This window comes from Girardinichthys multiradiatus, chromosome 23 (assembly GCF_021462225.1).
Source record: "Girardinichthys multiradiatus isolate DD_20200921_A chromosome 23, DD_fGirMul_XY1, whole genome shotgun sequence".
Classification (NCBI taxonomy): Eukaryota; Metazoa; Chordata; class Actinopteri; order Cyprinodontiformes; family Goodeidae; genus Girardinichthys; species Girardinichthys multiradiatus.
Window position 1 is genome coordinate 26,045,194 of NC_061815.1, and position 122,871 is coordinate 26,168,064.

The following is a 122,871-nucleotide window of genomic DNA, read 5'->3' on the forward strand; positions in this document are numbered from 1 at the left end:
GTAGCAGCACTGCCTTGCAGTAAGAAGGTCCTGGGTTCGAATCCTGTGGTCTTTCTGTATGGAGTTTGCATGTTCCTCCCGTTCATGCGTGGATTCTCTCAAGGTTTTTCAGCTTCCTCCCACAGTCCAAATAATCACTGTTAGGTTAACTGGTCTCTCTAAATTGTCTTTAGATGTGAGTGTGTGCGTGGTTGTTTGTTCTATGTTGTCTCTGTGTTGCCCTGTGATGGACTCGCTACTTGTCCAGGGTGTACCCTGTCTCTTATCCAATGACCGCTGGAGATAGGCACCGGCTCCCTGTGACCTTGCAAGGACGAGCTGTTATAGAAGATTAATGAATTGTGATTTGATCTGGAAACATTAATTTATACTGTAGCTATATGTTTAGAGTCTTTGTCCTGCTGGAAGTGTCTTCCACTTGAGCTGTAGATCTCTGCAGCTCCTCCAGAGTGACCATGGGTCCCATGGGTGTATCTCTAATTGATTTAGGCAAACAAAGGGGACAAATTTTCCCCTTTTTCAAGCCTGACAGACTCAGCCTCACCTAAAATATTTTTTAGTACCAGGATTTAAAAAAAATTTAAACTAGCTATTTTAATAAGATGTTTCAGTTGATTGCTTTTGCTTTCTTTGCAAACTTTACATACATTTTGTAGTTTTATCTATTGTTTGCCACAATTTTTTTAAATATTTTGCTGGCATCAGATTCTTCCTCTCTAGTCCTGAGTGGCGCTGGACTGCCACACTGGGGTGGTGGTCCCCCTTCATAAGAAGGGGGACCGGAGGGTGTGTTCCAACTACAGGGGGATCACACTCCTCAGCCTCCCTGGTAAGGCCTACGCCAGGGTATTTGAGAGGAGAGTCTGACCGATAGTCGAACCACAGCTTCAGGAGGAGCAGTGTGGTTTTCGTCCCGGCCGTGGAACACTGGACCAGCTCTATACCCTCTACAGGGTGCTCGAGGGTTCATGGGAGTTTGCCCAACCGGTTCACATGTGTTTTGTGGACCTGGAGAAAGCATTCGACTGTGTCCCTCGTGATGCCCTGTGGGGGGTGCTCCAGGAGTATGGAATCGGGGGCCCTTTATTAGGGGACATCCGGTCCCTGTAAGAGCGGAGCAGGAGTGTGGTCTGCATTGCCGGCACTAAGTCGGACCTGTTCCCGGTGCATGTTGGACTCCAGCAGGGCTGCCCTTTGTCACCGGTCCTGTTCATAACTTTTATGGACAGGATTTCTAGACGCAGCCAAGGGCCGGAGGGGGTCTGATTTGGGGACCAGTGGATTTCGTCTCTTCTTTTTGCAGATGACGTGGTCCTGCTGGCCCCCTCTTGCCAAGACCTACAGCATGTGCTGGGGCGGTTCGCAGCTGAGTGTGAAGCGGCTGGGATGAAGATCAGCTCCTCCAAGTCCGAGGCCATGGTACTCGACCGGAAAAGGGTGGCTTGTCCTCTTCAGGTTGGAGGGGAATACCTGCCTCAAGTGGAGGAGTTTAAGTATCTCAGGGTCTTGTTCACGAGCGGGGGAAAAATGGAGCGGGAGATCGACAGACGGATCGGTGCGGCTAATGGGGCACTGTGCCGGTCCGTTGTGGTGAAGAGAGAGCTGAGCCGAAAAGCAAAGCTCTCAATTTACCGGTCGGTCTACGTTCCTACCCTCACCTATGGCCATGAACTTTGGGTCATGACTGAAAGAACGAGATCCCGGATACAAGCGGCTGAAATGAGCTTCCTCCGTAGGGTGGCCAGGCACTCCCTTAGAGATAGGGTGAGGACCTCGGCCATCCGGGAGGGGCTCGGAGTAGAGCCGCTACTCCTCCACATCGAGAGGAGCCAGTTGAGGTGGCTCGGGCATCTATACCGGATGCCTCCTGGACGCCTTCCCCGGGAGGTGTTCCAGGCACGTCCCACGTCCTCCTCCCCGGGAGGAGGCCCAGGACACGGCCCAGGACACGCTGGAGGGACTATGTCTCTCGGCTGGCCTGGGAACACCTTGGGCTCCACCCGGAGGAGCTGGAGGAGGTGTCTGGGGAGAGGGACGTCTGGGCGTCTCTGCTGAGTCTGCTGCCCCCGCGACCCAGTCCTGGATAAGCGGAAGACGACGAGTACGAGTATGAGTACAGATTCTTCCTTTGAACATATTAAATGAACTAACAAAGAAGGGTAGTGTTTGCAAGTCATTCCATTCTCCTGGATATCCAGATATTATCTTTATCTTTTTGTGGCCTTCTTATGTTAATCTTCAGTACTCTTGATGTTTTATTGCCTGTCATGTCAAGCCAAATGGAGAATGTTACCCAAACTTATATATACATTTATTACACTTACCTTTAAACCTAACATTTTAAAAGCAACATCTCCATAAACCTTATAAAATCTGAGCTCAGTTATTCCCACAAAGTATAATAATTTGTGATCTTTGTTCCAAGAAATCACAGCAGCCTATTCTGAGTTTCTCATTTTCCTTGAAATGTTCCCTTTTTCTCTCTCCCTCTTGGCCAGCAGGAATTTACTACTAACTGAAGTGTTACCCCAGCAGTTCTCCCATTTGTCATCCATCAGGCGTGGCAAAGTTATTGGAACGTTGCAGTTGTGCTTCTAGTGGCGTGAATGCGGCCGGCGGGCACGTTCTTGGGGTTGCAGTAAAACAAGCGTCTAATGACACCCCCTATAACCACAGTAAAAGTGTGTGTGTGGGGGGGAATGCATCAACAGTGCTAACCCAGGAAATGCCTTGGTTGGCCACAGGGTAATTGGGACTGTCCCATATAATTTGGGCAGAGAAGCAGGCAGGTTTGGCCAGAACTCCTGCACTTGTCTCTCCCTGGATGTTGGTCAACCGCACTGCACCATATAAATGATAAAAGGAATCAAGAGACAAGCTTTGAGATAAGCCTTGAGTTAGAAAATTTGGAAAAAAGACATGAACATGGAATATTGAGAGTGAATGGAAAAACTATGAGTAGAAAGCAGAGGGAAGCATGGGAGATTGACTGCACAGCTTAGCAGCTTTTACCTTTGGATCTCTGTGTGCAAGTGTTACAGCAATAGTAGAAAGAGTAAAGATTGGTGGGTGTATGGTGGGCATTATTTTTCCCTCGGCAGGTTCTCCTATGCTGAGGCAGATGGAAAATAGGAAAGGGGAGCAGGGGGAAATTCAGCTTAGTCAGGTCTTCTGGTGCAGCGGTGTACTCATCGCGGAGCGTGTGGATGTGTGTGTTTTCTCTTTCTGTCAGGTCCTCTTCACAAGCACCAATCACTCTAAGTGGGGCAGACAGCTTGAAGACTAAAGAGTTCTTGTGAGCGGGCCTGAAACCACAGGTGTGTTTGTGCGCAGATGCTTGTATCTGCTTTTAGTTTGCACATTTTTTGGTGTATTTCTGCTTTGATATAGACAGCAGTTGTGCGTCTTTGTGTTTTTATGCGTGATAAGGATGAGGCAAGTTATCAGTATTTCAATGTGTGTGGAGCTGTCACAGTTGTTTGTGTTTGAGTGTTAGAGGTAAATCTCACTAAATACATAACTATGCACTGAAGTGTGTTTAATGTCTGTTTTCTGCGTTTTTGATGGCTGCTGTGTTATACCTGTCTACCCCTGCAGACTTTACCCGTATTAGTGGAATTAGACAGGCTTTTTCCGCATGTTATCTGAGTGTGAGTGCTCTGTCTGCATCTCCTTTATGTGTGTTTGCGTGCACAAGGCAAAAAAAAAAAAGTCTGCTTAAAGCATAGGCTTGTGTGTGAGCATGCATATAGAAACGTGCAAGAATGTGTGTGAGTATTTCAGGCTTTGGGGGTCACGGGCAGGTCTTCATCTCCTGCGATGAGACCAGACAACAAGGAGGGAAGTGCCTTGCTGAGGAGCAGACGGCAGCAGTGTCCTGAGTGGCTGTCTCTGATCTGGGACATGGCCTTGGGCTGCAACTAAATGAAAAATGAAACGGTGGTGGGGTGAAATGTTTGCAAATCGGACACTGACTTAATCATGCTAAATATAAAAACACACACAGAGTAGAGTTCTTAGCAGATCCCCAGCAACAACCTCCTGACCTGCTTTCCCCTGCCTGGTTCTGGTCCCAGGCCAAAACTAGTCTGCTCCACACAAAGGCCAAATTCTCCACCACTGACCTCCCTTTATTTACCTTTGCTTTGTTTTTGCATTTAATCAGAATTACGGGGTTTTGAGCAGTGTTTATGGCCACAATTGAATGCACTCTTAATTTCAATAAACAACATATTTAGCAAGTGTTGTTGTTCTTCGTCCTAGATTCTTGCGTAACGGTAATATGTATAACAAAGCACAGATGCTGTGTTAGCCTGAAGACATCTGTGTTACAGAGGGAGAAAGACATGGATACAGACATTTTAAGAATGTCCCAACCTTTTGTTAGGCCGTAAAAACACACAACTTCAGGCAGATCGAGCCAAAGAAACAAGCTGACCTTTGCCTGGACAAAGCTGACCTGTTATGTTTTACTTGGGGACACCGGGCATTGTGTTCCTGACGTGACTTATAAGAGGAAAGAGAAAAACATACAGGAATAGGATTTAGTGAAAACAAGAGGAGAAAAAGAAACTCATGAAACAGGAGATGAGGAGAAACACAAAACAGAGGCATACTGAGTAAAAAGGGGGTGAGGTGGGGATAGAATGTGAACATCAACAGAGACAGTATGCGTTGAAGTTAGGAATTGTATAATTCAGGAAGGCTCTCTTTTTAATATTTCCAGTATTTCTGCACCAGTGGTAGACAATCCCACAACCTCTGCACCGCTTGGAAAGTCCAAACTGACTCACTAGAAAAGACTGGGAAATCCCTGCTTCTGTTCAAACGCAACTGGAATGACGAAATGCAACCTTTTCTTTTCTCAAATTGGAAAGTTTAACAGTCATATAATTACCTTTGTATTAACGCTGTAAAAGGCTGGCAATTTGTCTGTTATGTACTTTACAATCCAGTCAGTGTCAGGTGGAAAAAGTCAGCACACCATGGCACCGCATAGGGTCAAGCAGTTAAGGAAAAGAAACACGCAGTTTTTCCAGCTGTGTTATTGTTATTTAAAACATGAATGCTTATCATCACTTTTATTTTTGGGTTTAAAATTATGCTGAAAGTGATAAATTTATATTTGACTTTGCAACAAAAACAGTGACATTAACATGAATAGATACATACAAGTAGTTAAACTCTTTAAAGAGTTAAAATTGTATTGTTTTGTCATTTTTTTCATATTCTTAAAAGAAAGTCAAAAGAATTCGTGTTTTCAACTTGCTACAAATTTGCACTATGTGAGGAGAAAAACTAACATCCTCCGTAACACTCCATCACCGTGGCGTTGTAGCATCATTTTGTGGGGATGCTTTTCCTCACACAGACAGGGAAGCGGGCCAGAGTGGATGGGAAGATGGAAGGAACTAAATTCAAAAACCAAAAAAAAAAAAATGTGTAAGAAAGACAAAATGAGCGGGAGAAAAATGTGGTTGAGGTTCACCTTTCTGCAAAACATTCAGCCAGAGCTACAAAGGGATGTTTTCGATCATAGCATAAGGCATGCTTCCACTACAGGAACCTTTTCAGGGACAACGGTGGGTTTTGAGGGTAGTTTCCACTCCTAGAACCAGGGCTTGATCAGACAAATGCAGGTAAAGTCAAGAAATGCCTTACATTCACTAGCTGAATATCCCCAGAATTGTATATATTTTTTGAAACACATTTAAACCCAAGCACATGTGCTAAATATCACAGCGTTTTACAAAGTTTGCATTCAAATACACTGATAAAATCCAGCAACCTTGGTATGTATATGAAGAGAATGAGTAGCGCCGTCATCAAAGCCTTTTTAAGAGATTTTAACAAGTAAAGTTTTGCAGCATTTATACCTGAAGATACAGATCAAAGTCAATACAAAGGCCCAGGGTTGTTGATCATCCACCAGTTACTAAAGATTTGTGGATTATTACCAACGTCTTCTGAGTTAAAACTAGTTTAAATAAATCAAAGATTTTGAAACTGTCAATAATTAGATATCTTTACATAACCACACTGTAAAATATAATAAGCTGACTTTACTTAAAAAAAATATGCAAACTTGCTGCCTCACAAAAAGTTACTTATGTTAACTCAGACAAATTGCATTGGATTTACTTAATTATTGTGAGTGTGCAGTATTTAAATTAACCTAAATAATTGGTTTATAGTAATTTTATTTTTGAGTTTGCAGTACTCAAATTATCTTTAATAAATATATTATAGTAACTTGATTATTTTGTGTTTACAGTACACAAATTATTTTATATAAATTGATTAGGGTAACTTGTTTATTTTGAGTATGGAGTACTCAAATGAACTTGAATGAATTAGATTACGGTAACGTTATTGTGAGCTTCCAGTACTCAAGTGATGGCTTAATTCGCTTTAGTGTTGCTCATCCATAATATTCAGGTCAACTTAATGTAATCTAACTGTGTGAGAGCCACACTTGGCCACTGTACTCAGGTTCAACTCAAGAAACGAGGGAAGGATTAGTCTAAAAAGTAAAAACGAACCTGTTTTTGGTGTTGACAAGGCTAGTTCAGCTAGTTGGCTAGTTGGACCATCTCTCTCTCTCTCTGCCTGTTCCAACTTCATCTGATGAATTTTGGCATCTGTTTATTCAGGTTCATAAAGGTATCCCTGGCTCTGTGCTAAAAGTTTCTCGACCAAAAAGAATTACAACAGCACATGTTGATTTCATAAATCACACACACACACACACACACACACACACACACACACACACACACACACACACACACACACACATACAATGAACAGAGAACACTAAATAGATTAAATCAGTGGAGTTTAAATTTATTTTAAAATGCTTAACAATGCATTTAACTGAAGACATCTGTTCTTGACAGAATGAAGTGTTAATGCTCAGTATAAAAGTGAACAATCAATGGTTTGATTACAAACCTACTTAACACTTTTTATGAATTGTTATTCATCGCAGACTAACAGAACAGGTGTGAATATATGGCGTGAAAACCAGGTGGAGAAAGGAGACAGATTAACTTGAAGCAGGTGAACCGAATAAACTTAATTAACAGAACAAAACATGACTGGAGCAAAACAGAGACTCTTGAACACAAACTAGAAAAACATGAAGCAAAAGCATAACCAGATCCGAAAACCAAACTTGACAAAACATGAACAAGACGACAAAACAAAAGCATGACCAGGAAAATAAAACAGAAACATGATTCAAAACTTGAACAGTGAAAAACATAAGGAAAAAACCCGAAACCAAAAACCAAACAACCCCAAATCATGACACAGACAGAGTACAATCATTTGGTCCACTAATGTAAGGTGGAAAATGACAACTACTCAGCCGAACAAGACAGTTTTGAGTCTCCACTGCATTTTTTTGAATAAACATTAGCTCAACGATTGAACAAAAACATTCTTGACCTGGGAACATATTCCAGTTTTATGCAAGAAAAGGTATCAAAGAAATGGTCTCTCAACAAAATGTTATGATTTGTGGGTGTTTTGGGGTTTTTGTTGGTCTTATTTTTAGTTGGGGTTTGAATCATGCTTCTGTTTTCCTGGTCATGCTTTAGTTTTTGTATGCTTGTTTTGCTAAGTTGTGTTCTTGGATTGGGCTTCTGGTTATGTTTTGGTTTCATGTTTTTCTAGTTATGTTTCTATTAGTTTGTATCCTTGTTTCTGTTTTGCTCCAGTCACGTTGTGTTCTGTCTGTCAAATGGAGTTTAAACAAAAATTCAACATGGAAGACTCACCACCCCGTCTTGTCCAATCACTCCTCACTGGCCGCTCCAATCAACGGCAGGTCCGCACTCCTCCTCGGCCAATCATCTCCCAAGGCATCACTTTTAAAGACCTTCTGCATGGAAAACACCACTCTTCTGCTGAGCTTCGACCCTCCTCCACCCCTTCTCCACCATGGACTCCCAACTTCTTCCATACCAAGGCCTACGCCACCACCAGGATCGGATCTCAGGGGGGGAAGACGTACCTAATCATAATCATAAGATGTTTATTCAAACTCATTTTCATCCTCAGCATTCACGTCTCCCTCAGGGGTCCAAGCGCCAAAGAAATAATCTTTCATTAATAAACTCTTTAACCGTCTTCTTGTTGTTTCTCCATTATGTGAGTCTTTCCAGGTTGAATTAACTTTAGTTGGTTCACCTGCACTAAGCTAATCTGTCTCCTTGCTTCACCTGGTTCATGCTCCATAAATACACACCTGTTCAGTTACTCATCGCGGAAACATTTCAGATCATGTCACCTTGTTTTAAGGATCATGCCATGCCTGTCTCGCCTGCCTGTTCACTGTTTTGTTCCTGCCTCCTCCTGTGAGTGAGTTTTTGTTATTCAAAGATTAAAACCTTTTACTGACCGCCATGCTGCCTGCTTGTCTGCATTACAGGGTCCTACACTGCACTAACCCTGACAGAATGTTTTCGCCAAACATGGACCCCGCAGATGAGCAGAAGGCAGACGCCTTGAATCGCTGGGTTCAGCGTCAAATGGAGGAGGCAATGAGGCATCTCCCCAAAGATTTGGAGGTTCTGCCATCTCCACTGCTGCTGGAGCAGATGGAGCGTGAGGTGGCCTGGCGCCAGAGAGGTCGGGAGGGCTGTTCTGTCCCTCCGCCTCAGCTCCGGCGTTCCCCTCCTGCTCCCGTACCGGCAGCAAAGCCGTCATCTTCCTCCCACCGCAAGAATCGCAGATGTGCAGGTGTTCCCAGCCTGTCAGTTGGCAAGGAGGAGTTTCAGTTGTCAGCTGCTGAGTGTCTCCGAAGTGCTGCCGCAGAGCAGCCCACGCCAAGGCTTCAGAGTGCTGCTGCTGCTGCCACGCCTGGAGCAGTAACTCCCTTGCCAGCTGACGTGAGGGATGCAGCAAGTATTCCCGCATCTTCGTCTGCCACAGCACAGTCTCCCAGGCTAACCCTAACCCTAACCCCTAACCCTAACCCCTAACCCTAACCCTAACCCCCTAACCCTGCTCTGCCCATGCCGTCTTTGCTCGCTCCAGCCCGGTGTTCTGAGGCAACACCTAACGAGCTGGAGCAGCGTTTAAGGTTTTATGCACACAAGATAAAGAGCTTCAGAAGGACCTCTCTCCTGTTTTCCTCTCCTGAGATTATGGAGAGAATCAGGCAGATGGAGGTGGCAACACCTCAGCTTCTGCGCACACCACTGAGGGTCTCGGCAATGCCTCAGCTCCTGCTCACGCCACTGACGGTCCCGGCGACACCTCAGCTCCTGCCCAAGCTTACTGAGGGTCCCGGCGACACCTCAGCTCCTGCCCACGCCACTGAGGGTCCCGGCGACGCCTCATCTCCTGTGCACGCCACCGAGGGTCTCGGCGACGCCTCAGCTCCAGCGCACGCCACTGAGGGTCTCGACGATGCCTCAGCTCCTGCTAATGCCACTGAGGATCTGGGCGACGCCTCAGCTCCTGCTCATGCCACTGAGGGTCCTGGCGACACCTCAGCTCCTGACCACGCCACTGAGGGTCCCGGCGACGCCTCATCTCCTGCGCACGCCACTGAGGGTCTCGGCGATGCCTCAGCTCCAGCGCACACCACTGAGGGTCTCGATGACGCCTCAGCTCCTGCTAACGCCACTGAGGATCTGGGCGACGCCTCAGCTCCTGCTCATGCCACTGAGGGTCCCGGCGACACCTCAGCTCTTGCGCACGCCACAGAGGGTCTCGGCGACGCCTCAGCTTCTGCGCATGCCACTGAGGGTCTCGGCGATGCCTCAGCTCCTGCGCACGCCACTGGTGGACCACTTGTTGCTAAGCATTGGACTATCTGCACGTTGTTGGACGTCACTGTGCCTCTCCAATGGCATCGGCCATTTTGTATCCAGGACAGCCCGCTACTACATATCCCGTCGAGCACTGCGACTGATATGACGAGCGTCCAAAGTCTGACGTCACAAGACGCTATGTAGGAAGGCCTCCGTTTTGAACACCCCGCCTTCTGCTGGAGACTGGACAAGCAACTGAAGCGCACCATTCAAGAGAAGAGTTCCTTGCGGAATTCATTGATTCTCTCTCGTTGGACAACGAACAATTCCTAACTGAGGTTTCTGGACTAAGAAGGCCAGAAATTTCACTTTGCCGATCGAAGACGTGAGTTTAACACGTAACTAAGAACACGGAGTTTCGAGGAGTCGAACCGCTACCGTGTTTCATCCCAAGTCGACTTTGATGGTCAGATCATATTTTTCGTTTTCGTCAAGAAGGCCAAAGGACGAGGCCTGACCGCTTTCTTGGAGTTTAACTGCGGACGCGCAGCAATGCTTCAAAACCCCCCCCCCTCTTTCCCTCTCACTCGCTGCCCCAGAAGGAAACTTCACCAAGTAAAACCCATCTTTTATTTAAATGTTTTATTTCTTTATTAGAAGGCCTGGGCAGGGTCAGAGGTTGTAGTGCGATGAGAATCGGTTAGAATCTAATATGTTCTGAATGATATGTGCATGTAACCTTGTTTATTGAACTTTGATGTGCTGTGCTGATGTCTGAAGCTGCTGCGCTCCTAGCTTTGTGCGCGTTTTACCACCTGAGCCACAATTACAACACCAGAAACATCTCTGGTCTCAATTCATAAATGAGGATTTTGGTTAAGAAGTTGATTTTGTCAGGTTATGATTTTTAATTATAAACATTGATCAAGTTTAATCAATCAATAATCATAACTCCCAACACCACTGAGGGTCCCGGCGACACCTCAGCTCCTGCCCAAGCCACTGAGGGTCCCGGCAACGCATCAGCTCCCGCCCACGCCACTGAGGGTCCCGGCGACGCCTCAGCTCCTGCGCACGCCACTGAGGGTCTCGGCGATGCCTCAGCTCTTGCGCACGCCACTGAGGATCTCGGCGACGCCTCAAACCCTGCCTACGCCACTGAGGGTCTTGGCGACGCCTCAGCCCCTGCCTAGGCCACTGAGGGTCTCGGCAATGCCTCAACCCCTGCCTACGACACTGAGGGTCTCGGCGACGCCTCATCCCCTGCGCACGCCACTGAGGGTCTCGGCGACACCTCAGCTTCTGCTCCTAGTCTGCAGGCCTTCCAGGGGTTCAGTGAGGAACTGGTCCTTGTCCTGGTTCCTGAACGCTGTGATGAAGGGTTCGAGGATGAACCGTCCCCAGACCCTGTTCCTGAGGGGTTCAAGGAGCAGCTTGTCCTTGTTCTGGCCTCTGAACCCAGAGACGAGGGGTTTGAGGAGGAAGCGCCGCCGGATTCTGTCTCTGAGGGGTTCAAGGAGCAGTTTGTCCTCTTTCTGGCCTCCGAGGGTTCCCCAGACTCTGTTTCTGTCTCCGAGGGTCCCGGCATGACCGCCAGGTCATGTTCCGGAGGAGCCCATGGGCGGCTGCCTCCACGTCTTGGTCCTGTGCACCTCCTAGGTTTCCTCTGGGGGGTGTTCATGGAACTGCAGCCTGACTCCAGAACAGCTGGTGCCATGCCTGACTCTAGGGCGCCTACTGACTCTAAGCCTGACTCCGGGCCGGAGCTCCGAGGGTTCTCGATACACCATGGCAAGCCACCAGATCGCTGGCTCCAAAGGTCACCAAGTCTCGAGGGTCCCAGTTCTCCAGGGGCCCAGTCTCCGCAGTTCCTGCCTGGGTCCAAGCTGGATGCCAGGCCCAAGTCTCCGCCGTTCCTACCTGGGTCCAAGCTGGACGCCAGGCCCAAGCCTCCGCAGTTCCTGCCTGGGTCCAAGCCGGATGCCAGGCCCAAGTCTCCATCGCGGATTAGGAATCGCCGCAGACCTCTTGACACCTCTGTTGGACCACTTGTTTGCTGAATATTGGACCATTTGCACATTGCTGAACGCCACTATGCCTTTCCAACGTCATCGACCATTTTGTACCGCAGGATAGTCTGCTCCTACAATTCCCAGTGGGTACCGCGGCTGATAAGACGGGGCGTCCCAGTTCCGATGTCACAGTCAACCATATAACAGAGGATGAGATGGCCCACCATTGCTTTTCAGCCTGGGACCTACACACAGTTACCGGCATCTGAAGCAGGATTCTGGAGAAGAAGTCCCACATGGATTTTCATTCATTCTCCTCGTTGGCCAACGAGAAAACTAAGCGAATTAAGCTTACAGGAATAAGAAGGCTTGTAAGTTTTCAACTTTACCAATCAAAGACGTGGGTTTAACACATAACCAAAAAACCACGGAGTTTCAAGGAGATGGATTGCCGCCCTTGTTTTTGTTCCAGTCGACTGCTGATGGTCAGATCATATTTTCCCCTTTTGCCAAGGAGGCCAGATGATGGAGATTGACCGCTCTTCTTGGAGTTTAACTGCAGACGCGCAGTAACCCCCCCCTCTCTCTCTCTCACTCGCTGCCCCAGGAGGAAAACTTCAACAAGTAAAATCCATCCTTTTATCTTATTTTTATTTCTTTATTAGGAATAGCGTGGGCAGGGTAGAGTAGGATCTCGTGCGATTTAGAATCGCCACTTATAGTCTAATGTGTTCTAAATTGTATGTGCATGCAACCTTTTATTGAAACCCTGATTTGCTGTGGACATCTGAAAGCCGCTGTGCTTCCCAGCTGTGTGTGTTTTGCTGTGTTGTTTTAACGCCTGAGAGCAAGCTCAGGTGCGCTGTGGAACTGAATTGCTATAATAACTTCATGGTGAAAATCCACCATTTTCTTGGTCTTCGACACTTCATGTTTTATTAATTGCCGCCAAAAGGTTTACAACCCTTTGTGTGCTCGGACATCCCCAGCGGTGGGGGATGTTTTATGGCTTACAGTAACTAAGATACACTTTCTGGCGGGCTGCTCCCCAAAATCCTGGTTGACCATGGGACTGTCGTGGAAATGTGCGGGAAAGTTTTGGTCGCGATGTAGATGAGGGAAGTCTGAGCATGTCCAAAAAAATGCCCAAAGCACGCCGGGTACAATCAATTATTTTTTCTAATTTGACGTAACTGAGTCAAGTTAAGCATGTTTTTCAACCCCAAATTACTACTTTCTAATTTCAAAATTAGTGCTCATAACAGGTTGACGAAAACTGAGTTTGGTTCACTTACCATATTTAATTAATTTATATGTTAGCATTTACAGTGCAGTTGTAATCTTGATTGAAGATCTTTCTTTCTTCTTATTTCTTTTCTTTCCAGGATGCAGGTCCAGGACAGTTAATTTTAAATTCACTTATTTAGACATTGTCCCACAGTTTGGAGTGGCAGCGTGTGGTTTTAAACCCGTAACCAGAAAAAAAATAAAAAAATAAAATAAAATCTGAGATTAAAGCTGCTTTAGTCAGATTTTTACTGTTTTTAAACTACGCTGTTGTGGTGGTTGGAAATCTTTGTCCCCAGATCAAAGAGGCACTCCTGCAGAGGGAAGACCCAGTAAGTGTCAGGGGATGCACTTTACCAAACACCCTGGGTTTTAGACTGCATGTCAAAAAACACACACAAACGTTTGGGTAGATAAAAAATTTTCATAGTAGGTTCTGTAGAAAAAACCTTTAGAAATCCATAATGAAAATATTAGAATAAATTTGCCAAAGCCCAGTCCTAAATTAAATTGAGAATCTGTGGCAAGACTTGAAAACTGAACAGAATCTCACCTTTCAGTATGAATGAGCGTGAGCTATTTCACAAAAAAATTATGTTTGCAGGGCTAGTCGACACATACCTGCAGTAAAAGGTGGCAGTGACTCAGGCTAATGAAATACAAATGTAGAATTGTACTGTAGAAATATACAGTAATATATAGTAATATACAGTACAATTATGCATTAATAGGTCTTTCACATAAAATCGAAATGTGACAAACAGTGAACAAAGTTTAACGGCTATGAACACTTTTATGAGGCACTATACTTTGATGTCAGCTATTTCTTTTAGATTTTTATTTATTTTTATTTTTACAATCAGCAGGACATTACACAGACTATTGGGCAAGTGGCCCACAACAACTCTCAGCAGCTATAAAGTCTCACAGTAATTTTTTCTGTGAACGCAAACATTCATTCATCCATTCATCCATCCATCCATCCATCCATCCATCCATCCATACATCTCCTTTACTCCTCTCCTTGCTCCCTCCTTGTGTCTAAGAAAACTATCAAGTATAATAGCAGTGGGAGAAAGACAAAAAGGTAGTAAAGAAGAAGGAATAAATGCCCATCCATCCATCCATCCATCCATCCATCTCCTTTACTCCTCTCCTTGCTCCTTCCGGCACCCTCGCTTTCTGTCCTCGCTTCCTCTTTCATCTCAAGCCAGACGAGCCCAACTGTAGCCAATTAGCATTTTTCTCCCTCTCCCTTTCTCTTTCTTCCCTTTTCTCCTCCATTTTTGCCCTCTCTTCTCTGTTTGTTGTGTAAATTAGATTTAGGGGCGCTAGACGGATTTTGTACTGTTTAACTTCACTTGCTTTCTCTCTTTTTTTTCTGTGTTCCCTCTTTTGCTTAACATGAATAAACCTGCTGGCAATTAAACATTTATGGAACTGGCATGCCCCCATTTATCCCATCTCACTGCTGACCTTTTTCCTCTCCCCCGCCCTCTTTCCCTATCCATTCACCTCTAGCCTGCTTTTATCTCGCTCTGTCACTCAGTCTTTCTTCTCCCACTTCACACTGACAATCACATTGTCTCCGGCCTCCTCGCCTTTCAACACCTGTTGCGCAGGTCGCACAGTCCTTTACTCCTCCTCGCCCACCACATCTCTCTGTGTCTCTAGGTGGAAAGGAGGGCTGATTAGTAAGAACACATTCAGATTTTCCTTCCATATGCTGTGCCAGTGAAACAGCCGTGCGCCCGCTGCTCTCAAGACAGCTGTGCCAGGGAAGAAGTGGTGTTTGAGTTTGTGTGTGCATTTGGTGTGTTTATGTGGCAACGGCATGACAGCGTGCAGCAGGGTTAAAAAGCAGCAGAGCATGATACAGTAAGCCGTGCTCACACAGCTTAAATGAGCAGTTGTCTGACTCGTTGTGCAATGTGTGTGGTAGCTTACTGTGTGTGCATGCATGTTTTGCGTTGTAGGGGTGTTTATGGTGGAGAGTGTGCATGTGATGCCTGCAAACAAACAACAGATCCTTGTGTCCCACCAGTGGTCATCAAGGTGCATGTACATGTATGTGATTTTGTTTAGGCTGTCTTCTTAGTCGTGGGAACTCTAATTCTGTTCTTGCAGCCCAGATGTGTTGCACAGTGCTATGAAACCTAAACCACCCCACCCCCCCCCCCCCCCCCCCCCAAAAAAAAAAATCCGCCCCCCCCTCAACATCAACTACAGCAGCCCCCTCTCCTTCCTTGTCCTCCAAACCCGCCCAGAACTTGCTGTTAAGACACATGTGGAAACAATTCAGTCAATGCCCTGAGCAGGGTAGCCCTCACACACACACACACTCATAAACACACACACACACACAGACGTATGCACACACTCCCTTCCCATACACACATAACATAGACACTCATTCCATGGTCACTCCTTACATATACCATGCGCAGCCATACAAACACCCCAGCACAAGCTTTGCACATTGCTCTCCTCTGTCCTGCTGCTGAGGTGCTCATTGCTTAGTGGTTGACAGTGTGTTAACGCTGCTGTGATCCTAAACCCCTATCAGGTTTTCTACACTCAATCAGTGGGTTGTGTGGATCCCCTGGATTTCTCAGGATTTATGAAGGAAGTACATGGAGGGCTAGGCCCTCAGAACAATATGTGCAGACTGTGATTTTTAAGGATGTTGTAACATCGTAATGGTAGGTAGCAGGGCCATGTTAGCTTCCGAAATAATGCTGTTAAAAGCCTGTTGCTTATCTTTTGATGCATCCATGATGGCATTTTGGTTTCTTATTAGGACATGTCCTGTGTGTATATTCCTAAAAATATTTCATATCAAAATACAATTTACTGTCTATACTATGATAATACACCTTGAAAATACACTAATAAATTTGTTTTCACTAGAGGTATAACGAGTTCTTTTGCGGCATTATGTGATATTGAAATTGAAGTCTGACTCACAACGTGATAACTATTTGCTGTCATCATGTAATTTCATCTGGTGAAGAAAATGTAAGCTTAACACGGTTCCAAAACAGAAATTGTAACCATCCCTGAGGAGTAAACAGAGCTGAACGCCATGTTGTTGATAGCCAGTTATTTCTAACTTGTTAACAGGTTAGATGGAAAACTAGAGGCATCTGTTGTTAATTTAAACTCCCGCTATCAAAAAATATTCAACATTTGACACTCAGTAACGTAGTAGATTTTTATTTTGAAGGAAGAAAGGAAGTAGCTAGTTTTTAAATTGCCCTGTTGTGTTGACTGTACTGACAAAAGCGTTGAAGATGGTTCCTCCTTTAAAATTGTCTGCATGGCAGTATTTTGGGTTCTCTCTGGAAACAGAAACAGCGATAGACTGACAAACAAGATACAAACCATTTGTATGCTCAGTGAGAATAAAGTAACTACTGTTAACTACTAACTGGATAAAAAATGCCATGTGATGTTGTGTTTCCTGTCTGCATTACACTAAAGGGCTGTTCCACAGTTTTTAATGACTCTAGACTTTACTCAATCATCTCAAGTGAAAAAAATCAAACATACTTTATTTGATCATACCTAAACTGGATAATTGTACACTCAACAGAGATTTAAATGTTCGTTTCAAACAAAATGTTGGAAATGTTTAGTTAAACTAATTTAACTTCTTAACATTTTGCTTACAAGGAGCCATATTTTCTTGTAATCTTTTAAAGTGATTTTAATACTTCTCCAGTTGATCAGTAGCACTTTCAAAGTTTTTTTATACCACTTTTCTGTATTTTTACTCTTATTCTGTTTATCCCCTGTACCTGACTAATACAGCGTATTGTGTAGTTTGTGCTTAAAAATTAATACAAATTACAGGTCCATCCATTTTTATACTTATCAAATCCATAAAGTTGCTGGCAGTGCCTATCTCCATTGAGCAAGGGGTAAGGTGTGCCCTGGGCAAGTCATAGTGAAACTCTGGGACACACTGGACAACCATCAACACACATACCTAAAGACTTCATAGAATGTCTAATATGCCAACATGCAAGTTTTTTTTAAGGTGGGAGAAAGCAGGAGTATTCAAGCATGCATAGGGAGAAAATGAGTACCCCTTTATAAGGCTGGGACTGTCACACAGCAAGACAACAGTGCTAAAAACTGCTCCACAGTGCAGCTTAATAAATGACAGAGAAATAAAGATGTCCATCCAACCACAGATGTCCCGCCTGTCAGGGAGGTGAGGGTTTTAACACCCTTACTTTTTCCACAATTTTAAAGAAATGGCTTACTACCATCGCTCGGTTTCTCTAAACCCGCTCTGTTTGCCCGGAGGCTGTCTGACTTCTGTCCCCTTCCCACTCCTTGAAAACACGACACCTGCTTTGAATGAAATCGGCTGCTGATTGACTACCGCATCTCTTTCTGTGTTTAACAGTGAGGACAACTAGCTAGGTTGATGGTTCATACTGGTGTCATGCTATGATAGTTATCCGTCAAAAGAGTCTGGTTCCACTGTGTTGGGAGTACACAATATTTTTGAAAACAGAAAAAGCAAGCTAAGACCGGACACAGTACCTGAGAGATAGAACATCTTCCAGTTCATCATTTACTGTAATTTCTGTTGGAACTTATAAATCTGTAGGCATCAACTTGTTGGTGCTAAATATTATTCCTTTTTGTTATACTGTGTTGTCTATAGTATTTTTTGGTACTAGGGGCCTTTATTTTTCATTTTTTGACAGTAGGCAGACAGGAAAGACATTCAGCAAAGTTTGCTTGGTCCAGGACTTGAACCCAAGATGGCTTCATCGAGGACTATAGTCTCTATATACATAGTTGTGTGCTTAACCCCTACACCACCAGCGCCGCAGCTTATAATGTTTAGATATTCAGTAAAACAAGTGGGAATGATTTTTTTTTTAATGGACTCATTGCTAGTTAAACAGTTTTGCAGAAATTGTCATGATTCAATTTTACTGGTGGACCAGGAATGCAGGACGAGCGGAAATTGTTGGAGAGAATGTTACTGTTTAATGAAGCGAGCCAACTTACAAATGCCAATGCAGGCTTAGCAGGAGATCCAGGTAACAGAGTTCATAAATCTACAGTCCTGGTTTCTGGATCACAGCACAACCCTAAACGTGGCATGAACTGACAGGCTAAAGAAGACTAACGACACCGCGTGGAACAAAGGACAAAGACAAACTTAAATACAGACGAAGGTGGACATGAAACAATAGGGCAGGTAATCAGGGAAAACAGGCACAGGTGTAGAACAGGCGTGACGCAAGACAGAGGGGCAGGTGAACCAGATAGGGATAAACGAGAACATGAGGAGCCTGACAAAACAAACAATAAACAAACCCAAGGGACCAGAACACAGGGAGAATAACAGATCTAATAATACAATAAATAACACAGTCAACAGAACAGAACCTAGGAAACAAAACCCAGAAACGAGGACTCAAGGACTAACCAAACTAGTAACAGAAAAACACCTGACTAAACGTAAACAGTTACAGAATCAAAACCACACACAGAGACCACAAAATTAACAGAACAGAACCTAGAAAATAAAACACCAGAAAAAAGACTAATCATACTAGAACAGCAAAACACCTCCCCAAACGTAAACAAATACAGAACCAAAAACACACTGTGACAGTAATGCTGCCATCCTTAAACTTTTTCAAATGTAATCAGATTACAAACCTCTGAGGCCTGCACAGAACAGCTTTATTTATGTTATTTGGACTGTATTGTATGTTTGAACTTCTGAAGGCAGGTGGTTGCACTGGATTATTTTTTAGGCGTATCTGAGTGAAGGGGACTTATTACAAATAGACAATGCAGCTTTAAGAAATTTATTAGTAACAATTATGACAACCCTGTATTATTTTCCTTTCCTGCGACAATTATGTGCTATCTTGTGTTGGTCCATTACAAAAAATACACTGCATATTTTTTTAAATTATGAGAAAAGTTTGAATACCATTTTGTTAGAAGTACAACTGTATTTTTACCAGATTGATAAGTATCTAGAAGGCATCAATAGATGGATAGTTGTAGTGGTTTAGGGCTGACTTGTTTGAGAATTTGGGGGTGGGGGTTAAGTTTTGAAGTTTTATCTCAAACTGCCATCCTTCATACCACCATATGTGTGCATGGTGCATGCCTCACCTCAGCTCCGGGCATTGGTCGGTTCCGTCCTAGCTGCAGCTTTACAACAATCTTGGCAGACAAAGGGGAATCAGCATCTACTTCAGTGACAAACAGGCCATGTTCTAATACACTGCTCAAAAAAATAAAGGGAACACTTATACAACACAATATAACTCCAAGTAAATCAAACGTCTGTGAAATCAAACTGTCCACTCAGGAAGCAACACTGATTGACAATCAATTTCACAGCTGTTGTGCAAATGGAATAGACAACAGGGGGAAATCTTTGGCGATTAGCAAGACACACTCAATAAAGGAGTGGTTCTGCAGGTGGGGACCACAGACCACTTCTCGGTACCTATGCTTTCTGGCTGATGTTTTGGTCATTTTTGAATGTTGGTGGTGCTTTCACACTCGTAGTAGCATGAGACGGACTCTACAACCCACACAAGTGGCTCAGGTAGTGCAGCTCATCCAGGATGGCACATCAATGCGAGCTGTGGCAAGAAGGTTTGCTGTGTCTGTCAGCGTAGTGTCCAGAGCCTGGAGGCTCTACCAGGAGACAGGCCAGTACACCAGGAGACATAGAGGAGGCCGTAGGAGCGCAACAACCCAGCAGCAGGATTGCTACCTCCGCCTTTGTGGAAGGAGGAACAGGAGGAGCACTGCCAGAGCCCTGCAAAATGACCTCCAGCAGGCCACAAATGTGCATGTGTCTGCACAAACGGTTAGAAACCGACTCCATGAGGATGGTATGAGGGCCCGACGTCCACAAATGGGGGTTGTGCTCACAGCCCAACACCGTGCAGGACGCTTGGTATTTGCCAGAAAACATGAGGATTGGCAAATTCGCCACTGGCGCCCTGTGCTCTTCGCAGATGGAAGCAGGTTCACACTGAGCACATGTGACAGACGTGACAGAGTCTGGAGACACCATGGAGAGCAATCTGCTGCCTGCAACATCCTTCAGCATGACCGGTTTAGCAGTGGGTCAGTAATGGTGTGGGGTGGCATTTCTTTGGAGGGTCGCATGGCCCTCAATGTGCTCGCCGGAGTGTAGCCTGACTGCCATTAGGTACCGAGATGAGATCCTCAGACCCCTTGTGAGACCATATGCTGGTGCGGTTGGCCCTGGGTTCCTGGCTAATGCAGGACAATGCTAGACCTCATGTGGCTGGAGTGTGTCAGCAGTTCCTGCAAGATGAAAACATTGAAGCTATGGACTGGCCCACCCGTTCCCCAGACCTGAATCCGATTGAGCACATCTGGGACATCATGTCTCGCTTCATCCACCAACGTCACGTTGCACCACAGACTGTCCAGGAGTTGGTGGATGCTTTAGTCCAGGTCTGGGAGGAGATCCCTCAGGAGACCATCCGCCATCTCATCAGGAGCATGCCCAGACGTTGTAGGGAGGTCATACAGGCACATGGAGGCCACACACAATACTGAACCTCATTTTGACTTGTTTTAAGGACAATAGCTCAAAGTTGGATCAGCCTGTAGTGTGTTTTTCCACTTTAATTGTGTGTGTGACTCCAAATCCAGGCCTCCATTGGTTAATAAATTTGATTTCCATTGATGATTTTTGTGTGATTTTGTTGTCAGCACATTCAACTTTGTACAGAACAAAGTATTCAATGAGAATATTTCATTCATTCAGATCTAGGATGTGTTATTTGAGTGTTCCCTTAATTTTTTTGAGCAGTGTAGTTTTTGAGGCCAACGTGGTTTATGTAAGGTAGTACTGGCTGATATTAAAAGAGTGGTTTGTCCACTAGCAAGATTCTTTGGTTTACCACAGCAGCTCAAGCATCTAAAAAAAAAAAAAAAAAAACAACATGGGTGGTTACTGATGAGCCAACAGAAAAGACAACGTGGCTGCAAGTTTTTTTTAAGATGCTAAATGCACTTTGTTAAGTTAGGCATATCTGTTTATATTATATTTAAAATTTTTATGATACAACATAAATGTTTGAAGACTGAATCTGGACTCCACAGAACAGCTGTATTTAAAATTGTACTGGTTTACACATTGTGTGTTTATTTGCAGACTCCATTGTGCATTTTTGTACTCAGTTTCCCAGTTCTATGACTAAAAAATGAAACAAAACCCCCTTTGAAGTTTCGATTATGACTTGGAAAGTCAGAGGTTCCTGGCAAACCATGCACTCAAATTCAGGGTGGCTGTCATTCATTAAAAATTTTCAAGTTTACAGCATTACACTTTTTTTTTTTACACTTTTGTAGGTGTAGATCTTGTTATTTGCACAAATGGCACTGTATAATCTATGTTTTTGAACATGGGAGAACACTGTTGGTTTCAGCTTAAATTGCTTTGTTTACATTTTCTGTGCCATAGAATTAATACTGAATGTGATGGTTAAACCCAAATAAAATGAAATAAATTAGCTGAGTTAGATTTTTGGAGGAAAGGAAACCATTAAGATTAATTGATTAATTGGCTAGTTAGGTAACAGATGAATCAATTAACAAATTATACAAATATTTATTAGTGGTGGCATTAGTATATGATAGAGAAGCAATGTTGGTTTTTAATAAATAAAATTATGCTGCTCTCAGAACAGAAGATCAGTATTGTGATTGATTACCACTAAGCTTTAGATATTTGCAAAAATAATTGACATTGTTTAAGCTGATTTGTGTAATATATAAAGTTTCAGCCAGAAAACGAAAAACAACATCCATCCTCATTAATGCAACTGTTATTTAAGGTTTGGAATATTAAACTTCGTTTTTGAGGTTGTTCAAGAAGCTCGCTGCAATGCCTCCAGTGGAATCCGAAAAAACTGCTGTGAAAGTAAGATTTTAGCCTCTCTGCATTTATTATGCAATATATCTGTAGGATATTTAAAATTAATCTTCATACATATCAGATCTTAACGATCAAGCAGTAGGTCTTTCGATTGCAAAATAGAAACTGGAGCTCAGTTAGTTCAAGATTTTTCAGTAGAAACCTTGGATTTTAAACACGTGCTTTAGGAGCTGCTGAGTGAGACGGACATGAAGTTTGCTGATAAGAAAGAGATGTGGATCTTTTTATTGCCAATTTAATATGGATAATTTAGTTTACTAGTGGTACTTAAATGCACCATCACCCGACATCATCCATATGTCTCCACTGAAAGTGCCGTAAAAGTGCAAGCAACAAGAAGCACACAGTCCTATTCAGTAACTTAGAATGTGCTTTCTGATGAGATTCATTTGTCAATTAACAGCAACTTTAGAAAATAACAACCTTTAAGCAGGTATTAAACATACTTTTCAACATACAAATTAAATTAAATTCAGTTTTATTTATATAGCGCCAATTCATAACACATGTCGTCTCAAGGCACTTCACAAGGGTTTGGAATGGTGTGGGGTTGTTGTGGAGGTTAGAATAAACTACTGAATGTTAGAGTTTGGACATTTTAGAATGGGCTATATGTAGCTTTACTAAGTAAAATAAACTGATAAAGTTTGTCCATCTAGCCCACTGGTGGCAATTATTATATTATAAAACCACAAGGATTGGGGTACATCTCTCTGTCAGAGTGATTATAACCATTGGAAAAAAGAAGGGGTTGCACAGGTAGCAGAAATGGAGGGTGTGTTTCCACCTCAAGCATAACCGAGCCGGTTTAGGCTAAACCTGACTCCCCCTTACTCCATCAAACAGGGAGGGAGGAAGGCAGAGTTAAAAATAATTGGCGAGTGTTATTTCCTGTTGCATTGTGTGAAAGGTGGGTAACTTTAAAATGGGCTAAGTCAATTCAATCGAATCATACAGATTTCAAGTCAGGTACATACATTCCAATTAATCCTAACTATCGAACAGTTCAGTCAGATGCAGTTATTTATTCGAATTGGTTAAAAAGTTTTTCTATCTAAGGAAACCCGGCAGATTGCATCCAGTCAGTGACTCGCAGCATTACCTCCTCCTGGATGAGCATGTAGAGACAGTGGACAGTCACTGGTGTTGACTTTGCAGCAACCCCTCATACTGAGCATGCATGTAGTGACAGTGGAGAGGAAAAACTCCCTTTTAACAGGAAGAAACCTCCAGCAGAACCAGGCTCAGTGTGAGCGGCCATCTGCCACGACCGACTGGGGGTTTGAGAGAACAGAGCAGAGACACTAAAAGAACACAGACACACTGACCCAAGAGCACTTTCTATGGGAAGGAAAAGTAAATGTTAATGGATGTAGCTCTTTTAGTCGTTTCACCTAGGAAGAAAAAAACAGATAAACTCTGAGACAGTTTTCAAGTTTAGGGTATGAGAGAGAGCACATAGAGTTAGTCACAGTAAAAGCTCATTCAGTAGCTATGTCTAGGAGAAAATAGGGTTAAACACTGAAAGGCAGGGCCAAGTGTATCATTGGTAGAAGGTGAGCATTAAGTTGTTGGCAGCAGAAGCTTGGACGCTCCCCCCTCCAGGAAGAATCAGAATCAGAATCGGAAAAGCTTTATTGCCAAGTACGTTTTTGGACATACAAGGAATTTGTTTTGGCGTAGTCAGTGTAATACAATACAAATTAAACAGTATAAACATATCTACAATATAATATGAATATATGTGCACAGTTTTAAGTGAGTGAGAGTAAATATAGAGCAGTATAAGATGCGAGAGCAATACAACAGTGCAGGTAATCATTGTGCAAGTATGGCAGTGCAAGTAAAGCAGGAGTCCAAGCTGAGCGTTAATGTAATGCATGGAGTTGCAGTTTACAAGTGTCCTGTCAGCAAAAAAAAAGGGGGGGGTGGGGGAAGGGAGAGTGTCAGGGTGGTTTCTGGGCTTTGTTAACAAGGCTGGTGGCAGATGGGAAAAAACTGTTCTTGTGGCGTGAGGTTTTGGTCCGGATGGACCGCAGCCTCCTGCCAGAGGGGAGAGTTTCAAAGAGTCTGTGACCGGGGTGGGAGGGATCAGCCAGAATCTTCCCTGCCCGCTTCAGGGTCCTGGAGGTGTACAGTTCCTGGAGCGACAGTAGACTGCAGCCAATCACCTTCTCAGCAGACCGAATGACACGCTGCAGCCTGCCCTTATCCTTGGCTGTAGCAGCGGCGTACCAGATGGTGATGGAGGAGGTGAGGATGGACTCAATGATGGCTGTGTAGAAGTGCACCATCATAGTCTTTGGCAGGTTGAATTTCTTCAGCTGCCGCAGGAAGAACATCCTCTGCTGGGGTTTCTTGATGAGGGAGCTGATGTTTGGCTCCCACTTTAGATCCTGGGAGATGATGGTTCCCAGGAAGCGGAAAGATTCCACAGTGTCAATTGTGGAGTCACAGTGGGTGATGGGGGCAGGTGGGGCTGGGTTCTGCCTGAAGTCCACAACCATCTCCACTGTCTTTAGAGTGTTGAGCTCAAGGTTGTTCTGGCTGCACCAGTCCAACAGATGGTCCCCCTCCCATCTGTACGCGGACTCGTCACCATCAGAGATGAGTCCGATCAGGGTGGTGTCGTCCGCAAACTTCAGAAGCTTGACAGACTGATGACTGGAGGTGCAGCTGTTGGTGTACAGGGAGAAGAGCAGAGGAGAGAGAACACAGCCTTGGGGGGAACCGGTGCTGATGGTCAGGGAGTCAGAGACGTGCTTCCCCAGCCTCACGCACTGCTTCCTGTCAGACAGGAAGTCAGTGATCCACCTGCAGGTGGAGTCGGGCACACTCAGCTGGGAGAGCTTCTCCTGGAGCAGAGCTGGGACGATGGTGTTGAAGGCAGAGCTGAAATCCACAAACAGAATCCTGGTGTAGGTTCCTATGGAGTCCAGGTGCTGGAGGATGAAGTGAAGGGCTAGGTTGGCTGCATCATCTATAGACCTGTTGGCTCTGTAGGCAAACTGCAGGGGTCCAGGAGGGGGTCGGTGATGTCTTTTAGGTGTGAGAGCACAGGGCGCTCAAAGGATTTCATCACCACAGAGGTCAGGGCGACGGGTCTGAAGTCATTAAGCCCTGTGGTCCTTGGCTTCTTGGGAACAGGGACTATGGTGGAGGACTTGAAGCAGGCTGGCACATGACATGTCTCCAGTGAGGTGTTGAAAATGTCTGTGAAGACTGGAGACAGCTGATCAGCGCAGTGCTTCAGGCTGGCTGGTGAGACAGAATCCGGTCCAGCAGCTTTCCTGGGGTTCTGTCTCCTGAAGAGTTTGTTGACGTCCCTCTCCTGGATGGAAAGAGCCGTCCTCGGCGTGGGTAGGGGGCTGGTGGGAGGGAACTTCATGGTGGGGGTTGGAGGTGCCAAGGCCCCTCTTGAGGTGGGGGTGGTGGATTGTGGCTGCAGCTGTTGGGGGGCGTCGTGGGGGATGGTTGCAGGACTGTCCCTTTGTCTTTCAAAGCGGCAGTAGAACTCGTTCAGGTCGTTGGCGAGGCGTCGGTCGTTGATGGAGTGGGGGGCTTTCGGCTTGTCGTTGGTGATCTGCCTGAGCCCTTTCCAGACAGACGCAGAGTCATTGGCTGAGAACTGGTTTTGGAGCTTCTCAGAGTACAGTCGTTTGGCCTCTTTCACTGCCTTGCCAAACTTGTACTTCGCCTCTCTGTATATGTCTTTGTCCCCACTTCTGAAGGCCTCTTCCTTATCCAGTCTTAACCTTCTACGTTTGGCTGTGAACCAGGGTTTGTCGTTGTTGTAACTCACCCTGGTGCATGATGGTACACAGCTGTCCTCACAGAAGCTGATGTAGGAAGTCACAGCCTCTGTGTACTAGTCCAGACTGTTGGTAGTAGTCCTGAACACATCCCAGTCTGTACAGCCTAAACACGCCTGGAGATTCTCCACAGCCTCACTGCTCCACTTCCTTGTCGTCCTCACAACAGGTTTGCAGAGCTTTAGTTTCTGCCTGTATGCAGGAATCAGGTGGACCATGATTTGGTCAGATTGGCCCAGTGCAGCACGTGGGACGGTGTGATAAGCGTCTCTGATGGTGGTGTAACAGTGATCCAGAATGTTGTCCTCTCTGGTCGGACATTTTATAAACTGTCTATATTTGGGGAGTTTGTGGGTGAGATTACCTTTGTTAAAGTCGCCAACGACGATAACTAAGGAGTCCGGGTTGGTCCGCTCCACACTCAGTATCTGGTCAGCGAGCATGCGCTGTGCGACCTGCACGTTAGCTTGCGGCGGGATGTAAACACCGACCAGGATGAATGAAGCGAACTCACAGGGGGAATAGAAAGGCTTACAGTTTATAATGAAGGCTTCCAGGTCTGGAGAACAGTGCTGCTGAATCACTGTCACGTCGTTGCACCAACCACTGTTGAGGTAGAAACAAGGTGTCACAGGTAGACAGAGCCAGGCCAGGTATAGCTTTTAGGAAGAGAAAAGAGAGAGAACATAAAGTTAAAAGCTGAAATAATAGCAAATAATGCAAAATTGGAGAGTAGCATGTGAATGTAGCAGAGAGAGTGAAAGTGGTCATTATGTCCTCCAGCAGCCGAAGCCTATAGCAGCATAACTACAGAGGTAGCTCAGGATAACCTAAGATATTCTAATTACAAGCTTTATCAAAAAGGAAAGTTTTAAGCCTAGCCTTAAAAGTAGACAGGGTGTCTGCCTCATGGACTAAAACTGGGAGCTGGTTCCACAGGAGAGGATCCTGAAAACTTAAGAATCTGCCTCCCATACATCTAGACACTCTAAGAACCTCCAATCTGAGAACGAAGTGCTCTGTTAGGAATATATGGAACAATCAAATCTCTGATGTATGATGGAGCTAGATCATTAAGGGCTTTATATGTGAGGAGGTGAATTTTAAATTCTATTCTGGATTTAACAGAGAGCCAATGAATGGAAGCTAAAATAGGAGAAATATGATCTCTCTTTTTAATTGTCATCCACATTTCTGTGATATTTTTTTATTGGTCTGATGTAATTTAAATGTCGTTTTTACATTCACTATGAGTGGAAAATCACCATAATTAACATAAATAAAGGCTTGAAAATATCGGTATGTGTCTCTTTAATCAATATAATGTGTTTAACTTAGTGAATTGAGTTACTGAAATCAATTAACTGTCAACAATATTCTAATTTATTAACTAGATCTGTAGTCTGAAGTGCAGAGATACTGAATACTGCCACTTATTTCTACGCCTTAATTATCTCGTACTCGTCGTCTTCTGCTTTATCCAGGACCGGGTCGCGGTTGCAGCAGACTCAGCTGAGACGCTCAGACGTCCGTCTCCCCAGGGGGGAGCCCAAGGCGTTCCCAGGCCAGCCGAGAGACATAGTCCCTCCAGCGTGTCCTGGTCGTCCTCCCGGTGGGACGTGCCTGGAACACCTCCCGAGGAAGGCGTCCAGAGGCTTCCGGTATAGATGCCCGAGCCACCCCGACTGGCTCCTCTCGATGTGGAGGAGCAGCGGCTCTACTCCGAGCCCCTCCCTGATGGCCGAGCTCCTCAACTATCTCTAAGGGAGTGCCCGGCCACCCTACGGAGGAAGCTAATTTCAGCCGCTTGTATCCAGGATTTCGTTCTTTTGGCATGACCCAGAGTTTATGGCCATAGGTAAGGGTAGAAACGTAGACCGACCGGTAAATCGAGAGCTTTGGTTTTCGGCTCAGCTCTCTCTTCACCACAACGGACCGGCACAGCGTCCCCATAACTGCGGCAGCTGCACCAATCCGCTGTCGATCTCCCGCTCCATTCTTCCCTCACTTGTGAACAAGATCCCAAGATACTTGAACTCCTCCACTTGAAGCAGGAACTCCCCTCCAACCTGAAGAGGACAAGCCACCCTTTTCCGGTCGAGAACCATGGCCTTGGACTTGGAGGAGCTGATCTTCAACTCAGCTGCTTCAATCTCAGCTGCAAACCGCCCCAGCACATGCTGTAGGTCTTGGCTAGAGGGGGCCAGCAGGACCACGTCATCCACAAAAAGAAGAGACGAAATCCACCAGACCCCTTCCGGCCCTTGGCTGCGCCTAGAAATCCTGTCTATAAAAGTTATGAACAGGACCGTTGACAAAGGGCAGCCCTAACATACAGGCAGCTCAATGGGATGGTTTGGATTAATGCATAGTCGTGTATTGGAATGGCCCAGTCAAAGCTCAGCTTTTAATATGTCAAAAAAGACTTGATGTTCACAGATGTTCTCCAGCCAATCTGACCTAGTTTCAGTCTCTATGTGTAAAGCTGGTAGAGGCATATCCCAACAAACATGCAGCTTTTTTTGCTGTGAAAGGGGATTTTGTAAAATATTGACTCAGAGGGGTTGAATACATTACCACCCCGTACTTTTCAGATTTGTATTTGAAGAAAAAAAAAAACCAAATACAAAAAACTATGGAAAACTCATTAATATTTTTTTCTTGCTTTATTACATAAAATTCTAGTAAAATATACTGATGTTTGTGGCTGTAATGTGAGAAAATGTTGAAAAGGTTAGTTCAGTTTTCCATTTTATAAAGCACAAAATCTGGTTTGGTTTCCTTCAGAGTAATATACATTATCTGAAATTCGATACATTACAAAAATTCTATAGTCTGGGGTTATAATAAGGTCACATCTTACTTAGTTTTTGCTTCTTTTCTAAATCACTGCTTGCTTATTATGTTCAGTTTTCTATTAGATATCCAGCCTTTACTAAAATACTGATCTAGTGGCTTCAAAACATAGCTCTTTTTAATGTTCCATGCAAAGTGAAGAGTTTTGGGAATTAAAATGCAGAAGCTGCAGAGATGAGAGCTCCAACACAGATAACAGTGACCCTATTTGGGTGTCCCTTGTCCAGGGCCTTACACAGATTAGCTGCAAGTGGGAATAAAAAAGTGAACTAGCAAAGAAAGGAGCATGAAACACAGCACAGCATTAAAAAGTGCATTTAGTGGCTTCACTTACCAGTGCTCATTATTCATAACACCCAGTTAAACTTCATAAACCCGTTCTTTGACCAACTTTTTTCTGAAAGAAGACAAATAAAAGAAAAAAAATATCAACCATGTACAACCATGCTCAACAAACATTTCAGATTGCTGCACATATTCCTGATACTGCCACCAAGTGGCAGAATAAGCTACAACATGTGCAAAAAAAAAAAACAATAACCCATGGAGCTCTAATAGGAACAGAGAATGCCAAAGAAATTGTTTAAAAAGTAAAATACACCAATACTGAAGGCAAAACTCCAAGCAAAGTGGGTAATAACCAAGGAGTAGTGATTAATTTGTTCATTTTTTCTTCGGTAAATGTTCAAACACACTTTCAAGCGTGAATGTGTTTGAGTGTGTGTGTGTAAGGTCAGGAAAGAGCACAGGCTGGGTTGTTTTTGATGTAGGCAAAGTGCAGAAACAAGCCCATTTTGGTAATTTAATATTTCACTCCCTTCACATCTGGAGCTCCATGTAAAAATAGAAAATAGAGGGGTGGGATACAAGACTGACATGGAGCAAGGGAGGAAGAAAGTGGAGAGAAAAATACACCCTCTTCTCTACACATCTCGAGCTGTTCCTCCCTCGCCGTGCCTGCTCTATGACCACATAGCTTGTCCAGCACACGCTTTTTTCACACCAACATAGAATTCATTCTTGCTGCATGTATATTTACTTCTCGTCTTTTTTTCTACTTTCGTTCACTACAACAGAGCTCTCAGACACACACACACACACCACACACACACACGCACCAATCTGGAGTGACTGGTGTTGTAAGTTGGCGTGAGCGTGTAGGTGATCTGGGTGTGATTACTGCTTGGCTCTCCGACAGCTCTGATGATGACATTCAGCGCTTTGAGCTCCTCTGGCTTGGGCCTGCTCCAAACACAACCAGGCAGTATACACTCTACCTCGCAACCATCCATATATGATAAACTGTAACACAAATGTTTTACTGAACCTAAAGGGTGTCAGATTTTTATCACGAGAAAATCTGGCTTTTTGTTTCAGTACCTACAAAGATTATACTGTTCTTGTTTTTATTTGAAGCCTTTTGAGCTCAGGTTTAAGAGCAACCTGCTTCTCATGTCTTTAAACCTTTCCGATCCCTCCGCCTCAGTCTGCGTCCCATTTACTCCAACTGTCTGCTTGCCTCATTTAAATGCCAAGCTCAGAGAGCAGCTGTGTGTTGGATCGTTGCTATCAAGACCAGAGTCAACATATGCACACACACCATTCTCTCAGTGACGGGGCTGCATGCCCAGATTGTGTTAATCCTTACTGTCCTCCACACATTTCTCTACACCCATCAACGTCAGCGCTGCTTTGATGAAGACACACACACACACATGTTCGACTCTCCATCATTATCATTGTTTCAGCTGGAGAGGAGTCAGCGCCTTTGTTTGTAATTACAGGGGTTTGAAGTGAGAGGGAAGAATTTTCAAAAAGAGAGGAGTGGATGGAAAAGAGAAAGAGCAGGTCAGAAAAAAACACACACACGCACACATACACCAGTGTGTCTGTGACATATTAGTCACATTTTACCGTAATTGTTGTTAGACCCCATCCCACACTTGTAAAAAGAAGAAAAAAGAAATACTCTGGGAATGTGCTCTGCAGTGGATGCCTTCCAAGGTTTTGTCTGGTGTGTTCAGCACAAAGGGCGAACGGAGCTCTGCAGCTGGCTGGTATGGCTTTAAAAACTCTACGACTTTGAGTAAAAACCTGTTGCGCTTCCTAAGCCTGGAGCTTCAGTTAGGATTGACCCCATCAAAGCAGAACTGATTGTAGCATTTGTAGATGTGCTAAAAAGCCTTCAGCTGAGGCCTTTTAGTTTCCCTGAAATCTAAATGAATCCCTGAAAGCCAAACATAAAGGCAACCTGAACCCAAGTTGACTTCCTTCCATCTGGATATGTGTTGATAAGAAAACTTGAGGATCTAACAGAGAAAAGCTAAATGATTTATGGTACAAACCTTCTGAATTACCACCAGAACAAAGAACGAAGTAGAGATGTGTTCAAAAACAGCAGTGCTTAACGATGACAGGCACGTGGCACGCTGCAGCATCCACACAGCTTGCTGGGATCCCTCAGGGTTCATAAAACATAAGCCTCGTTAAAGCCAGCGCCCCCTCTGTGACAGGCAAGCCAAGTTCACAGTTCAGGGATAAGGGACATTTGAGTAAATCACAGAACAAGTGAAACTTAGTGAAGTAAACAAAACTTCTCCTTTTCACCAGCAACCCTGTGAGCATTATTTTTTTTTTTTTTTTTACACTTTGTGAGCTGATCTACCTTCTACATAGCAGATTATGGATGCAGCATATGACTGCACAGAATGTGACAAGCCCACTTGCACACATTAACAAATGCAATTTCTCTCAAACTCTTGGGGCTTTGGGTCGGTGTGCGACTCATGTGCATCGTCTCCTGACGCCCAGTGTTGCCCAAAAGGGAGTGTTTGTGTGGTATCCAGGGGTAACTGGTAGAGAGGGCGGGGGGAGGCCAGTGTTAATAGGCAGGGCTATAACCGCACGTTTAACTCAGGGTTTGTTTGCACTTTGTCTGATTGCTATATGTGTGTATGTATGTGTGTGCAGAGGATGCAGGTGGGCTTATGCACAATGTCACTGAGCAGCTTTGTTTGCATATGGCTCTGTGTGCATGCATATTTGTGCATGCATGTGTGTGTGCCATAGCAGAGAGCATTGGTTGTCTACAGACTATCTGTTACTGACATGCACAGACTGACTACCGGAGTCAAAAAGTTAAATGCACTCTATGCTCCTTTCTATCCTTGGAGACTCTTTCTTTCTGCCTCCCTAACATTCTCTCCACCCATTTTTTATTTTCTATATTTTTCACTCTAACATACTTTTTTCTCCCTCCCTGACGATTTCTTTCTTTTGCTCCCTCCTCCTTCCATCTCTGATGATTTTAGCAGAGGTGTGACTCATTGGGCATTGAGCCACAACGTCAGGTAGTGAGGGGAGGGTGGGACTGAGGTGGAGAGGAAGAAAGAGAAAATGGGGACAGAATGAGAAACGAAGGGGTGGGTGGGGAGGTTGTTTAAAAGTGGTGAGGTTCCCTGTGTGTTGGGTGGTAGGATGGTCAAGAGATATGCAAAATGGAGTGAAATGTACAAGAGGAAATAAGTGAGAGAGAACAAGGGAGACAAGGGAATGGGAGGGGTATACAGTGAGCACAGGGAAAATATAAAAAGGAAGGGAAATGAATAATTTCTGCAAACACTTTTCGTCACTTTTCTCTCTCTCTCCTTGCATGTTGTGTTGCTCATGTTTTGCCCATGCAGCACAGTTTACGAGCTGACCAATGTGTTTATGTGCAAATCTTTTCCTCCATTCATGAGTTTTATGTTGCTAAATACCAGAGTGTCATAACACAAGCCCACCTCCCAGTATTTATGGAGAAGTAGAAAGGTGGGTGAAGAAGGGATGTAGTTGGGAGAAGTTTGGAGATTACAAAACAAACTGAGAAGAGGAAAATGAAGAATAGATTAAAAGATAATTATGAAGATGCACTGTGAGGAAGACTTCTGCGAGCACAATCATGTTCCTGCAGCTTGTCAGTCAGATGTTGCTGCGTCCCCTAAGGCAGGGGCTCTCCACTCTCATCTCAGCCTGGCACTCGCTCACATGCACACACACACATCCTCAGTTTTGGCTGACATAACAGACTGCCTGCGCACTTTCATGTGATGAGGCATTTACTTGGTGATATTGTTTAATTTTCCTCAAAGGTCAGATCAACCAGAGAACATGCTTGCACGCTCACATACTCACAAACAAGATCTTTTGACTGCTGACTTCTGTTCTCAGTAGAGACTGGCTTTGTTCCATCCATCACATCTCTGTTTCCCATTCCTTTCCCTTTTTTCCTTCCTCGTGTTTGTTTTTGCCTCCCTCAAATCTCAGATCATCCTGCTGACAATGATCGACCGGACAGGATCCAGTGCAAAAGCAATGCTGGCTTGAAATCAGTAAATGACCATACATTCTCTTCAGGTAATTTGTCAGGTTTCAGGTATGACCTGGTTCAACTCCCTGTAGCTGGTCTCACCACCGCCCCCTTTAGGACATTTGTGTTACTGAACCAATATGCTCACTGGTCATTTTATTAGGTACACCTTACTATTATCAGGTTAGAGCCCCTTTTTCATTTATAACTGCCGCAATTCTTCCACCAAAGTGCAGCAGGAAACATTCCTCAGACATTTTGGTCCACTGTTACATGATAGCGTCACTCCTTTGCTGCAGATTTGTCGGCCATTCATGTTGAGAATCTTCGATTCCATCACATTCCAAAAGTGTTCTATTGGATTTAGCTCTGGTGACTGTGGAGGCCACTGGTGTACAGTGAACTCACTGTCATGTTTAATGAACAAGTATGTGATTATATGGACTTTGTGACAGGGCGCATTTTCCATATGGAAGTAGCCATCATAAGATGGGTGCATTACAGAGGTGGACACTGTCAGCAACAACACTCAAGTTAGCTGTGGTGATTAAACAAGGATCTGTTTGTACTAAGGGAAGCAACAAGCACAAAGAAAATCCCCACCACACTGTCATACCATAACCACAAGCCTGAGCTGTTGATACAAGGGTGGATGTATCCATGCTCTCATGGTGTGTATGCCAAATACTGGTCCTAACATCTGAAACTAGGACGAGACAAAGTTTTCTTTTTTGTTTTTGTGCAATTTGGGCACTCTGTGCAAATTGTAGCATCAGTTTCCAGTTCTTAGCTTACCGGTGTGGCACCTGATATGGTCCTCTGTTGCTGTAGACCATCTGCTTCAACGTTCAAAGTGTTGTGCATTAAGAGACCTTTCTATAGAATCCTTTTGGAATGAGTTATGTCTACTTATCAGTTCAAACTAGTCCGCCCACCCTTCTCTGACCTCTGACATCAACAATATAAATTCATACAAGAAGTTTTTTTCTCTCACGGGCCATTCACTGCAGAGATGATTGTGCGTGAAAATCCCAGTAGATCAGCAGTTTTTGGCACTAACAACCATGCTAAGTTCAAAGTTACACGTCTAGATGCTTAAATGTATTGAGCTGCTGATATGGGATTTGCTGATTCACTATTTTTAATGATAAGTATTTAAACAAGTGTACCTAATATTATGGCCAGTGAGAGTATGTGAAAAAGAAGAGAAAGAAGAGATTACTGCCTTTTTCTGTCTAGGAGAAAGACTGGGAGGGCTAAGGAACAGATGGCATACCATAAGTAAAAATGAATCTGTAAGCAATGACAGTGAGCACATTTTTATCTTAGCTCACTTTTTTTTTACATGAAACTACTTTGGTTTGGTGCTGGTATTACATCTTGGCATAGACACGCACAATATGATTGATTAGAGGCGGTCCTGATTCATTCTGAGTATTTCAGCGGCGGTAACAGAGGCATGGAGGAGATCAAAGTCATCCTGATAGATTGCTATCGCCACTCCCACCTGTTCCCTCTGGAATTTCCTCTCTTCCCAGCCTGCGTGCATACGCGTGCACTACTGTTATGTCTACCATACTGTTTGTGTTTCTGCATGTGTGCCTGGGTTTGCATCTGCTACCATGTGGCTGCGGACCTAAATGCCAGTGTGTCTTTGTGTGTGTGTGTGTGTAGTCTGAACACGTTTGCCACTTGCGGGAATCTTATAATCTGGAAGTGGAATATGTGCTCATGTCTGTTTCTGTCTAGCTCTGCTCTATCTCGCTTCTTTCTTTTTTTTGGTCTTTTTTTTCTCCTTTCATTCTTTGACAACTCTAACAAGTTTTGGTATATCACTAGTTGAGACACCCCAATCTTTCCCTGTACTTCTGTTTTCTCTAATTCAGATCTTATTTATTTTATCCACAAAGCAATGTCCCACCAACAGACAGGTTCTCAGGAACGTGAGGAGACACACGCTGAGACAATTGGGACACTGTCCATGCAGACGCCGTCTCTGTAGATGTCTCAGGTTGCAGACATTTTTCCATTTTTGTGAATATAAGGTAATAATGATAATATTAGTGGGTGTGACAGAGCGAGGGCCCATTCACTTCCTCTGCCAGCCTCCTATAAATATCCCCCTTCTTCTGGGGAATCCGAGACGCAGTAGAGACCTTCGGTTTACACAGCTGAGGAGCATGTGGACGAAAACTTTCTTTCTCCCTCTTATTTTCCTTTCTCTTCTTCTCCCTATCCAAAACTCTTCTTTTTCCTATCTCCTCACTGCTTACTGTGCAACTGGGTATCATCCACATTTTTCTGCTGCCTTTCTTTGTCTTCCCTCTCTTATCTCCTCTCACCTGCCTTCCTCCCTCATGATTTCTTGTTCATATCTCTTTGTCTTGCATGACCTCGAGGCTCACCTCTCACTCCCACATCTCTTCTTTTTTGTGTGTATCTCCTGATAGATTTTGTGGTGACACCGTGGACAAAGTTCAGCAGGGTATTATGGAAACTGTGGAGTGATGAGGTGAAGCTAATTGCAGGTGGAAGTCACCCTCCTTTTCATCACGTCTCTGTATATTGTTGTGTCCACTCGTTTCCCTTCGCCTTCTGTTCACCCCATCCCCCAACCTATCTTGCTCACTCTTTTTTCACACAGAAAGAAAACAGATCTGCTGAAATAAATAAAGTTATCTCATGCACACAGATTTACCAAGCAGATTGAATTCATAGTAGATTCATTCAGTCACAAAGCCATACAGATATACAGTACATACCTAATAATGTACAGTACTTTGTAAAGTTACTCCCTTAAAGTTTTCCACATTTTGTCATGTTTAAACCACAAATCTCTGTGTAGTTTAGTGCAATTTTTATGTGATAGACCAACAAAATAGTTCTGTTCTGTCAAGGCTTAAACTTTTTGTTAGAGACCATCAGCGAACAAACAGCATCATGAAAACAAAGGAACACACCAGATAGGTCAAGGATAAAGTTGTGGAGAATTTTAAAGCAGGATTTGGTTACAAAACAGTAGCTCAAGCTTTGGACGTTTCATAAAGCACTGTTTAATCCATTATTCAAAACAGTGGACAAGCCTGATAAGGAGATTATTAATCAGAAAAGCAGCTGAGAGGCTTTTGGTAACTCTGGAGGAGCTGCAGTGATCCCCAGCTTAGATGGCAAAATCTATTGACAAGACAACTATTAGTCTAGTCTGACATTTGCTGCAAGCCATGTAGAGGACTGAGCAAATGAAAGAAGGCGCTCTGCTCAGATGATGCCAAAATTAACCTTTTTGGCCTAAGTGCTTTGTATGCCATAAAAATACCACAGCACATCACCCTGCTGTGAAACATGGTGGTAGGAGCATCATGCTGTGTGTGTGCTTTTTTTCAACAGGGACAGAGAAACTGGTTTCAATTGAATGAGAAAATTGATAGTGGTAAACACAGGGCATTCCTAGAAGAAAAACTCTTAGCGGACAAAATGGCGACACAGCTACTCGGGATTATAAAAAATGATCTTCTCCATATTAAACAAACCTAAAAGGAAAAGTAACAGCAGGATGATTCAACCTTGCTGAATGATATAGGACATAATTTCTGTCAGCTGCTTTTAGACTTTAAAATACCTCCACCCATAAAAGGAATTATATGTTTACCATCTGTTCTTCACTTGATGTTCAATGACACAATTTATCATTTTTAATTGTTGTAAAGTTATTATAATGTTTGCCTTTTAAATAATCTTGGTTATTGTGTGCACACAATTTGTTGTTTTGTCCTTTTGTGTTTTTATGTAAATAGCTTCTATAACAGTTTCTCTTCTGGGATTGGTGAAGTATAGTCTACCTAGTCTATCTATCTTAAGGCACGAGACTGAGGTGTAGGTTCACCCTCCAACAATACACAACTAGAGTTAAATTAGCACGATTTCGATCAAAACATATTGTGTTGAAATGGTCCAGTCAAAGGCTAGAACAAAATCCAATTGAGAATCTGTTGCAAGACTTGAAAACTGCATTTCATATGCTGTCCATGACTGAGCGTCTGCAAAGAAGAATGAGCAGCAGTTTTAGTCTGTAGATATGCAGATCTGAACATACACCTTCTCATTCAAAGAGTTTTCTTTATTTTCATGACTATGAATATTGTAGCTTCACATTGAAGGCATCGAAACTATGAATTAACACATGTGGAATTATATACTGAACAAAAAAGTGTGAAACAACTGAAAATATGTCTTATATTCTAGGTTCTTCAAAGTAGCCACCTTTTGCTTTGATTACTGCTCCACACACTCTTGGCATCAGTTGTGTTGTGTAGGAGGTGGATACAGTACACAGCTGATAGTCCTACTGAATAGACTGTTAGAATTTGTATTATGGCAAGAAAAAAGCAGCTAAGTAAAGAAAAATGAGTGGCCATTATTACTTTAAGAAATGAAGGTCAGTCAGTCCGAACAATTGGGAAAACTTTGAAAGTGTTCCCAAGTGCAGTCGCAAAAACCAACAAGCGCTACAAAGAAACTGGCTCACATGAGGACCGCCCTTGGAAAGGAAGACCAAGAGTCACCTCTGCTGCGGACGATAAGTTCTTTCCGAGTCACCAGCCTCAGAAATCGCAGGTTAACAGCAGCTCAGATTAGAGAACAGGTCAATGCCACACAGAGTTCTAGCAGCAGACACATCTCTAGAACAACTGTTAAGAGGAGACTGTGTGAATCAGGCCTTCATGGTAAAATAGCTGCTAGGAAACCACTGCTGAGGACAGGCAACAAGCAGAAGAGACTTGTTTGGGATAAAGAACACAAGGAATGGACATTAGACCAGTGGAAATCTGTGCTTTGGTCTGATGAGTCCAAGTTTGAGATCTTTGGTTCCAACCACCGTGTCTTTGTGCGGCGCAGAAGAGGTGAACGGATGGACTCTACATGCCTGGTTCCCACCGTGAAGCATGGAGGAGGAGGTGTGATGGTGCTTTGCTGGTGACACTGTTGGGGATTTATTCAAAATTGAAGGCATGCTGAACCAGCATGGCTACCACAGCATCTTGCAGCAGCATGCTATTCCATCCGGTTTGCGTTTAGTGTGACCATCATTATTTTTTCAACAGAACAATGACCCCATATACTCCTCCAGGCTGTGTAAGGGCTATTTGACCAAGAAGGAGAGTGATGGAGTGCTGCGCCAGATAACCTGGCCTCCACAGTCACCGGACCTGGACCCAATCGAGATGGTTTGGGGTGAGCTGGACCGCAGAGTGACGGCAAAAGGGTCAACAAGTGCTAAGCATCTCTGGGAACTCCTTCAAGACTGTTGGAAAACCATTTCAGGTGACTACCTCTTGAAGCTCATCAACAGAATGCCAAGCGTGTGCGGAGCAGTAATCAAAGCAAAAGGTGGCTACTTTCAAGAAGAACCTAAAATATAAGAGATATTTTTAGTTGTTTCACACTTTTTTTGTTCAGTATATAATTCCATATGTGTTAATTCATAGTTTTGATGCCTTCAGTGTGATGCTACAATATTTATAGTCATAAAAATAAAGAAAACTCTTTGAATGAGAAGGTGTGTCCAAATGTTTGGTCTGTACTGTATGTATATATATATATATATATATATATATATATATATATATATATATATATATAAGTACAGGGGTTGGTCAATGAAACTGAAACACCTGGTTTTAGACCACAATAATTTATTAGTATGGTGTGGGGCCTCCTTTTGCGGCCAATACAGCGTCAATTCGTCTTGGGAATGACATATACAAGTCCTGCACAGTGGTCAGAGGGATTTTAAGCCATTCTTCTTGCAGGATAGTGGCCAGGTCACTACGTGATACTGGTGGAGGAAAACATTTCCTGACTCGCTCCTCCAAAACACCCCAAAGTGGCTCAATAATATTTAGATCTGGTGACTGTGCAGGCCATGGGAGATGTTCAACTTCAATTTCATGTTCATCAAACCAATCTTTCACCAGTCTTGCTGTGTGTATTGGTGTATTGTCATCCTGATGTTGTGTGCATTTCAATATTTTGAGCAAAACTGTGCTCTTACCCTGCTAATTGAACCTTCACACTCTGCTCTTACTGGTGCAATGTGCAATCAATGAAGACTGGCTACCAGGCTGGTCCAATTTAGCCATGAAACCTCCCACACTAAAATGACAGGTGTTTCAGTTTCATTGTCCAACCCCTGTATGTGTGTGTATGTGTATAGCAAGAAGGTCCTGGGTTCAACTCCGAGCTGGGGATCTTTCTGTATGTTGTTTGCATGTTCTTGCAGTGTATGAGTGGGTTCTCTCTGGGTACTCTGGCTTCCTCCCACAGTCCAAAAACATGACTGTTAGGTTAATTGATCTCTCTCTAAATTGCCCTTATGTGTGAATGGGTGTGTGCATGGTTGTTTGTCCTGTATGTGTTTGTGTTGCCCTGCAAGGGACTGGCAACCTGTCCAGCGTGTACCCCGCCTCCCGCCCATAGACTGCAGGAGATAGGCACCAGCTTCCACACAACCCACTATAGAAGAAGTGGTAGAAAATGACTAACTGACATATATCATTTAAAATCTCAACAAAATACATTAAAGTCTGCAACTGTTATATGACAGTTTATGAAGGACAGAAGACAATGGGGAAAAAAAACCTTGTCATAGTTTTTGTTTGCCTTTAGCTCCCCCTCGTGGATTTTCTTTGTCAGCAGGAACATTTCTAAAGGTATAGACTTCTAGACGTCAATTGTAACTCCTCTGTGTACTGTAATCACATTGTCCTCTTTCACCTTTAGCCTGTGGATAAACATGCATGCACGGTATGATAAAATGGCACAAAATATAATACTGTTACTTACAGATATACAAAAAGTCAACAATAACAATAAAAAAATCTAATTATTAATCTGACCCTTAAAAGTCATTATGTTGAAATTTGATTATGTTTATTCTTAAAGAGGTTATATTACTTTCTTATGTTGTTGCGGCATCAACAGCCAAGCAAAACAATGTCTAACAGATGGTGCCATATAAGATCACAGATAAAGGCATGAATACCCTATGCTCAAACAGTTAAAACAATTTCTGATTGCCACTTAAGTCAGTTGATAAACTCTAAAAGTGTTTCTTTCAGCTGTAAGTCCTCATGTGAGAGAAACATTTTTGGACTCTGTTGTTTTCCTGTAGAAACCATTTTTATTGGGTAAATGTTATACACTGCTCAAAAAGAAAATGAAAGGAACATTTTTAAATCAGAGTATATTATCAAATCAGTTAAACTTCTGCAATATTGATCTGGTCAGTTCAGTAGTAGAGGAGGTTGTGAATCATTGTTAATTTTTTTGGTGTTAATATAATGAACAACAGGTGCACTTAAAGGACAACAATGAGACAACCCCCAAAACAGAAATGGTTGTCTAGGTGGAGACCTCAGACATTTTTACCTCATTTTGTGACAGCTTTTCAAGAATTTTGCATTTGACCAGGGTAAGTGGTACCAGCACCTCACAGAAGTTGCAAAGGCAGTCAACTTTCACAGGATAACACATCAACACATGCCACTGCCCAAAGGTTTGCTGTAAATAACCATAAGTGTATTGCATTTGAGATGATGTTTTTATAGTGATGTCTGAGCGACACGCTTTTATTTTTTGAGTTTGCACCTCTTGTCTATTGCAGTGTATAGCAAGTAGCTTGTTCTCTCAAATTTCGTCAGTATAAGTTTTCCACGGAGTAACAATAAACATGGTTTTATATTGTCAGCCCCTCCGAAGAGACAAAAGGTGCGTTGATTGAAAGAAGTATTGAGCATTTTGTTTGTGGATGTTTCTTTTGCATAAATTTAAAACATGTCAATCGAAATGATGTAAAATGATCAGTTACAAGCATCTTATATGTGTTTCAGCTTTTACGGTGGTGACTTGCAGATTGAACTACGACAGTATATAGAACTTATTAAACCATAAGGAAAGTCTCAACTTGCTCGGGGGCAGCATGCTAAATTTGCTGTGTCTCCCAGCACAGCAAATGAAGCATAAAATGAGGAATGTTGAGCATCTTGTGAACTTAAACTTTTGTATTGGTTTCACAAATAAGCAAATGCTTAATAACATCTTAAAATTCTTAAAAGCACATCAGCATCAAATCATTATCAATATCAGGACTTTGAAACGATATTGCAAATGGCTGTGTCAGTTATGAAGAAAGAACCATGTAGACTTGGAAGAAATTGCTTCTTTTGTGGAAAAGGAGCTGTCTTATTACGACTTTTTTCTCGTAATATTCTGACTTTATTCTTGTATCATTACGACTTTATTCTGGAAACATTATGACTTTATTCTCACGATATTACAACTTTATTCTTGTAGACCCATTCAGCCTAATAAAAGAAATGGCCAGTCGGCTCAGTGCAACACCTGCTGTAAGAATATATCATGCATGGGTTGGTGCACGGCCAACTTGATTAAATACCACTGGATTCGGAGAGCAGAGTGCTGTTAAAGATGCAAAATCTCAACAAGTCTCTAATATTATTGGCAATAACAGTAAGTCTCCTAGGGTTTTATTTAGGACAATTAACTATGTCTTAAATCCATGCACTTCGGCTATGACTGATGTCACTACTGCCACGTTTTTTGTTTATTTATGGCGTTTTTGGAGGTAAAGTGCACTCTGTAAGGCTATTCACTTTTTTTAATACATGTCTTTCTTTAAGTATTGTCCCTGCTGCTTTTAAACATGCTGTGGCCACACCTCTACTCAAAAAGCAGAGTTTGAACCCCTCTGTACTTTCAAATGTTAGACCTGTGTCTCAACAGTCTTTACTTTCTAAAAACTTAGAAAAACTGGTGTTTAATCAACTGCAGTGCTTTTTAGAAACTAATTTTATTTATTGAAAAGTTTCAGTCTAGTTTTAGATCCCATCACAGGATTGACACTGCACTCTAAAAAGTCCACAATGATATTACACTGTTGATGTGGAATGCCCAACTTTCTTGGTGCTGCTTGACCTCGCAGTAACGTTTGATAAAGTGGATCACTCAGTCCTTCTGTCGTATTACAATGTTACACTTGTTGGAATAGTTGGAACTCAAGGCAGGGCACTTAAATGGTTTGCCTCATACTTAAGGGAGTGATATTTTGATTGATGGCATATCTTCTTCTACTGACCCTTTCTTGTGGTGGACTGATTTTAAACTTTTGTGTGATCTTTTTACTGTTCGTGTGCATGGCCAAGTCTTAAGGTCCTCAAATCAGCACCTGTTGGCGGAGCCCAATAGCACTGGGATGACAGCTCCTAGACTTTGGAATAAACTCCCGACTGAATTAAGATTTATCTCTGACCTGGGCCTCTTCAAGTCAAGACTTAAGACATATGTATTTAGGATGGCTTTTAATACCTAGTAGTGTGATACTTTTTACACATTTCTATTTTAATATTGTTTCTTATGCTTTTATCCTAATGCTGTTTTATTTTACTCACAAGCACTTTGGATGACTTAGTGATTATTGTAAAGGGCTGTACAAATAAATTCTTATTTTGAAACTTTATCTCAACCCAGAGTTTTGTTACTTGTCTTTGACTGTATTAGGGAGGTTTATGAGCCTTTACAATGACAAAAACAGCTAATTGATCAAAACAAAACGTTGTAACACGTTTAAATCATTACTATCCAAATGCTTTAAAGCCTCCTTTTGAGAGGGAATTAGGGAAGAAATGTCCGTGTCTGTCGTGATTTTAAATCCGTCGAGCTCATTCAATCAGTTGTTTTCACTCAAAGTACCTGTAATGAGTAGCAATGCCCAGCAGATGGCGGATACAGACCACCGATATAAACAGGAAAGAAATGGGAGAAGGACTCTTAAATCTACATTTTAACAAAATAGTTGCATTTATCATTGCTTTTAAGGTTATCATTTAATGAAAAAAAAACAGGAATATTAAGACATCAACAACCTTTATGACGGAGTTTTGTCTTCATGAATAAAAAAAATAACCAAATTGTCCAAATTCAACCATGCAACGCATTAATCACTGAGCTACGCTGACGTGACTCCATGGTAACTTCAGACATGACTAGCGTCAAGTTACCAACCTACGGACAAGCTGTTTTTAAACTAATGTGGTCTGTTCACAGTTTTCTGCTTGCATTTCACTAACTGCTCCCCTAGAAACAGGAAGAGGTAGGAACCGAAAATCACACGGTGCTGCACTAATAATCAACCCCTATTCAAAGCTAAGGTTAAAGTCCCAAAGTAATGTTCAACAAAATGCTTGTTGCAAAAATGAAAATAAAACCTATATCAGTTGTGTAAATCAATCAAAGTTGCATATTCATGTTTTAACTGTGCAAACAAAGCTGCACATATACACGCTATACAAGCTATAGTTTCTAGGTCATGATTTTATAAAATGAAAGTAGATTCAGCAAAATAACGAAACAGATTCTAATAATTAGCCGATGCGAGTTTTTAATAAATAGATAGGTCTAAATAATGAATGACTTCATCCGACATGCTCATGTCGAACTTTGTAAGGACGTTTTACCATCTCCGTTTCCAGCGTCGGCGTAGCTCAGTGGTTACATCAAACATGACAAGCGTCAAGTTCCCATCTGCAGCCTTACAGTTGCGGGTTCGACCACGGGCGCTGTCTGATGCTTTTGTTGGTCCATTTTAGTTGTCCTTTTGTGTCTACAAAGTTTATTTTCCTGTTTCAGGTTTTGGGCTGAAAATAACTTTTCATATGTGATTTCAAAGCACTAATGCTGCCAGAATTCCTGCTGAGTCATCCCCACGTTGAAAGTAACTAAGGGACATTTAAAAAATACAAACTTGTGTTGTGATAACTATTTTTTTTTTGTCAATTGCGAGGTTAAAACACTTCAAAATAATACTAATTTAATCTGTAAGAAAAAAAAAGTATCAAATCTTATCTAATGTTATGACGATCCGTTTCCAGCAGATGGGCACACAAGACCACTGAGAAAGAGGAGAATACAGGAGGAGCATCATTGTACAAGGACTCAGATTTTCAAAAATGATTAGCTTGTTCTTTGACAATCCAAAAATTTTCTGTAATCTTCCTTCTCTGAGAAATCACCTCACCCTAATTGGAGATAGATTCATCACTGCCTTTTAGCTTCGGTTTGGCTCAGTAGTTTCACCAGAAAGACATGAGTCAAGTTGCCAGTCCACTGCATGAACGCAGAGGCTTCTATCACGGACTACCTTTTTGATTTCTCTCAAGTTTTGTTTGAACTGACCTTTGAGCTTTAAATCAACAGGGCAACAGACAGATACAAAGCTACAGATAACAACACAAACAGTTGTTACATTAAACTATTATTGTGATGTCGGTGGTTTTCTGGTTTACAGTTAAATGGTTTTGCTGTTTTAGTATATTCAGATGATAATAGGCTCAAATGTATTAAGCAAAATCTTAAAACTTTAAAGGATGAACCAGCTTGCTATGTTGTAAGGCATAAGATAATATTTGTCATCTTTAATGTTACAATGCACAAAACATTACTGTAAATTGAAGGAAGGAGAAAAACATTAGATGTATTACGGAAAAAGGGCTCAGTTTTTCATAATGAGAAATAGTTGTAGCCTATATGTGTGGGTTATTCTCTTTTTTTATTTATTTAATTTTTTTACTTTGTTGGTCCGTTGTGGTGAAGAGAGAGCTGAGCCGAAAAGCGAAGCTCTCGATTTACCGCTCGGTCTACATTCCTACCCTCAACTATGGCCATGAACTTTGGGTCATGACCGAAAGAACGAGATCCTGGATACAAGCGGCTGAAATGAGCTTCCTCCGTAGGGTGGCCGGGAACTCCCTTAGAGATAGGGTGAGGAGCTCGGCCAAGAGAAGAGCCGCTGCTCCTCCACATCGAGAGGAGCCAGTTGAGGTGCCTCGGGCATCTATACCGGATGCCTCCTGGACGCCTTCCTCGGGACGTGTTCCAGGCACGTCCCACCGAGAGGAGGCCAGGGGACGGCCCAGGACACACTGGAGGGACTGTGTCTCTCGGCTGGCCTGGGAACGCCTTGGGCTCCCCCCGGAGGAGCTGGAGGAGGCGTCTGGGGAGAGGGACGTCTGGGTGTCTCTGCTGAGTCTGCTGCCCTCGCGACCCGGTCCCGCGGAAGCGGAAGATGACGAGTACGAGTATGAGTACTTTTTATTTATTTTCCAAATCAGTCTTGCATAAACATATGCAATAGCCCATCCTTGCACCTAGAATCTGGAGCAAGTATTCTAGAACAATGAAAAAGAGAACCAAATATATTACAGAACTAGCAAAAATACACTTCTCCAAATTACGCCTCAGCTTTATGAAGGGAAACTAATATTAACATAAATACATAAATAAGAAAATAAATCAAAGATGCCTCCAAAAACAAAATAATGACAATAATAGACAGACAAGAAGGGGAAACGAGTGAGTACATAGAGGTGCAAAGAGGTGTCAGGACTCCACTAATAAACCAGCTAATGGTTTCCATTTAGATTCAAAGATCTCCAGTTTAAGATGTACTCTTGCTGTTGTTTTTTCGTAATGTAGACCTTTTTAATTCTATCTCTCCATTGCATTTTACTGGGAGAATGTGCTCTCAACAAGCAGATGTAATAAATTTTTTCGCAATCAGAAGCAGAACTCTCAGTAAATATTTACAGTTTTTGTCCACCATATCCCTGGAAACATTTCCCAAAATATATACGGATGGCTCCAAGCACACATCAATCCCTAGGATACTCTTTATAACTATTTGCACATATTTCCAAAACTGAACTGCTTCAGGGCGATCCCAAATACCTCCGAAATTCCTCCAACAAAATTGAGATTTCTTTTAATGTGATGAATGGCATGTTGAAGTAACGCATCTTCACTTTCCAATCAAACTCCCTCCAGGTCGAGCTATTTGTCAGTTTGTTCCCTGACCTAAATGTTTCCTCCGATTCATCATCTCTTCTAATAATATTTTCCTCTAATTCCCGTTTTTCTTTAACATCCCTATTAACATTAGATTCATATTTTATTGTTTCATACAGTTTCATACAGTACATGAAATCAGGCTTTTATTAATTCACCCTTTGCCATTGATAATAAACACTCTTTAATCTTGATCAGATCCTTAGAAATTTTCCTTTGTTAAATTAAATTTCTGTTGTACTTGTTCAAATGATTTCATTATTGCTCCTTTAAAAAGTTTTGCGATAAATACCATCCCCAATTTTGTCCATTTCTCAAACCCTGCGTCTTTAGTAGCCGGAATAAAATCTGTGTTCTTAGCTTTTTTGCCACTTTAGAGTGTTATTAATTGTTTCCTTAATCCAGTAATTTTGAATCTTTAGATATTTTTGCGCCGTCTTTGTTATAATGGGTAGTGTATCTAGGAGATGTTCGGGCATGCCTTTTGCTCCATTTCTACCTAATTTGAGCTGCCCAGACCGGGAATATTTGCAATTAAGACATGTATTGGTTAAGATCTTAGGCTCTACCACCTCTGCCCCTGGCAGCTGCAATATACTGGAGGATATCAAAAAAGTGTTTGATCGTGAGCATGATGCCTGAGTTTTTTATAGAATGTTACTGACAGCATCTGACCCTAAATGCATGTCCCTTAAGAGATCCCGGGAAATGGATTTAAATTATGGTTTTACAGAAGAGATGAAGTGGTATGCAATTATGACTAATATGAAGAAATTGTCTAGGGAAACTAAAACAAGACGGGTACAATTTAGGTCAAAATATACAATTTTGTAGGAGGCTATACATCCTTGGTGTTGGGACCCCAGCCATGGGGACAACATGATAAGAACTTTTCTGGAACTTTCAAAATAAATTGCATTAACCTACTTCCAGCACAGTCAGAAAAAGGGAATAACATCGGACTTCCCGTAACGTCACTGTCCAAATAAAAACCCTGCTTTTGCAACAAACTGACCTCTTCCACGCAGGTCCCCAGAGAAACTGGACGCTGCTTTTGCAACAAACTGACCTCTTCCACGCAGGTCCCCAGAGAAACTGGACGGAGGGACACAGCGCGCTAATGTCTCTTTGCAGGCAAACAGACATAACTCTTCAAACTGGATCCAAGAGTGTCATACAATCACGCGATCAAATGCACTAAGTTAAGTAGGAATTAATTGATGTTTGTGTATCCGGTATTCATTCATGAATGGGGATAATTAAGGTACGAGTGTGGCGTGACTTTTGTCTCTGAGGTCTACAGAAGCAAACTGTGTTCCAGAGATTTCCCAGCAGAGACCCTGTCTTTACGACGCCGAGTGGAGCAGTTTTCCCAGTCTGAAAGAAGGACAACATGACCGCATCACCGTGGTTACAGCTGTAACGTGCAGTTTGGCCGGCCGACAGAACGAGCCGCCCCACCTCACAGCTACGGAGGTTAGCTGCAGTTAACCCTTTGTTCACTGTGGATGCTTCCTTCAACTTTGTCGCCTCGTACAACTTTTCCTCAGCACGGTTCACGTAAGAGGTTGTGTTTTGGGCAGAGAGAAGTAGTTTAGAATGAAATAATCTAAACATTTTTCATTTTATGAAGTTTGGTTTTGTTTGTGTTGAAACTCAACCATCTTAGTGCTAGCAGATTATCTGTTCAACACATGTGCTCAGTTTGTGTGTTTGTGTTTTGTTTTTAAAGTTAGGACAAACTTTTGTGATTTTAAACACAGAAGATTGTTCATAAGGCGCTGTCCACGCTTATGCAGTTTAACCCTTTTATTAATGGTATTTTAAAAGTATGTGTTTGATTCTGATGATAAGTTATGTTTCTTTTGTTAGCTCCAACCGCTAATAGCTAAGAACACGTGCTTGCCTGCTAAGATCATTTAACTAAAAAGGTTGTTAGCTTTCAATCTAGTAAGATAATATTTCCCTAAATATTATTTTACTAAACTTGATAACTAAGTAACACAATTAAGCCCATTTCTCAAAGATCCCCTCAAAGATGTTCTTATTCAAAATATTTTTTCTTTAAATATTATTTTAATAAATAAAGGCAGCTAATTAAACACCATTGAGAATTGGTCATCCAGAAGGTTGGTTTTATTCAGCAAATCTTTCTTTAAAATATAATTTTATTAAAATAATGTTTTATCTGATCTTGCAATGTGAATGGTTGTTTAAAGGTATTATTGCTTAGGTTGGTTCCAAGACTAATTTAACTTCACTTCCAGATTCTTCAAGATAATCCTTGGTTCTCAAACATAAACATTGCATGGTAATATTGCATCACTCTTTTGGTCATGGTTTTCAACCATCTTTGATTTATATTGTTTATATTGTACATAGTCTTCATTATTCTTTAATTCTGCTTGGTAGTTTAGTTGGATTGTTTTAGCATGGTAAAGAGTTTGTTGATTGAAATATGTTTGACTTGAGTTGACTTATTTTTGTTAATAAATTCTTGTATTTTAAGAAATTGTGTGAATTCATTCCATGTGTGTGCAGAGTTTTGCTGTTCAATAATGTCAGAGCTTGGCTCATCCCTTTCAATTTTGTCCTAATTCCACTGCCTTATTGGGCTGGTATTCACAGGACAACCCTGATGCCCAGTCACCTTTATCTTCTGCGCCGTCACCTGGTAGTCGGGTTGTTTATTAAGGTTATCAAATGAAGTCAATAAGAGTCTTGATGAAGGAATTTTGTCTTTATGAATCAGGTAAACATAACCAAGTTATCCAACTATGACCAAGGTGATGCAGTTCTGGAGATGTTTCCCCCAAGACCTTTTCAGCCTCAGTAATCTTAGTGCTTCTTTCAAGCATGACAAGCGTCAAGTTCCTAATCTGCAGCTCATCAGCTGTGGGTTTAACCACCGGCGCTGCCTGATGTGTTACTGAATCTTATTTTGCTGAAATGTAATTTTAAATAATCTGTGAAGTTAAAAAGCTTCATAACAAAAGTCTCTACCCTGCAATGGCATAAGAACGAACAGCAAAATTTATTGGGATTTGGATCCATGCTTTAGTCCTAATACAACTAACAACCAATGCAACAAATTACAAAAATCCATGCATCCATTTTCTATACCCACTACTTCCGTATAGGGTCACAGGGGAGCTGGTGCCTAACTCCAAGCAGTCTACAAGCGGAGGCGGGGTACAACCTGGACAAATTGCCAGTCCACTGCTGGGACAATTTACCAAATAATTACAAAAAAAATTTACCTGACACAAATTTTTAGATAGGTCCAGATTTTTTATATAGGTCTGGATGAAGAAAAAGAATAACCTTAATCACGGACTTTATCCAAGGACAGCCATGCTGATGCTGAGCTTAATGAGAAGGTTTTACTAGATTACTTCTTAACATCAGCGTAGCTCAGTGGTTTCTTTAAAACTGACCAACGTCATGTTTCTATAGTCTGCAGCCTAACAGCTGTGGGTTCGACTACGGGTGCTGTTTGATGCTTTTCTTAATTGAAAATTAAATGTTTTTTCCTCAGTTTATTGCTTGCATTTGAATTATTGCTCCCCAAGAAACAGGGACAGGTGGGAACCAAAGTCCCAATGTGCCGTACTATCAACCCTTATTTAAAACGGTCAGGTCCTGAAATAATTTTGTTAAACAAATGCATATAAACAGCCTTAATGAAGGACATTAACCAAGGACAACCGTGCTGATGACAAGCTTTGTAAAGAGGTTTTACTCACCTTTCTCTCTGCATCAGTGTAGCTCAGTGGTTTCTTCAAACATGACAAAACATCAAATTTCTCGTCCACAACCAAAAGTTGTGAGATTGACTACGGGTGCTGTCTGATGCTTTTGTTAATCTTTGAAAATTAGATGTTATTTCCTCAATTTATTGCTTGCATTTGACTTATTGCTCCCTAAGAAACAGATTAGGTGGGAATAAAAGTTCATTTGTGTCATACTATCAACCCTTATTCAAAACAGTCAGGTCCTGAAATAATACCGTCGAACAAATTTACATAAACAGCCTTAATGAAGCACGTTATCCAAGGACAGCCGTGGATTATTAAATATAGCAATTACTAATCACTTTAGTCATACTTAGGCATTCAAACAATCTTATCAGCATCATTAATAAAGTGTCATTCTAAAGTGACTCAAATGTATTAAAAAGAAATCTGAGTGGCTTTAATTTAACTGTATATACATCCCTATTTAATTCCCTAATGAGAAAATGTTACAGAAAGTAGGACTTAAATAATCATCGGGCCTATCAAGAATAGGTTGTTATTCAGGAGCAAATGTAACAGGTTTTAACAGTTGGAAATCTCAGGTTGAAGAACATCCACCAAGGATAACATACCCAAAACAAACTTACAACTGCATGAAAACTTTTATCCCCTTTGTCCTTTAATCAGTTGTCAGGTAAGTTGTGGTCAGAGTTCTTTTGTGCAATCAGTTCAGTCTTGGGATGTAAGTGCTATTTAGTTGCTTCCGGATAATACAGTATATACAGTACAGACCAAAAGTTTAGACACACCTTCTCATTCAAAGAGTTTTCTTTATTTTTATGACTATGAATATTGTAGCTTCACACTGAAGGCATCAAAACTATGAATTAACACATGTGGAATTATATACTGACACCTCCTCCTCCATGCTTCACGGTGGGAACCAGGCATGTAGAGTCCATCCGTTCACATCTTCTGCGCCGCACAAAGACACGGTGGTTGGAACCAAAGATCTCAAACTTGGACTCATCAGACCAAAGCACAGATTTCCACTGGTCTAATGTCCATTCCTTGTGTTCTTTAGCCCAAACAAGTCTCTTCTGCTTGTTGCCTGTCCTCAACAGTGGTTTCCTAGCAGCTATTTTACCATGAAGGCCTGATTCACACAGTCTCCTCTTAACAGTTGTTCTAGAGATGTGTCTGCTGCTAGAACTCTTTGTGGCATTGACCTGTTCTCTAATCTGAGCTGCTGTTAATCTGCGATTTCTGAGGCTGGTGACTCTGATGAACTTATCGCCTGCAGCAGAGGTGACTCTTGGTCTTCCTTTCCTGGGGCGGTCCTCATGTGAGCCAGTTTCTTTGTAGCGCTTGTTGGTTTTTGCGACTGCACTTGGGGACACTTTCAAAGTTTTCCCAATTGTTCGGACTGACTGACCTTCATTTCTTAAAGTAATGATGGCCACTCATTTTTCTTTACTTAGCAGCTTTTTTCTTGCCATAATACAAATTCTAACAGTCTATTCAGTAGGACTATCAGCTGTGTACTGTATCCACCTCCTACACAACACAACTGATGGTCCCAACCCCATTTATAAGGCTTGAAATCCCACTTATTAAACTTGACAGGGCACACCTGTGAAGTGAAAACCATTTCAGGTGACTACCTCTTGAAGCTCATCAACAGAATGCCAAGAGTGTGCGGAGCAGTAATCAAAGCAAAAGGTGGCTACTTTGAAGAACCTAGAATATAAGCCTTATTTTCAGTTGTTTCACACTTTTTTGTTCAGTATATAATTCCACATGTTAATTCATAGTTTTGATGCCTTCAGTGTGAAGCTACAATATTCATAGTCATGAAAATAAAGACAACGCTTTGAATGAGAAGGTGTGTCCAAACGTTTGGTCTGTACTGTATGTTGTTATACCACCGCTTGATTCAGAAGAAGAAGAGTTCTTGTAGGTCTCATGTGTTGTTCTGGGCAGGAATAAAGTCTTTTCTCATGGATCTAGCTCATGGTTCTCTCCCATCTAAGCTGTGACTGTGCATCGTTCTTACTCTCTTTAATACTGACACACAATGTTAACTCACTGTCACAAGATTTTTAGTCAAATTGCCTGTTCTTACAGGAACGATCTACATATAAACAGAATGTCCTTTGTTGCTTTTGTATTGTTACCATCGCCAGACTATACAAACAAAACCAAGAATTGCAAAGAAAACAATAATTTTCATCCATTAAACAATGCTCTCATTTGGTTTTTAAGCTTTCACATTCAGCAGTCTACAGCACATATAATATTAGCACCTGGCTCCACGCTAGCTCACTAAGCTACTTTTAACATCTAACTCATCAGAGATTCACAAAATGTCCAATCCTGGCCTCATAGTATGCAGAAAAATATACTGGACTAAAAATATCTGCCACAGTTACGCTCATCCAGCAGCTTAAACATTATGCTTGCAATGGACCCAATATTTTTTATTTTTCCTCCGTTACTCTGCACTATTTTCCTACATCAGCGCAGTTTGTACATGAATATATGATGAAACATATTTATTCTTAGAAACACATCATAGACTCTTCATATAGGCCTACATTAGAGGGAAGTAAATGTGGAAAAGAGAAGAAGCTTGTCTGTCTGTGTATTCAAATCTCTGCATCTTCATTGGCTGGCCCGCCTGTCAATCATAATTACCAGCAACCATTTGAAGACTTAATATTCAGGGACTTTCCAGATTAGCAGCAAGGAAAAGAAACTGAGTGAAGGAGGACTGTGAGAGAGCAGTACTGACTTTTTAAATTAAGCTGAAACGAAGGTTTTGTGTGTGCTAGCAGCTAACTGTATGGAAATAACATCTAAAGGTTTGTTGGCCTATGATAATTAATAACTTAGTAAAGTTGTTTTAACAAATATAGGATGCTGCATGTTTGAATGACAAATGGAAAAGAAGGTTAATGAACCATACACAAGGACATGTAACATTGATTAAACTAAGTAGAACTCAATGAAAGTACGAAAAGACAAGTGAAGCCTCATCCTTTCCACATACATTAATCAAGATTTATTTCAGTAAATATCAGGTCAATGCATTAGTAGGCTATTTGGAGCAATACCCTTACAAATCACACATATTTACAAAATGCAGTAACTATTTATCACAAAAATTGGAGTCTTTTAAAATCATGATAAATTCAGTTACGTTTATTGAAATACTTATAGTTATATTTATATGTGATCAAAAAGTCTTCTTTGTTTTACATGTCAAAACTGTAGCAGTGAAGGTATTTAGTTCAACGTTGGGATCAGGGTTAAGAAACAGTTCTCAAGCAGAATGATGATACAGTCTTTTTCTTTCAGCTGTCTACAGATATAGAGTCATTGACTTGAGCTCAACCATTATTTTGAGGCTGAAGCGATACAACTTTGTATAAAAACTGTCAAAGACGAGTAAACTATTTGTAGTCAGAGTAATGGTGAGCAGTCAAATAAGAGGGAGGATAGTGGGCAATATAAAAGAAAAAAGAAGAAGCAACGTTGCATTAGACATCAGCCAACATCAATCAAATCACTGCTTCTGCTAAGACAGCAGGTGATAGTATACCCTGATGAGCATCCCCATGCTGTCTGTGATGAGAGACAGACGAGAGGAAATTTCACCTCAGGTACATTTGGTTACAGGTGAGTGCCCAGGCAGTGTCAGAAACCAGTAAGATCCCTTTCTGTCAGCTTCTAGCTGGATTCACATGATGATAATGATGTGAACAAATGTCTTGTTATTTGGTACTGTCAAATATAAAGTATTAAATCTGTTTAGCTAACTTAAAAGTAACTGAAACATGGAAAGATAATTCAGAAGACCTACACACTGCATCCTGCAGCCAGTTTATTTCTACAGCTGGATCGGAGAGAAAGACACTGAATAAAAGTGAAAAACATTGTACTATGGGAAAAAAGCGAATTTAGCTGCTGTAACCAATAGTTTGGAGAAAATGAGTTTAAAGTTGTTTCTGAGTGCTGTTGTAGTAGTTAGGTAAGTACATAAAATGTTATTTATATAACACAATTTTTGTCCTCCCCGATGCAACTTTTGGAGGGCTGCGGGTAAAGAGAAAGAACAGTGCTGCACTACAGTTTTATAGCTTTATGATGTCACGGGTATTCCAGCAGGGAAACTCCTCTTTCCAGGGACCTGTAATGAAAATGGGTTATAGTGTGTATTCTGGGGTAACAAAAGTTTTACTGGTCTGTTTTGTTAACTGTGTAGTTCAGTCTTTTTATTGTTCCTCCCAAGGGTGGGTCCAATGATCGAATCTAGAAGGCCCTTAGTTTTCAGCCTCATAGGTGGCACCAGCAGCAGGCCTTGGTCACATGACCTTAGGGACCTGCTGGAGACATACAGATGTTAAGGCTCTGCGATGTTTGGTGGTGCTTGACCATTCAAAGCCTTATAAGTGACAAACAAGATCATGAAGTGTAGTCAGGGGTGACTGGGAAGCCAATGGAGCCGGATAAGTAATGGGGTGACATGAGAAAACTTCTGTGATTTGGTCAGAGGTCCATCAGCAGTGTTCAATACAACCTGCAGGTGGTCCAGTTCACTATATGTAATCCCAAATTGAAAAAGTACTCTAAAGTTTTTGTGTTTGAAATGGAGGCCAAAATAATGAGCTGGAATGTGAAAAATTGAAAAGCTTTTTAAACTGGAAAAATTTGCTCTTTTGAGAGGAATAATAAATGTAGTCACCCATATTGTTAAAACAGAAAGACTGAGACGTAACATGGAGGAAAGTACAAACATGCTCTTTTTGGGTTCCAATATAAATGACAGATAATGTAGTAACTTCAAAAATGATAACCATTTAAAACAAAAAAAGAATTACGATCCGAAAGGCTTTTTTATTTATAAAGTTTTCCTGAATCAGTTTTTTCTCTCTAAGTTGTCGTTATTAAGCTTAATGTCCAGCAGAGGGCGCCATAAGAAATATTTATGCTAAACATTAATTAATCACATATGCGATTCTCAATACTGTTTTAAATTGAATTAGCTAATTGACCTGATACATTATGAATTAATATTTTAAGATGTGATAGACATAAAAATCTAACTAGAAAAGATACTGGGCCATACATTTATTTTATACTACTTCAATACTTTACCTTGGTTATTTCAATTAGTTTTGTCTGCATGATCATGACACAATGTTTTGTGATTGGCCTTCCCTTCAAACTCAGACAAAATAATTACAGATATTTGGTAAAAATTATATTCACTGAAACCTTAATCAGTAATCAATAGCAAACACAGAACAAATGAGAGTCACTGTACACCACGTGATCTGTTCACAGAAAGCCAAACACACATTCCCAATATGTCAGACCCTCTAACTTTGAAGTCTTTAGATTTCTTCTTCTTTTATTCAATACATGTTTATTTCTGCTATTACTTCGTCGCACTTTATTTTGAATCCCCAAAATGAAGACAGATAAACTGGCTTCAGGTCCCATGCTTTTTTAACCTAAGTTGCGCAATAACGCAACTGTAGGATCATTTGCTGTCACATCGGTTTAGCTTTGCTTTTTGTCTCAAAACAAGCAAAAAAAAAACTGTGATAATAATACACTCGTTGTGGTTTGTACATACTAAATTGCACATTTCTGTGGGAATAGCTCAGAATGCTCTGCTCTCTACAGTACAAGTCGCTGCACTGGATATCCGTTTAATAGTAAACCATGAAAAATCCTGGTTTTTGCTCTTCATATTTTTTACAAAATCAAAAGTAAAACCTCCAGAAGTAAAAAGAAGGAAATATTTTTGACCTTATATTCACAGAGCCAACTGTGTTACACTGATGAATGTCCATTAGATGGCGCCACAGGATCGCGGATAAATATAATATGAAAACGTGACTGCCGGGTTTGTGATTACTACATGCATTATTTTAATCTATCCTAAAATGTCAATTATTGTTAAACTGAAGATAGATAGATAGATAGATAGATAGATAGATAGATAGATAGATAGATAGATAGATAGATAGATAGATAGATAGATAGATAGATAGATAGATAGATAGATAGATAGATAGATAGATAGATAGATAGATAGATAGATAGATAGATAGATAGATAGATAGATAGATAGATAGATAGATAGATAGATAGATAGATAGATAGATAGATAGATAGATAGATAGATAGATAGATAGATAGATAGATAGATAGATAGATAAAATAAGTTGCTTTTTGCAGCTGGAAAAGCACCTTATGCTCTTTGTAAAGTGTGGTGGAGGATCTGTAATGCTGTGGGTCTGTCCCCCTCCATATGCACTAGGATCCCAGTTGGTTCTTTTGATAAAAATCTTGTATACTCTAAACTGAAAAACAGGCCATCATTGGATCTTTCAGCAGGATAATCATCCAGACCAAAAGACCAAATGAACACAGAAATTGTGCACCACGCAAAAACTCACACTCCTCCATGGCCTCTCAGGCGCCAACCTTGAATCCAATAGAAGACGTGGGCTGAATGGAGACATTTGTAAAAGCTAGGACCCAGGATGATGTAGAAAGATTCTGCAAAGAGGAATTGTCAAAGACTCTTCTTTCTGAAGGCCTTAACCTTCCTCAAAGATTCTCTGATCTTTATATCTGAAATCTTAAACACGGTACAATGATTCGTGAGTGATATTTCAGTCTTAGGCATGTAAGCTGTGGACTATGAAACAAAATCAAGCAACAAGCAATAAGAGAAAAAAATTGCAATGAATCAATGCAGCGTGGATGAATAATACAGAACAAATTCAGAGGTGGTCAGTTTCACCACATGTACTACTAACTTTAGCTCCTCTCACAACCTTTTTAAGATTAAGGTAAGGACTTCAACCTTGACATTTCAAAATTTCCTTTTTACCCATAGGTCTTTGTCATGGCCCTGGGACTGGCACAGTTTTTTTTTATTTTTTTTTACCAGAATTGGTTGTTGAATTGCCTCAAACTCTGTCTACAGTGTTGCGTCAGCACCAAGATACAAATATCAGCTTTTAAAAGATAGCCAGGTACAAGTACAACTCAAAAAAACTGAATATTGTGAAAAAGTTCAATATTTTCTGTCACTCATTTCAGAAAGTAAAATTTATACCTTGTTTGGATCCATTACATGTAGATTAAAATATTTCAAGCCTTTTTTTCTTGTAATTTTGATAATTATGGCTTACAGATAAAAAAAACCCAAAATTACGTGTCTGTCTCAGAAAATTGTATTATTACATAAGATCAATAAAAACATCTAATTTCAGTCATTTGTATTGGCAATGCCATTCTTTCTGTCATGACTCCAAATGTGAGGTCATACCTTCAGGAATTGGCATGTAAAGTCTCCTTCCTGCCACCAAGGTTTTATGGTACCTGACCCCTAGGGGTTATACTGTTTTTTTGGGCTAAGCCTGACAGATGCATTTACTTGCCTCCAGGAGAGCCCATCTCCCTAGTCTAGGTAAGGCTCACATATGATTGTGCTTTGCCATTTATCAAGATTGTTGAACTGCACCATGTCTGACATTTCCCCTAAACTCACTTCTCCATTGGAGATCCGACCAGGAGCCAAAGCCCTGGATAACATGGCCCCCAGAATCATACTCCACTACACCACATTAAGGTTTCAATCATATGGAGGAGCTAATGAGCGAAAGTAAATCACTTTAATCAATAAATAATCAACTATTGACTAATCATAAGATTTTTTCCCCTTCTCACTGGGTTTTATTTATGTAGTTTTGTTGTTGCTCCGATTAATGGCATAACGATTTATTAAAAATATACAGCATAAACACTGCTATTTGTCACATGTTGCCATTTTTTTATCAGCATCTGAAATTAACGGAATTCATATGTATAATAAAATGATTTGAGTAAAATAAATCGATCTTTTCTGTCATCATCGGGTTCGTGATATTACTATCTCCACACTCGTCCCAACAAATATTTTCACACATCTCCACTTCTGCATAGTCCCCAGTAGATGGAGCCCTTGGATCACGAATAATTATTGTGAATCGCGTTGGTTCTCCTATCCTAGACACATTAAGAACAAATGCATTACATACCACCAGAGAAGTTGAAAACATTGTGTAGATAACCGAACTTATATTTTAAAAGTGTAAAGGAACAATAAAAAAGGCTTCTAGCCGCCATCTTTTACAGTTCCTGATCCACCCTCTGGCGCTTCTTCATCCGGTGAAACTCTTCAGAGGCTGAAGTAACGGGTCACGGTCAGGTGGCTGTTGCGCGTCAGCTCAGAGAAAGTAATGGCTCTCTTTCTGTCGGACAATGAGGTGAACCGGGCGATAGAGGCGGATGAGACCGGCTTAATGCTCCGTGTAATGCATGTTAATATCACAGGCACCGAGGGAGCGCAGGACGGGGCGCTTTGGGATTATTTATCACAAAACATTTGTATTCTTCCGTCGGAGAACGCTTGATCCCGGATAGCTGTACACTAATCCTTCAGTCCGTTAATTAAAAAGAAGGGGAAAGCAATGGAACTGGTGGCGGTGATTTTTTTTCACTCTTCTTTTTCCAGAAATGTAATCATTTCTGGAGAAGCTTAACCATCTGTTTGAGGTTAAGTCTCCAAGCAGATTGTGTTGTCTGCTTATTTAAACCTGGGGATTTTGTTTATTTATTTCCTAAAAATAGGAAGATGTTTCATGTTGTATGTCTGTGCTTCTTGTTTGGGGAAGTTAGAGTGACACTTTTTAGGCAGCAGTCTCCAAAAGACGGAGCAAGTCGTTATCTTGAAACTTGATTAATGCAGGGGTGAAAAGAAATCATACACAGACAATCTATTTGTATTATTTTAGTACTTGTTCATGTTGCTTTAACGTTAAGTTCCACAATAGACCTCTACTTGCCATTATAAAAGTAGTCTTTTTAAGGTGAAAAGATCCCATCAGGATCGGTTTCTCTAATAAGGATCAAGCATCAACTAAAAGTAACACAGATGCATTTCATCAAATTATGGTGGGAAACACAAAAGTACAGTTTCTTCTTCTTTATTGACTCACAAATTCAGTCGCTACTTCTTCACTAGTTACCCACAATGGTGCTTTGGGGTCAAGGCTGTGCCGTAAGTCCCAGAAAGAGACTTTCACATTCCACGCCACAGTTTAGCATTAGGATGCCACTCGTGTCTGTCTGAAAACGAACATGGACTCACAAAGGCGTCATTTAATTCCTCCTCCACTCTCTTTTTCTCTCTCTTTCAGCGGTTTTCTTACAGGCCAGGATTAACCGGGGAAAGATTAGATCTAAGCAAACATGTGCCTCGCTTCAGAGAGTTCCCTTCTGTCTAATATAAACGATATGACCGGTGCTTTCCCCCACTGGAGTTATTTATAATCTGATTTTAAGATTTCTGTGTTCCATCAGCCTCCATGTGAGCATTTTCTCTCCTCTTCAGGGGCTGTAAACAGCTGACCTCTGGAATATTTATCTGATCCTAGCTATAATTCCTGATTAGAGACAAGTGTGATTATAATTTGGCATCATAGCTTTTATGTTGATTGTGTTGATACATGTTTTAGATCTACTTAAGTGAATTAAAGTCGTGTAATTCGCATTTGCATGGGTGTGCTGTCCGGTCAGGACTGTCAGTGTAATCATTTTAAGCTTGATCACTTTCATTTGAATGTTGATTAAAAATGAATATCCTGACCTATCAAAGATTCTTTTTGTAAAAGCGCAATCGTGTGTGATGATTAATGAATAGGACTGTTTATCACGGTGGGCATTCATCTTCAAAGTCCTCTAATTAAACAGCATTATGGAGTTCTGGGAGCCTGTTGTCAGTGTCTACTTTGAGGAAACGCAAAAGAGGGATAAAGCATCTGTTATCCAAAACAAAACACTACAGGAGTTTATACTTTTCCAAAGCTACAACGCCGTCATTATAAAACGCTGTAAATTCGTGTTGCATGTCACTGTCATCTTGTTAGATTCCTTGGAAATCATCACAAATCCTTATCCGGTAAACGCAGTCTAGAAAGCGACCACTATCCGTTTCTTAATCCAAATCTGTCAAACATGCCCCCTCTCATCTCTTTAATAGGTCAGAAAGGAGGAAGTGAAAGGGTTAAACGTCTACAGTAATTAGAGTCGCATTTATCGTCGACGTCCTCCAATACGGAGCAGCGAGGAGCTACGTCCAACCCCTGAATCTCTTTCTCTCCCTCTTTTTCTCTCTGTCATAAACACATACACACCATCTCTCTCTCTCACACACACTCTTACACTCTCTCTCACACACACCTAGACACACACGCACACACACTCGCCTTACCACCAGCTCCTCCGAGTGCCTAATACACTGGAAAATCAAAGCGCGAGCCTCCCTGTTCACACACCAGCATTGCGCGTGGTGCACAGCACAGACAGAGCCACCTTCCTTCTCCTCTCGCTTGCTGTTCTTTCATCTTCAGTTTCCCATAAAGTTTTTTTTATACAGATAACCGTTTAAACTTTTTAACTTAAGATATATTTTTTTATCTGGACAAACTCTTCTCTGTTTATTTTTATTTTTATTTTGAACTTGGCAGCTTTAAATGTGACAGGCGTTATGAGACAAAGCATGTCTGGGTGAGGTGATTTTTACGCACGCCGAGGAAATGGAACATAGACTCTTTAGAGGCAGCTGGGTTCCGGTGACTGGTCTGGTCATATGTCTACTTCTGTGTGCGTGTGTGGTGGATCTGGTTCTTGCGCAGATTCGGTACTCCATCCCCGAGGAGCTGGACCACGGAGCCTTTGTCGGCAACATCGCAGAAGACCTGGGTCTAGATGTGGCTAAGCTTTCAGCCCGAAGGTTTCGCATCGTCTCCGGGGCAAAGAAACAATATTTAGAAGTGAACTTGGAGAATGGAATCCTCTTTGTTAATGAAAAGATAGACAGAGAGGAGCTGTGTGAAAGAAGTCCGAGCTGTTTTCTACACCTACAAGTTGTCATTGAGAACCCCTTAGAACTGTACAGAGTGGAAGTGGAGATTTTAGATGTCAACGATAACTCCCCCAGCTTCCCGTGGGCTGAGTTTAATCTCGACATCACAGAGTCTGCTGCGCCAGGCTCACGCTTCCCTTTAGAGAGCGCACAGGACCAGGACGTGGGCACCAACTCTCTGCGCTCCTACCAGCTGAGCACAAACCAGCACTTTGTACTCAACATCCAGACGCGCAATGATGGCAGCAAGTTTGCTGAGCTGGTGCTGGACACCCCACTTGACAGGGAACAGCAAAAAAGGCACGAAATGGTTCTTACTGCTTTTGATGGAGGGTCACCAGAACGCTCTGGGACAGCGCTGATAACTATCACTGTGTTAGATGCCAACGATAACGTGCCTGTATTTGACCGTTCAGTTTACAGGTCGAGCCTTGTGGAAAATGCACCCAGGGGAACCCTGGTGCTGAAGTTAAACGCCACAGACTTGGATGAAGGCTCAAATGGGGAAGTAACATATGCGTTTAGCGGGCACGCACCTCTGAAGGTGCGCGAATTGTTCAGCGTGGACCCCTACATGGGTGAGATTCGCGTGAAGGGCGTCGTGGACTATGAGAAAGCCAGTGTGTATGAACTGTACGTTCAAGCAAAAGATCGAGGTCCGTCGGCTGTGGCAGTGCACAGTAAAGTGCTGGTGGACATCCTGGATGTGAATGACAACGCTCCCGAAGTTATCCTCACATCGGTGTCCACACCTGTCCAGGAGGACGCGCCACCTGGCACAGTGATAGCAGTGATCAGCGTCATGGATCGAGACTCGGGAGAAAACGGGAATGTGGACTGCCAGATTCCGAATAACGTCCCCTTTCAGCTCCATTCATCTTTTAAAAACTATTACACACTGGTGACGAGCGAGCATTTGGACAGGGAGACCATGTCTGAGTTCAACATCACACTCACAGCCAGAGACTTGGGCTCTCCTTCACTCTCTACCAGGAAAACAATCCTGGTTCAAGTGTCTGACATCAACGACAACCCCCCACGGTTCTCTCAACCTTCATACACAGTTTATGTGACCGAGAATAATGCCCCAGGCGCTTCAATTTGCTCTGTCTCTGCATTCGACCCTGATTCTAACCAGAACGCCTATCTGTCTTATTCTATTCTGGAAGGTCAAATTCAGGGCATGCCCGTGTCCACTTATGTCTCCATCAACTCTGACAACGGCAACATCTACGCACTGCGCTCTTTCGATTATGAGCAACTTAGAAACTTTAAGATTTTGGTTCAGGCGCAGGACGCTGGCTTCCCCCCTCTCGCCAGCAATGTCACAGTCAATGTGTTTGTTTTGGACCAAAATGACAACGCACCAGTTATTGTGTCGCCGCTGCCCAAAAACGGCACCTTGGCTACGGAAGTGGTTCCGCGCTCTGTGGACGCGGGGTATCTGATTGCCAAAATCACAGCGCTAGACGCGGACGCAGGGCAGAACTCCCGGCTGTCCTACCAGGTTTTGCAGGCGACAGACCCGGGGTTGTTCAGCGTGGCTCTGTACACGGGCGAAATCAGGACTATTCGCCGCCTAGTTGAAAAAGACGCAACAAGACAAAGACTGGTAATATTAATCAAGGACAACGGACAGCCGCCGCTCTCCGCCACAGCCTCTATTGTCCTCACAGTTGTAGACAGCGTGCCTGAATTGCTTTCAGATTTTGGAGACCTCACACTCAGCCCGAAACCCCCCTCAAACCTTGCCTTGTATCTCATCGTGTCACTCAGCACAATATCATTAATATTCCTGGTGGCTATCATTGTGTTAGCTGCAGTCAAGTGCTATAAGGACAGGGAGACCCACAGCGGTTACAACCCGCCCCCCTTAGCCTGCTGCTGTTGCGGTGGCTTTCAGCCAGAGCCGCCCCCGGAGGTGTTCAAAAAATCCAACCTCAACTTGCAGATTTCATCCGCGGCCAAAGTACCCACGAACTGCATGGAGGTGAATGGAAATAGCAGTTTTTCTCAGTCATATTGTTATAAAGCCTGTCTGACCCCCGAATCAGCCAAAAGTGACTTTATGTTTCTGAAGCCGTGCAGCCCGAGCAGCACGCCGAGAAACAACGAGGCGAAGAGCGCGGATAACTCGTGGAACGCGCACAGCCGAAGCGCATCCGTGAAAAACGGAGCTACTACTCCGAGCGAGGTAAGAGTGAAATCAGCAAACAATATACGAGTTTAAAGTATGTTTTGTCTGTTAACTTTACTCGCTTCTCTGTAACAACGCGCCAGGTTTTGACATTCCACCCCTTGAAGGTCAAATTACGCATGCCACACACACAGGTTTAAAGTCAAACCTAAAAAAAAAAAAACGATTTAAGTTTTCACTCCGTCTTAGGAAATTTTTTTCTAAGAAAACAGGGTAATTTATCTTCATTTTGATGTTCGTGGAAATGTTTTTTCTCTTGGGGAATGAAATGAGATGACGCGAAATTACATTTTAATTGACATGTTAATGAAAGTGTAAAGCCCCATCTTGCAAGGAGCATATGCTGCGCACGGACCGTGACTTAGATTAAAGAAAGATGTCAGTTACAGTACAGGAGAGAGAGAGAGGGGGGATGCAGTTAATGCTGGCTCCCCTTTCAATCTTGATAACAGCTTTAGTGTTTAGTAATACTACGTGAGCTAATATGGAATTGATGTGACTTGTGTGAATAATCTCTGCCAATAGTTATCAGGTAATGAGGCTGCGCGCACACCTGCTTCCAGCACCTGAGATAAACAAAAATTCAAGGGTAAAGGCATTAGTTTGCTTTCATGCAATTATTGTTGGCTGTCCCAGACGCCTTCTTGCTCTCAGGCTAACAATATGGGACATATAACCCCTCTAACTATGCCTCAAGGGCAAAAGCAACAACCCCGCTGCACTATCAACAATGTGGTTATTCGCAGAGGGGTGGGGGTGTCAATTATTGATGAGAAATGGCAAATGGCCGAATTTGGAAAGACAGAGGAGGACATCAAGGGAGTGGGACGGGGGTGGGGGGGTGATTGAGTGGGCGTGGGGGCAAGGAGAAGGAAGGAGAAGGGGGGTGGCAAGGACATGACTGGACTGAGACGTGGACTGCCTGTAGATCGGCCCGATGTTGTCCTTTGAATGCGAGGAGAAGGAGAGAAGGGAGAGAGATACACCGATCGAGGGTGGGGGGAGAGAGAGGGGAAGGGTGTAATCGAAGAAGAGGGAGTGAAGGAGGCAAGGAGACAGGACGTTTACAAAGAAAGGATGTGCACACCGGTGTTTTCTAATCCTAACAGACGGAGCAGCGGAGAGTAAATGTGTGCGTAATGCTGATTTTTGTCACTCCGATTTCCTGAAAATAAATCCCAGAGGCACATAGAGTCAGAGTCTTCACACTAAGCTCCACCAGGCAGAGGGAGAAATGTCACTGGCACAAACACCCCCGGCCACAAGCGGGATTTTGAGGTCACGCTGATTGTTCCGCCCGCAGCTATGCGCCTTCTGGATAAGGTGCCCTTCCTCTTGTTAATTGGCTCCACTAATTCACACGGAGTCCCTCATCATGCGTTCAGACAAGTCCTCCGCAAGGTCGTCGTGCCGAAAAAGACAAATCACAAAGAAACTGCTTGAGCGTTGCATAAAGCGAATGCACAGGCGTACATGAGTTGATGGATTGGAGGTGAAAAGGAAGATCAAATACACATCCAGGCGTGTAAATCAAGCAGGACAGGTGAGTGAGTGTGCGCTCTATACTGCGCCGTACTAGTTCAGTGCTGTTCACTTGAAGGTGCGAGGGCCGCAAACTTTTCAAGGCTCTCTGAGAGACTTTTAATTAAAAATCTAGCTCGAGGAGCATCATGGAAATATTAATGAAAAACGATGCATAAAATCCACAAAACAATGACGGGTGTAATTTTCTTAATTTTTTTCCCTGGTACGCTTTCCTTTGAAGATTAAAATCATGTTTCGTTTCATCCCCGGTGGGGTTCTAATTGGTTTTATGCGCAGTTGGCGATGAGACTATTTTGAATGCCGATTTTAATAATACGCTTACGTCGCACTCCCCTTGTTAACAACTTTAGATGAACTAATCAAGCGTGGAATGCATACTATGAGCTCCAAATCCGAAAAAAACCCTCTCTCGGTTGCTTTGCTTCAGCTTTCAGCTCACCGCTTCTCAACAGAGGATAAAAGGAAAACTTAGCTGTTGGTGAAGGCGCTTCAGAAAAATCTATCTGACAAAGATCCACAAGGCGGCAGTCACATTCCATCTGAAATGAGCCTCCATTTCTAAACAAACACAATATACTGCTCCAGTCATTTCTCGCTGACCTCTGTGATTTATGAGGGTGAAGCGAACAGAAGGCTGGTGTTCACAAACCTGCGTTAAGAAGACATGTTCTGAAAAGGACTATGAAAACCGATGTTCTCTACTAAGTAGCAGAAAATTATATCTGTCACTTTTTATGGAGTGCTGATATCTCTCTGTCATTGCAGCTGAAGCAACCAAACACAGATTGGACTCTCACAAAGACTCAGAACTCCTCCATCAAAAGGTATCATTGTGACTTAAGTAGGTGGGATGTTAACCAGTGTTACATTTCCAGTCATTCATTAAGTATATTTCCCAAAACATGCATATTTAATCATTTAAAACCTTTTTTCAAAATGTTTTTTTGTAGTTACAACTCTATCAACGTGGATGGCACCCTCATGCGTAAGACCATGCATGCAGACCCAGAGAACTACGTCACCTCAATGGCACCAGGACAGTACTGGACATGGGGAACTCAAATGAAAGGCATGAAAGGTAAGAGTTCAAGTGTATTGAACCTGAAGTGGCTTTCATTGACATGGTGAACTCTTCCACTTTAAAGGTGTTTATGTTCACCCACAAACGTTTGTACAACATTGAACATCTCTGCTGTCATGTAAGAGTAACACATTTTCCAGCTTCCTTTCACAAACTCCAGCTATTTGTTCAGCATCATTGTTGTTCTGTTTCACTTTTTAACTCTCCCCATCTGGTCTTTCTATAGAGTACAAGATGTCTCCATCACCCAGTGGGGTCCCCTCTCGCCCCTGGACTCCTCGTTGCACGCCTCCTCCACAGCAGCAGCAGCAGCCATCGATTCCCTCGCATCCGCACCTGCACCCACATCCACATCCACACCCACACCCACACCCACACCCACACCCACCCCCCGACTACCACCACAATGTCTACATTCCTGGAACTCCATCAGGCTTTTGCACCCTGAGGCCCACAGCACAGCGAAGCGAACTAGACGTTCATAATTCTTTCTCAACATTTGGCAAGAAACGACGTCTTCAGATGTCTCCTCAAGGGGAAGCTGCAGTGATAAATAATGATCTGTACAATGACTGACTCTCCAGTGGCTGACCTAATTGGTGCAGAAACTGAGACAGTTCAGTTGCTACAATATTTTGACATTTATGAATGGTATAAAAATGGAGATGATCAGAAAACCACAGAGAAATATTAATATTTAATGGACAATCTCTTTTAGGAAAAATCTGACAGCTCTTTATCTGACTTATCACTGCAACACTGTTAATGTGTCTACCTATTATTGTATTATAATACAGTTATTTTGATCATTGTTATTATTTAGACAATCAAAGTGAAGCTCAATTCCATTCAAAAAGCAAACGTGGACCATGATTTTGCACATCCTTATTTCCTTTTTGTATGTTTCTTTGCTAGCAAAGCTTGTGTAAATATGACAAATATTATGTAAATGCATATGCAAGCTGCACCTTGATGCAGGCTCCTGTAACAAGGGGCTTTTTTCCCCTACACATATACTGTACAATTTTATGAAATTAAAGTATTTTTTTCACTTGATCTTTCCTATTTTTTTTCTAGGTTAAAGTTAAACTCAAAAAAAAAATTTACACAGATAAATCATTTGGGTGCATTTTCCACAGATCGAACTTAAATAGCCTCAGTCAATTATTTTGGGGTGAAAAAGTTCTGCAGCCGCTCCTAGAAGGCTGGAAAGCTTTTCGCCTTGGTAAGCTGTTTTTTGCAGTGAGGAATAAACATAGTAAAATGCTAACATATGCTAATTGGAGCACTTGCATTTCCATTTGCCCGCAGAGAATACTGGGGTTCATTAACTGAACAAACAGAACCTTCTCCCTCGAAATATCACTTTAATTAAGACCACGAACACGAATACAAGTGTCAGGGGAAGCACAAGGATCAACTCCAAATGCCACACCTGAATAAAAAAGCTACAGGGGCCTGTGGCTTTTTTTTTCTTTCTGCCCTTTTGCATCTTACTTCTCAGGGAATTAGCTCCTACCAGCAACAGATGAGAGTGGGCCAGTGGCCAGAAATGAGCAGTGAAATTAGGTCGCCCCGTGGCTCGGATTGAAAATAATTTTGTTAATAAGGAAACCAGTGTCCACAGAGAGCATGGAGGGGAGCCTGCTAACCTTTTCTGCTGTAAGGTGATCCACTGGGACGACTAGAGGGGAAGCCATATTTAGGTCAGCTCTATTTATTTTCAGAAGAGCAGTGAGGAGGGCTGCAGTTTAAACTGTGATTTGGGAGATTTTTCCACACATTAAAACTCTAAAGTTATAAACATACTGAAACATTAATTTCCTGACTGAAATAAGAAGTTTTGCATATTAGATAGTTACACACCTTTAGTGATAAAACTGCAATTAAATGTAATTCTCGAAGTAATAGTTATAAAATGTATCCAGTTCAAACAGAGGAAACCTGTCACATTCCTGAGCAATCCTGGTTATTTGAGCTGGGAGCTGTCCATCTTCCAGGTACTGAACCATCTGTGACATTTGTCCTCTCCTGTCCACCTGCAATTTATGCATGCCTCCACCAGATGACGCTTGTAGCATTACTAACTGCACACTGTGCTTACTATCCATAATGATAATCTATAATGATTCGCAGTGTTGTATATGTATGTATCAGAATCAGCTGTATTGCCAAGTTTGTACATACAAACAAAGAATTTGACTTGGGTACACTTTGCTATCTGGGTTTTTAAATATATTTTAAATGTCTTTGTGCATATAACAAAGGAGCATTTGCAACTTTAGTATGCAGTTATTTGGTACTCTATATACATATACACTGCTCAAAAAAATAAAGGGAACACTTAAACAACACAATATAACTCCAAGTAAATCAAACTGTCCACTTAGGAAGCAACACTGATTGACAATCAATTTCACATGTTGTTGTGCAAATGTAATAGACAACAGGGGGAAATCTTTGGTAATTAGCAAGACACACTCAATAAAGGAGCAGTTCTGCAGGTGGGGACCACAGACCACTTCTCGGTACCTATGCTTTCTGGCTGATGTTTTGGTCACTTTTGAATGTTGGCGGTAGCATGAGACGGACTCTACAACCCACACAAGTGGTTCAGGTAGTGCAACTCATCCAGGATGGCACATCAATGCGAGCTGTGGCAAGAAGGTTTGCTGTGTCTGTCAGCGTAGTGTCCAGAGCCTGGAGGTTCTACCAGGAGACAGGCCAGTACACCATGAGACGTGGAGGAGGCCGTAGTAGGGCAACAACCCAGCAGCAGGACCGCTACCTTCGCCTTTGTGCAATGAGGAACAGGAGGAGCATTGCCAGAGCCCTGCAAAATGACCCCCAGCAGGCCACAAATGTGCATGTGTCTGCACAAAAGGTTAGAAACCGACTCCATGAGGATGGTATGAGGGCCCGACGTCCACAAATGGGGGTTGTGTTCACAGCCCAACACCGTGCAGGACGCTTGACATTTGCCAGAAAACACCAGGATTGGCAAATTCGCCACTGGCGCCCTGTGCTCTTCACAGATGAAAGCAGGTTCACACTGAGAACATGTGACAGACGTGACAGAGTCTGGAGACACCGTGGAGAGAGATCTGCTGCCTGCAACATCCTTCAGCATGACCGGTTTGGCAGTGGGTCAGTAATGGTGTGGGGTGGCATTTCTTTGGAGGGCCGCACGGTCCTCCATGTTCTTGCCAGAGGTAGCCTGACTGCCATTAGGTACAGAGATGAGATCCTCAGACCCCTTGTGAGACCATATGCTGGTGCGGTTGTCCCTGCGTTCCTTCTAATGCAGGACAATGCTAGACCTCATGTGGCTGGAGTGTGTCAGCAGTTCCTGCAAGATGAAGACATTGAAGCTATGGACTGGTCCGCCCGTTCTCCAGACCTGAATCCGATTGAGCACATCTGGGACATCATGTCTCGTTCCATCCACCAACGTCACGTTGCACCACAGACTGTCCAGGAGTTGGAGGATGCTTTAGTCCAGGTCTGGGAGGAGATCCCTCAGGAGACCATCCACTATCTCATCAGAAGCCCAGGTGTTGTAGGGAGGTCATACAGGCACATGGAGACCACACACAATACTGAGCCTCATTTTGACTTGTTTTAAGGACATTACATCAAAGTTGGATCAGCCTGTAGTGTGTTTTTCCACTTTAATTTTCTATGTGACTCCAAATCCAGGCCTCCATTGGTTAATAAATTTGATTTCTGTGTGATTTTGTTGTCAGCACATTCAATTTTGTACAGAACAAAGTATTCAATCAGAATATTTCATTCAATCAGATCTAGGATGTGTTATTTGAGGGTTCCCTTTATTTTTTGAGCAGTGTTTGTATATAGTTCTATATACAATACATAAATCCCTAAACTTAAACAGAGATATAGGCAAAACACTTATGCAACTTTGAAATGTGAAATTATTGTTATTTATGTCTTTTCCCCAAATATTTGTAATGTAAAACATTTAGAAAGTGTAAACAGTATGTATGAAGCAAAATTTAAATGTCAGGTTTTTAGATTTTTTTGTCATATCAATATAACATTAACAATGAAAACAAGTTACATATCTATATGCTTTCGCCTAAAACAAAAACAAAAACAACAACCACAAACTTAATGAAAACAAACAATAAACAGTTACTGATACTGGCTGTGGAGTGGCGGAGCTCGTATTTTAGCTACTCCATCAAGTAAAATACTGTTGGTTATTTCAACAGTGCTTTATTCCACCATGAAATGTTTTTGGTGGTTTTAAAATTTAAAATTTAAATCAATTCCTCAGGTATACTTAAGTAGCATACAACTATATTGTTGAATAAATTATTGTTGAAAATATCATTAATAAGCCATAGTAATGTGAAACTGTAAAGCATAAATTCTAAGCATATATATTTCAAGCAACTTTTTAGATTGAAATACAACATTTTCTAATCTTTAAGGACTAAATGTGATGCAGTTGTTTATATGGACCTTATATTTTTGCAATTTAAAACTGCCTAAATTCATTAAATATGGTAAAACAGCTTGATCGGGAGTCTGGGAAGATTTACTTTGAGCCACCATTGACCATCCAGCAGATGGCATCATTGAGTAAGAATCATTTCAACAGAAAATATAGTGCTGAAATGCTAAAGGCATATAAACTTATAACATTGTTTAGAAGGAAAAAAAAAAACTTGATCAAAACAAGACGAACTTGGATGCTAATCTAAAACTTTTGAAAAATGTGTTTGATGTTTTTGATGGAAGGAATCTTACAGAACTTTGGCTAAGAAGTAACAGTAATGTCTTAATATAAAAACGAAGAACAAATATTTGTATTTAGAAAGGCCTCAACATTAATGAGACTTCCATTGTATTAACCCTGAAATAGCATGGTTTTATTGAATTAGTTTCTTAATGTTATATCTGCAGTCTTCTATACAGTACTAGAACATAATCCATAACAGAAAATAAGTTTAGAATTAAAAGCCTGGCAGAGATTAAAGTAGTTAAGGGAGTGGCTGCTGTGAACCCATTTGTACTTTCTTGACCAGTTTAATGAGCTTCGTAAATCTTGAAGCCACTGCTCATATTTCTTTGTTAATACAGTTCTACGAAGGTATTTGATGCTCAAAACATAAAGTATCTGAATGCAAGTTTAATCAAAATGTATTAAATATATCAAACTAATCAGTTTCTGACACTTGTGTAACTGTTTTTGTGTGATCTCTCTTAAACATTAGTTGGTTACATTTAACTTTCCAACTTTTCAGATGAGATACAGGGTTGTGACCATTTAAAGGAAAAGAAAAGTTAAACAAAGATAACAAGTTTGTCATACTGATCATAGGAAAGTATTAGTCAGCTAATGTAGCACATGAATTTTGTCACGCTAGATGAATGGTAGATAAATATCTACAGCTGTAGCTTAAGCTATGATAATCATTACAACTGTAGTTTAAACTGAGAGGCACTATTGTCTAGCTTTAAAACAAAGTATTACGGTATTTTGCTTCACTATGAATAGATTTTGTTAAATCAACGTGTAGATTGGGTATACAAAACAGGATGACAGAATTTAAAGTTTCAAATAAATAGATTTTTAACATTCTATAGGCTCTATAGGAGAAAAAAAGGAACAGAAATTTGTCCTCATTGTGCAAACCATTGGTGGCAATCTGGAAATAATCTGACTATCCAGATTTCCATAACTGTAGTGTGTTTACCCAATTTCAACATTGCAAAACAAACAAAACATTCACCATGAAACCTGAAGATTGTACAAGCCCAGATTTGGTGAGGATAAATAGTATGAGATCTGGAAAAAAAACGACAAAAAAACAACAACAAAAAACATTACAATTGGAACTCTATTGCTGCTCAGGGTAACCAATGTGTTTTTGTGTTCTGTTTGAATAAGAACCTGTATATCTCTTTAAGGAGTGGAAAGAAGTAAGTATTTCCCAATACCATTTCATTTGGTAAACAATATTAACTAGTAAGCTATGATCATCCCTATTCTTCTGCCAGTGTTTTGGAACTTGACAGAAATTATTTTATGTCACACGAGTTAAAGCCAAATACATTCATTTTCATAGTTCAGCATCCAAACATTTTAAACAAAGTTCACATTCATTATACAAAGCATTTAATGTTAATTCATCATTTTTATCGAAATAACAATAAACAAGAGCAGCTCATGGGCGTGGCGCTGGCCCAATGTTGGAGAAGCTTCCGCCCTTGACGCGGTGGTCCAGTGATTCAAATCCCGGCCACTGCGACCTCTGCTGCATGTCTTCCCGCTCCCTTCACCCCATTTCCTGTCTGCCTACTTTCAAGGAATGACAAAATAAAGGGAAAAAAAGAACAGTTCAGAACGTCAGACGCAACTTAGCACATATGATGTCATATTATATTATATTATATTATATTATATTATATTATATTATATTATATTATATTATATTATATTATATTATATTATATTATATTATATTATATTATATTATATTATATTATGTGATGCTTGCAACTTTACCTTTGAATATCCTTTTGTACATCTGTTGAGTTATGTAATTTTATGTTTTCTGACGTGAACTGCTCTTTATTATGACCAGATTTCCATTAAAGCTACTGTCTTTTACATGTTTTCCTAAAAAATGAGAGATGATTGAAAGAAAAGGCTCCCATCCATCTTTTCAAGTAATCAAAAACATAAATATGTTTTTGTGAGCCGTCTAGGATCTCATTGTCAGGTAATTTTGAAGTCAGACACCCATGTTTGGCGCAACAAAACTCAGGGACCATTAAAATGATAAACAAATAATTAAAGAAAGAATACAAGACGGTGCCTGAAAGTAAAATGCAGAACAGACATTCCCTACTCAAGGGAATGACAGAAAACATGCCAGTTTGGGATAGGTATCAATCCACTGAAACCCCGTGAGGTTAAAGAGATAATACACAGAACACATAAACCAAATGAGTGATTCTTCTAAAACATTTGTTAAAGGAACCCTACAGTCTGAGGAGCGTTGGGCACATGGTGTCACTGTTGACCACTAAAGCAGAGCGGCGTCTGCTTTCTTGAAATCACGACACACCTATTTGCACTGACTGCAAAGAACACACAGCTTTGTAGACGCTTTTATAATTTAACTAAATCTCCATACCCCCTTATTTTATTTCCCTTGTATTAATGTGGGGGGTTCTGTCGGAATTTTAAAATCAACAAATAAACAACAATTTAAAAAAGATTTTTTCATCCCCGTGAAGGAAGAATGGCGTTTTGGGCCGCTACCTTTGTCTTGGCTGCACTGTGGCCCAGCGCTTTGTCTGTGACACGGTACTCCATAGCCGAGGAGATGGAGAGGGGCTCTGTTGTGGCTAATCTCGCTGCGGATTTGGGACTTGAGCTCGGAGGTTTGGCACAACGAGAGGTAAAACTTGATATCTTCACTAACAAAAAATATCTAGACTTTAACAAAAAGACTGGGGAGCTTTACATCGTGGAAAAAATAGACAGGGAATATCTCTGTCCGGCGAAGCCAACATCTTGCTTTTTAAAGCTTGATTTTATTATAGAAAGCCCGTTACGCATCTTCAACATTGAGCTCGGAATAACAGATATAAACGACAACGCTCCACATTTTCGAAGAGACAGAGTAGAGCTCGACGTTTCAGAATCCGCCACGCCGGGGGAGAGATTCTCACTGCCCAATGCTGTAGATCCAGATGTTGGCATAAACACGATCAAAACATATAGACTGAGCACCAGTGAACATTTTACCATAGAAATTCAGACCGGCAGTGACGGAACTCAGTATGTGGATTTGGTATTAACGAAATCGTTAGACAGAGAGGAGAAAGCTGTGCATAAATTAATCCTGACTGCTGTAGATGGAGGTGTCCCTGTGCGCTCCGGCACCGCTAACATTATAGTCAGAGTGCAGGACACAAACGACAACCCTCCACGGTTTGAGAAGCAGATTTACACAATAAACATGACAGAAAACACTCCAATAGGAACTCTGGTGATTAATCTTAACGCTACTGATCTTGATGAGGGACTTAATTCAGAGATTGTGTATTCATTCACTCTTTACACGTCGGAAAAAACGCAAGACGTTTTCACATTGAATTCTAACACAGGAGAGATAAGTGTTAAAGGAACTATAGATTATGAAGATATGAAATTTTATGAGATGCACATTGAAGCAAAGGATAAAGGGACACACCCCCTGCTGGGGCAGTGTAAAATAGTGGTTCATGTGACGGATATGAATGATAATTTCCCAGAAATAACTGTACAGTCTGTTACAAACACAGTACCGGAAAATATACCCGTCGGGACAGTTATTGCGCTGGTAGGCATAAGTGACCGAGACACAGGCGATAACGGAAAAATAAACTTAGCCATCCATGAGGCCATGCCGTTTGTTCTTAACAAATCCTCAGACAAACCCACACATTACAACCTGATAGTGTCTGAGCCGTTAGATCGCGAAAAGGTACCTGAATATGACATAACACTGATTGCGACGGATGCAGGAAAACCTGCCCTGTCTGATAATGAAACAATTACGGTGCACCTGTTGGATGTTAACGATAACGCGCCACAGTTCCCCCAGTTATTTAATACTATACGTGTTATGGAGAATAATGCACCTGGAGCCTTGCTCAGCTCGCTCACTGCATTTGACCCTGACCTCCATGAAAACCAGTATCTAGTTTATTTCATCATAGAGAGGGAGATTGCCAACACCTCCATGTCCATGCTGTTCTCCATCAATCCAGAGAACGGGAACCTTTACGCACTGAAAACCTTTGACTATGAGATTGAGAAGGAGTTTCTTTTCCACATTGAGGCCAGAGACTCTGGTTCTCCTCCTCTCAGCAGTAACGTGACCGTTCACATCATCATTGTGGACCAAAATGACAACGCTCCAGTTATTGTCTCTCCATGGCGCGCTCATGGCTCAGTGGTGGAGGAGAAGATCCCCAGATCCACTGATAAAGGCTCCCTGGTGGCTAAAGTGATCGCCTTAGACACAGACTCTGTGCACAACTCTCGGATTACCTACCAGTTTCTGCAGGTGACTGATGCTTCCTTGTTCAGTCTGGACCAATACAACGGAGAGATCCGGACTATGAGGATGTTCAGTTACAAAGACTCACGCCACCACAGACTGGTTGTTGTTGCCAAGGACAACGGGGAGCCTGCTCTCTCTGCTACAGTCACCATCAAGCTGCTGACAGTGGAGACTGATGTTAAGGCCTACTCTGACATGACTGAGATGCCTCTGGAATATGACATCTTTTCAGACATAAACCTGTATCTGGTCATCGGTCTGGGCTCGGTGTCATTTCTCCTGCTCATCACCATACTGGTCACCATCGTGCTGAAGTGTCAGAAACCCAAACCCAGCAAAGCTGCTCCTCCCAGCAGGAACAGCGTGATCAGTGAGAGGAACTCCACCATTGCAGACTCCACTCTGGTCTCCAACGATGCCTACTGGTACAGTCTGTTTCTAGCAGAGACCAGGAAAGGAAAGCTGGTGGTTAGACAGCCTGTGCCAAAGGGCTCCAGATACATCGTGTCCAGCATCCCGAGAGGGACAGGACTGTCAGAGACTAGTGACTCAGCAGCTTCTACTCTGCAGGTGAGTACTCTTTTGAACATTTTCTTATGTCTGTTATCATGCAGTTTCAATGTATTTTGTGAAAAACATTTAAGCTCAGACAGATTTTTCAATACGTAAAAATACGTAAAATTATGATTTATCCCTCATCCGTTAGATGAAACAGTTTTATCAATATTTGTAAATTATACGCATCCATGACTGAAAATTCAGGTAAGAATCTTAGTGGCGCTGTTTACTAGAAAATATTTCACGTCACACATGGTGTGAGAGTGAGGGTCTGTCAGTGGGATGACGTGCAGAGGAAAAGAAAGATAGCTTCGAGCTGCTATTACATAAACCTACTAAAAGAACAATCTGCAATCACCCTCCAATCAAAGAAAGATGAACTGAACGAGATTCTCTGTTCACTTTTCAAAATAATCACATAAAATCCACGGATGCGCATTTATTGCTGAATGCGCACTCAAAAAGGGGACCGTCGTAACAATGGGACCACACAAGAGGTACGTGTTTCTCGCTGTTCTTTATTTTTTCGTTAATCGTTCATCGACTTCGGTCAGTCATTATTCTATACCCGAAGAAATGAAAGCAGGATCGATTATTGCCAACCTTGCAACAGACCTCAGCCTGGATGTTAAAACGCTAAAACAAAGGAAAATGCGAGTCGACATCATTGCAAATAAAAAATACCTAGATGTGAACAAAGAGACCGGTGAGCTGTATATTGTTGAGAAGATTGACAGAGAGCACACGGGCCTTTGCAACACCAAATCATCTTGCTACCTCAAACTCGAAGTGATACTGGATAATCCAGTAAGGATTTTTAACATTGAAGTTGAAATCCTGGACATGAATGACAACGCCCCACGATTTCGAAGAGATGTCATATATTTAGATATATCAGAAGCGACCCCGAAAGGGGAGAGATTCTCTCTCAGCAATGCGGTTGATGCCGATGTTGGAATAAATTCAGTTAAAACATATTATCTGAGTGAAAATGAATACTTTAATATTGAGGTTCAGACTGGACGAGACGGATCAAAATTTGCTGATTTGATCCTGAAAAAGACATTAGATCGAGAGCAGCAAGCCGTTCATAATTTAATACTCACAGCTGTCGATGGAGGGACACCTGCTCGATCTGGCACGGCCAGTGTTATTGTTCGTGTTTTAGACACGAATGACAATACTCCTACTTTTGATAAATCAGTTTACAAAGTGAAAGTAATGGAAAACTCCCCTATTGGAAGTCTTGTAATTCACATCAATGCAACAGATTTAGATGAAGCATCAAATTCTGATATAACATACTCATATAGTTTATATACATCAGAGAAAACACAAGAGACATTTAATCTGAATCCAAACACAGGGGAAATTACTGTGAGAGGGATGTTGAACTATGAGGATTTCAGGATTTATGACATGGAAGTCATAGCAACAGATAAAGGAGCCAGCAGTTTGTCAGGACAATGTACTATAAAGATAATAGTTGAAGACATGAATGACAACCACCCAGAAATATCTATTAAATCATTTCAGAGTCCAGTCAGTGAGGACATAGCGTTAAACACAGTGATAGCTGTAGTTAGTGTCAGTGATAAAGACTCAGGTGATAATGGAGTGGTTGATCTTCATATTCCAGACAACATGCCTTTCAAACTGAAGGAGTCCTCTGATAACTATTATGAGTTAGTGGTGTCAGAGCCACTAGACCGAGAGAAGGTCCCAGAATATGAAATCACTTTCACTGTGACAGACAGAGGGTCTCCTCCTTTATCTGATAATGAAACTATGACTTTGGAGCTGCTGGATGTTAATGATAATGTTCCACAGTTCCCCCAGTTATTTAATACTATACGTGTTATGGAGAATAATGCACCTGGAGCCTTGCTCAGCTCGCTCACTGCATTTGACCCTGACCTCCATGAAAACCAGTATCTAGTTTATTTCATCATAGAGAGGGAGATTGCCAACACCTCCATGTCCATGCTGTTCTCCATCAATCCAGAGAACGGGAACCTTTACGCACTGAAAACCTTTGACTATGAGATTGAGAAGGAGTTTCTTTTCCACATTGAGGCCAGAGACTCTGGTTCTCCTCCTCTCAGCAGTAACGTGACCGTTCACATCATCATTGTGGACCAAAATGACAACGCTCCAGTTATTGTCTCTCCATGGCGCGCTCATGGCTCAGTGGTGGAGGAGAAGATCCCCAGATCCACTGATAAAGGCTCCCTGGTGGCTAAAGTGATCGCCATAGACACAGACTCTGTGCACAACTCTCGGATTACCTACCAGTTTCTGCAGGTGACTGATGCTTCCTTGTTCAGTCTGGACCAATACAACGGAGAGATCCGGACTATGAGGATGTTCAGTTACAAAGACTCACGCCACCACAGACTGGTCGTTGTTGCCAAGGACAACGGGGAGCCTGCTCTCTCTGCTACAGTCACCATCAAGCTGCTGACAGTGGAGACTGATGTTAAGGCCTACTCTGACATGACTGAGATGCCTCTGGAATATGACATCTTTTCAGACATAAACCTGTATCTGGTCATCGGTCTGGGCTCGGTGTCATTTCTCCTGCTCATCACCATACTGGTCACCATCGTGCTGAAGTGTCAGAAACCCAAACCCAGCAAAGCTGCTCCTCCCAGCAGGAACAGCGTGATCAGTGAGAGGAACTCCACCATTGCAGACTCCACTCTGGTCTCCAATGATGCCTACTGGTACAGTCTGTTTCTAGCAGAGACCAGGAAAGGAAAGCTGGTGGTTAGACAGCCTGTGCCAAAGGGCTCCAGATACATCGTGTCCAGCATCCCGAGAGGGACAGGACTGTCAGAGACTAGTGACTCAGCAGCTTCTACTCTGCAGGTAGGAATAAAATTGATATCTATGCTTTCATATCTATTGTTTAACAAATTTTAGGTGAGAATTCCTCTAATTGTAGACTTGTTCCTTTAGGAGAAATGCAAAATCTTTTATATGCATACGTATTCTATAACAGCAACTCGTGTATCTCCTAAAAATGTTGTACAGTGGCTTCTCAATTTATACACTCTTTGCAAGCTTCTCAAATATACTGTATTTTAGTCCTCTGCTTTTGTTCTTCTAATAATCAATAATTAAAATTATAATAATATTTTGAGTTTAGTCTAAGTGTTTTTGCGCTTCATTAACATCTATACCTTTTATCTAAAATATTTAACTAAACCACATACTGTATAAATTGGTAGTTTCCCCAAAGAATTACTAAGATTTTACATATTAAACTGTTTGATCAATGGAAGATTGTGTATTATGACATGTATGACCTACAATTTTGAGATTTTGATAGATCTTATTATTTAAAGTTTTAAGATTGAGGGATCAAGTTTCTATAAGTCAATATTTTAATAATTTCTCCATTACATTTCTGTAAGGATGTGATTCATAACTTCATTAAGACCTAAATGTGGTTATTTATTCCCTAAGACCTCAATGGGGTTTCTTTTTGTTATGACTTGTTCCGTAAATTCTTGATATGTTTTTTTTTTTGTTTTCATCACTGACAACTTAGCCTATTCAACTCTTAAAATAAAGGAGTTTCTGTTGCAGACATTTTACCTTTTAGAGTGAATTTAAATTATGTATAAACTGTCTTAAAACCTCCATTTCAGTAATCTAAATACAGCATGATAAGTACGATTTTTTTTCTTTCACTTACCATGTTTTTATTTTTATTTCAGAAATGTATTTGGACCATACCGATAATATTAAGTTATATGAAAGCCATTTGAGGCTTATGTAACAGAAAGGCAAGAACTGTTTCTCCAAACACAATTGTAAGTCTAATTAACATTGTACAATTCTGGGAATGAAGAATAATATTGGTTGTCTTCACTACGAAAACTATTTAATATATTATATATTTTAACATCTTACGTTACGTTTCATACATGATTTAAAAACACCTTATTTGCCTTATTGTCTTGGGCCCGTATTTGACAACCAGATTTTTTTGCCGATATATATGGAGGCGCTATTTTGTATTTAGACGAACAGCCTTCAAACGTCACCAGAAGGAGTCCTTTTTCAATTTACTGTCACTGTGCAAGGACTATGGAGCTGCGTGGGGCTGAAACACTGTTGTAGATTAAAAAAAAATAGCATTTTCACTGAATCAAAATTCCCTGGAAAAATATTAAAATCCATTTCTGTTGGGACCACATTCTTTATCGCCGGAAACTTTTGTTTTATAATTTGAAGTGTTTTCAACCTACAGTAACAATGACTGCTGTTGTAACAAAGAGATCAATGCAGAGGTACGTGGCGCTCTTTCTTCTTTTTACCTCCGTTAGGAACGTGTCAGCTTCAGTAACTCATTATTCAATATCTGAGGAGATGAAAGAAGGATCCGTTGTCGCAAATCTCGCTACTGATCTCGGTCTGGATATTACAACGCTAACAAAGAGAAAGATGCGAGTTGATATCATCGCTAACAAGAAATATTTGGATGTGAACAAAGAGACCGGTGAGCTGTATGTTCTGGAAAAGATAGACAGAGAACACATTTGTACCACGAAGTCATCGGCCGCTTGTTACCTCAGATTGGAAGTCACACTGGAAAACCCAGTGCGAATTTTTAATATCGAAGTAGAAATCCTGGACATGAATGACAACGCCCCGCAATTTCGAAGAGACGTCATACATTTAGATATATCGGAAGCGACACCAATAGGGGAGAGATTTTCTCTCAGTAATGCCGTTGATCGAGATGTTGGTACCAATGCTCTGAAAACATATCATCTGAGCGACAGTGAATATTTTAATATTGAAGTTCAGACTGGGAGAGAGGGGTCCAAATTTGCAGATTTAATATTGAAAAAAACGTTAGATCGTGAGAGGCAGGCTGTTCATAACCTAATACTCACAGCTGTAGACGGAGGAACCCCTGCCAGATCTGGCACTGCCAGTGTTATTGTTCGTGTTTTAGACACAAATGATAATGCTCCTACATTTGACAGGGCTAGTCTAACAGTCAAAATCCTAGAAAATTCTCCAATTGGAAGCTTTATAATTCATCTCAATGCAACAGATTTAGATGAAGCATCAAATTCTGATATAACATACTCATATAGTTTATATACATCAGAGAAAATGCAGGATACATTTAATCTGAATCCAACCACAGGGGAAATTACTGTGAGAGGGATGTTGAACTATGAGGATTTCAGGATTTATGACATGGAAGTCATAGCAACAGATAAAGGAGCCAACAGTTTGTCAGGACAATGTACTATAAAGATAATGGTTGAAGACATGAATGACAACCACCCAGAAATATCTATTAAATCATTTCAGAGTCCAGTCAGTGAGGACATAGCGTTAAACACAGTGATAGCTGTAGTTAGTGTCAGCGATAAAGACTCAGGTGATAATGGAGTGGTTGATCTTCATATTCCAGACAACATGCCTTTCAAACTGAGGGAGTCCTCTGATAACTATTATGAGTTAGTGGTGTCAGAGCCACTAGACCGAGAGAAGGTCCCAGAATATGAAATCACTTTCACTGTGACAGACAGAGGGTCTCCTCCTTTATCTGGTAATGAAACTATGACTTTGGAGCTGCTGGATGTTAATGATAATGTTCCACAGTTCCCCCAGTTATTTAATACTATACGTGTTATGGAGAATAATGCACCTGGAGCCTTGCTCAGCTCGCTCACTGCATTTGACCCTGACCTCCATGAAAACCAGTATCTAGTTTATTTCATCATAGAGAGGGAGATTGCCAACACCTCCATGTCCATGCTGTTCTCCATCAATCCAGAGAACGGGAACCTTTACGCACTGAAAACCTTTGACTATGAGATTGAGAAGGAGTTTCTTTTCACATTGAGGCCAGAACTCTGGTTCTCCTCCTCTCAGCAGTAACGTGACCGTTCACATCATCATTGTGGACCAAAATGACAACGCTCCAGTTATTGTCTCTCCATGGCGCGCTCATGGCTCAGTGGTGGAGGAGAAGATCCCCAGATCCACTGATAAAGGCTCCCTGGTGGCTAAAGTGATCGCCTTAGACACAGACTCTGTGCACAACTCTCGGATTACCTACCAGTTTCTGCAGGTGACTGATGCTTCCTTGTTCAGCCTGGACCAATACAACGGAGAGATCCGGACTATGAGGATGTTCAGTTACAAAGACTCACGCCACCACAGACTGGTTGTTGTTGCCAAGGACAATGGGGAGCCTGCTCTCTCTGCTACAGTCACCATCAAGCTGCTGACAGTGGAGACTGATGTTAAGGCCTACTCTGACATGACTGAGATGCCTCTGGAATATGACTTCTTTTCAGACATAAACCTGTATCTGGTCATCGGTCTGGGCTCGGTGTCATTTCTCCTGCTCATCACCATACTGGTCACCATCGTGCTGAAGTGTCAGAAACCCAAACCCAGCAAAGCTGCTCCTCCCAGCAGAAACAGCGTGATCAGTGAGAGGAACTCCACCATTGCAGACTCCACTCTGGTCTCCAACGATGCCTACTGGTACAGTCTGTTTCTAGCAGAGACCAGGAAAGGAAAGCTGGTGGTTAGACAGCCTGTGCCAAAGGGCTCCAGATACATCGTGTCCAGCATCCCGAGAGGGACAGGACTGTCAGAGACTAGTGACTCAGCAGCTTCTACTCTGCAGGTAGGAGTTCAATCAACATTATCCCTTCTTTATTGTACCATGTCATGCAGTGAAATCTTTACTCCATTGCTGTAGTTTTTTTTTTTTTTTTACAACTACATAGCCGTTTTATGTGATGGATAACACCCTGCATTACTTTTCCGAATAAATGCGTTGAGTCCCTAAAATACTGCCTGTAAGCAATAAAACTCAGTTTTACATGGACTAGCCAATGTTTTAAATCCTGGATGCCATTTCATAAATATAAGTTTTAACTTTTATTAATATACGTAGCAAGTAATCTTCTCCAGGGATTTTATTTATATTAGTTTAAAAAAAATAAACAGTAGTTTTACAATGTTATTCGGAATATAGGCAGTTTGTTACTACAATACTTCACTGTGTGGGTTTTTAAAACTTTTTACAATTTTTATCAAGTTCATTATCCACTAATTAGCGAATATATTTTCAGTTTCACAATCAGGCTGAAACAACATGCTGAATTTTGTTTTCTGATTTGGGTGTGGATCAAATGTATTAAAATGTGCAAGACAAAATGTTCTTATTTTTAATATGTTAAAACATTTAAGAAATCAAGTATTATGGCTGATTTTAGTTTAATTCTGTATACAAAAGGACAATTCAAGCAATTCCTAATTACATATAACCCATGTAATAATAATAATAATTTTTAGAAACATATTGCACAAAAGCCTATATTTAAAACCTCACCCTGTTGAAGATTCATAGAACTGGTTGTTATATGAGAAATGTAACATCTTGCGACATTTCATTCTTCTGTAAACGCCATGCTATGAAGGTATTTCAAACAAACAAAAAAATATTTATCACATGTTTGTAATTATCATCCTAAAAATGCGGGTTTGATCAGAGAGGAATGGTGGCGCTGTTTTGTTTGTTGAAATCCACGCACCAAACGTCATTAGTGGATGTTGCTGTTACAGAAGGGTTTTCATACAGACGAGACAGCTCAGTGGTGCTGAAACGCCATTCAGAGAATGGAGTTTGTATTTATTTTACTTTTTTTCCATTAAAGTTAATCATTCGTCTTTTTCAATGGAAGCCTTCTGAAGATAAATTATCACCGAAATACGTTTTTCTTTATCATTTTAAGCGCAGAAATTCTGAACATAACAATGGGCCCCGCTTTAACAAAGAGGTCTGTGCAGAGGTACGTGCTGCTCTTTATTCTTTTTTCCGTTTTTTATCAAATATCAACCTCAGTGACTCATTATTCAATACCAGAGGAAATGAAAGAAGGATCTGTTGTCGCCAACCTTGCTGCCGATCTCGGCCTGGACGTTAAAACGCTAACAAAGAGAAAGATACGCCTTGACATTATCGCTAACAAAAAATATCTGGATGTGAACAAAGAGACTGGGGAGTTATTTATCGTAGAGAAGATCGACAGGGAGCACATTTGCTATACAAAATCATCTTGCTATCTAAAACTTGAAATAACGCTGGAAAACCCGTTACGGATAGTTAACATAGAATTAGAAGTGCTAGACATGAATGACAACGCCCCACAATTTCGAAGAGACGCCATTCATTTAGATATATCGGAAGCGACGCCAAAAGGAGAGCGATTTTCACTCAGCAATGCAGTTGATCCAGATGTGGGAACAAATTCACTAAAAACATATAATTTAAGTGAAAGTGAACATTTTAACATCGAAGTTCAGACGGGAAGAGATGGATCAAAGTTTGCTGATTTGATTTTAAAAAAGACATTAGATCGGGAGAAGCAGGCACTTCATACCCTTATATTAACGGCTGTGGATGGAGGAACACCTGCTCGATCTGGTACTGTTAGTATTGTTGTTCATGTTTTAGATACAAACGATAATGCACCTCAATTTGATAAAGCAGCTTTGAACATAAAAGTAACGGAAAACTCTCCTATTGGAAGTCTTGTAATTCACCTCAATGCAACAGATTTGGATGAAGCATCAAATTCTGATATAACATACTCATATAGTTTATATACATCAGAGAAAACGCAGGATACATTTAATCTGAATCCAACCACAGGGGAAATTACTGTGAGAGGGATGTTGAACTATGAGGATTTCAGGATTTATGACATGGAAGTCATAGCAACAGATAAAGGAGCCAGCAGTTTGTCAGGACAATGTACTATAAAGATACTAGTTGAAGACATGAATGACAACCACCCAGAAATCTCCATTAAATCATTTCAGAGTCCAGTCAGTGAGGACATAGCGTTAAACACAGTGATAGCTGTAGTTAGTGTCAGCGATAAAGACTCAGGTGATAATGGAGTGGTTGATCTTCATATTCCAGACAACATGCCTTTCAAACTGAGGGAGTCCTCTGATAACTATTATGAGTTAGTGGTGTCAGAGCCACTAGACCGAGAGAAGGTCCCAGAATATGAAATCACTTTCACTGTGACAGACAGAGGGTCTCCTCCTTTATCTGATAATGAAACTATGACTTTGGAGCTGCTGGATGTTAATGATAATGTTCCACAGTTCCCCCAGTTATTTAATACTATTCGTGTTATGGAGAATAACGCACCTGGAGCCTTGCTCAGCTCGCTTACTGCATTTGACCCTGACCTCCATGAAAACCAGTATCTAGTTTATTTCATCATAGAGAGGGAGATTGCCAACACCTCCATGTCCATGCTGTTCTCCATCAATCCAGAGAACGGGAACCTTTACGCACTGAAAACCTTTGACTATGAGATTGAGAAGGAGTTTCTTTTCCACATTGAGGCCAGAGACTCTGGTTCTCCTCCTCTCAGCAGTAACGTGACCGTTCACATCATCATTGTGGACCAAAATGACAACGCTCCAGTTATTGTCTCTCCATGGCGCGCTCATGGCTCAGTGGTGGAGGAGAAGATCCCCAGATCCACTGATAAAGGCTCCCTGGTGGCTAAAGTGATCGCCTTAGACACAGACTCTGTGCACAACTCTCGGATTACCTACCAGTTTCTGCAGGTGACTGATGCTTCCTTGTTCAGTCTGGATCAATACAACGGAGAGATCCGGACTATGAGGATGTTCAGTTACAAAGACTCACGCCACCACAGACTGGTTGTTGTTGCCAAGGACAACGGGGAGCCTGCTCTCTCTGCTACAGTCACCATCAAGCTGCTGACAGTGGAGACTGATGTTAAGGCCTACTCTGACATGACTGAGATGCCTCTGGAATATGACATCTTTTCAGACATAAACCTGTATCTGGTCATCGGTCTGGGCTCGGTGTCATTTCTCCTGCTCATCACCATACTGGTCACCATCGTGCTGAAGTGTCAGAAACCCAAACCCAGCAAAGCTGCTCCTCCCAGCAGGAACAGTGTGATCAGTGAGAGGAACTCCACCATTGCAGACTCCACTCTGGTCTCCAACGATGCCTACTGGTACAGTCTGTTTCTAGCAGAGACCAGGAAAGGAAAGCTGGTGGTTAGACAGCCTGTGCCAAAGGGCTCCAGATACATCGTGTCCAGCATCCCGAGAGGGACAGGACTGTCAGAGACTAGTGACTCAGCAGCTTCTACTCTGCAGGTAGGAATTTCATGAATTGACCCAGGAATATATGTCTCACTTTATATTGATATTCTTTTACATTGAGTTTTATTGCACTGCACTTTTGTAAGATCACAACGTCTTTTTGTTATTAGTCTGGTTATGGAAATTTGAACTACTTGAAAATTGTAGTTTCTCTATGAGATTTTAGTGTAATATTTTCCATTTAATTTCTTGACAGTATATTATCTTCATATTCATATGCTTGTTTTTTGTCACAAGAAATGTAAACATTATCAGTAAACACATTTTGAATTCCCTGCAATATGTCTTTAGATTATTCACGGTTGCACAGCCTAATTCCCATTTTTCAACATAACCTTCCATTTGATTCAGATAACATTTCTAAAGACATTTAGGACAAGTGTAAATGCGGCAGCTTTAAGGAAGGCATGATTACATCTTTTATGCAGCATTATTCAAACAAGTTCAAAAAATAACGTTTTTATATTTTCTGATCCTTTTATGCAAACAGTTATTTTTTTATCCACTGTGAAACAATCATTTTGGGTTTTAATTTACCTACAAAGAATAATGTCGCATATTTGACTTTGGAACTGCATCGGATCCATAGTGGAGTCAGCTTACCATTTTACTGTAGATCCTTCCGAAGATAAATAATTTTGTATTGATAAAATCTTATATGATGAGAAGTAAATAAAAGGTAGACATTAAAATAAAAAGCACGATAAATGCCACTAATCTATTACTAATAGGAACATAGGAAAACGTGAAAATATCGAAATAGCAAGAAAATAAATCATTTCTAGGTCTGTGTTTATTTAATGTTTAAGTTTCTTTTGTTAAAAGGATAGTTAATATTTTAATATGTGATATTTATTTCATTACTGTTCATAACGGATTACTAGGATAGAATTGCGAGTCGTCCAGGATTTGCCCAGTAGTTTACCCATGACTGGCAAGTCAATCTCTTGTAGCCACCGGAGCATAAGACGGATCAAACGCGAATAAGAGATGGATGGATGGATGGATGGATGGATGGATGGATGGATGGTATCGATAAGCAACATTTATTGACACGGTACATAAAAAGATTGTATAGATTTCATTAGATTCCACAATTTTGCAAGTGAAGTTAATGATCTAACTTAAAAAAGGAAACAAAGTCGAAACATTTGTAAAAGATTTTGATGTAAACTTTGCCTAATATAATACATACATTTATCAAATACCAATAATTATTATTTTTACACCTTTAATTTAAGTACATTTGGGGTACTGAATGGTGGTGCTGTTTTCTATCTTAAAGTTCAGCCTAAGAACGTCACAGAGGAGGTTTTGTTCATCGGAGCATGTTCCTCCAAAGACTGGATAGCTCAGTGGTGCTAAAACGTCTTTCTGAGAAAGAAATCGCAATTTTCCGTTTTCTTGCTGGATTTAAAACGTCTTAAAAGATTTTGGGTTGATGACCGCGGAGCAACTTCAACATCACTGACAACCTTAATTTTACCGTTTGAATTATTGTCATCCTGAATTTTAAAATGAGTCCCGCTTTAACAAAGGGATATGTGCACAGGTACGTGCTGCTCTTCGTTATTTTCCTATTTGTTCGCCATATATCAGCCTCAGTTACCCACTACTCCATACCTGAAGAGATGAAAGAAGGATCGGTGGTTGCTAACCTCGCTACTGATCTCGGCCTCGACGTAACAACACTAACAAAGAGAAAGATGCGAGTTGACATCATCGCTAACAAGAAATATTTGGATGTGAACAAAGAAACGGGTGAGCTGTATATAGTCGAGAAAATCGACAGGGAGCACATTTGCAATACGAAGTCGTCCTCCTCCTGTTATTTAAAACTCGAAGTAACGCTGGAAAATCCATTACGGATATTCAACATAGAATTAGAAGTGTTAGACATGAATGACAACGCCCCACAATTTCGAAGAGACGCCATTCATTTAGATATATCGGAAGGGACGCCTACGGGAGAAAGGTTTTCTCTAAGTAATGCAGTAGATCCAGATGTTGGATCAAATTCAGTGAAAACATATCATTTGAGTGAAAGTGAATATTTTAGCATTGAGGTTCAAACGGGAAGAGATGGGTCAAAATTCGCTGATTTGATTCTGAAAAAGACGTTAGATCGGGAAAAGCAGGCTCTCCATAATTTGATACTCACGGCTGTAGATGGAGGAACGCCTGCTCGATCTGGCACGGTCAATATTTTCGTTCATGTTTTAGACACAAATGATAATGCACCTACATTTGATAAAGCAGCGTACAACGTAAAAATAATGGAAAATTCGCCCATTGGAAGCCTTGTTGTTCATTTAAATGCTACGGATTTGGATAAAGGATCAAATTCTGATATAACATACTCATATAGTTTATATACATCAGAGAAAACGCAGGATACATTTAATCTGAATCCAACCACAGGGGAAATTACTGTGAGAGGGATGTTGAACTATGAGGATTTCAGGATTTATGACATGGAAGTCATAGCAACAGATAAAGGAGCCAACAGTTTGTCAGGACAATGTACTATAAAGATAATAGTTGAAGACATGAATGACAACCACCCAGAAATATCCATTAAATCATTTCAGAGTCCAGTCAGTGAGGACATAGCGTTAAACACAGTGATAGCTGTAGTTAGTGTCAGTGATAAAGACTCAGGTGATAATGGAGTGGTTGATCTTCATATTCCAGACAACATGCATTTCAAACTGAGGGAGTCCTCTGATAACTATTATGAGTTAGTGGTGTCAGAGCCACTAGACCGAGAGAAGGTCCCAGAATATGAAATCACTTTCACTGTGACAGACAGAGGGTCTCCTCCTTTATCTGATAATGAAACTATGACTTTGGAGCTGCTGGATGTTAATGATAATGTTCCACAGTTCCCCCAGTTATTTAATACTATTCGTGTTATGGAGAATAACGCACCTGGAGCCTTGCTCAGCTCGCTTACTGCATTTGACCCTGACCTCCATGAAAACCAGTATCTAGTTTATTTCATCATAGAGAGGGAGATTGCCAACACCTCCATGTCCATGCTGTTCTCCATCAATCCAGAGAACGGGAACCTTTACGCACTGAAAACCTTTGACTATGAGATTGAGAAGGAGTTTCTTTTTCACATTGAGGCCAGAGACTCTGGTTCTCCTCCTCTCAGCAGTAACGTGACCGTTCACATCATCATTGTGGACCAAAATGACAACGCTCCAGTTATTGTCTCTCCATGGCGCGCTCATGGCTCAGTGGTGGAGGAGAAGATCCCCAGATCCACTGATAAAGGCTCCCTGGTGGCTAAAGTGATCGCCATAGACACAGACTCTGTGCACAACTCTCGGATTACCTACCAGTTTCTGCAGGTGACTGATGCTTCCTTGTTCAGTCTGGACCAATACAACGGAGAGATCCGGACTATGAGGATGTTCAGTTACAAAGACTCACGCCACCACAGACTGGTTGTTGTTGCCAAGGACAACGGGGAGCCTGCTCTCTCTGCTACAGTCACCATCAAGCTGCTGACAGTGGAGACTGATGTTAAGGCCTACTCTGACATGACTGAGATGCCTCTGGAATATGACATCTTTTCAGACATAAACCTGTATCTGGTCATCGGTCTGGGCTCGGTGTCATTTCTCCTGCTCATCACCATACTGGTCACCATCGTGCTGAAGTGTCAGAAACCCAAACCCAGCAAAGCTGCTCCTCCCAGCAGGAACAGCGTGATCAGTGAGAGGAACTCCACCATTGCAGACTCCACTCTGGTCTCCAACGATGCCTACTGGTACAGTCTGTTTCTAGCAGAGACCAGGAAAGGAAAGCTGGTGGTTAGACAGCCTGTGCCAAAGGGCTCCAGATACATCGTGTCCAGCATCCCGAGAGGGACAGGACTGTCAGAGACTAGTGACTCAGCAGCTTCTACTCTGCAGGTAGTATTTCAACAAATACTTATCAATGTATTTTTATTCTTCTTGCACATTAATTATGTGTTCTTCCAACATTGTGACATTCCTTCCTATTTTTGAAAACAATTTGCATTGGGTAGGTAATAATAAACCTAGCTGCAAAACATTTTAAAATGAACACATAGTAAAAGAATTACTAAATTAATGAATAAATATTAATTTAGTAATTCTAAATTACATTGCTGTTCATTTTGACCTATGCATATTATTATAATTCCTTAAATTATGAAAAAGTGTCGTGTTTTCAGTTAATTTCAGAGTAGTTTTTTACGATAAATAAATGTACGTCATCGGAAGTACCTATAGTTGAATATATTATGAATGCTACCACAGTAATATCGATACATATTTTAAATATGTTCTTCTATCTATATATTTAATTGATCTTCAAAATATTTTTCTCGCTTAGCATGAAATATTTTTTGTTGCTTTAACGGTATTATGACAAAGTTTAATGATGGCGTTCATTGCTCATTGTATTGCCTCTTCCTTCATAAAACCACTTCATATCGTTTTTCTTAGACGAAAGAGCGCGCAGGCGCTTACTGTGTGATGGAAACATTTAAAGCGCACGATAACAATTAAAGCTATTTAAATTTTCAAATGTATCCGCTTTTGATATTTAATATTCCGTTGCACCAATAAAACAGGTCAACGGAACTCGATATTTTTTGCTTTGTTGAAGCAGTCTGTGGTTTTAATATGTGAAGTTATATGTTAATGCATGTTAGGTACTATAAAGTCACAATACACACAATTACGTTTACATTCACATTTACATTAGCTGCTGAATATTATTCCATATTTTACAACCATGCGAATATAGATAGATTAAAACGTTAAAATGTTCATGTGATTGTATACTTAAATTTCCCTACACATTTTAATTTAATAAGTTTTTCGTTTTGAGTTTAATGGTATCCAGCTGTTGTTTTCTGAAGCTAAAAGGTGGCGCTGTTTTGTATGTACAAGCATACTCTCCAAACGTCGGGATAGGAGGCTATTATTGGGGTTTATTAGTGCAATGACAGGGCGGCTCCGTGGTGCTGCGAGAAATTTTCAAAACGTTTACATGCGATTTTTTGTATTGTACTTGATTTAAACTGTTTGTAAAGCATTTGGAGAGAGACATCCGATGACCGACAAATCAACAACACTACCAGGCTTTCTTTGGTCAGTTTAAACGCTAACATATCGTTGGAAACAATGGGTCGTGCTATAACAAAGGGACCTATGCAGAGGTACGTTCTGCTCTTTATTTTTAATACCTTCGTCCACAAGATATCGACGTCAGTGACTCATTATTCCATACCAGAAGAGATGAAAGAAGGATCAATTGTTGCCAATCTTGCTTCAGATCTTAGCCTGGACGTGACTACACTGAGTCGTAGAAAAATGCGGGTTGATATCATCGCTAATAAGAAATATCTGGATGTGAACAAAGAGACTGGCGAGCTGTATATTGTGGAAAGAATTGACAGAGAACACATTTGTCCCACAAAATCATCGGCCCCTTGCTATTTACGATTAGAAATAATCTTAGAAAATCCAGTGCGTATTTTTAATATAGAGGTAGAAATTTTGGATATGAATGACAACGCGCCACAGTTTCGAAGAGACGTCATACATTTAGATATATCCGAGGCGACGCCTAAAGGAGAGAGATTTTCCCTGAGTAACGCGGCTGATCCTGACGTTGGAGCAAATTCATTAAACACGTATGACCTGAGTGAAAGCGAACATTTTAATATTGAGGTTCAAACGGGGAGAGACGGGTCGAAATTCGCTGATTTGATTCTCAAAAAAACATTAGATCGGGAGAAGCAGGCTGTTCATAGTTTAATACTCACAGCTGTAGACGGAGGGATACCTGCTCGATCTGGCACGGCCAGTGTTATTGTTCGTGTTTTAGACACAAACGATAATGCTCCCATATTCGATGAACCCAGCGTTACTGTCAAAATATTTGAAAATGATCCCATTGGAAGCCTAGTTATCCGTGTCAAGGCAGCAGATTTAGATGAAGGCTCTAATTCTGATATAACATATTCATACAGTCTTTATACATCAGAGAGAACACAGCAAACATTTAATCTGAATCCAACCACAGGGGAAATTACTGTGAGAGGGATGTTGAACTATGAGGATTTCAGGATTTATGACATGGAAGTCATAGCAACAGATAAAGGAGCCAACATTTTGTCAGGACAATGTACTATAAAGATACTAGTTGAAGACATGAATGACAACCACCCAGAAATATCTATTAAATCATTTCAGAGTCCAGTCAGTGAGGACATAGCGTTAAACACAGTGATAGCTGTAGTTAGTGTCAGTGATAAAGACTCAGGTGATAATGGAGTGGTTGATCTTCATATTCCAGACAACATGCCTTTCAAACTGAGGGAGTCCTCTGATAACTATTATGAGTTAGTGGTGTCAGAGCCACTAGACCGAGAGAAGGTCCCAGAATATGAAATCACTTTCACTGTGACAGACAGAGGGTCTCCTCCTTTATCTGATAATGAAACTATGACTTTGGAGCTGCTGGATGTTAATGATAATGTTCCACAGTTCCCCCAGTTATTTAATACTATACGTGTTATGGAGAATAATGCACCTGGAGCCTTGCTCAGCTCGCTTACTGCATTTGACCCTGACCTCCATGAAAACCAGTATCTAGTTTATTTCATCATAGAGAGGGAGATTGCCAACACCTCCATGTCCATGCTGTTCTCCATCAATCCAGAGAACGGGAACCTTTACGCACTGAAAACCTTTGACTATGAGATTGAGAAGGAGTTTCTTTTCCACATTGAGGCCAGAGACTCTGGTTCTCCTCCTCTCAGCAGTAACGTGACCGTTCACATCATCATTGTGGACCAAAATGACAACGCTCCAGTTATTGTCTCTCCATGGCGCGCTCATGGCTCAGTGGTGGAGGAGAAGATCCCCAGATCCACTGATAAAGGCTCCCTGGTGGCTAAAGTGATCGCCATAGACACAGACTCTGTGCACAACTCTCGGATTACCTACCAGTTTCTGCAGGTGACTGATGCTTCCTTGTTCAGTCTGGACCAATACAACGGAGAGATCCGGACTATGAGGATGTTCAGTTACAAAGACTCACGCCACCACAGACTGGTTGTTGTTGCCAAGGACAACGGGGAGCCTGCTCTCTCTGCTACAGTCACCATCAAGCTGCTGACAGTGGAGACTGATGTTAAGGCCTACTCTGACATGACTGAGATGCCTCTGGAATATGACATATTTTCAGACATAAACCTGTATCTGGTCATCGGTCTGGGCTCGGTGTCATTTCTCCTGCTCATCACCATACTGGTCACCATCGTGCTGAAGTGTCAGAAACCCAAACCCAGCAAAGCTGCTCCTCCCAGCAGGAACAGCGTGATCAGTGAGAGGAACTCCACCATTGCAGACTCCACTCTGGTCTCCAACGATGCCTACTGGTACAGTCTGTTTCTAGCAGAGACCAGGAAAGGAAAGCTGGTGGTTAGACAACCTGTGCCAAAGGGCTCCAGATACATCGTGTCCAGCATCCCGAGAGGGACAGGACTGTCAGAGACTAGTGACTCAGCAGCTTCTACTCTGCAGGTAGGAGTTTTGTGTTCTCGCTGTGTGGCTTAATGGATCTCTTTGACTTTTCTGCCTTTGTGGGAAATGTTTCTTTTAACATTGTAAAGTGTCTCATTATGTAAGTTACATCAATGCCTTTCACTAAAAAATAAATGAATTCGCTTCTTTATTTACAATCCAGTACCATTGGTATTAAAGAATTGTTAATTTTTGGAAACCAAACAAGTTTTGGTTTGAATTTCCTTCTTATAATATTTGCTTTTTGTTTCAAATAGCTAGAAATGAAAAAAAAAGTTGTAAATCAGAATGGTGAAAATAATATTTTTTTTCACCTTCTTTTTACTCATTATTTTGACGTACTACACACAAATTAAGATAACGCTTCACTCTTCAATGTTTTTGAATACCTGTTAAAAACTGACCATTCCAAAAATCTTGATAAACATGCAATGGCATAAAGTGACCTATTTGATCTACCCTATATTTACACTTTCAAAGTTTTAGATACTTAACATAAAACTTGTCAGAATCTGTTTCAAGGAGATTTTGATTATGTTGTAAAAATTAACAAATGATGCAACAACGCAACTGAGAAATTTAGCAGGTCCAAAATTTATTTGTTTTATATACATTTCTAAAGCATTTTATAAGTTTTCTTGCGTGTATAATTCAAATCATAGTAAATGTTTATATTATTCTTACAGATGTGCGAAAATAATACATTTACACATTTTACAAATTATTTTGGAAGAAAATATATGAAAAATGTACTCAGAAAATTCTCCAAATTTTAACCTGTCAAAAATCGAAGTAACAAATTACATGAACAGCTGTTTTTCAGAGTTTACTTTTTAACTACAGAATGATAAGTCAAGCAACGCTAAACCATCTACAACTCGAAAAATAAAATGTATTGTTGGGTAATATATTTCTCAAACGAATATTTAAACCCTTATACACCTGAATATGCATCAACATACATGATGAGAAAAGTGAATAAAGTGAGGCACTTCATTCTCATTTAATTCATTCTAATTTACGAAAATAATGATCATACTTTGCTTTCTTTGCTACACCTCAAGTATAAACGTGGTTTCTAAGACGTAAACGGTGGCGCTGTTTTGTAAGTTGAAGACCTGAATGCCAAAATAGGAGGTCGTTGTAGTCGGAGAGTATTCGTGTAAGGCTTGGAGAGCTCTGCCGTGCTTAAACGCTGTTCTGAGAACAGGATTCATATTCTTTGTGCTATTATTTTATTAACACTGTCGGTAAGAGACCTTGCGTAATAGCATTTGGAAAGGAAATCCAACTGAACAGTAACTGCTTTAAATGCTGCCTTTCTAAACATAACAATGGGTCCTGCTTTAACAAAGGGGTCTGTGCAAAGGTACGTGCTGCTCTTTATTCTTTTTATCTTCGCCCGAGACATATCGCCCTCAGAGACACATTACTCAATACAAGAAGAAATGAAAATAGGATCAGTTGTCGCTAACCTTGCCACCGATCTCGGACTGGACATTAAAACGCTAACGAAGAGAAAGATGCGCCTTGATATAATCGCTAACAAGAAATATCTGGATGTGAACAAGGACACTGGTGAGCTGTATGTCGTTGAGAAGATCGACAGAGAACACATTTGCCCCACTAAGTTAGAATCTTGCTACATAAGAGTGGAGATCACGCTAGAAAATCCTTTGCGGATTTTTAATATAGAAGTTGAAATCCTTGACATGAATGACAACGCCCCGCAGTTCCGAAGGGACACAATTCATCTAGATATATCTGAAGCGAGCCAGAAGGGGGAGAGATTTTCCCTCAGTAATGCTGTGGACCCAGACGTTGGATCCAATTCAGTAAAGACATATTTTCTAAGTGAAAGCGATTTTTTTACAATCGAAGTTCAGACAGGAAGAGATGGAACAAAATCTGCAGATTTAATACTAAAAACGGCATTAGATCGAGAAAAGAAGGCGGCTCATAATTTAATACTCACAGCGGTTGATGGAGGAACACCTGCTCGTTCAGGTACTGTTAGTATTGTTGTTCATGTTTTAGACACAAATGATAATAAACCTACATTTGGTAAAGCAGCCTACAACATAAAAATAATGGAAAATTCTTCAGTTGGAAGCCTTGTTATACAACTGAATGCAACAGATTTAGATGAGGGATCAAATTCTGATATAACATATTCGTATAGCTTATATACATCGGAAAAAACACAGGAAGCATTTAGTCTAAATCCAACCACAGGTGAAATTACTGTGAGAGGGATGTTGAACTATGAGGATTTCAGGATTTATGACATGGAAGTCATAGCAACAGATAAAGGAGCCAACAGTTTGTCAGGACAATGTACTATAAAGATAATAGTTGAAGACATGAATGACAACCACCCAGAAATCTCCATTAAATCATTTCAGAGTCCAGTCAGTGAGGACATAGCGTTAAACACAGTGATAGCTGTAGTTAGTGTCAGTGATAAAGACTCAGGTGATAATGGAGTGGTTGATCTTCATATTCCAGACAACATGCCTTTCAAACTGAGGGAGTCCTCTGATAACTATTATGAGTTAGTGGTGTCAGAGCCACTAGACCGAGAGAAGGTCCCAGAATATGAAATCACTTTCACTGTGACAGACAGAGGGTCTCCTCCTTTATCTGATAATGAAACTATGACTTTGGAGCTGCTGGATGTTAATGATAATGTTCCACAGTTCCCCCAGTTATTTAATACTATACGTGTTATGGAGAATAATGCACCTGGAGCCTTGCTCAGCTCGCTCACTGCATTTGACCCTGACCTCCATGAAAACCAGTATCTAGTTTATTTCATCATAGAGAGGGAGATTGCCAACACCTCCATGTCCATGCTGTTCTCCATCAATCCAGAGAACGGGAACCTTTACGCACTGAAAACCTTTGACTATGAGATTGAGAAGGAGTTTCTTTTCCACATTGAGGCCAGAGACTCTGGTTCTCCTCCTCTCAGCAGTAACGTGACCGTTCACATCATCATTGTGGACCAAAATGACAACGCTCCAGTTATTGTCTCTCCATGGCGCGCTCATGGCTCAGTGGTGGAGGAGAAGATCCCCAGATCCACTGATAAAGGCTCCCTGGTGACTAAAGTGATCGCCTTAGACACAGACTCTGTGCACAACTCTCGGATTACCTACCAGTTTCTGCAGGTGACTGATGCTTCCTTGTTCAGTCTGGACCAATACAACGGAGAGATCCGGACTATGAGGATGTTCAGTTACAAAGACACACGCCACCACAGACTGGTTGTTGTTGCCAAGGACAACGGGGAGCCTGCTCTCTCTGCTACAGTCACCATCAAGCTGCTGACAGTGGAGACTGATGTTAAGACCTACTCTGACATGACTGAGATGCCTCTGGAATATGACATCTTTTCAGACATAAACCTGTATCTGGTCATCGGTCTGGGCTCGGTGTCATTTCTCCTGCTCATCACCATACTGGTCACCATCGTGCTGAAGTGTCAGAAACCCAAACCCAGCAAAGCTGCTCCTCCCAGCAGGAACAGCGTGATCAGTGAGAGGAACTCCACCATTGCAGACTCCACTCTGGTCTCCAACGATGCCTACTGGTACAGTCTGTTTCTAGCAGAGACCAGGAAAGGAAAGCTGGTGGTTAGACAGCCTGTGCCAAAGGGCTCCAGATACATCGTGTCCAGCATCCCGAGAGGGACAGGACTGTCAGAGACTAGTGACTCAGCAGCTTCTACTCTGCAGGTAGGATTATATGAAAACAAATTCTTTTAAGTATTTGTGTGCATTAAATTTAATAATTTCAATTTTTTTAAGGAGTGGGCTCAATCTTTCTTCATTTCGTCCGAAATAGACGTACACCTTCTGTTGTTTCTCCTCCTGTGCCATGTCACAGGAGGAGAAACAGAAGTATGAAGTATGTGTCATGATCCATAGACTTTAAGTTACATTAAATTTCAAGTTGTTTTATTATCTTTGCATTAATAATATTAGAATTATTGCGTTGTGTTTGTCCCTGATTTTACTGTGAATTCCCTGCGTAGCAATGGCGGATGCTTGTCTTTCAAGGAGGGGAAGCTCAATTTCAAGATCGCTGATTCGCTCATTTCGCTGTCAATCAAAAAGGGATTCAGATTCAGACAGATCATCCAATCATCATGCAGAAGCTGAGCGTCCGGGCCAGCCGAGGCCAGCCCACTGCCCCATAGACCCCAGAGACGCTGAGCGTCCGATGGGCGGGACAAAGCCCAGCATTTTACTTCGCTATTGAACTCACTGTTTAAAGCACTGTGAAGCTGCGGGAATGAGTGAGAGGAAAGCCGCGTCGTTTCCAGTGATAAGAAGCTGATTCTGAACAAAAGTTGAGCGCGTTGTAGCGCATATTTAGTCAATGACATGTACACACAACAGTATATATTTGATCACTTATTTTTTGACATTTTAGGGGAACCTGAGCTTCCCTTGCAGTCTTAGAGCAATCGCCACTGCTGCGTAGTCATCATCCTCCCTCACATAGTCCAGTTTTACCACACAGCTCCAATGCATTCTGTTTATTGGACTCACCTCATTCTTGCCTCCTGTAATCACCCTCTTTTTTTTTGTATTTAAGCCTGAAATTTTCTGTCTTTACTTGCTGGATTCGACACTGGTTCCCTTGGTCTGTTCTTCCTTTTGTTCTGCTTTGAATTATTGGATTGTCATCAAAGTAAAATCATCATCATCAACAACAACAACCATGCACATTTCTTCATCTTGTCTGAAGTCCTGCTCACCCACCAAACATGACAATATGATGTTATTTTCGCCATGTTATTTTTGTTTAGGTTCATTATTGAAAATCGATCAACCAAAACACCTCAAACAAAGACATTACAGGTTTTATTATGTAATTAAGAATCAGGCTACAAAGAAAACATTAGTATTTGGTTGTTTATCGTCGTTTTAAATCCTTCGTGTCCAAATGTTTCCATGAAATATCTGAGTGTTTTTTACCGCGAGAAAAACGTGCTCCTCTGTCTTCCAACTATCCTTTGAAACAATACTGCTCTACCTGCTCGAAACGTGGAATTAACGCCTAACAATAAGGAGCAACATGTGAAATTGCATTCGGCCTAGAGGTCGTCTAATATTATCAATAATAATTCTAAAATAATAAATTGCGTTTCTTATTGTTCAAAAATGCATGTTAGCTTAAATTACGAAAAAAAGAAAAAAAAAACGCTTACAAAGGCTATACATTTTCGTTTGAATAAGCAAATGAAGCAAAACTTTATGGGTGGCGCTGTTTATGAGCGAAAAATAACACATGACCGCTAAAACAGTGTAATGCTTTTGTCAAGAAACACCGAGAGACAACGGACAGCTCCGCGGTGCTGAAACTCTGTTGCAATAGTACGCTCGTCCCTTTTTGCAGCCGAACATACCGTGGGATGTGTCTCTGAGTTAATAAATCCCATATCAAAAACATTGCAGAAACGTTGAAGGACATCACCCATTTCAGTGCTGTATTTCTCGCATAGAACAATGGATCGCGTTGCAACAACAGGGACTTGGAAAGGGTATGTTCTGCTTGTTGTGATTTTCCTTTTGTTATTTGTAAAAAACATATCGACTTCAGTGACTCATTATTCAATACCAGAGGAAACGAAAGAAGGATCAGTTGTCGCTAACCTCGCTACTGATCTCGGTCTGGACGTTAAAACGCTAACAAAGAGAAAGATGCGGCTTGATATCATCGCTAGCAAAAAATATCTGGATGTGAACAAAGAAACTGGCGAACTATATGTTGTGGAAAAGATTGACAGAGAAAACATTTGCCCCACAAAGTCGTCAGTGTCTTGTTATCTCAGAGTGGAGGTCACACTGGAAAATCCTTTGCGAATTTTCAACATTGAAGTAGAAATTTTGGACATGAATGACAACGCCCCTCAATTTCGCAGAGATGCCATTCATCTTGACATATCGGAAGCGACACCAAAAGGAGAGAGATTTTCCCTCAGCAATGCAGTTGATGCGGATGTTGGATCTAATTCTGTTAAAACATACTTTTTAAGTGAAAGTGAATATTTTAATATTGAGGTTCAAACTGGTAGGGAGGGGTCCAAATTTGCAGATTTAATATTAAAAAAGATATTAGATCGGGAGAAGCAGGCTGTTCACAATTTATTACTCACAGCTGTAGATGGGGGGACACCTGCTCGATCGGGCACAGCCAGTATTATCGTTCACATTTTGGACACAAACGATAATGCACCTATGTTTGATAAATCTATTTATAACGTTAAAGTAATAGAAAATTCTCCTATTGGAAGTCTTGTCATTCACCTCAATGCGACAGACTTGGATGAAGCATCAAATTCTGATATAACATACTCATATAGTTTATATACATCAGAGAAAACGCAAGAAACGTTTAATCTGAATCCAACCACAGGGGAAATTACTGTGAGAGGGATGTTGAACTATGAGGATTTCAGGATTTATGACATGGAAGTCATAGCAACAGATAAAGGAGCCAACAGTTTGTCAGGACAATGTACTATAAAGATAATAGTTGAAGACATGAATGACAACCACCCAGAAATATCTATTAAATCATTTCAGAGTCCAGTCAGTGAGGACATAGCGTTAAACACAGTGATAGCTGTAGTTAGTGTCAGTGATAAAGACTCAGGTGATAATGGAGTGGTTGATCTTCATATTCCAGACAACATGCATTTCAAACTGAGGGAGTCCTCTGATAACTATTATGAGTTAGTGGTGTCAGAGCCACTAGACCGAGAGAAGGTCCCAGAATATGAAATCACTTTCACTGTGACAGACAGAGGGTCTCCTCCTTTATCTGATAATGAAACTATGACTTTGGAGCTGCTGGATGTTAATGATAATGTTCCACAGTTCCCCCAGTTATTTAATACTATACGTGTTATGGAGAATAATGCACCTGGAGCCTTGCTCAGCTCGCTTACTGCATTTGACCCTGACCTCCATGAAAACCAGTATCTAGTTTATTTCATCATAGAGAGGGAGATTGCCAACACCTCCATGTCCATGCTGTTCTCCATCAATCCAGAGAACGGGAACCTTTACGCACTGAAAACCTTTGACTATGAGATTGAGAAGGAGTTTCTTTTCCACATTGAGGCCAGAGACTCTGGTTCTCCTCCTCTCAGCAGTAACGTGACCGTTCACATCATCATTGTGGACCAAAATGACAACGCTCCAGTTATTGTCTCCCCATGGCGCGCTCATGGCTCATTGGTGGAGGAGAAGATCCCCAGATCCACTGATAAAGGCTCCCTGGTGGCTAAAGTGATCGCCATAGACACAGACTCTGTGCACAACTCTCGGATTACCTACCAGTTTCTGCAGGTGACTGATGCTTCCTTGTTCAGTCTGGACCAATACAACGGAGAGATCCGGACTATGAGGATGTTCAGTTACAAAGACTCACGCCACCACAGACTGGTTGTTGTTGCCAAGGACAACGGGGAGCCTGCTCTCTCTGCTACAGTCACCATCAAGCTGCTGACAGTGGAGACTGATGTTAAGGCCTACTCTGACATGACTGAGATGCCTCTGGAATATGACATCTTTTCAGACATAAACCTGTATCTGGTCATCGGTCTGGGCTCGGTGTCATTTCTCCTGCTCATCACCATACTGGTCACCATCGTGCTGAAGTGTCAGAAACCCAAACCCAGCAAAGCTGCTCCTCCCAGCAGGAACAGCGTGATCAGTGAGAGGAACTCCACCATTGCAGACTCCACTCTGGTCTCCAACGATGCCTACTGGTACAGTTTGTTTCTAGCAGAGACCAGGAAAGGAAAGCTGGTGGTTAGACAGCCTGTGCCAAAGGGCTCCAGATACATCGTGTCCAGCATCCCGAGAGGGACAGGACTGTCAGAGACTAGTGACTCAGCAGCTTCTACTCTGCAGGTGAGAACCATGATGTGATTTATCACTTTTAGTCTGATTAATAAAACTTATATTGTCAATTTAAGGTCATTTAATACATTCATACTGATTAAGAATAATGAATTTTTAAACTTTGGTATTTTTAGACTTATTTTGAAATGCTTTTTTCAAATAGCTCATTTATGTCCCAGCATGCAAACTGCATTTGTAACATTTCATTATTAATTCAAATTTGAAGTCATTAAATCTAGCAGTGTATGAACACTGGTTTCCTTTAAAACAAAACTTTTTTTCTGGTCATCTCCCAACTCTGTTTTGCTTCCTTTTATTTTACACATTGCGCGTTTTGTACCCAGTGGCCATGTTTGATAGTTGGAAAATCAAGGAAAATAAACTGATAAAATTGACATTTAATATAAGGAATACAGAACATTTTGAACACGTCTAAACCTAAAAGAGCGGCATCAGACAAAATCCTGTCCAATAACGGAACATACTGAAGAAACGTCCGTTTCCTTAGCTACGGTAGTAAGTATTGTATAAATGGGAATGTTTGTCTTCTCTAAAGTAAATTAGTTTTACACATAACATATATATATTAACGAAATAACCGGATCTTGCACACTGAGGCGCTGTTTTCCAAGCAGTGATACGCACATTTGTGACATCACGATCACCATCAGCGTCTTTAAGGAAGTGATGAGAACGGACCAGCGACCGCACAGCTCCCAGTGCTGATTGCATTTGGATCTTAAGATTTGCCCATTTAATAACTAGACGGGTTATTCTTCGCTTGGAAATATTATCAGACGTCCAGTGTTTGTTAAAGGCCCTCTTGGAAAAACAACAATAAAAATACTTGACAGAAAACAAAGATCAGAGGCAACCATGGAATATTCTGTCTGCTATGAACAATGGAGAAGGTATGTTTTGACAATTTTTGTCTACCTTGCTGCAGTTAGATCCGCTTTAGCAGTAACACACTACTCTGTTCCGGAAGAACTTGAAGAAGGCTCCGTAGTCGCCAATCTCGCAGGAGATTTGGGATTAGATGTAAAGACATTAATCGATCGAAAAATGCGTCTGGACACCATAGCAAGCCGGAAATATTTGGACGTGAACAAAGAAACGGGGGAGCTGTTCATTGTAGAAAGAATTGATAGAGAATCCCTCTGCCACGCCAAGACATCGTGCTATCTGAAAATGGAGGCCATAATCGAAAATCCAAAACGGATTTTTTATATTGAGTTGGAGATCATGGACATAAATGATAACGCGCCTCATTTCAGAAGAGACACGATAGATTTAGATATATCAGAGGCAACACAAGCTGGCGAGCGATTTTCTGTGAGCAACGCAGTTGATCCAGATGTAGGTTCTAATGCTGTCAAAACATATTACCTGAGCGAAAGTGATTATTTTACAATAGAAATTCAGACTGGGAGAGATGGATCGAAATTTGCTGACTTGATTTTAACAAAAAGGTTAGATCGAGAACAACAAGCCGTTCATCATTTAATAATCACAGCTGTAGATGGCGGCTTTCCCTCTCGTTCTGGCACAGCCAGCATAATAGTTCATGTTTTAGATACAAATGACAACGCCCCTACATTTAAACCAGAAAGCTATGAAGTCAAGGTATTAGAAAACTCTCCATTTGGAAGTCGGGTAATTCAGCTTAATGCGTCGGATTTAGACGAGGGTTCAAATTCAGAATTAATTTACTCATATAGTTTATACACATCCGAGAAAACGCAGGAAACATATAAATTGAACCCAGCAACAGGTGAAATCACTGTGAAGGGGGTGTTAAATTATGAGGATTTCAGGATTTACGAAATGGAAGTTATTGCAACTGATAAAGGAGCTAGTGCACTATCAGGACAATGTAAAATTAAAATTCTTGTGGAGGACATGAATGACAACCACCCACATATTTCTATTAAATCATTTCAGAGTCCAGTCAGTGAGGACATAGCGTTAAACACAGTGATAGCTGTAGTTAGTGTCAGTGATAAAGACTCAGGTGATAATGGAGTGGTTGATCTTCATATTCCAGACAACATGCCTTTCAAACTGAGGGAGTCCTCTGATAACTATTATGAGTTAGTGGTGTCAGAGCCACTAGACCGAGAGAAGGTCCCAGAATATGAAATCACTTTCACTGTCACAGACAGAGGGTCTCCTCCTTTATCTGATAATGAAACTATGACTTTGGAGCTGCTGGATGTTAATGATAATGTTCCACAGTTCCCCCAGTTATTTAATACTTTACGTGTTATGGAGAATAACGCACCTGGAGCCTTGCTCAGCTCGCTCACTGCATTTGACCCTGACCTCCATGAAAACCAGTATCTAGTTTATTTCATCATAGAGAGGGAGATTGCCAACACCTCCATGTCCATGCTGTTCTCCATCAATCCAGAGAACGGGAACCTTTACGCACTGAAAACCTTTGACTATGAGATTGAGAAGGAGTTTCTTTTCCACATTGAGGCCAGAGACTCTGGTTCTCCTCCTCTCAGCAGTAACGTGACCGTTCACATCATCATTGTGGACCAAAATGACAACGCTCCAGTTATTGTCTCTCCATGGCGCGCTCATGGCTCAGTGGTGGAGGAGAAGATCCCCAGATCCACTGATAAAGGCTCCCTGGTGGCTAAAGTGATCGCCTTAGACACAGACTCTGTGCACAACTCTCGGATTACCTACCAGTTTCTGCAGGTGACTGATGCTTCCTTGTTCAGCCTGGACCAATACAACGGAGAGATCCGGACTATGAGGATGTTCAGTTACAAAGACTCACGCCACCACAGACTGGTTGTTGTTGCCAAGGACAACGGGGAGCCTGCTCTCTCTGCTACAGTCACCATCAAGCTGCTGACAGTGGAGACTGATGTTAAGGCCTACTCTGACATGACTGAGATGCCTCTGGAATATGACATCTTTTCAGACATAAACCTATATCTGGTCATCGGTCTGGGCTCGGTGTCATTTCTCCTGCTCATCACCATACTGGTCACCATCGTGCTGAAGTGTCAGAAACCCAAACCCAGCAAAGCTGCTCCTCCCAGCAGGAACAGCGTGATCAGTGAGAGGAACTCCACCATTGCAGACTCCACTCTGGTCTCCAACGATGCCTACTGGTACAGTCTGTTTCTAGCAGAGACCAGGAAAGGAAAGCTGGTGGTTAGACAACCTGTGCCAAAGGGCTCCAGATACATCGTGTCCAGCATCCCGAGAGGGACAGGACTGTCAGAGACTAGTGACTCAGCAGCTTCTACTCTGCAGGTAGGATATATGTGAAAGTAAAATCTAAGTGTTTTCAATAACTTAAAAGTTTTACTTCTAATTTCAAAGATAATGTTTTGACTTTCTAGATAAAACATGTTAGGCACCAAAATAAAAGATCCAAAAGAGAAAGATCTGATTTAAAAAAAAATCAAAACATGAATCCCAAGTTCAACACACGTTTCACCTCATTTAATTCCATGTATTTACAACATAACCAATTATCAACCACAATTACTTTTCAAAATGTATATAAAATGTTTCTATGACATTTGTCAGATCATTTCTGGTGTAACTTTGTTTGATGCTCATTTAAAAAGTGTTTAACTTAGGTTTAACTTTCAAACAGATTTTGTTGTTCTAAAAAAATAAATAAACCAAACCCCACTTGCTTCAAATTAATGTATAGTTTACTTTTTTACAAGTGTATTACAAGTTAAATTATTCAAATGTAAAGAAAAAAGTCATTAAAAAGGCAACTGATCCTTGGATGCGTTATTATACGTTTTCAAAACACGTAAGACAAAACAAAATAAAATATATTATAAGAAAGACCAACAACACAATTTTCAAACACTGCATTTATAATAAGTTGTAAGAAAACAATTGTGAAACAATGTGGAAACTGTTTTAAAACCGTATTTCTCTCCTTCTCCACTGTAAGAAAACGAATGGCAGAATGCGCCGTTCATGTCGCTGCTTTCCAAAAAATTACTTCCTGATGAAGTCATCATTTTCTTGATAGATCATTGGTAGCTGTACCAGGGGTCATCGTCTCTGCAATGAAAAGGAGTCGTTTATGTGAAATCCCGTTGCTGAATAAGATTACACACCTTTACATCACCATACATCGACGTTTAAAGGTTTTGGACGCGGATTAATTTCAATGGCTCGTCAATGTCTTCATTTTGCCTGGAAGAGGTATGTCGCGCTATTTCTCTGTCTTTCTTCCATCATGGACACGGCAACCACGGTCACTCATTATTCTGTTCCGGAGGAAATGGATGAAGGATCCGTTGTTGCGAATTTAGCGACTGATTTAGGATTAGATGTAAGGAGTCTGAACAAAAGAAAAATGCGAGTGGACGTGGTAGGCAACAAGAAGTATATTGACATCAACAAAGACACTGGGGAGCTTTTTATTTTGGAAAGGATTGACAGGGAGTTCCTTTGTTCTCTCAAGACAGCTATGGCGTGTTTTCTAAGATTAGACGCAACAATTGAAAACCCGGTGCGCATGTTTAACATTGAAGTAGAAATATTGGACATAAACGATAACGCTCCTCAATTTAGAAGAGGAACGATGCATTTAGACATCTCAGAGTCCAGCCCTGTTGGAGAGAGATTCTCCCTGAATAACGCTGCAGACCCGGATGTCGGAGCAAATTCTGTGAAAAATTACCACCTGAGCGCAAGTGACCATTTTGCTATTGAAATTCAGACCGGGAGAGACGGGACAAAGTTTGCTGACTTGGTTCTGAAAAAGGCTCTGGACAGAGAACAGCAGGCTGTTCATAACCTGATTCTGACTGCTGTGGACGGCGGGGTGCCCACGCGCACAGGTACAGCCAGCATCATTGTTCGCGTGCTCGACGTGAACGACAACGCCCCTTCATTTGACAAAGACAAGTACGTAGTAGATGTGATGGAGAACTCTCCCATTGGCAGCTTAGTAATCAAACTGAATGCTACTGATTTAGACGAAGGGCCCAATTCTGACGTTGTTTATTCATACAGTTTATACACATCAGAGAGAACACAGATGATGTTTAACCTGAATCCAGGAAATGGTGAAATCAAAGTGAAAGAAATGATAAATTATGAAGATTTTAAACTTTATGAGATGGAGGTAATAGCCAGTGACAAGGGGCCTAACTCCTTATCTGGACAGTGTAGAGTGACGATCCAGGTGACTGATATGAATGACAACCACCCTGAAATCTCCATTAAATCATTTCAGAGTCCAGTGAAAGAGAATGTGGCTACAGAGACAGTGATAGCTGTAGTTAGTGTCAGTGATAAAGACTCAGGTGATAATGGAGTGGTTGATCTTCATATTCCAGACAACATGCCTTTCAAACTGAGGGAGTCCTCTGATAACTATTATGAGTTAGTGGTGTCAGAGCCACTAGACCGAGAGAAGGTCCCAGAATATGAAATCACTTTCACTGTGACAGACAGGGGGTCTCCTCCTTTATCTGATAATGAAACTATGACTTTGGAGCTGCTGGATGTTAATGATAATGTTCCACAGTTCCCCCAGTTATTTAATACTATACGTGTTATGGAGAATAATGCACCTGGAGCCTTGCTCAGCTCGCTCACTGCATTTGACCCTGACCTCCATGAAAACCAGTATCTAGTTTATTTCATCATAGAGAGGGAGATTGCCAACACCTCTATGTCCATGCTGTTCTCCATCAATCCAGAGAACGGGAACCTTTACGCACTGAAAACCTTTGACTATGAGATTGAGAAGGAGTTTCTTTTTCACATTGAGGCCAGAGACTCTGGTTCTCCTCCTCTCAGCAGTAACGTGACCGTTCACATCATCATTGTGGACCAAAATGACAACGCTCCAGTTATTGTCTCTCCATGGCGCGCTCATGGCTCAGTGGTGGAGGAGAAGATCCCCAGATCCACTGATAAAGGCTCCCTGGTGGCTAAAGTGATCGCCTTAGACACAGACTCTGTGCACAACTCTCGGATTACCTACCAGTTTCTGCAGGTGACTGATGCTTCCTTGTTCAGTCTGGACCAATACAACGGAGAGATCCGGACTATGAGGATGTTCAGTTACAAAGACTCACGCCACCACAGACTGGTTGTTGTTGCCAAGGACAACGGGGAGCCTGCTCTCTCTGCTACAGTCACCATCAAGCTGCTGACAGTGGAGACTGATGTTAAGGCCTACTCTGACATGACTGAGATGCCTCTGGAATATGACATCTTTTCAGACATAAACCTGTATCTGGTCATCGGTCTGGGCTCGGTGTCATTTCTCCTGCTCATCACCATACTGGTCACCATCGTGCTGAAGTGTCAGAAACCCAAACCCAGCAAAGCTGCTCCTCCCAGCAGGAACAGCGTGATCAGTGAGAGGAACTCCACCATTGCAGACTCCACTCTGGTCTCCAACGATGCCTACTGGTACAGTCTGTTTCTAGCAGAGACCAGGAAAGGAAAGCTGGTGGTTAGACAGCCTGTGCCAAAGGGCTCCAGATACATCGTGTCCAGCATCCCGAGAGGGACAGGACTGTCAGAGACTAGTGACTCAGCAGCTTCTACTCTGCAGGTAGGACAAATATAAAGAAATACATAAAAAACATTAATTGTTTAGGTTAAGCATATAACTTTTGCATTATTTCACAGAAAATGCATTTACTTTTTAAAAATATTTTAAAAAGTCATGCATCAAAGTAATCATTTCATGAAGTAAAGGTCATCATAATGTTAATGCTCACCACAATTTAAAACAAGCCAAATAAGCCTAGCCAAGATCTGTCTGTTAAATTGTCAATTCAAACATTAAATCACATATAAGGAGAATAAACTAAAATACCCAAAGTTTCTTAAAATGTCTATAGTGAGTTTGTACACAAAAGGAAAAAAATGTTGTTATTGTTCAAAAATGCATGTTAGCTTAAATTACAAAAAAAAGGGAAAAAAAAACAGCTTACAAAGGCTATACATTTTCGTTTGAATAAGCAAATGAGGCAAAACTTTATGGGTGGCGCTGTTTATGAGCGAAAAATAACACATGACCGCTAAAACAGTGTAATGCTTTTGTCAAGAAACACCGAGAGACAACGGACAGCTCCGCGGTGCTGAAACTCTGTTGCAATAGTACGCTCCTCCCTTTTTGCAGCCGAACATACCGTGGGATGTGTCTCTGAGTTAATAAATCCCATATCAAAAACATTGCAGAAACGTTGAAGGACATCACCCATTTCAGTGCTGTATTTCTCGCATAGAACAATGGATCGCGTTGCAACAACAGGGACTTGGAAAGGGTATGTTCTGCTTGTTGTGATTTTCCTTTTGTTATTTGTAAAAAACATATTGACTTCTGTGACTCATTATTCAATACCAGAGGAAATGAAAGAAGGATCAGTTGTCGCTAACCTCGCTACTGATCTCGGTCTGGACGTTAAAACGCTAACAAAGAGAAAGATGCGGCTTGATATCATCGCTAGCCTACACAAAAGGAAAAAAATGTCACTAGAAATCAATTAAACTACACTGAAAAAAAACCAAATAGTTTAAGTATTTTAACATTGGAGGATCATACCACCTTCTCACAGCAACATTTGGCCACAAAGAAACTTTTCTCTTAACATCTGAAAAATGAAATAAATTCAAGATAGATGGAACAAAACTTGTTTGTTTTTCATAATTGAGCAAAACAAAGATAACATCAAAAAACCTTTTTAACGATCCCTTTTTTCTTCTGTTTTGGTGTACTGTATATTCTGTTTAAAAGTGTACTTTTAAGTATAATTTGATGATTTTCAAATGCAAAATGAAGCGATTGCTCCAACACTTCATTGTCAAGAATATTAGGAAGTTTCATTTATTAGGTGTTTGAAAGATAAACTGTTGTTTTATGTTAGGTAAATAAGAATTCAGGCAAAAACTGATAACTGAGCAGGAATTTGTCTGCTTTTATTGATCTGCCACAGATAGATTTTTACTATTTATCTAAATGTTAATTTTGTATACAATATGTGACCTAATAAGAAATAACAAATATCTATGATGGCCACATTCAGTTAAAAAAATTATTATAGAATATTCTCTAAAAGATTGATCATTACTGCATCCCCAACTCTATGTTCTGTGTAATTTCATCTGTTAAACAAACTTTTCATTAAATCCCTTCATGATATGAAAAGCTCTTCTTGTCATTGTACGCCAATAAAACATTTGTTTCTTTTGGGTAAATTCAGTAGAACCTATTCATTCATTTTGTTGTTGCTTTTTTTTAAGTTATGCATTTAGAATTTTTCTCTATGGTAACTAAAAGTTTGAGTTGGAACATATTGACCTGAAGGTCAATTCAATTCAGTTCAGTTTTATTTGTACAACGCCAATTCACACAAATGTTGTCTCAAGGCACTTTACAAAGACAATTCAACGAAATCATGCAGATTTCAAGTCGGGTACATGCATTCCAATTAATCTATCAAACAATGCAGTCGGATTCAGTTTATTATTCAAACTGGTTACAAAGTTTTCTGTCTAAGGAAACCCAGCAAATTGCACTGAGTCAGTGACTTGCAGCATTCACTCCTCCTGGATGAGCATGTAGCAACAGTGGCTTGCATTGACTTTGTGGCAATCCCTCATACTGAGCATGGATGTAGTGACAGTGGAGAGGAAAATTCGCTTTTAATAGGAAGAAACCTCCAGCAGAACCAGGCTCAGTGTGAGCGGCCATCTCGCACAACTGACTGGGCATTTGAGAGAACAGAGCAGAGACAGAAAAAGAACACAGAAGCACTGATCCAGGAGTACTTTCTATGGGAAAGGAAAGTGAAACATTAATGGTTATTGCTCCCTTAGAGGCTTCATCTAGGAGAAAAAGACAGCAAAGCAGATGAACTCTGAACCATTTTTTAAGTCTAAAGTATAAAAAAGAGCACATACAGTTAGTGACAGTAGAAGCTCAGCCAGTAGCTGTGTCTAGGAGAGACAGGGTGAAACACTGAAAGACAGGGCCAAGTGTATCATCTGTAGAAGGAGAAAATTAAGCTGATGGCATGCAGCAGCTCAGCAGATGCCCCCGTCCAGGAAGTTTCCACAGCTAAACAAAACACAGAGTCAGGCGTAGCTTCTAGAAAGAGAAAAAAACAGAGAGAGAACATAAAGTTAAAAGCTGAAATAACAGCAAATAACACAAAATTGGAGAGTAGTATGAAAATTTAGCAGAGAGTGTAAAAGTGGTCATTATGTCGTCCAGCAGTCTAAGCCTATAGCAGCATAACTACAGAGATAGCTCAATATAATCTAAGATATTCTAACTATAAGCTTTATCAGAAAGGAAAGTTTATGCCTAGTCTTAAAAGTAGACAGGGTGTCTGCCTCACGGACTAAAACTGGTAGTTGGTTCCATAGGAGAGGAGCCTGATAACTAAAGGATCTGCCTCCTATTCTACTTCTACAGACTCTAGGAACCACCAGTAAACCTGCAGTCTAAGGATAAAGTGCTCTGTTAGGAACATATGGAACAATCAGATCTCTGATGTATGATGAAACTAGATCATTAAGGGCTTTATATGTGAGGAGGAGAATTTTAAATTCTATTCTGGATTTAACAGCGAGCTAATGAAGGGAAGCTAAAAGAGGTCAAAGAATGCACATCACTCCTTTAACATACATTGACAGAATTTGCTTTGAAATTCTGGTCAAAAGATATCATTCTTAGGTAATAAGGAATTGTATAATCAGTTTATTTAATAGATTAAGGTCTGCAAATATGCAAATACTCAAAATTTCATATGTTTATTAAAATATCATAATGTCACTTACATATAAATGCTATACATGAAATAATATTTAAGATTATGATTATTTTATTTTTTTTCCTTTTTTCAGTTAGGTTTACTGTCGAGTGTTTATTTAACATCAATCAGAGGCTTTTAAATTCAGGAAACAGTATTTGTTACTCCTGCCTGGCAAAACACAGAGTATCAGTCTCATTTTTTGTATGGAAAATCATAAAATAATAATAATCAGTTAAAGTCTGGTGCTTTGTTTAGAGATTATAGTCCAATATTCTAAACTCATATTTACCTGAAGAGCAGGTGACAGATTGTGCATCATGCGATGCCAAGTTAATTAAACCAGGTTCAAAAATACTCCTTCATGATGTCAAAAAAAAAAAAACTTCCCTGTAAGCTTTATATGGCCTTAAATGGCTACTCTTTGAAATTTATGTTATAGTAACAATCAACAGATGCACTAATTGCAACGTTTTGTACAGTAATAGACATATTAGATCTCTGGATCTGTGTTAAAAATGTTTCTGTTACAATTCAGAGTGAAAAAAATAATGTCTTGTGATTTCTTTTTAAATAGGTAAATATCTAAACAAATAAAAACAAAGACACAAAACACCCCACAGGTCTCAGCGCAAACTTTTAAGTTTTCTTTACGTTCAACAACATGACAATGGGCAAAATTTGAAACATAAGTGCATTAATTTGTCATATGAGAACATGTTGCAATTTGTATTTCTGTTGATAGAGATTCCAGCATATTTTTTAGGAACTTTGAAAGTGAGATAACATTGAAAGGTTTCTCTGACAGGGAAGTATTGTTCATTGTATTAGAACTTGTGGCTGCAAACCTACAAAAGTTATGGATTTTCTTTACATTTTAACAGTTGCATATGGGAAATTAATACAAATTCTGGCAAACAGAAAAATGCACCATAGTTTGACAGAGAAGCAGGACTGCCACATGGCAGTGATTGAAATAGTCAAGTAAAATCATTCAAAAGATTTTCAGTCACTCAACTTATTTTCTACCAAGTGTTTCTGAGAGGTGGGGCTTCACATAATTAAGATGACAATGCATTACAGGACAAAACATGAGACAAATAATCACCCATATTCACGCTCTCAAGTTTTAAAATTCAACTGTTTTCACTGTTACAAAACATGTAATGTTCTTCTGTTTAACTTTGAAATCATGGATCTGCATAGTGATTCTGCATAATGTGGAAGTTTTTAACTTTAATTGATAAGGTGTGTTCTAACCTTTGTAATACTTCATCTGTTTAACAGTTACCTCTGTACTAAGTGCTCACTCAAAATGAAGCTGAACTATTTATGCAGTCTTGATATTCTTTGCATTTTCTCACCTTAACAAAGACAATCTATAGCCTGATTTCTTCTTTAGTGTGTTTATTTGTTGCCTTTAACACATAATCCTGAGTTATCAGTAAATGTCTATAATTAACATAATCTTTGCAAAATCAAATAGAGTCAAAAGGTTTTAAATTAAGAATCTTGATCAAAGTTTTACAATTTTTCAAGTTAAACATTTTTTTAGTTTGATCAGTCTTGCTTTTTTAAATAATGCTTTGTTTTTCTCACCTCGCATTTGATTCCATTTGCAGCTAAACGATTAAAGAGAGGAACCTGCAAGCCTTTGATATAGCACAGTAAAAAAGAAATGTATACCCTAGCTACCTAAATTGTCTTGCATGTTTGATATTTGTTTTGGCAATGCTCATTTCGTGCATAACTTTTAAAGTTGGAAGAAAAAAAAAAACATTTTCTATTTCTAAACCGCCACGCTCTCCAGCAGTGAGGGATATAATTAAAACCTTTATGAAAAATAACTGGCATATTATGACTGGTCAGTTATAATGATGTGCATATTTTTCTAACTCCAGCCTCCAAATAATCACGTGGCAGAACATTTATTCCGCTTTCTTAAATTTTTATTAAGTCCAGTTAAGTCAATGCAACGGAAATCTGTTTTTAATTGTTATAAAGACTGCGCAACCATTCTCTCTGCTTTTTATTTCTCAGTTCCGGAGAAAAACGCATTCTTTGCTGAGGTCATTGTTATCGCGATAGGTTATTTGAGGAGGGGATGTGAGTCTTTGTGCACATTCTGCACGTCATTCCTGAAGGAAAACGCATTTTTTTCAACGATCACCGTTGCGTTTTACGCTTTTAACTGAATGACGTGACCATCCTGTGTTTCCTATCGAACGGAATGTTCACGATGGCACAACCCATCAAGCTGCTTTCCCGGACGGGGTACGTGTCCCTGTTTCTCTGTCTGTTTGCCTCAGTGAGTACGGTGTTGTCAGTCACTCATTATTCTGTACCTGAAGAAATGGAGGAGGGATCTGTCGTTGCGAATTTGGCGGCCGATTTGGGATTGGAAGTAAAAACTCTGAAGACGAGGAGAATGCGCATGGATGTTGTAGCCAATAAAAAATATCTTGACATCAACAAAGACACCGGGGAGCTTTTTATTTTGGAAAGGATTGACAGAGAGTTTTTGTGCCCATCGAAAACGTCTTACCCCTGCATGCTTAAATTAGACGCAACAATTGAAAACCCGGTGCGCATGTTTAACATTGAAGTAGAAATATTGGACATAAACGATAACGCTCCTCAATTTAGAAGAGGAACGATGCATTTAGACATCTCAGAGTCCAGCCCTGTTGGAGAGAGATTCTCCCTGAATAACGCTGCAGACCCGGATGTCGGAGCAAATTCTGTGAAAAATTACCACCTGAGCGCAAGTGACCATTTTGCTATTGAAATTCAGACCGGGAGAGACGGGACAAAGTTTGCTGACTTGGTTCTGAAAAAGGCTCTGGACAGAGAACAGCAGGCTGTTCATAACCTGATTCTGACTGCTGTGGACGGCGGGGTGCCCACGCGCACAGGTACAGCCAGCATCATTGTTCGCGTGCTCGACGTGAACGACAACGCCCCTTCATTTGACAAAGACAAGTACGTAGTAGATGTGATGGAGAACTCTCCCATTGGCAGCTTAGTAATCAAACTGAATGCTACTGATTTAGACGAAGGGCCCAATTCTGACGTTGTTTATTCATACAGTTTATACACATCAGAGAGAACACAGATGATGTTTAACCTGAATCCAGGAAATGGTGAAATCAGAGTGAAAGAAATGATAAATTATGAAGATTTTAAACTTTATGAGATGGAGGTCATAGCCAGTGACAAGGGGCCTAACTCCTTATCTGGACAGTGTAGAGTGACGATCCAGGTGACTGATATGAATGACAACCACCCTGAAATCTCCATTAAATCATTTCAGAGTCCAGTGAAAGAAAATGTGGCTACAGAGACAGTGATAGCTGTAGTTAGTGTCAGTGATAAAGACTCAGGTGATAATGGAGTGGTTGATCTTCATATTCCAGACAACATGCCTTTCAAACTGAGGGAGTCCTCTGATAACTATTATGAGTTAGTGGTGTCAGAGCCACTAGACCGAGAGAAGGTCCCAGAATATGAAATCACTTTCACTGTGACAGACAGGGGGTCTCCTCCTTTATCTGATAATGAAACTATGACTTTGGAGCTGCTGGATGTTAATGATAATGTTCCACAGTTCCCCCAGTTATTTAATACTATACGTGTTATGGAGAATAATGCACCTGGAGCCTTGCTCAGCTCGCTTACTGCATTTGACCCTGACCTCCATGAAAACCAGTATCTAGTTTATTTCATCATAGAGAGGGAGATTGCCAACACCTCCATGTCCATGCTGTTCTCCATCAATCCAGAGAACGGGAACCTTTACGCACTGAAAACCTTTGACTATGAGATTGAGAAGGAGTTTCTTTTCCACATTGAGGCCAGAGACTCTGGTTCTCCTCCTCTCAGCAGTAACGTGACTGTTCACATCATCATTGTGGACCAAAATGACAACGCTCCAGTTATTGTCTCTCCATGGCGTGCTCATGGCTCAGTGGTGGAGGAGAAGATCCCCAGATCCACTGATAAGGGCTCCCTGGTTGCCAAGGTGATCGCCCTGGACACGGACTCGGTGCACAACTCTCGGATCACCTACCAGTTCCTGCAGGTGACTGACGCCAGTCTGTTCAGTCTGGACCAGTACAACGGAGAGATCCGGACCATGAGGATGTTCAGTTACAAAGACTCACGCCACCACAGACTGGTTGTTGTTGCCAAGGACAACGGGGAGCCTGCTCTCTCTGCTACAGTCACCATCAAGCTGCTGACAGTGGAGACTGATGTTAAGGCCTACTCTGACATGACTGAGATGCCTCTGGAATATGACATCTTTTCAGACATAAACCTGTATCTGGTCATCGGTCTGGGCTCGGTGTCATTTCTCCTGCTCATCACCATACTGGTCACCATCGTGCTGAAGTGTCAGAAACCCAAACCCAGCAAAGCTGCTCCTCCCAGCAGGAACAGCGTGATCAGTGAGAGGAACTCCACCATTGCAGACTCCACTCTGGTCTCCAACGATGCCTACTGGTACAGTCTGTTTCTAGCAGAGACCAGGAAAGGAAAGCTGGTGGTTAGACAGCCTGTGCCAAAGGGCTCCAGATACATCGTGTCCAGCATCCCGAGAGGGACAGGACTGTCAGAGACTAGTGACTCAGCAGCTTCTACTCTGCAGGTACAACTGACTATCAGTTTCAAGATATTTTTTAATTCAAATAATTTCCCTTAGTGCGCAAACTGTAACTTCATGTATTCCTTATTTCAAGTTAGTTTTTAGTTTCTGTTGCATACTATTCTCAATGCATTCGATGCATTTTCCCTCAAGGTACACAACAATCAAATAAACAAACAAATGTACGGTCCTCTTTTTTTACATTCTACCAGTAAAGTAAATAAAAAATGAATAATGATTTAGGCTACTTTAATTGGACTGTCATTGCTATTTTTCTGCAATTTGAAATGTCACTGGTTTGTTTCAGTTTTGGATTTTTTTCTTATTAGGCAATAACTAAAAATGCAGCTTTTAACCACTTTAAAGATGAGCTTTAACCGAGAAATATTAACAAATATATTTCTTTTACTATGTTTAAAAATGATCAATGAATGGATTCATTTTTTTAACAAAAAGACGAGTTTGTCACCTTTACATCCTTTTTGTGGAATTAAGACTGGAAATTCTACATACCGTATTTTCCCGACTATAGAGCGCACCTCAATATAAGCTGCACCTACAAGGTTTTTTTTTTTTAAATGGAAATGTACATATATAAGCTGCACTGGGCTAAAAGCCGCTGATATCGACTGAACTGATTACATAGTTTAACTGAACATAACTGAACTGATTAGTTTCCGAATGGTGCCTGTAGCATAAAAGTGAAAGGGCTGATCAAACAAATCAGCTCTATTTCCTTCCTGTACTGCCAAATTGATGGCCTTCAACTTAATTGCGGCATCATATGAACTTCTTCGTGTGGTTTCCATGATGAGTGGGTCCGGGTTTGAAAAAAAATCTCGCTTGCATGTGCTAAATGAAAATTTGCGCTTTCTTCTTCTTTGATTTCCAATTTTGACTTTCCACCTGTCTCGTTTTTTTTCACTTTCTGCTAAAAGTGACCCTGGCGGGTGAAGAAAAATCCACACAAAAGCCGCACCTCATTATAAGCCGCATGGTTCAAAGCATGGAGAAAAAAGTAGCGGCTTATAGTCGGGGAAAATACGGTACTAACCTGTGTGAGAGACAGTTTCGTGTCATTTGTTCATTTTATCTGTCTGTCAGTCGGTCTGTTGTAAGGATGTATTCACCATATCCCAAATAGCAATTTGAAACTATGTTTTTTAAGCCATTATTTTTCATCTATTGTAAGAAGTGCCACTTTTTATTTCAAGAATGTTTTTGTAAGCCTACAACTCTTTTAGTCTTTTTTAAAAATGCAACATTTTATTTATAAAGCTTTTGCAACAATTCTGCGATCGGAAGATATATGCTGAAACTTATTTTTGTGATGCCAAAGACCTGACCATTAAATTGCTTGTTTTCTTTCTCCCCACTCTAAAGTACCCTAAATGAGGAAGGTCCACCCAGCAGCTGCAGGTATGCAGAGTTCCCACCCCACAGACTGTTTTCTTGGATAAGTTGCAGTATTTTTTGAGTTTTAACTGTTTCTTGTTTTTTTTTCTTTTTTCAGTGGATATGTTTTTCCTTATTAGGCCTGTTCATTTGTTGTTAGATTTTTTGACAAGAATGTGTTATCACTTTTCAAATCTCTTAATCAACATAACATGCAGTTTATCAAGTTCTCTTGGCTCTTCAGATCTATGGGTGGATAATTGTTACTGATTTTTCAGTCTCATCCATAAAGACTTAAATGCCAGTGATGCAATCTAACTAGCCCAGTTCAAATCACTTCCTCAACTTCTTTTAAATGATTGAATATTTTCTTAGACTTGCTATGAGCCTTATTGACATTTAATAACTGACTTGTTTTTTGGGCCTTTGGACAATCAAGCAAATATGATGATTCGCGTCAAGTGTTTTGAAACTGTATTTCTGTTTTAATTGATTTTAATGGGAAGGATTGTACTGTGCAAAACTTTCCTTTAATCTTTTGAAATCCTTTTGATCAATAGTTCTTCAGGCTTTCTCTGGATCAAAGTTGGGTTTTTTTTGGACTCTAGGGCTTTGTACAAGTTTTCTGTTCTGCATATTGTCCAGTAGGTTAGAAATATTGAAGGTACACAACTGGAGGACAACAGAAGGCATGACATGCATAATTTGAACAAAAGAAAACTATTATCTAAAAGTTATGTCTTTAAGAAAGTAAGAACTGAATTATTTTGGAATTATCTTGTTCATGCTAAAATACCATTATAACTATCAAACTGCTATTTTGTTATTTGTCATAGGTTCATTTTAACAAAGTTGAATAAACTGACAGATAATGACAAAAAGCTACAAAAATCAAATTTAAATGTATTTTTTTTCTGTTATGTTATCTGTCATGTATACAGGAATGTTGCAGCCCTTAAATGTATGGTTCTTTTATGCTAAATTAATTTATAAGCTTGAATCAAGAAGCTTATCAAACATGGAAAATGTTTAAATATAGAACTGAAAGTGACTGAACAGAAAATGAGTGAAAAGGCAGCCAGTGGTCAGACTAAATCTTAGAACGACCCATAGAAAGTCTATAAAACTTTAAACAAGACCTTTAAAGATTACAAGAAAGTTTGGCTCCTTTAAAGCTAAGTATGAAGATGTCTTTATAGGATTGGGGATTTGCACAGTAGTCTATATCTAAAAATGAAAACTGGGTAAAGACATGTATAATTCTCAAACGCAATCTTCAGACACAATCTGAATTTTAATGCTATAATACTTTTGTAGTCAATATCTGCATCTTTCATCAACTGAATCATCATGTTCTTGATGCTGTGCATGTGAATATTAATCTGTGTCCATGCCTCTTTCTGACCCATTACTAACATTTTAGGATCCTAATCTATTTTTTCACATATTTTTAAGGGGAATAGGACTTTACTTTTTCTGTCCTATTCACAGAACGACACTTCAGAGCATGATTGACACGGTCTTCTGTCTGAAATGTGACTTAATTCTTTGTGCAGGACAGGTGCAAAGTGAAATCAGGCACTCAGTTACCTAGCAACCACTCTTCATGTAATTTTGGAGCAAGGTGTTCAGTGACGCATCTGTCACATCCACAATACATGTTCACCTAGTTCCCTCCCACCCACTATTTCCTCTGCTTGTGACCCCTGTCTGAGCGAAAGAAGTCAGCTGCATGACATATCCTAGTTCAAACAACCACAAGGCTCTTAGTGCTGTGGGTCCTTTTCCACAAATGTCTAATTCTGTTGTCTTGTTGGCAGGCCTCCACTACAAGCAGCAGCAGCTCCAAGTAATCCCAATCCTTCAGCTGTGGATCGGATCTTTCACAGAAAAACCATAATGGAAGAAAAGAGGAATCCCTTCTGATATCCACCCCCACGTCTATGTTCTCCACCGTCTTGATCCTGTTCATTACTCTGTGCCGTCATTATGCAACATAAATGGACCAGACCCGAAAACATACCCCTGCACCACCTCATTCTTCGAGCACATGAAAAGCAGATCAACAACGTCCTGATGTCCATTCCTATATGCATGAATAGACTGCATGGCTTCAACTATATTTAAAAAACTGCCATTCAATATATTTTAAAGAGGTGCTACTGACAAATGAAAAGATTGTAAACAAAAGTATGCACTTCTCAATATGTATAGAAGCCACAACAAGGACTCCAGAGTGGACATGGGAAGGTTAACATGCCTTTAAGAGACTTTTTACATTTAGTAGAAAGAAGCACATGTTGGATGCTACAGTCTAATCCATTGTGCCCTGTTTTGCTCCATACAAACACTGATGTATAATATAAGCAACCTGAGAAATAAAATCCAGCACAAATAACTAAACGTCCATAAAACAATGGACAAAATGAAAAGTAATTATAAGTGGAATCAGAGTTTGTTTAGCTGTTTTATAAGTTAGATAGGCCTAAATATATGAAAGTGCCAAGTTCTTTGTAAGTACAAATGAGTAAGAGTGAGACCTTCACCCATCATGCCTTTCAGTTGTTTTTTGTGCATGGAGTAATAGAGCAACAAGTATCAAAGATATTGTTTTTTGCAATTGGGGCAAACATATTTCAGTTGGAGTTTATGGGACCAGAATCATTGAGTGCAATGATTTGTTGCCTTGTTTCTAGTTTAAGATGAAGCAGCACAATGACAATTTAATTGATTTACAAAGGTAACATTTCTCATAACATAAAGCTTAAATCTAACTATCTTGAAGGTTTTGGATACTTCATTATTAAAGGAGTCTTGAGGTTTCAGTGAGTGAGTGACCATAAGAGAACAGACTGACTTGTTCTTATATGAACTGTATATATATTAGAAATGGTAATAAATTTGTTTTATTTTTTCTTATTTTGTAATCTAAACTCTGAATTTAGCTTATTTTCAGTTTATTCAGTGGTGCAACATGTTAAACCTTTAATGTTTACAAAATAGGAACAAACTACTGTACCAGTGTTTTTTTTTTACCCAATGAAAACTGTGTTTATGTATTTTACAATATTATGTCTCCTTAAAGAGGTCATCAATTTGAACACACATGCAACTGATGTAAAAAATGAATCATATGCCTGTTTATGCCTTTGTATCATTAGCACAGGGCTTTTAGGCCTCTTTAATGTGAACAGAATTATGTGCCATTAGATTTCAGTCCGCCTGAGTATGCACGTATACAACAACCATGTTGTCAAACTCTTTAGTACAGTTTGTGTTTCTAGTTAGAAGGTGTAATGTGGTAAATCAAAACATATACTCAATAGTAAGTGTTTTTGTACAGTGTTACTTTCACAGTGCAACACATAGTGTCAGTTAACTGTATGCTGTGGTCTGTATGAATTGCTAAATAAAATATAAAAAGATTTCAGTTTCTGGCATTCTGTATTAGTAAAAACATTGGTAATGCATGCTGAGACGTGGGTCTCGAATAGCAAGGCCCACGTCTCAGCATGCAGACGTGGGCCTTGCACGTTGCTGTTGCTCACTAGCAATAGCACGTGAGCTTGCTATTGCAAGTTTTATCAAACTGCTTTGCTAGTTAGAGACCATGTCAATATTAGCCCTTACCCAAAGGCTGAGAGTCAAAAAAGTTAACCATGAGTTTAAGTTTTCATGCTGGTGTGTAATTATCCATCCATCGTTTTCTATACCTGCTTGATCCATGCGAGGAAGTGGGCTGGAGCAAACACTAAAGTGTTTGTCCCCATTTCTTAACTCTTAAAATGTATTTTCTACATAAATAAATAATGCTAAGACAAACATCAATATGTGTATTAAAATTGTACAATTTAGTATCTACTTGATTAACTGAGGTCCTAACATGAAAAAATCTAATTCAAATAATTATCTATGGAAATAGATAAAATAAATTTTGAACATGTCAATGTTTTTCTCAGCTTAAATATTTCGAATGGGGCCATTGCCATACAATTCACACGAGATGTTGGCAACAACAATATTAATGCAGGGAATAACTATTGAACACATGAAGAAATGGATGTGCAAAAAGGGACAGAAACCCCAGAAAACAGCTCAAATTACTCCTTCGGCGCCCAAATTAGTATCAGCTGGTTTAATATTCATTGATGGCTTATAAAAAGGTTTCTCATTGTAAAGTATTGCATGGAGTAAAACCATTGGTAAAAGTCTTATCTATTTTTTCAAACTTTCATGAAAGCTATGTTCCAGAAGTGGAAAGAACATCATTTAATGAACCAGTTGCCTCTTGTTAGATTTCTGACATAGGAAACAAAATGATAATCAAAAGAGTTGTCCCAGATCCAAGGAGCACTTACAACAAGCTGCAAAAAGACCTGGAAAAAGCAGGTACAGTGTTCATTTCAAGATTAAATGTGAAAAATGTGTGTTTTTTGGGCACAAAAAATGTAAAAGTTTAAATTTGATGTTAAACTAATTCACAGGTAATACTTTCAGAGTGATTCAATTCAATCGGAATAATTCAATCTCAAATATGCAGTCAAAATACAATTGCCTCCAAATGCAGCCGTGTTGCTGAAGAGAAATCAATGCTGAATACAGTCCAGATTCCAGCCAATGAAAGCTCTCTATGTTGATAATGTGATACCATTGCATAGTTTGTGGTCTGAAATAATTACCAGGCAACGTGGCCTCCTCTAGAACAGAGAGATTATGTTTTTATGGGTGAATATTGCTTTATTTTCTCTGTCAAGCTGGGAGATGACTGAAATAAAATGCAGGGGATTTTCAACCTTTGAGAAATGTTTAGTGCCCTCTCACCATGAAGTGCCATGTTTATTTTAATCATCACTGACTATAGAAACTTCACACTTGATCTCAAGCAACTTTGATTCTGTCTGTAACCTTGTTGCTTCTGTACCCTTTTCTACCACCCTTTTTCCTTCCACTCAATTTTCCATGCATTGCATACAGCTTGTCATAATAATGTGAGATCCTTCCATGTTCCCATGCTGAGAAAAGTTGCCAACCAGTAAAAGATAGGTTTGGCTTTAATTTATATCAGCTAGTATCTGATAATGAACTTAAATTAATTAGTTGCTGAAATAACTTTTTTGCTGCTTTTTAATAACAAAGAGGTGTTTTAATTATCCATCCCTTTATGCACTGATACACACAGTATGTACTGTATGTCTACCTTCTCTTAGACTGTAGCTTTGACATTCTCCATATTTTTACCCCAACCACTGCAGAAATATCTGAAATAAAACTTTTCAATTTATTAAGCAACAGCGGTTTAGTAATTCACATAGAACTCTGAAAATGTAACCTTGTAAAAATCTTGAAGTTACCCTTGGGAAATGTCTGCGATCCCAGAGAGATGTTCTGCAGAATTACTGTCTATTTACTTTACTTTTTTTTCTCCAACTTAGCTATCTGCTTCAGCAATTGTTTACTGACACGCCAACATTTTTTTTACAAGTTGATTCGATTAACTGGAAGGATAATGGTGAGATGTCTTCACTGCAGTGATCAGCAGCTTCTGTCATGTTCTCCGTGATTTTGAAGAGCTCTCCAGCAGATGGCACATCTGATCCTGCTCTACGCTTTCCTTCCTCTCATTCAACAACACCCAAAACAAATTCAAAGATGGCAGGCATGTCCATCCTCTTCTAACAGAGCAGAACCACTCTCCTAATCAGCTGTGGCCTCCTAGTCTGCAGTAGCATTGCCAAGAATGTAACGAGGTAAGCATTTTTCTTTTTGTGGCTGACATAAGCTGGACAGGTAACTGTTTTATCTGGACAATTTATTTTCTTCTGGCTTCTTTTTGGCTAACATGCAAAACACAATGTGTGGAGGAAAACTGACACCACACATCACCCTGAACTCAGCATTCCCATGGTGGAGGCAGCATCATGCTGTGGGGATTCTTCTTTTCAGCAGGGACTGTGAAGCAGGTCAGAGCTGAAGGAAAGAAGGATAGATAAATACAATAAATTGGGAAGAACACCTGTTGGAAGCTGCAAAGTACTTGAGACTGGGGTGACGGGGGTTCACCTTCCAGCAGAATTTGACCAGAAGCATACAGCCAGAGCCACAATGGGATGGTTTAGATCTAAGCATATCCATCTGTTAGAATGACC

General features: G+C 40.9%; 9 protein-coding genes and 1 pseudogene across 10 annotated transcripts; all 10 read left to right on the plus strand.

Annotated features, from left to right (window-relative positions):
* Positions 1-60,016: 60,016 nt before the first annotated feature.
* On the plus strand, positions 60,017-66,589 carry si:ch73-233f7.1 (uncharacterized protein LOC100537710 homolog). 2 transcript variants are annotated; one of them, XM_047353869.1, is made up of 5 exons: positions 60,017-62,700; positions 62,791-62,904; positions 65,218-65,276; positions 65,403-65,530; positions 65,760-66,589. In XM_047353869.1, the coding sequence occupies exons 1-5, from the start codon at positions 60,382-60,384 to the stop codon at positions 66,107-66,109; spliced, it is 2,970 nt and encodes a 989-aa protein (XP_047209825.1). In that variant the 5' UTR covers positions 60,017-60,381; the 3' UTR covers positions 66,110-66,589. The 2 variants fall into 2 exon arrangements, with proteins under 2 accessions (XP_047209825.1, XP_047209824.1); XM_047353868.1 differs by having other exon boundaries at positions 60,017-62,904.
* Positions 66,590-72,614: 6,025 nt separating this feature from the next.
* On the plus strand, positions 72,615-75,294 carry pcdhb (protocadherin b). Its single transcript, XM_047353042.1, has one exon. The coding sequence runs from the start codon at positions 72,814-72,816 to the stop codon at positions 75,292-75,294; it is 2,481 nt and encodes an 826-aa protein (XP_047208998.1). The 5' UTR covers positions 72,615-72,813.
* Positions 75,295-75,450: 156 nt separating this feature from the next.
* Positions 75,451-78,144, plus strand: LOC124860066 (protocadherin alpha-C2-like). The gene is made up of 2 exons (XM_047353043.1): positions 75,451-78,054; positions 78,109-78,144. The coding sequence occupies exons 1-2, from the start codon at positions 75,664-75,666 to the stop codon at positions 78,142-78,144; spliced, it is 2,427 nt and encodes an 808-aa protein (XP_047208999.1). The 5' UTR covers positions 75,451-75,663.
* A 1,332-nt stretch (positions 78,145-79,476) lies between these two features.
* On the plus strand, positions 79,477-82,004 carry LOC124860067 (annotated as a pseudogene).
* Positions 82,005-82,804: 800 nt separating this feature from the next.
* LOC124860068 (protocadherin alpha-C2-like) lies at positions 82,805-85,410 on the plus strand. Its single transcript, XM_047353045.1, has one exon. It carries the CDS (start codon positions 82,993-82,995, stop codon positions 85,408-85,410), a length of 2,418 nt encoding a protein of 805 aa, XP_047209001.1. The 5' UTR covers positions 82,805-82,992.
* A 2,540-nt stretch (positions 85,411-87,950) lies between these two features.
* On the plus strand, positions 87,951-93,011 carry LOC124860069 (protocadherin beta-13). Its single transcript, XM_047353046.1, has 2 exons — positions 87,951-89,327; positions 90,591-93,011. The coding sequence occupies exons 1-2, from the start codon at positions 87,951-87,953 to the stop codon at positions 93,009-93,011; spliced, it is 3,798 nt and encodes a 1,265-aa protein (XP_047209002.1).
* A 1,103-nt stretch (positions 93,012-94,114) lies between these two features.
* LOC124860302 (protocadherin alpha-C2-like) lies at positions 94,115-96,772 on the plus strand. The gene has a single exon (XM_047353513.1). It carries the CDS (start codon positions 94,313-94,315, stop codon positions 96,746-96,748), a length of 2,436 nt encoding a protein of 811 aa, XP_047209469.1. The 5' UTR covers positions 94,115-94,312; the 3' UTR covers positions 96,749-96,772.
* Positions 96,773-98,249: 1,477 nt separating this feature from the next.
* On the plus strand, positions 98,250-100,930 carry LOC124860070 (protocadherin alpha-C2-like). The gene has a single exon (XM_047353047.1). The coding sequence runs from the start codon at positions 98,498-98,500 to the stop codon at positions 100,928-100,930; it is 2,433 nt and encodes an 810-aa protein (XP_047209003.1). The 5' UTR covers positions 98,250-98,497.
* Positions 100,931-101,568: 638 nt separating this feature from the next.
* Positions 101,569-104,385, plus strand: LOC124860304 (protocadherin alpha-C2-like). Its single transcript, XM_047353515.1, has one exon. The coding sequence runs from the start codon at positions 101,780-101,782 to the stop codon at positions 104,195-104,197; it is 2,418 nt and encodes an 805-aa protein (XP_047209471.1). The 5' UTR covers positions 101,569-101,779; the 3' UTR covers positions 104,198-104,385.
* Positions 104,386-105,053: 668 nt separating this feature from the next.
* Positions 105,054-120,155, plus strand: LOC124860303 (protocadherin alpha-C2-like). The gene is made up of 3 exons (XM_047353514.1): positions 105,054-107,477; positions 116,714-116,749; positions 118,546-120,155. Exons 1-2 carry the CDS (start codon positions 105,069-105,071, stop codon positions 116,723-116,725), a joined length of 2,421 nt encoding a protein of 806 aa, XP_047209470.1. The 5' UTR covers positions 105,054-105,068; the 3' UTR covers positions 116,726-116,749; positions 118,546-120,155.
* Positions 120,156-122,871: the final 2,716 nt, after the last annotated feature.

What these genes read in the sequence shown, in the direction of transcription:
- LOC124860066 (XM_047353043.1), top strand. Translation starts at nt 75,664, where the DNA reads ATGGGACCACACAAGAGGTACGTGTTTCTCGCTGTTCTTTATTTTTTC. An exon ending in CAGCAGCTTCTACTCTGCAG is followed by an intron (nt 78,055 to 78,108) that starts GTAGGAATAAAA and finishes AACAAATTTTAG; the next exon opens with GTGAGAATTCCTCTAATTGT.
- LOC124860070 (XM_047353047.1), top strand. Translation starts at nt 98,498, where the DNA reads ATGGATCGCGTTGCAACAACAGGGACTTGGAAAGGGTATGTTCTGCTT.
- LOC124860069 (XM_047353046.1), top strand. Translation starts at nt 87,951, where the DNA reads ATGAATGACAACCACCCAGAAATATCCATTAAATCATTTCAGAGTCCA. An exon ending in CAGCAGCTTCTACTCTGCAG is followed by an intron (nt 89,328 to 90,590) that starts GTAGTATTTCAA and finishes GCTATAACAAAG; the next exon opens with GGACCTATGCAGAGGTACGT.
- si:ch73-233f7.1 (XM_047353868.1), top strand. Translation starts at nt 60,382, where the DNA reads ATGGAACATAGACTCTTTAGAGGCAGCTGGGTTCCGGTGACTGGTCTG. An exon ending in CAGAACTCCTCCATCAAAAG is followed by an intron (nt 65,277 to 65,402) that starts GTATCATTGTGA and finishes GTTTTTTTGTAG; the next exon opens with TTACAACTCTATCAACGTGG. An exon ending in TCAAATGAAAGGCATGAAAG is followed by an intron (nt 65,531 to 65,759) that starts GTAAGAGTTCAA and finishes GTCTTTCTATAG; the next exon opens with AGTACAAGATGTCTCCATCA.
- pcdhb (XM_047353042.1), top strand. Translation starts at nt 72,814, where the DNA reads ATGGCGTTTTGGGCCGCTACCTTTGTCTTGGCTGCACTGTGGCCCAGC.
- LOC124860302 (XM_047353513.1), top strand. Translation starts at nt 94,313, where the DNA reads ATGGGTCCTGCTTTAACAAAGGGGTCTGTGCAAAGGTACGTGCTGCTC.
- LOC124860304 (XM_047353515.1), top strand. Translation starts at nt 101,780, where the DNA reads ATGGAATATTCTGTCTGCTATGAACAATGGAGAAGGTATGTTTTGACA.
- LOC124860303 (XM_047353514.1), top strand. Translation starts at nt 105,069, where the DNA reads ATGGCTCGTCAATGTCTTCATTTTGCCTGGAAGAGGTATGTCGCGCTA.
- LOC124860068 (XM_047353045.1), top strand. Translation starts at nt 82,993, where the DNA reads ATGGGCCCCGCTTTAACAAAGAGGTCTGTGCAGAGGTACGTGCTGCTC.